The sequence below is a fragment of the Quercus lobata genome, chromosome 9 (assembly GCF_001633185.2).
Source record: "Quercus lobata isolate SW786 chromosome 9, ValleyOak3.0 Primary Assembly, whole genome shotgun sequence".
Taxonomy (NCBI): Eukaryota; Viridiplantae; Streptophyta; class Magnoliopsida; order Fagales; family Fagaceae; genus Quercus; species Quercus lobata.
In genome coordinates, this window is record NC_044912.1 from 17411195 (window position 1) to 17526588 (window position 115394).

Below are 115394 nucleotides of genomic sequence, written 5' to 3' on the forward strand. Positions count from 1 at the left end.
TAATAGTCAAACTCAGCCAATCTATTGAGGAACCAATTGTGCTAATTTAGAATGTTTTGTTTGGTAATTTCCACTGAACTTACCTCAGGATTTGGATGCATTAGGATTCTTATTTGGATGGAGCAGAAAGTGAGAGTGAGAGGCTACTGGAATCAACATCTTTATCAGATCAAAATCTGCCTTAACACCAGCTGCATCTGGATCCAGCAAGCATCAACTCCAGGTCTGTTGGGGTGCCTGCCAATTTTTCCACTCCAGAGCCAATGCTAGCCAGGTCTATGCCTCCAAGCAATTCCAATTCCAAGAGATCTGGTTCAAGGGGTGAGGTAGGTTAAATATCTATCACCATGACTGTAGTTTTGTTGGTTTTCTTGTGCTTTAATGAACTTTTGAATTTAGCAAAGTCAAGATATTTTTGGAGCTTTGGAGTACCTCAATGAATTGAAACTAATTTGTCACCTTCTTCATACCTAATCGGTTTGTTCTGGTTTTCCTTGACACAATCAGTGTAATCAATTGTCTTATTCTAACATTGTAACTGCATCTATTTGGATGCATGTTTTCATGTTCTTAATGATAACATGCCATTATTTTGTTATGGCAATAATGATGATGGTGCTGTAAACTTTTTAGTTGTGGTGTGTGTGGGAACTTTTTTAGTTGTTGAATTTATTCTTAGACTTGTGAGAGGTTAATTGTTTATTCTTTTGAATTTCCAAATTAGCGATAAAGTGATGATAACACCTCTTTACCTGTGTGTAAACAGGGAGCAAATTCAGCAACTTCTGCACTGTCAAGGTTGACAACCCGACTGAACTTTCTAAAGGAACGGCTTAGCCAGATAACAAATGAACTCCAACATATGGAGAAAAGCCAAGGGTCTGGTAGAGGATTGGAATCTCGTCATTCTCATCAACCAAATCTGGACAAGGCCAAAGCCTCTGAAGTTCAATATGTTCAAAGCCTAGATATAGGTAGAGAATTGGACTATTGTACATTACCCTTGAACCTCTACAAAGGAGTGGGAGCTGAAGGACAATCACCTGAAAACCCAGAAAGGCATAGAAAATCAGATAGCCAATCACCCCGAAAGGCTGATAGAGGAAATAGACTAGAAGGCCAACATCCCCATAAGCGAGATAGGGGAAGACCAGAAGGCCAAGGCTTAGAGCGCCATTCTTTTCTTCATCCAAGGACAAATTCTAGATGATACCAAGTCTTATGTGATCTTAGATGATACCAGGTCTTATATGATCACATGATGTGATTGTTTTGTGCATATGATGTTGCTTATATCGTCCACAACATGGTTCATAAAGCTTCAAAAGATGATGAAACTTGTTGGATAGAATTGGCACGTGGTTGCGTTTGATTTGCCTGTATCAAGCTCAAGCCCATACTCATCCATGGCCTCATGATGTACAGATTTTCCATCTCCTTGATGTAAGCTTAAGTGTTTGTAATCTTGATTGCTGATTTTTGCTGGTTCATAGACAAAGCGGAGTTTTATATCAATCACATCCTTTGTCAAATACATCATCTATTGGAGTTGCTTGGCCTAAGGTGCTTTTAAGCCTAATGAGGAAAATCCTAGTATCAAGCCTCCATTTTGAAGGGGTTTTTTTTTGGTGAGGGAGGTGTTCTGAATCTCAATTAAGCTAACAAGGAATTATGAAGATTGAATGTATGACTTGATTTATCGCTCTTTCTTTACCACAAAGAAATTATAATAGAATCAAATGGTTTTAATTGTGAAACCAGTTATGTATACAACTAAGACATGTTGTTAAGACATATGTGATTCACTTGTTAGGAACATATGTCACTATTTTGTGTAATTGGCTTATCCTTTGACAAAACGCACTTTACTTGTATTTGGGTAGATCTAGGATGTGTTTAATACTTCAAGAAACTGTATTTCAAGATCAAGTGTTGAAGACAAGCAAGTCTGTCCAAGATTTAAGTTGAAGAAGTGCTATTCATTAAAACTCAACAGCTAACTTGATAGCTAGCTATCCATCGAGCTTAAGAAGCTCTATCAGCCCCGAGGCTCGACAGCACCTCGACAAACAACTATCTGTTGAGCTTTATGAAAAATAGAATTCCAGTTCTGTTTTGACTCTAATCTGTGATTATGTGTTTGTGCCTTCTTTTCTTCTAACCCTAGACATATAAAATGATTATTTTAAGGGTCGTCAAAGTATATACAAGTTGCACAAGTGTTGAGCAAAGTTTGTTCAAGCAATTTGTAACCAGAGACAAAGTTTTTCCCTAATTCATCATTCTTGTGAAGAAGTTGTTGTGTATGTGCACCGTAGGGTTTTGTGATCAAGCATCTTCTTGATCTTCATTGTTGGGATGAACTAAATAACTTTGCAGCCAACAACCTTCTTTAGTTGGTAATTGAAGTCGCGTATTAGGATCCGCGTATTGATTAGTCACGTATTTGGGAGTTGTGCATCAAAAGAGAAATTGTCATTACAGAACAAGTCCAATTGGGTATTAGGGGTAAGGGTTCAACTATAAGTTGGTATAAGGTACTGAGATTCTTTTACTTGTAACTGCTTGTTTTGATAATAGTGGAATTTCGGGAGTGGTGACTTGAAAATCACTCGGTGGGGTTTTTGCCTTTAGGTTTTCCTCATTCGTAAACAAATCACTGTGTCATTTATTTTCTGCTGCATAATTAGTTTATTGGTGATTTGTTTGTGCTACCACGCGTTTTGCATGTTAATTTGATTAATTAATAAATTTGGCTAATTAATCAATTAATTTATCAAAAGGGGTCAATTTGTTTTTGGCCTATCACATGTGATTGTGAATCTGAAACTTGTTTTCTCTTTGCTTCTTGTATGAAAGCATATCTGAAGTTCTGCATGTGAAGTAAGGACGCTGAACTTTTTTGCACTATCACATGCCAAAAAGTAAATTAATAAATTAAATCACCTGAAAAGAAATAGTAACATATGGTCTACCACTCCAATATAAATTATTTTGGAACATTTTCAATTCAGTTTTGAAAATGTCAGACATTGACTTGGACTGGAGCCAAATGGGTTTAAGGCTGTGTTTGTTTCATGTAAGTGATTTTCCGGAAAATACTTATTTTTCGGAAATGCTATTTTCAGGAAAGGAAAATATTTTTAAGTGTTTGGTTGCATTTCAGAAAATGTTGTGAAAAATATTTTCTGGTGTTTGGTTGTATTGTTGAAAATACCATAGAAAACACATTTTCTCAGCTGCCAAACAAATATATAATTTCATTCTCAATCCAGAAACACAAATAAACCCAAAAAAAAAAAATTCATAATCCGGCCAAATTGAGAGAAGAAGGAAGAGAGAGAGGAAGATCGGTTTTGGGGTCAAGGACGATCAGTTTTGGGGTGCTAGGATCGCGATCGGGGACGACGAATTTGGGTCGAGGACGATCGGTTTTGGGATGCTACGAGAACGATCGGTTTTGGGTGGATCGGTACTGGGGTGCGACGATCTCGTCGATGGTGCGATCGGCGTGACGAACGAGCTCGGTCTTGGGTTTTCTGGGTTTGTCGGAGTCGGTTTCTGGGTTTGTCAGAGTTCGGTCTCTTCTTCTTCCTCTCTCTCTCTCTCTCTCTCTCTCTCTCTCTGCGCGCGGGCGTATCTCCCTCTCACTCAGCTCTCTCTCTGTTTTCTGGAAAATGGGTATTTGAAGGTAAAATAAAAACGGAAATCAATTTACACCCGTTGACAAGCCAACTGAAAAGCATTTCCGGAAAATGCATTTTCCGTGTGCAACCAAACACCTGTAAATACATCAAAGCATTTCCAAAAGTGATTTTCACCCAAAACAAACACAGCCTTAAGTTTTCCACATTTTCAACTCAATTTGAAATGTCCAAAAGAAGTCAGGTTAAAAAAACTACCAGATGGCTGATACTCTACAGTGTCTAATGTCTACTCCTACAAAAACAAGTCACTTATTATTATAAACCACATCAATAAAAACAGAGTCAACTTAATAAAATGAAATAAAAGAAAATAATGTAAATGATTTACTAGGTGAACCACCTCAGCCTTGCCCAGTAGTCCACCCACCAACTGAATGCCATTTGTCATAATTAGCTAACTCAGATCCTAATTAGATTTTAGCAACGTGTAACTATTTCAAAACTTGCGGAGCTAGATACTAGTAATTTTCTTTGCATGCTTATTTTGTTTGAATAAATAAATTGAATACAAGTATAGACTGTATAGTTGTTGGTTTTTTTTTTTTTTTTTTGGACTGAAAAAGTATAGAGTATTTAAAACCAATAAGTTATAGGAAAAAGTTAATGGATGTTTTAAGCGTATTTGCTTAGAAAATATTTTTAGAAACTTTTTATGAGAAACTAAAAAAATAATTAATATTTTTGAGGACTTTTTATATTTCCCGTGAAAATTGTGTCAAAATTTTCTTAAATTGATTTATTAACAATTTTCCTAAGGTGCACCAAAATATCCATCAGTTATCATTGTGAGCGACATTCCGAGGTGTGTAGGGCTTACCCTTGCTTAGATCTTGGATCCTTTCGTGGTTTTAGCCCCATCAAGAGCTACAAGTTGTCCCATAAAAAGTTTTAAATGAAAATTGTATGTTATTTTGAATGAAAATCTCTCCACCACATCTGTGGGTCTATCACCACTCCAAACATATATATTTGTGTTGTCTTTTCCTCTTGATAGCAACAAGTTTTGAATGAAAATTGTATGTTATTTTCTCTGTAAATTAGAGATTAGAAATAATATTTCCACAAATTTCATTAAACAAAATATGTTTAGAAATAATTGTGATAATTGTGAATTGGCACTAGCCACCACTATTGATAAGACTTATTGCCTTGGAAGCAATAAGACTTATTGCCTAAATGCTTCCTTTTCTCTAACAATTTGAAACACTTTTCTTGCAATGAGGAACCTTTTACATACAATGGCATACAAATATATGGGCTTTTTTTTTTCTTTTTTTTTTTTTGAAAAAAGGTATATCATTGCTCAGAAATTTCTAAAGGTTGAATAAAACTTATTTTTCTTTCCCAAGAGTTTACTTACTTTATGTTTCCTTTAGCAGTCAAGTCAAAAAGACCTTCCTTTATTTGACGTTCAACAACACCCTTCCCTGGAACCACTCTTAAAAGAAAAAAAAGAAAAGAAATTTAAAATTGGCTTATCAATAAAATATTAGGACGAAATACAAAGGTGCTAAAATGGGAACACAATGACAAATGCAACCATCAAACATATTAAGAAATTATAATGTTAAAAGTGTCTAGTTTGGGTGCTTGTCCTTACTCCTCAAAACTCAAAAGAGTCAAAGATCGTTGCTTCCACACACAAAAAAAGGGCATCAGCCATTCTTTTTATAATTTTTGGATAATTCATAATTTTTTTTTTTTTTTTGGGATTATGAAACAAACCAATACATAGTTACAAACAGAAACATTTGAAACACGTCGACTTCAGCTAGTCCACTGCAACAAGAGAATTTGCCCTGACATAAACTTCCTACTCAACATGAAAAGCAGTGTTTCATCATCCCAACCCAGTTTTACATAGAGAAACAAGTCTTCAGACTAAACTACAGTACCAGATTGGTGCTAATTATGTTAAAGTGAGCACTGAAAGTCAAAAGCAAAAGCAGAAATTGAAAATAGAAGAAGTAGAGGACTAACGGCTACTTTTATCTAACGTTCTCTTAGACAAAACGATGCCGTTTCACTTAAGTGTACTTTGCCTTGAAGGGAAACGGTATCGTCTAATTCAAGATTTACTCTGCCTCTCTGACTGTGCTCGATGTTCTCAGCTTTGATCTCCAGTGAACAGTTGAGTCTTAAGCCTTCTCAGTAACTGTCATCCCTGATTTCACGGAGCAATGATCGCAGGGTGGTTGTAATTCTGTTAGAGCAGTTTTCCTCTAGAAGATTCTTGATGTATTGTAATTATGCTCTATAAATAGAGCTGTGTATAATGTATTCTCTTTTGAGCTTGATTCATAGAATTTCTCTTCAGTTTCCAGAAATTTCTCTCTCACTCTCTCTCTTGTTTTTACTAACAAAAGAATTACAAACCCAACTACTAGAAAACTTTTAAGCAAGAGTCATTAATGATGGAATGAGGTACAAAACAGTTAGAACAGAGAACTCTGTTTAGGATAGTGTTGCAGCCACTTCCTTTAAACATCATCCAAAACTTTACATCTTTTCTCACACTCTTCACTATGCTTTCCTCTGTTTTGATCTCTCATCCATGAATTCTTGAGTTTCGCTGAGACCATTTGTGACAGACGGTAGCCCAAACCACTCTGTATAAGGAACTCCTAAGGCTCTTTCCTTTGATACTGGACAAACCACATAGGTGCCTATTGGGCCTTTGCCAACAATAGCATTGCTGAAATTACCAGCAGTATTAGCAGCATAACATTTACTGACACACCTTCTGTGCAAGTATCCTATGTACTTTCTTAGAGGCCTTCCTCGCTGAAATTTCATCAGCAAATGTCACAAAACCAAACCCCCTGTAACACGTTTTTCTTTCATCCTGAAGCAAAATGCATCATGATATTAGTTTTCTAACAAGCCAATAATATATGGCCAAAACTCAAAAACGATGTGATAAATGCTAATATATAACAATAAATATCTAAATTATCTTTCTATGATTGCTGACACATTAGTTTGTGAGGTTTACGTAGCAAAGTTGTAGTATCCCTATCATCATTCATACCATTAACTCATAGTAACCAGCAAATGATGGCGAGGTCACTATGAGTACTACATGGAAAGAATTGGTTCTAGCAAGTAGCATACAATAGATAACACCAAGAAGAACCAGTGAACTAAAACGGAATGTGTTTACACATAACTTGTGCACAGATAATTCCATGATAAGGGCTAACAGCAAAACGAGGAAAACGTGCAAACAAAGTGTTCATTTGCCATTGTCCATACCAATAAAGTTAACGCATATTCTTAAAAGCACACCATTAATGAAAATGACTTGGTTGCCTCCGATAAATGCTATGATTCTCCTTGCAAGTGTCCAATCTACCGTATCTTTGGTCCTCCTTGGACAAGCAGCAAATAAAAATAACACAACTTATTGTAAAAGGTGGCCCTATTTGGTTTAATATAGTGGATATTAATGCATATATCCATGGAATAAGAAGCACTGCTCAAACATCCGTGGCTCTGGAAATGAAATGACATGATGCTAGTCTTTCCCAAAACCCGCACTGTAGTGGGTACTGGATTTGAATCCTTTTGCTTCATTCAGCTTCCACATAGCCTGCAACAATATAAATAGATGAAACAGAGCATATCAATGCTCCTAAATTGTCTAAAAGACTACATGAGTCACAATTACAATTATTTTCATAGCAGAAAATGCTAGATATCTAAAAGGAATCCGCAAAAATTAGTGAACAGAAATGTGGCCTCCTCCAGGTCAGCCAAAAACACAATAAGTTGCTTGACAGAATCAGGAAAAAAAGTTTTGAATGAAAGAAACAGTTTACCTTCATGAAATCTTCATGCATGACACAATTCCGTTCTGCACATATTGCTGACATGCCAGCTTCTGTGCCAACATTTCGAAGATCAGCTCCATTAAAGCCTGTAAGCGACTAAATTTCTAGTTTGAAATAAATCAAACAAGTAAAATAGTTTCACAAATGCGAATTTATATTTATGATTGTGTGGTACAATTCTCTGAAATTACAAAAGAGTGGTCCTCTGATTCGATCTCCTTGCAAGACTTATTGATTGGATTTGTGGTAATGTGGTTTTGACTTGAACACAAAATATCCTTCAATTTGGTTGAGGGATGGATCGAAGATTATTGAAACGGAATTACAATGAATCTCTGGCTATGAGCTTGTTTAGAAATCCTTTGTTCTTCGCCTTCTTCATGTTCTTCGTGCGTTCTTCGTCTTCGAAGGTTTGTGGTGGAAGTTCTTCGGAGCTTTAGAGGCTTGAATCCGTTGAGCTTCACTGATTTGTGATTTGTTGATGTTTTCGGACACTTTTGGCTTGATTCCCGTGAAATTTAGGATCTAGGCAGATGATCTGGATGATTCTGCTTTGAATGTTCTCCGATTTTGGGGTTGAAGTTCTTGAAGGCTTTGAGGCTTGATCTTCGCAGAGCTTTTTCACTTCTGAATTCTGGTCCTCCTAAATGTCTCAGGAAGGCTTCTATTTATAGGAGTTTTGGGGTGGGTGAGCGACACGTGGCGGAACTTGATTAGTGACACATGTCATAGCCTGATTGGTTCACTTGTGTCATCGCTTACACGTGCTGGACTGCTTGAGTCATCGCTTACACGTGCGAGGCTGCTTGAGTCATCGCTTACACCTGCGCTGATGCGTGATTGGTTCTTGCATGACACTTGGCAAATTTCTATTGGCTTCTGAATAGTGATAGCAAAACCTAGCAGCAATACATGGTGCTCTGTAATTGGCTGTATTTTGTGGACTTGATAATGTGACGTGTCAGCTTGTGATAGGTCGGGAATTTTCCCTTTCTACAAATGCCCCCTCGAGACTCGTTCACGCACACAGTCTCGGAGTGTGGTGTGGGAATGAGTTTCGAAAAAATGGATTTTTGGTACTTGACTCTTTAAGTGAAGTAGTTGAAGGTAGTGGAGCTGTTGAAGGTGGTGGAGCTGTCGAAGGTGGTGGAGCTTTCAGAAGGATGAGATAATTTCCGAAGAGTAGATCCACCCATATGAAAGGCTTTGATGAGACCGGAAAAGGGTCTGCAAGTATTTGAACGTACTTGCGTGACGGAGCCTTCTTAGCAGAGATTAAGTTGAAGTACTTTCAAAAGAGTATTTTGGATCGTTGGCGACGATCACAAGATGTTGAAGATGGGGAAGATGAGAGAATGGTGGCTGGATATAGCATGCAGGGTTATAGAGCTAACCTCGTGTTCTTAAGAACTTCTGGTGAAGTTATTTCAGAAGATCACGCTTTGGATTACAACGAGGACAGGTGGGAAAGTGGTTGAATGCGCCTGCGTAATTGTATCACTCAAGTTAAGTTGAAGTAATTTCAGAAGCTTATGTATTCTGGGTATGCTGGTAGTGGCAACGAAGAAGATGGAGATGGAGCAAAGCAAATGAGCAAAGGATACACCACCATGGTGCTGGCCCTGTATGCTGGGACCCTTCTGGTGTAGATGTTTATGGGAAGTACAACTTTGGATATGGGACTGACTGTATGCTGAATGAGGTCCGGCAGCAAGTAATTGAATGTGCCTGTGTAATGGGATCATGCTGACGGACGTTAAGTTGAAGTAATTTCAGAAGAGTACTTTCTGAAATTCTTCAAGCTGATTTTAAGTTGGAGTAATTTCAAAAAATGAGTTTTGAGGTACCAGCAACGATGACCTTTGGGTCCCATAGTAGTGGGGACATGGAATAAAGTTTTGATAACCATTTACCGGCACCAAAGGCTAAATTTTGATGAGCTGGTGCCTTGGAGGTTGTTTTAAGTGTTGGATGGAAAACAATTTGTAGGATACCCCAACACTTTTTACCATCTTCATCTACTGCCACTTGTTGGAAAAGCACAGAAAAAATGAAAGATGGAGCTAACTTGTGAACCTGTTTTGGAAACCAGACAAGTTGCTGTTTGTTCCGAACCACTGCTTCTGCTGGAAGACCAAGCAATTGGAAAGAGACTACAGGAGCCCTGAGGTTAGGAACAGGTGTGTCCGCTGGACTTGGATTTCCTGGCCAACCAAGTCCACGGAAGCATGGGAGGATGATGCAGGCCTTGTTATGAGTAATCTTATGGACAAAGGTGGTCGTTAAGTGGAGAAACAAAGTTTGTTTGGATCTCAAAACTGCAATGATGTTGTAAATACGGTTTCGACCGAACCATGGGAGGGTTGATCTCAAATCGATTATGAAGCAAAATCGGTTGCTAGGTGTTGAGAATGATGAGGTCATAGTGAGAAATGGTTGTGAAAAGGAGGATTTGAAAATCTGAAAGAGGCAAATCTTCATTTCATGATTCAGTGTTTTTTTTTTTTTTTGGATGAGTTTTTTGATGAATCCGGCCTTCCTATTTATAGTAGAGAGATGAAGAATGGTAGGTAGGTGGTTAAGAATGGTAGTTGAGAATTTTTGGTGAGAATGGTAGGTGGGAATGGTAGGTGGGAACGGTAGGCACCGAACGGGAATGGTAAGTTGGAGACTGGTAGGCACTGAACGGGAATAGCAGATTGAACTAATGACCTAGTGTAATTTTAAGACACACTTGTGAGAGTTCATTTGTACTTTGAAAGGCAAGTCTTGATGAAATCTGGAGAATAACCCTGCGGGGATCCCAATTAAATGGATGAATCTCAAATTTTGTTCTTGAGGACCTAAGTTTTGAACACTTGGAATTGAGTCATTTTTGCAATTTTCAAGTCTCAAATGACGGAACGGACTCCAAAATCGGAATGTACTCGAAAAATTGAGCAAGATAGGTCCATCTCAAAAATTTTGACATTTGGTCAACATTTGCACAAAAGTCAATTTTTTTGGAAATTGGACGTTTGCACAATTTCTGAGCTTCGAATGAAGAAACGGGTCCCAAAATCGGAATGTACTCGAAAAATTGAGTGGGACAGGTCCGTTTTGAAAATTTTGACTTTCTGGTTAACATTTGCACAAAAGTCAACTTTTTTGGAAATTGGACGTTTGCACAATTTCTGAACTTCGAATGAAGAAACGGGTCCCAAAATCGGAATGTACTCGAAAAATCGAGTGGGACAAGTCCGTTTTGAAAATTTTGATTTTCTGGTCAAGGTCAAAAGTCTGCTTGGTCCAAGCATTTTCTCTCTCTTTTTCTTTTTCTTTTTCTTTTCTTTTTTTTTTTTTTTTAGGCGGTTCGGACCAGGTCAGATTTTCGGGTCGGTCCGGGTTGAACCTGGACAAACGAGTCAGCAGTGGATGACGTCATCCATGACATCACAGTGCTGGAACGTGTGGCACGTGTGGAGGATGACGTCATCCATGACGTCATAGGACTCGTGTGGCACGTGCGAACTCTGGCGGTCCTAATCGGCGCGTGGGACTGAAGGCTACGCCACCGAATCTTTTGGCGGCGCGTGCTTGGGCTTTTGGGCCTGAAATTTTTGGGTTTTGTTGATCTAAGGTCGTATAAGACCCCTCTATGGTCAGTTTTGTAAATTTTTTAGCAGGTTTGCACAAATTTGAAGGCTTAGGTCGCGGTTCATTGAGAGATTGTGGCGGCACATGGAGGCAGATGCGGCCGTTTCTGGGCTTGAAATTTTTGGGTTCTGTAGATCGTGGGCCGATGGATCTAGTGGTGGCACCCATTTTGTGAAAATTTTCTCGATTTGCAGATTTGAAGGAACTTCACGGAACGTTTAGGAGTTTGTGGCCGCTCGTGGCGGTGCGTGGCGGCTCCGTTGCTGAAGATTTTTCTGGGTTTTGTACACCAAAGTCTTTAGAAGATTTCTGTGGGTTGATTTCTTTGTGAAATCTTGTCAGAAACTTTAGAAATCCAGAATGGAGTCCACAGACATTGTTGGATTGTTGTCACCTTGGTCTACATTGGCGGTGGCCGTTCTGACAACGCTTGACAATCCAGGCAGGGAGTGGTTCCAGAGTAACCACTGAGTGTCTCTGCTGTTCTCAAGGAGTTGGTGACACAGTAAAAACAAGAAGCTTCCCTTCACCTTGGAATGGGAGACTGCAAGCATTGCTGGACTTGTTGCCACCTTGGTCTACATTGGCGGTGGCCGTTCTGACAACGCTTGACAATCCAGGCAGGGAGTGGTTGCAGAGTAACCACTGAGTGTCTCTGCTGTTCTCAAGGAGTTGGTGACACCGTAAAGCAAGAAGCTTCTGTGGATCCTATATAAAGCCACTCAGGCATGCACTAACTTGTGCAAACATAATCTCTAAAAACAGAATACATAATACTCTGTATGGAGAAACCATGCCAATTTCCTTTTTATTTATTTATTTATTTATTTATTCATTTTCTATTATTTGATAATAATAATAATAATAATAATAATAATAATAATAATTTTTTTTTTGTACACAGCTATCATGACGCTCTTTTTTAAAGATTCGAAGATTGGCGAAGAATCAGCTTTGTTTATTTATAAGAAAAAAGATGGCAAGGATGCGAAGGCTACGACTTTGATTGTTCGTCCACCCATAATTGGAAGATTTTCAGAAAAATGGGGTCGTAACTCTTATCCTCTCAATTTGCCGAAATGGTCACAGATCGTTCCTTCTGATGGCGGCTCTAACTTGGAAACAACTATCCTTCTTGCTTCACACCACAAAAATGTTGCTAGATCAAAGCCGTATAACACTTTAGGGCGAGAGATAATTGCAAAACGTGCGGATTGGGATTTTTCCTTTAGCGTGAATGGAGGGTTTTCCTACTTCTCCCTTTATTGGGATTGGCTAGAAGATGTGCTCAGTCGGTGTAAACACCTCCTTGATGTAACCCACCTCTACAGTGCTGTCTTTGCTTCTTTGTTCACATATGATTATGATGAGAATCTTATGAAAGCATTTTGTGAGTGTTGGAGTTCGTCAACCAATACCCTCCATACCTCAGTTGGGGAAATTTCCATCACCCCATGGGATCTCTTCGTTCTCGGTGGACTTCCTTGCACCGGTGCATTTTATGACGAAGTAGTACCCAATGCGCAAGAGCTGGATGGAATCAATGACCAGGGACGACCTTATCTGCCGTACAGCTGTCGCTACCTATTCCTAGCGTATCATCATCTTCAAAACCGGTTGAAGAGACAAGGGAAAGTAAGTGTTCGCGACTGGATTACTTTTTGGTATAGAGGAAATAGCAAGTACCCAGCTCCTAGAAAACCAGCGAGACGGACAACCATTCCCAAGTGTAGTCAGAATCCCTTAGGTGAGATAAAGGAGCATGGACCATGGCTTGATAAAGAACACGGGGTCTTTGCGGATCTTCAAGTTGAAGGTGATTTAAAGGAGGAGACCTACTTATCGGCGCTTCTTTCCTGTTGGCTGTGCATATTTGTCTTTCCTATCAAGGATCAGAACAGTATCCGTCCAGGCACTTTCAAGATTGCTAGTTCCATAGCTAATGGTCGTTCATTCGGCCTTGCTTCCCCAGTATTGGCTAGCATTTATCGTGGACTTAACACTATTTCTTCCTCTCCTACCCCGAGCAAGTCTGGAGCTAGTTTTGCCATCCACTACGTTTATGCCTGGGTAGGTCATTTCTTCCGAAGCAATCGCCTTACCCATGATAAACCATCTGATGCTTTGATGACTAAATATTCTGGTGTGGGCTATGCCTCTCCGTTCAATGAATTCTCTGCACGCAAGCACATACGAAACGCCACCAACTTTCTTTGGCACCGAACTGCTTTCAAGAAAAACTACGACCAGACTTTTATTGATAATGATCGTTTATCCATTCAGAAGTTTGACTACTTTATGAGCCTTCGCTCGGGGTACTTGTCACTTCGATGTGAAGATCAACACATTGTAGAGCCATATAGTCCTCACAGATTCAGTCGGCGTTTTGGATTTCATCAAGACATTCCAGGTGATTTGAAGGAAGAAATTCATACAGGTTCTTTAAAAGACCTATGCCAATTCTACCAATCCTTCACTCGATGCAACACAGATTCTAAGGTACTCATTTCAGCTTTTGCCACCGACTTTGGAAGTCGAGTCAGACATAGCTACAAACAATGGTGGGAAAGGGTTTGCGGAAATGATTTTACCAAAGGAACAGATCTTCTTGCTGACATTGCCTCCTTCCCTGTTAAGTTAGTAACATCTAACAAACCTCAGAGGGGAAAGAGGGAACTACAAGACCCATACATTCCACAGCCTTTGTCAAAGTTTGCACGACGTCGTTTTGAAGATGGTAATCATTCAAAGGACTCATCTCAACATAACGAAGTCACTTGCAGTCAAGGCACCAAAAGTCCATTTGTTGTACCAGTTAGAGATGCCATTAAAATTTCTGAAGAGGAGGTGTGTAATGACCTAGGCTCCAATTGGAGACATTCGAAGAGTCCAATGGAGGGTGTTGATCTAGAGAATTCTATTAATCATGCGCATCTTTTTGCAAACAGTGAGTCTTCTATTTCAAAACCATCTGTGAAGAGTTCAGATCTCAGGAGGTGTAAGTTTGCTGATGTTGGTACGTCGTCCAAATTTCCGATTGAGACAGAAAGGGCACCTCTCCCATCCCTGCAACCGACTAAACCTCCGGAAGTCTCTGTGTTTCAAGCCAAGGCGCATATTTCTTCCGTGCGTAGGAAAGGGGCTTCTATGCTAGGAGATGTTCTTCTAAATAGACTTTCGAATCTTTCTGTAGACACCATCCTCCCACAAGCTGAAGTACATGAAATTTATAGTGGGGTTGAAAGTTTTGGAGTGGACCCTCAACACTTGCGTGAGAATGTTGACAAATATTGTGAGGGTATCGCAGACTATTTGAAGATGAAGGAATCTCTGAACAAACGACCAAGTCCTACTATCTTATCTCAACGCCAGACTGAAGTTGAATTCCTCCTTTCTGAAGCATCGCAGAAGAAAGCATCTTTGAAGACCAAACTTGATGCTGTTAAATTGAGGATGGTCGACCTGAAAACCGAGCTCGTCCAACTAGAGCAATCGCTTTCTCAAATTGAGACTCATCAAGTTGAACAAGACAATATTGTGCAAGACTTAGAAGAACAACTTGAAGAAGTCAAGTCTGCCCCCGTTCTTGAAGACCAGGATATAGAGGCTTTAGAGAAGATACGAGTCCTTCTGGAAGATAATCGTTCTAGCTTGAAAGATTTGAAATGGATGTCATAATTTCTTTCGTTTTAATTCCCTTCATATATGTCAACATGCTTTCCTCTTGTACTATTTTCCTTTCATCAATCAATAAAGAAGACTTTATTTTCTGTTCCTTCATTCATTTTTTTTTAGTGCGTGACTGAACTCAGCAAAGGATACTAAGTTGCCTACGTACCCTTGAGAGGGATCAAGTCATCACGTAGTTCAAATGATTTTTTTTTTTTCTCTTTTTTTTTTTCGAGACTGAACTTAGCAAAAGATACTAAGTTGCCTACGTACCCTTGAGAGGGATCAAGTCATCACGTAGTTCAAATGATTTTTTTTTTTTGATTTTTGATTTTTGATTTTTTTTTTGTTTTTCTTATGTGTTTTTTGCAAAAAAGGGGGCGCAGTGTGTAATAGTGGGTATCACCACTGATCGAACCCGAGATGGCCTCAAGGGTGACACGGGCGTCCAACCGCTACGCCACACTCGCAATTGTTGTCATGAAGTGAGATTAATTTCTCTTTATTGGTACGCTTTGAAGGGTAATGGGAAGACATCATGTACTCTTGCAGCGCTACAGTGGGTAGTTTAAGCTCTTACCGAGGAGCAATTCTTGATTTTCAAGCATAGAAGCGTTTGAGGAACTTCCCATTGATGGGGCCGATCCTTACACCATCATTATCAATCAACTTGTAAGCTCCATTGGTGTAGACTTCTTGCACAACATAAGGTCCATCCCATTTTGAAGTGAACTTATTGCCTGTACGATGAGTTGTGATGATAGGTCTTCGAACGGCGAGGACTAAGTCACCAACTTGGAATGATCGTGGCTTGACTCTTTTATTGAATGCACTTGAAAGACGAGCTTGGTAGCATTCAAGGCGTTGTTGGGCCTCGAGCCTTTTTTCATCAAGCGCCTCTAATTCTTGCAACCTGAGCTTGGCATTTTCTTCTCCAGTCAATCCTTCTTGAATGGCAATCCGTAATGATGGGATTTGGCGTTCTAACGGAAGGACGGCTTCAACTCCGTAGACAAGAGAATAGGGCGTTGCTTGAGTAGGCGTTCGAAATGTTGTTCGATATGCCCATAATGCTTCTCCGATTCTTTCATGCCAGTCTCGCTTTGTCTTGGATACCACTTTTTTCAACAAACTGCCAAGTGTTTTGTTAAACGCTTCAGCTAGTCCATTTGCCGGGGCATTGTACATGGAGGAGTTGTATTGTTTAAATTCAAACTTCTCGCATAGCTCTGTCATCAGCCTATTGTAGAATGGTTTGCCATTATCAGTTATGATATACCGAGGGACACCATACCGATAGATCAAATGAGTTCGAATGAAATTGACCACCGTTTCTTTCTTCACTTCCCTAAGGGGTACAGCCTCCGCCCATTTTGAGAAGTAGTCAGTTGCGGCCAAGATGTACAAGTGGCCACCGGATGACTTTGGTAATGGCCCTATTGCATCAAGACCCCATGCATCAAAAGGCCAAGAAGCTACAGTTGGGTGTAGAGGTTCTGGCGGCTGATGGATGAAGTTCGCGTGATATTGACAAGCTTCGCACTTCTTAGCGCACTCCATAGAATCTTGTACCATTGTAGGCCAATAGTAACCCATTCGTTTGATCCTATAGTGTAACTTAGGACCTGACTGATGTGCGCCGCATATGCCAGAATGAGCCTCCTCTAAGGCTTGTTTAGCCTCCTCCTCTCCTAAGCAACGGAGAAACAATCCATCAAATGAACGGCGGAAGAGAGTGTCTTTATAGTAAATGAATCGAGCAGCCCTCCGCCGAATTTCAGTCCTGTGGCGTTTATCATCCGGGAGTCTTCCATGTTGAAGGTATTCAATGATCACTTGTCGCCAATCTTCTTTTTCGACAAGGCATACAGAAATGATGTTGGCTTGCTCTTCCTCTTCTTCTTCAACCACGAGAGGTACCACCCACCTTTGGGAAATAGCGACTTTGGTTGTCTCTTCTTGGGATAATGCTAAGGCAGTAGCCAAATTAGCTAAAGCATCGGCCTGTCTATTCTCCTTCCTTGGTATATGCTCCAATGTGGTGGCCTCAAAATTTGCTAGCAATTTCTTCGCATATTTGCAATAGGGGATGAGGTCTTCTTTCTTAACGTCATATTGCTCCAAGATTTGGTTGATAATTAATTTGGAATCCCCAAAGATCTCAAGCTGCGCTATGCCCATCTCAATGGCCATTTGTAGACCAATAATCAATGCTTGATATTCAGCTACATTGTTAGAGCAAAGTTCGCTTAATGAGAACGAGTACAGAAGTATTTGCCTTTGTGGAGAAACAAACACTACACCTGCCCCCGCTCCTTCTCGACGTGCAGCCCCATCGAAAAACATAATCCATGGTGGCATTTCTTCAATGTAAAACACATCTTCATCCGGGAAATCATCGGAGAACTCCCAATCAGATGGAACTGGGTGATCAGCTAAGAAATCTGCCAATGCTTGTCCTTTGACAGCTTTTTGTGGAATGTATGCAAGGTCATATTGTTGTAGCAAGACTGCCCATCGAGCTATACGACCCGAAACCACTGGCCTGGAGAGGACATATTTGATCGGATCCGCCTTTGCTATCAAACGGACTGTATATGCTTGCATGTAGTGCTCCAGTTTGTCTATGGCAAAGAAAAGAGCGAGGCACATCTTTTCGATAGGAGAATAATTTAATTCAGCCCCATTGAGAGTTCGACTTAGATAATAAAGGGCTCTTTCTTTCCCCTCTTTATTTTCCTGCGCCATAAGAGCACCTAGAGACTTTTCTTGGGCCGCAATATACAGCACCAAAGGCTTTCTTGGGATAGGAGCACCTAAAACTGGAGAATTAAGCAAGTACCTTTTGATGAGCGTAAAAGCATTGCTACAAGCCTCATCCCATTCAAAGTGCACATCCTTTTTCATCAATCTATTGAAAGGTTGACATCGACCGGCCAAATTCGAGATAAATCGTCGTATGTAGGCCAGTTTTCCCTGCAAGCCTCTAAGTTCTCGTAGATTCTTGGGCTCTGGCATTTTCTGGATAGCTTCAATTTTGGATTGGTCAATTTCAATACCGCGGTGCCTCACAATGAAACCAAGAAATTTTCCAGATGTTATGCCAAAAGCGCATTTACGGGGGTTCATTTTAAGCTGATACTTTCTCAGTCGGGTGAACACGGATCGTAGATTTGCCAGATGGTCTTCCCTCCTTTTTGTTTTAACCACCAAATCATCGACATAACACTCCACATATTTATGAAGTACATTATCAAAGATCTTCTGCATGGCCCGTTGATAAGTGGCACCAGCATTCTTTAGTCCAAAGGGTATCACTTTGTAACAGTAAATTCCCTTAGGGGTATGGAAAGCTGTAAGCTGCTCATCCTTAGGATTCATTCGAATTTGGTTATAACTCGAAGATCCATCCATGAAAGATAAAGCTTCATGACCAGTAGTGGCATCAACCATGACCTCAGTGATGGGTAATGGAAAATCATCCTTGGGACATGCATTGTTCAAATCACGAAAGTCAACGCACACTCGGATTTGTCCATTCTTCTTTTTGACAGGGACGATGTTAGCGATCCATTCCGGGTACTGTACTTCACGAATGAAGCCTGCTTCAATGAGCTTATTGACCTCGGTTTCTATTTGAGGAATAAGCTCTGGCCGAAAGCGTCTTTGAGCTTGTTTGACTGGGCACACGCCCTTCTTTACTGCCAAATGGTGTAGAGCAATACTCGGATTGAGCCTAGGCATTTCCTTGTAAGTCCAAGCGAACACATCTTTGTGCTCTACTAGGAGCTTAAGGTATCCTTCTTCTTCTTCAGGGGTAAGAAGCGCACTGATGAAAGTTGGCCGGGGTTCTTCAACAGTTCTTAAATTGATCTCTTTAAGTTCATCAACTGTAGCTTGTCCTCCATCTTCCAAGGCTGGAGGAGCTTCATTGACCTCTTCATTGGTTGCTTCAGCATCTGATAGTGTACCCTCTTCTATTGTAATATGAAACAAGGATGATACCTCTTCAATTTCCTCATCATGGACGTGTGACTGACTTGTATGTACAATCGTTTGTCTTTTGACTTTGAGCGATCCTTCAGTGTTGATCTCCAAGGTAAAGTTACGTTTCATGCGTGAAGGAATGCTACTGCGAATCTCATCATTGGCTTTCTTCTCCCCTTGAACGTCAAAGTTTATTGAACTTTGAGAATGACTATCAATAGGCCTTTTCGTTGCCCCCAGTCGATCAAAGACTGATTTACAAGCAAGAGTGTCCCGATTTGGTGTTAAACAAGTTGTATTTAACCTATCGAACACTGTGATTCGTGATGACGAGGCCTCGATGCGATCAAACACTAAGACATGGGGTGAAGAATGGTTTTTTCTTTGATTTGAACTTTCGCCGACCTCCACCATTATGTATTGGGAACTCGAAGGATCGCTTCTTTTCTTGATCCATATCTGAGCTGGTTGTTTGGGAGTATAACCTAATCCGGTCTTTGGGATATGAATTTCATGCCCTTTAAGCCGCATTTTCCTTTGTGTTTTGCTAAGGCCATGCATCTTTTCTCCGGTGGCTTCTGGAATTAGCTTCCCTAAGTCTTATTGTTTTGAGAAATCGTAGCCTGCTTTGGCTAACAGCCTATATGCCTTTGGGTCGAACCATTCTTTCGTCCGCTCACTTGGTAGAATACCATGCTCTATCGGACTTTGCGAAGACCTCACGAATCCATTTAACAGCTTCGAGGGCAAAGGGTTTGTGGATGAAGTTAAAGGCATGACATGATTTTCTTTCAATATGGCTACATCCTCCATCGTGAGCTTTGCAGGTCTCCCCATGTCTTTTGTAGGTTGAAGGCATTCCGCGAATGGTGATTGTCCATTCTTGCGATGTGATAATGGTATATATCGGAGGAAGGGTTCTGGGCCTTTCTTTGGGGAAGAAATGTCCATTTTGGCGATGAATTTAACATGCTCATTTTCATCCTGTTTACTTTTCATAGACGGGATCTCAACTGGAAGAACCTCGCTAGAAATGTCTTCTTTTGCATAAAATTTTGCATCAGCAAAATGAGCTTCGGTTTCTGTAAAAGGCTTTAAATCGGCATCGACCTTTTTTATTCCATTTTGAAAGAACTTGAAGCATTGATGCAAGGTTGATGGCACTATTCCATTTTCATGGATCCAAGGACGTCCTAACAACATGTTGTAGGTCGTCTTAGCGTCAATGACGTGGAACAAGATGTTACTTTTCAATTCTCCAATGGATAATTCTAGGTGGATCAGGCCAATTACACGTTGTCCTCCTTGATTAAAACCTTGGATGACCAAACGACTGTGTGATAATTCTTCCATAGTAAAACCCAGTCGTTTCATGTTCATTTTTTGAAGTATGTTAACGGCTGAACCTCCATCAACAAGGATACGCTCGATCCTTTGTTCACGAGCATAACCAGAGACATAGAGTGGGCGATTGTAGGGCTTAGAGCCTAACAATAGATCCTCATCAGTGAAAGTTAAGTCTGGAGAGCATACGTAACATCCCTATGTTTGTTGAAGCGTATTGGTATGAGGGGCGTATATCTCTGGCTCCTCAAGAGCTTGGGTGAGCATTTCTTTTGGTGATGCGGAGGATTGCAAGGGTTCAACTTCATCGACCTGAGATTGGAGTTCCTCCAAAGATGACAAGGTCTCTTTTGGATCACCATGGTCAACGTCCTCCTTTTCATCCTGGATTTCGCAACGAAAAACTGTGTGGACGGCCTCGGCTGAGTCATTTTGAAAGAATTTTCTAGGGAAGAATTCTTCCAATGTGATGAGCTTTCGAGATTTTCGGGTTTGTGTTGAATCTTCATACACTTTTGTTCCCAGTCTCCCTTGCTTCTTATCACTCATTCTTTTTGACCAAGGCTGAATCTGGTTTTGTACTCTTCTGGACTCTCGGGTGATCAAATGAAGAGGGAATGCTCGTTTCTTCTTCCATCTCTTGCGAGTAACTATCATCCAGCCTTCTTCCTCATCCATCGTTGACCTTTTATCATCATTTGAATTATAATCAGGTGCTTTTTGTGAGAGCTGAACTTGAACCGGTTCCAGAAAACCAAAATGGATGAGCGTGGTATTTGCCCCTTGCCTAGTAGTTGGAGACATGGAACTAGGTAACCCACAAGAAAATGTGACAAGGTTTGACTGAGCAACATCATTAAAATCCAAGTCGATTTTCCTTTCCTTGGCTAGCTTCATGATGAGTTCTTTAAGAACAAAGCATTTTTGGATTGGATGACTTATGATGCGATGATACTTACAATAGTTCGGGCCATCAACTTTTCTCATCTCTTCCGGTCATTTGCATTCTGACAATTCAATTAATTTCAACTTGAGCAGTTGTTCTAGCATTTCAAGCATATTGGCGTCTAGGAAAGGATAGACTTTTTGTTCCCATTCCTTAAGTGATGAGCGACGCGTCTCACGCTGTTGACCTCCTTCGGGCCTCTTTTCATTGGCCTTCACATTTCTTGTTGAAATTTTGACTGGGGCAGGATTGACATTCATTGAGTCTTTGATATTACTTTTTGCATTCCTATCATTTTTCCTTATTTCCCGTCTTTCTTTCCTTTCTTCAGGTACGGGAGGTTTCATATTTCCATGGCTGGAAATACTTAATTCCATGTCATGTGCACGAGTTGCCAACTCTTCAAATGTTCGGGGCTTTACTCCTTGAAGAATGTAAAGAAGTCCCCAATGCATGCCTTGGATGCACATTGCTATAGCAGATATTTCAGTAAGTCTATCCTTGCAATCTAGACTCAAAGAACGCCACCGATTGATATAATCGACGACGGGCTCATCCTTCCACTGTTTAGTATTGGTAAGCTCCATCATGCTTACTATGCGTCGTGTGCTGTAGAATCGATTGAGAAACTCCCTTTCAAGTTGTTCCCAGCTATCGATTGACTCGGGCTCTAAGTCTGTATACCAATCAAAGGCATTCCCCTTTAGTGAACGGACAAACTGCTTTACAAAGAGGCCTCCTTGAGTCCCTGCGTTCTCAGAAGTTTCTACAAAGTGAGCAATATGTTGCTTAGGGTTTCCTTTGCCATCAAATTGCAAGAACTTGGGAGGTTGATACCCATTTGGCATTCTCATGTTATCAATGCGCTTTGTATAGGGTTTGGAATATATGAGAGAACTTGTAAAAGAACCTCCATATTGTGCTCGAATGGTATTTGTAATCATGTCCTGCAGTTGTTGGACAGATATTGAGGCCATTGAGGTGGAATGTCCATGTTGAGAAGTGCCTTCACCTCCTTTTCCTTTATCACTCCTAGCGTTTTCTCCTTTGAAGGTAAAGCCAGGTGGGTGCTCAGGGCCAAGACTTGATTCACCCGAATCTTGTACCTCCAGCTTGTTCATTAAGGTTGCAATTTTGACGTCCTTTTCTTCAATTGCCTTTGTGAGAAGGATGACCCTTTGTTCCATTTCAGCCATCTTTTCTTCCATGGTAGAGGTGTTAGTCATCATTACTGGCATGACCTCTATAGATGACGGGGAAAATGATGAAACAGGATGAGTCAGTGGTACTTCACTCCTTAAGTTTCTCATCACGGGTGAAGAGTTGATAGAAAAGGTCTTTGTTGGGGATGATTCATTACTGGTCTCCAAATCTTTCGAGGCAGATGAATCTTTAGTGGTAGCTTTCCTATTTGCAAGAAAGTCCAGAGAGGTGACAGCAGGAGGTTGGCTTTCTTGGGTTGGTTGAGATTGGAGTCGATCAAGAGCTTTGGACCGACTGCGAGTGATTGGGCCGACATACTCATCAGCACTGGAATCATCAACCACTGATTTTCGTACATTCTTGCTAGAGGCCATTGAAGCTAGTAGCAAAATGATGTCAAATTTCTTTTCTTTTGAAGGAGAAAGAGATGAGAGGCAGAGAGGTCCCACTGGGCGTGCCAGAATTTGTAAGTGACTAAATTTCTAGTTTGAAATAAATCAAACAAGTAAAATAGTTTCACAAATGCGAATTTATATTTATGATTGTGTGGTACAATTCTCTGAAATTACAAAAGAGTGATCCTCTGATTCGATCTCCTTGCAAGACTTATTGATTGGATTTGTGGTAATGTGGTTTTGACTTGAACACAAAATATCCTTCAATTTGGTTGAGGGATGGATCGAAGATTACTGAAACGGAATTACAATGAATCTCTGGTTATGAGCTTGTTTAGAAATCCTTTGTTCTTCGCGTTCTTCGTGTTCTTCGTGCGTTCTTCGTCTTCGAAGGTTTGTGGTGGAAGTTCTTCGGAGCTTTAGAGGCTTGAATCCGTTGAGCTTCACTGATTTGTGATTTGTTGATGTTTTCGGACACTTTTGGCTTGATTCCCATGAACTTTAGGATCTAGGCAGATGATCTGGATGATTCTGCTTTGAATGTTCTCCGATTTTGGGGTTGAAGTTCTTGAAGTTCTTGAAGGCTTTGAGGCTTGATCTTCGCAGAGCTTTTTCACTTCTGAATTCTGGTCCTTCTAAATGTCTCAGGAAGGCTTCTATTATAGGAGTTTTGGGGTGGGTGAGCGACACGTGGCGGAACTTGATTGGTGACACATGTCACAACCTGATTGGTTCGTTTGTGTCATCGCTTACACGTGTTGGGCTGCTTGAGTCATCGCTTACACATGCAAGGTTGCTTGAGTCATCGCTTACACGTGCGAGGCTGCTTGAGTCATCGCTTACACGTGCGCTGATGCGTGATTGGTTCTTGCATGACACTTGGCAAATTTCTATTGGCTTCTGAATAATGATAGCAAAACCTAGCAGCAATACATGGTGCTCTGTAATTGGCTGTATTTTGTGGACTTGATAATGTGACGTGTCAGCTTGTGATAGGTCGGGAATTTTCCCTTTCTACAAAGCCCTAGGACAATTTACAACAAATAACTAGATTAGGAAGCTGTGATAATTAAATGAAAACTAGCACCACCCAAAATCAATCACCTCTGCAAGCTTTATAATAGCTTCATAGTCAATTTCACCATGTTTAGCCAGCAGCATGAATATTAAGGATTTCTATTCTTGATTCCTTCTCAAAGAATGCAGCATTGCAGAAGAGGGATCCGTAGCCACCATATCGTTTGCAATAAGAGCAGCATGCTCTAATACAATCTGCAAGAAATGGAATTCAAGATTACTAGTACACCAACAAACAAATGAGAACAAGTTGTTATCTAATTTTCTTCAATATGCGAGGTCCATACAACTCATTGCAGGTGGTTTGAAGAGGATGCCAAACGCACTACATTGCTGGTTCTTGTCATGGCAATGGTAACTATAGGTCTATAAGTCATTAAAGGCTATTAGAGGTACCAGATAGCTTGAAATAGTTAGCATGCAATTGCATGAACACCCACCATTTCTTAACTATTTAAGCAGAGAACAAGACAAGCTTGTCCTAAAGTTTGAGGATACAAATACTGTGCATTTTTTCCCTTCGCTTGCTATCGCAGCTGTTAGGTTCTAAAGTTTAGGATTTTATGTATTTAGAACTCTAATTTGTATTGTTGGCAAACCATGATCAAAACAATGTGTTTAGAAGTGTTTAAAGCTAGCTCAAAGTTGTGTGTCAATGTAAAGTTGGAATCGAGTTTAAAGTAGGAAGCACTGTGGCTTTCAGCCTGGCTCGATCGATCGAAGCTTAGGCTCGACCGATCGAAGCTCGAGCAGATTGCTTTTCTGCAGATTCGTCCAACTCAACCCTATTTGTTTTAAAATGTTTTTAGGGTTTCTTATTTGTCCTAAGTATAAAAGGCAAACCCTAGCCACATTTTAGTGTTACTCATATTTGCGGTTTGTGTAAATCTCTTGTGAGATCTAGATGAGCTTTCCTTTACACAAACTTAGGGTTTTCAAGGAGAAGATATTTTCTACACCTTGATGATCAATTCAGTTGCTGCTATTGAAGCTTAAAGAATACACAAGCGGGTGTGCTTGTAGCTGGTGGGAATCCAAGAAAGAAGGAGTCCGTGGATTCGGAGCTTACACGTGGTCGTGTCAGTAAGTTCTACTGGTTGGTAGCAATAAGAAGTCGAGCGTGGGGGCTTGTAAGTCTTATTGTATGAACTTCGATTCTTTCAAGATAGTGGATTCAAGTTTACCTTGAGGATAGTTAGGTTAAATCCTCCCCAAGTTTTTACCAGTTTGGTTTCCTAGGTGATCATATCTTGTGTTATTTATTTTCCGCTGCTTTGCATGATTTGATCTTTTATATTGTGATAACCTAGACTTGTTTAATTGGACTAAGTAACAACTTGGCTAATTACCTAGGTTTAATCAATTGTTTAAGGGGTCTAAAAACTGTCAAGTGGTATCAGAGTGGGTTGCTCTTTTGTTTTAGATCTTTTGATCTAAGAGCTGATCCTTGACCCCTGTTGTCATGGATAATTTGAAGTGTCTTTCTGATCATGTTTCTACTCATGCTTCTGTTGATTTTATTGATGCTTGTGAAACTCTTCGTAAGGAATTATTGAAATCCATGAAAATTGCTAAGAAATTCAAGGAAGAGTTAAAATTGGCTAATCTTGAAAAAGAGGAATTGATTGTTAGATTAGATGAATCTAATAAAAAGAATGATTTTTTGAGAAATCAAATTTCCTTTCAAGATGAGAAGATGAAAAGCTTGGAACAAGAGTTAGTTGAATCTAAAGCTAAAATTGAAAATTTGACTTGTACCAAATCTACTGTTGATAACAGAAGTGTTTCTGTTTCTCTTAAGCCTAAAACTAAGAAAGTTTATATCCCTCCTTTCAAGAGGAATAATAAAGAAAAGGCTTATTTTGCTAGGTTAGACAAAGGTAAAAGTTCTGATGTTGATGTTGAAGTTTCTAAACCTAAGTCTAAACCTATTGTTAGAGAGCATAATAAATTTGTTTTTGTGCCTACCTGTCACCTTTGTGGTGTTGTTGGTCATATTAGACCAAATTGTTCTTTGTTGAGGCAAAAACCAAAATCTGAGACTAGATTTGCTGTTAGGAATACTGATATTCCTAAATTTTTTCCTGTCTGCCACTTTTGTGGTGTCCATGGTTACATTTGTCCTAATTGTCATAAATTGAAATTTAAGCATTCAGTGTTTCAATCTAGAATATGTGATGATATTTCTCCTGCCATAAGTCCATATAAATTGTTTCATATTCTTTTGAAAAATTTGAGTTTGTTGGCTTGTGAAAGGAATTTGTAGGATTTCAGTCTTTCTCAGAAGATTGGTGTAATCCCTCAAATACACTCTGCTTCACACGGATTTTCACCTACAAAGCCAAAGACTCGTGCTATATGGGTGAGAAAAAATTCTCTAAGGTGAGTGTTGCTGACTTGTCCTTGATTTAATTCATTCAATTGTTTGTGGACATGTTTTGTTTTTGTTGCTTTGTGTTTTTTTTGGTTTTTCTTGTAAAAAAAAAAATCCAAAAACATTGAAATTTTTTTTCAAAAAGACAAAAGTATTTTATTTTGTGTCTAGTTTTATTTTTCTTGAGGATTACATGAGTTATGATATCTCTCTCTTGATTTAGAACATGCTTGACATTGTGGAGAAACTTGAATAGTATGTGTTAAAAAAGTGCTAAGTTATTTATGATTTTATGTGAGTATGTACTAGTTTGTACATGTACTCAAGGGTTAATTAAGAAATTGATATTTCTTGTTTGTGTACCCTCTATAGCTTAGTTAACCATTGTCATGCATTGCATTTGCATTGTTCATTTAGCATAATGTGTGCTTTTTGTTTTTAGTCATAAATTTTTTAAAACCAAAAAGATTTTCGTGTTTTGTATTTCACATCTTGGATTTATAATCAAGGATTGGCCATATTATCTTTACATAACAAGTTTATGTACCTTGTTTAGCTTTGATGAGCTTCCTTATTGCACTTTACTAGTTTGAGCTTTGTAGTACATGTTGTGTGGGAAAGATGTTTATGGTGTTTATCACTTTGTCTTAATCTTGAAGTCACATGTTATTTGACTGTTAGACTTGATCCTTTTGAGAAAGGCATAAATAACCATCTCACCACTGTTCACTAGCCAATCATGAACACCTTAGTGCATATCATAAGATTTTGTGCTCGAGAAAGTGTAGCACATGCACAAAAAGAACATAAGGTGAAGCCTCGGTTTAAATTGCTTAATACTTAAAATTGGTGTGTACTATTAGGCTTGATGCCAAACTCCCATGACTTAAAATTGGTATGTATATTATGAGGCAAAATTCAAGAAACTTACATGATTGCAAGCTTATGTTCTAGGAGATGTGAGAGTTATATGATGTAACTCTTTGGGTGATAGTCTCTTTCAAATTCTATGTGATGAATTTTGTAGACTTTGTGTTTGATTTCTATTCACATATCACCTCACATGTATCTCAAGCTTTTACTAGTTGCACACACTACACAAGTTACTCTTTGCTAAACTTGGTACATTATATTGTGTGTGATTTTGTTTTGGCTAACCAAGATTAAAAGTTCCTGGATTTTGATGCAAAATGTCTTTAATATTTGAGTTTTGGGGTCACATTGGTTGAAAAATTTGTTTTTGGAAAATCTGGGTTGCATTCAAATGTTTTTGAAAAACTTTTAATCTTATACTCATGCATTTCATTCATGAAATATTGTGCTTTGAGAAGTTTCTGCATTAAATTGTTCTGTTTTTCAAAAAGTTGATTTTTCCATGCATCATTTATGTTTAGGATTCACATGCATTGCATTGTTTTTGTATCCATCTTACAATTTTACAGTCATATCTTTCATTGTTTTCACACATAACATGCATACACTGCTAAATTGGGTACTCAACTTGATTTAAAAATTGATTGATTAATCTTTGAGTTATGTACTTTCTAGTATATGCTATTTTTATGTGTGAATTGTAGAAAATTATTTTCTTAAGAGTTATGATGGATAATTAATGTGCAAATATTTTCTCCTCTCATGCAATTGTTTATGGGTCACATAGTGCCATGTTTGCATTTTATTGAAAGAGAGAATATTTTTTTCTTCATATGTATCCTCAACTTAGTTTTTTTTAAAACTTGGTTTGTGTCTTTTTATTTATCCCCACCCCTTTATTTTTCCCCGAAACTGTTTTTCCTAAAACTTGTTTTGTTTTTCCTATTTTTATAGGGGGAGAAAATTTTTTTTAACCTTTGTGGTTCTTAGGGGGAGTTGTTGCTCTTCATAGGGGGAGTTGTCTCTATTTTCTCTTACTCTGTTGCGTATATTTTCTGTCTATCTTCTGATTAGGTAGTCTTTGTCAATACGTGACAAAAAGGGGGAGATATAGATGACCTGTTTGTTTTGTTTAGGGGGAGAATATAAAAACTTTTTGATATATTTGTTTAGGGGGAGAATATAAAAACTTTTTGATGTATCTAACTTAGGGGGAGAGTTATTTTACTTTTGTTTTTTTTATATTCTGTTTCATATTATTGTTTATATGTCTTTCTTTCCACACATGCAGTGATGTGTTTGTTGAGTTGTTTAAGAATGATAAGTGTAGAGAAGTATATGATATCTTGAACTGTAAGCGTAAGATCTGGTCTGAGCGAGCAGTTGTGTTAGATCAGCTTGATTCGGCCATTAGGGCCAATTTTGAGTCTAGAGGTGGTTGCCTCTCTTAGAGATAGATCATCCACCCCCGACCGCCCTGATTAGAGAGTTCTACTCGAACCTCTCTTGCCACGTCTATGATTCCAACACCCTAGTTAGGAGTTGGATACGAGGTGTAGAGTTCACCATTACCCCTTGGGTAGTGCCTGAGGCTCTTAAGGTGCCGGTTGTTCGGGATGCTGACTATCCCTATGATGAGTCACCCTCATTAGACATTGTCATGTCTTACATCACTGGGTCATCTATCTAGTGGGGTACTGATCCTCGGATCACGTCCGCTGAGCTTACCGAGACGGCCTATCTCCTCTTTAAGATAACGTGTCATTCTGTGTGGCCTATTTCTCACTTCCACACCATCCCTTTAGAGCGATGTGTGTTTTTGTACGCTTTTGCTTCTGAAGCGTCTATTAGTTTTCCTCACTTGTTCCTTCGTTCTTTGAACGAGATTCATAGGAGTTCTGCCGTAGGGCATGTGCTGATTCATCCTATTTTCATTCATAGGATTCTGCTCTACTTAGGTCTAGATGGTTTTCTGTCGGGTGAGCCTGTTCATGTGATTGCTCCCATAGGTGCCACCTTTCTTCGTCAGAGGGTTGCTCAGTTGAGAGTTGCTCCTCCTCGTACTAAAGGTGCGTCATCTAGTAGTGTTCCCCCTCCTCCCTCTTCTACAGGTACAGTTGCTGCTGAGACTTCAGGTGGTGTTGCTGATGCTGATGTTCCTCCACCGACTGCTTCGGATGATTCAGACATTCGTCACACGTTGGATCATGTCTTGACCATTCAAGCGGCTCAAGGACAGATTTTGGTGGACGTGCTTGATGAGATCCGTGCTTTGCGTGCGGAGTTGGCACAGTTTAGACCACCTCCCTTTTGATGATGGATATCTTGTTTGTCCTTTGGCATTCCGTCACAAAAAGGGGGGAGTACTTGTAGGATTTTTGTTTTCAGGGGGAGTTTATATATTTATGTTAGGGGGAGTTTTATATTTTGTTGGTACTTTTTTTGTTTCTTGTTTCAAACTGCTTATTGATTTATATTTATGAGATATTCATTGATATATGTCTTTATTTGTGTGTTGTTTGAAATCAAGAAGTTATTTTCTCTACTTGTATTGTTTCCACACATGCGGTTATGATTTTGTTTAGTGTTTCAGGAAATATACAGGTTGATTTAATTGAGCTGCTGTCTATACTTGCAACTGATGGATAGTAGTTAGGATTGAATTTGGTTTATAAGCATTATTTTGTATAGGGCTTTTCATTTTGTAAACTTTGAGCTTCTAAGTTGTGTTTTGTCACGGATTGCCAAAGGGGGAGTTTGTTAGGTTTTAAAGTTTAGGATTTTATGTATTTAGAACTCTAATTTGTATTGTTGGCAAACCATGATCAAAACAATGTGTTTAGAAGTGTTTAAAGTTAGCTCAAAGTTGTGTGTCAATGTAAAGTTGGAATCGAGTTTAAAGCAGGAAGCACTGTGGCTTTCAGCTTGGCTCAATCGATCGAAGCTTAGGCTCGACCGATCGAAGCTTGGGCAGATTGCTTTTCTGCAGATTCATCCAACTCAACCCTATTTGTTTTAAAATGTTTTTAGGGTTTCTTATTTGTCCTAAGTATAAAAGGCAAACCCTAGCCACGTTTTAGTGTTGCTCATATTTGCGGTTTGTGTAAATCTCTTGTGAGATCTAGAGGAACTTTCCTTTACACAAACTTAGGGTTTTCAAGGAGAAGATATTTTCTACACCTTGATGATCAATTCAGTTGCTGCCATTGAAGCTTAAAGAATACACAAGCGGGTGTGCTTGTAGCTGGTGGGAATCCAAGAAAGAAGGAGTTCGTGGATTCGGAGCTTGCACGTGGTCGTGTCAGTAAGTTCTACTGGTTGGTAGCAATAAGAAGTCGAGCGTGGGGGCTTGTAAGTCTTATTGTATGAACTTCGATTCTTTCAAGATAGTGGATTCAAGTTTACCTTGAGGATAGCTAGGTTAAATCCTCCCCAGGTTTTTACCGGTTTGGTTTCCTGGGTGATCATATCTTGTATTATTTATTTTCCGCTGCTTTGCATGATTTGATCTTTTATATTGTGATAACCTAGACTTGTTTAATTGGACTAAGTAACAACTTGGCTAATTACCTAGGTTTAATCAATTGTGTAAGGGGTCTAAAAACTGTCAGCAGCTTGTCTCAGAAATAATGAAGGAGAAGGCCACATCCATGGCAAAACAAAAAGGTATTACCCTTAGGGCTGGTAAACCACGCCATTCAACCCGGCTATATTCATCATTGATTGGGTCATCATCATATTTACTGATTCTCAATGCCTGTTAAAAATGCCCAAATAAATTTGGGCCTTGAGCAACTTTGAATGAAGAATACTACCACATCAAATATATAGAGGCTTAACATCCCACTCACATACCTGAGAGCAAAATCCTTTTGCAAGTCCTGAAAGCCTTGGGGTAAGCTCCATTCCTGGATTAACAAACAAAATACCCTAGGCCCTTTTTGAGAAAAGAAATGCCAATGAATTAAAAGAAAAAAGAAATATACAGCCACAAACAAGTTTCATAAGAGAAGAGAGAGAAAGATGGTGACTTAAAAAAAAGAAGAAGAAGAGAAAAACAGTGTATCAATTAGATTCGTCAAAGCTACCAATTCAATGGATTTCTCTTCCTTGCAATCAGAGGCACCTTGTCTTGTGTGCTTGAATTCCCAATCTAAATTCCGAAACATGGAATGAGGCTATCAATTAGATTAGGGAGTCGTATGATGGTGTGGTATGTCAACACGTGGCTAAATCATTTCAGAATTTCACTTCCAGGAATGTGGACACCATATATCCAGCATGGTTCACAGAGTCTCTGAATCATAAAAATCATGAGTTTTAGAATTTCACATGCAAGAGAGAGGGAAAACATATATATATATATATATATATATAATCTTTTTTGGGAGTAAGAGTGAGGGGGATACCTGGTCATTAATGACATAATGTCTCGACAATGTTTAGTTGTTAAAATGTTATCGTAGCCTTGATTCTCATTTACGCAATTGAAAAGACAAGGAGTCAGCTGAAAATCATCTTCAGGTCTCACCGATAAAGTTTCCAGTGAGGCACAGTCTGTTGCATCAATATGCTGTATATTTAATGGAAGCTCTTGCAATGATCAAATACTTGTGCAATATTTCAAAAAAGGTTCTCATGGATCAGATAGCTGAATAATACTTTTCGGGAGGTAAACAAAATTATTTCCTTCCAGATATAAGTATATTGAAGATGACAAGAAATATAAGAAAACCGAGGGGCTTATTCAATGATTTAGATGATAGCCCATCACATCTACAGAGAGATATTACTCTGAGATTTTTTAAAGGAACAACAGAGGAAGGTAGTGCTTTTATAGCTGTTCCACTCACTTCTAGCACTTCCAGATCTTCAAGATTCCCCAAGTTCTCAGGTAGTTCATCAAGTTTTGAGCAACTAGATAAGATGAGAGTTTTTAGAGATGTCATTGTGCAGGTAGCATCTATAAGACTTGAAAAATTCTTGCAATTTCTTAGACTCAAAAAAGTAAGGCCAATTAAATGATCAACCGATGATGGCAACTCTTTTATAGCAGTCTCGTTCAAATATAATTCTATCAAACATGACATATTTCCCACAATTTCTGGAAACTTCTTTAATTTTGAACAAGCAGATAGAGTGAGAGTTTTTTTAAAAATCCAACTACAACAAACACCAAGACTTGAAAGATTCTTGCAGTCTTTTGGACTAAAAAAAGTGAGGTTGGTTAAATTCTATGCTGATGCTGGTAATTCTTTTATAGCACTTTTGTCCAAATCAAGTTTCGATAGACATGACATATTTCCTACAATCACTGGAAACTTCTTCAAACTTGAACAACCAGAAAGATCAAAAACCTTAAGAGATTCCAAGCTAATCTTGGGTGGAAGGATTTCAAGGCATTTGCAACCATTTAACTCCAATTGAATAAGCCGTCTGAGATTTTTGATAGATGCATGAATCTTATACAATCTTGTACAACATTGAAGAATCAAATGCTTAAGACTTGGGGCTCCGCTGAAATCTGGGGTCTCCATCAACTTTTGAGAATCACTTAGATCAATGAGCTTTAAATTGTCTAAACTTTGATAATATATATATATATATATATATATATATATATATAGAAACTTAGATAATATCAAACGCTAATGAAAATGAAAAGAATACTACATTTGCATAAGTGAAAATCTTACCACAATTCCTTTCCATAGTTGAATGATGGCGCTGCAATGCATTTTCAATTCAACAAGTTTATTTGGTTGGAAATTGGCTGGCATAGAATTTAAAGGACATCCATGCCATTCTATAATGTGTAACTCATTAGAAAGATAATTGAGGTGGTTTGGGAGGAGCACATCTTGAATCTCAAGCAATCTCAATTTTTTCATCTTTGATAAGGATTCAACATTCAATCGTTCCTTTTTATGAACATGTGCTTTTTGAACTATGCCTTCAATAGACTCTGTTCCCTAGTAACCAAGAATAATGAAATTAGAATAGTTACAAAACTCTAAAAATAATTTGGAAGAATATATATATAGTTCAGGTTTAGACTAGTCAACTTACAGTATCATTCTCCAATACATGGAAGACATCCTCATAACGCCACAACCTACAACGTTTACCGGGTTCTTTAGGGGATTCACGACGAACAATTTCTTGACCCATAAATTGTAGCAAAACATTCATCCTAATAGTACCCCATGCATAAATATTTATGAGATGTGTGTCCATAAGAACATCAATATTATAGTTTGGATGGTAACTAGAACTTTCTTGTATATCTCTTATGCAATTAATGTTCTCTTCTTCAAAAGAACACACAATATCCAAAAACAATTCTTTCTGTGTCTCCATCAACCCATCAAAACTCTTTCAAAGTATATCAAAAATGCTTGAATCAAGGTAATTTTTTAGTTTATCTAGAGTTCTTTTCCATTCATCTATTCCTTTAGCAAACAAGAAAGAGCCTAAAACTGTAATAGCTAAAGGAATGCCAAATGCATAATTCACAAAATCCTTAGACAACTCCACATAACCTTCTTTAGGATAGCGTTTCTTGAAAACTCTCCAACTAAAAAGCTCCAAAGCTTCATCATCATTCAACCCCTTACAATTATATAGAGCATCCATTCCATGTCCTATTAACAAATGGCTATCTCTACTTGTTAAAATAATTCTAATTCCAAGACCAAACCAATCCTGTTTCCTTGCTAGTGCTTCTAGTTGTTCTTCTCTATACACATCATCAAGAACAATAAGAACTTTTTTATTGCACAGTCAATTCCTTATAACATTGATTCCCTCACAAATGTTTGATATCCTTATTTCGCTTTGCACGAGGATCTTAGAAAGAAGCCATTTCTGTAATGAAACTAAACCTTGATTTCTAGTTTCTTTTTTAACATTAGTAATAAAGCTGCTGGCTTCAAAGTTACCAAAAATTCTTCTATAAATTCTGTGAGAGTGCTTTTTCTCTAGCACTCAGACCCAAGGATTCTGGGCCAAATAGTTGTAGTTTGGTGGACTGGGCTTTGATTCACCACAACTAAAGGGCTATTTAAGAATCAAGTGGTGCACATGGCATACTTCCTACAATACACAAACTAACAAACGAGGATATTTGTATTGAACAACAATCAAAACAGCAAAAGTAATGCAAAAGCAAACAGTAAATGCACAAAGTAATGGTTAGGGTCCTCAAATCAATAAGAAATGCTTCATTGAATTTTCTTTATTATGATTACAATGTGCTCACTAAGACGTGATACAAGGTTCAAGTAAGCTCAAAAATTACAGTCTTAGATAGCTATTCAAGCCTCCAAGACTTACCAAGTTTGATTCTTTTTTAATCCGATTATCTGCTATAGTGGCTGTTTCTGGGATATTGGGAAGTAATTTACTAATTTCTCTAAGTTTTCTTCTTGACAGAACTTTCTCAATGATTCTGTTGTAAATTTTTCTCCCTCCCCTTTTTGCAATCCTTCCCCCTTTTTATAGTGTTATTCTGGAGTACCGGGGAACTATTGATTCCCCTGTTTTGCCCCTTGGGTACCAGAGCCTATGTTGTGCCCATCGCCTAGAAGGTTCAGTTTTCCCTGTTCTTTATTCTTTTCTTCCTTTTAGTGTTGTTTCTTCGAAATTCCATGGCTGACTACCTATTTCGGAGTGCGCTGAGGTCACGTTTTTCATGGTTCAGCTTTTGACTGTCTTTCTTCTTTATCTTTTTTCTCAAATGGGCCGAATCCCACTCTACTGGTTCGAAAGTCCTTTGCTGCTACTCCCTTTTTTATACCCCTTCATTATGGTTCCGCGAGGTACTGTCCACTTGTGCTATGAGAAGTCACTCCAGGTTTTCTTCTTTTCTTGCTAGATCTCTAGTACCTGAGAAGGACGTGCCCATCCCCTGTTTCTTCTGTTCTTTTGGCGTTTTCCTTTGAGCTGTCTTAATCTTTTCTTGACTGTGCTATACTCCTCGGGGATCCTGAGCCTTTTGGCAGTCTCTGAGGATCCCGACTCAGCTTTCTTTTTACGCTGGTATTTCTTCAATCTTCTGATTTGGGCTTCTTTTCTTTTTCTTTCTTCTTTTCTCATAAACTTCTCGGCTTGTCTTTTTTTCTTTATGTTTTTTGGGCTTCAAGCTTTTTGGGCTTACCATTTCTTTTCATTTTTCATGGCCCTTTGTGCTTATTTCTTTAGGCTTGGGTGCTGTGATTTTTTGGACCTCAACAAATTTCTTGTGCAAGGGTTATCTTGCCTATTCCACCCATACCACAAATCCCAACAAAGCGAACACCCAACCCTTCACACAAATAATAATCCAACATTTCCTCCACACGGGAGTCTATTCCAACAAGGTTTTTAGAAATAGTCTTTGAGAATCTGCGATTCAATTCACTAGATATCGTTCCAACGATTTCTTGGATAACTTTTGATTCACGCCTGCAAAGATAGCAGAACAATAATATTGACAGGGTAGAGCTAGCAAAATTAATTTAGAGACAACATTTAGCATAAGTACGACCTTAGCTTCGTTCAGTATCAGAAGGAAACTCAAAAGTGTATAATATATATGGCAGTGGCACAAACTATGCAAAGATTGTTCAACCAAAGTCCAATTATTTAGGATAAAAAAAAAGTAACATATATATATATATATATATATATCATCACTTGAAAAGAAAAGAAAAGAAATTCTTACCTATCCCGTAAATCCCATCCAGCAATACTAGCAACTTCTGTCAAAGCAGCTTTCCACATGTGCACATCTTCTTTGTTGCTATCTTTGAAAAGCTCTTCATGTTTCTTGAAGGCTTCTGCATAAATCTCCCCTTGATTCCGCACACCACTTGGATCCACATAGTGGAAAACCGGAAGTACTATTAACCTAGTCTTTTTCATGCAATCAACAATCTTTGCTAGTTCAATCAAGCACCACCTCAAAGAAGCATAGTCGCTTGAGAGAATTACAACAGCAAACCTTGATTCTTCTATTGCTTTGAATAGCCCTGGGCCAATAGGTGTTCCCCTCTCGAGTTTTTCATCATCCCTGAAAGTGGATATGCCCTTTCGTTTCAAACCATCATATAGATGGTCTGTAAATTTTGTGCGGGTGTTCTGAAACTGACGAAGACATCATATTTCCATTCATGGGTAGAAGAAGATGATGATTGAATTAAAGCCATTGAGTGAATTTAGGAAATTGAGGTGTGACTGAAAAAGCTCAAAAATCCTCTCTGGGCATGAAGTGAAGTCCAAGAATTCATTGTGTATTAGGACCAGCAATCATTGGTCAAAGTTTTCCGGCCAAAATCAATTACATTTTATCTATTTACTTTCCCATTTTAGCTGGGGAAGAGATTATTTGAAACCAGCCTGTAGCCACGCGGGTTGTAACCAAATGATGTGACATCTCCACAGGGTTTATAAAAGTAGTTTTTTTTGCTAAATTTTTTTGGGAAATGCTAACGAGTACCCTTAGGACATTGGTTAAAAATCCAGTTAAAGAAAGTTTTTATGAAAAAAGAAAAAAACAATTAATGTTTTGAAAATGAATTCTTAACCAGTGGCCTAAGGGCACTCATTAGCATGATCCAACTTTTTTTATTGAAAGTGTTCGGATATTTGAATATAAAAGATAAAAGCTTAAGCTGATACCGATGTCAAATTGACTTTAAGGGTACGGTTGATACACTGAAAGGGATTATGATATGGATGGATTGTTATTACTAGGAATAAAATATATTGTAATGTAATAACTAAATATATTCATAAATTTGGTTGTGAATTATAACCTTAGAATAAAACTTAAAGATTTATTTTAGGAAATATCTTACTCATACAATTATATTTCCTTAAAAAAATTTTAAAAAAAATTTAAAAGAGATATATATTATTTATTTATTTATTTATAATTGTTAGATGTATATGGAAAGTTTGTTTATTTGAAAATATATTAAATTTTGAAATTATTGCACTTATTAAGGAATAGCTAATACAATCATTTTAAAAAGGAATATTTATTCCTCATTTTGAAGAATATCTATTCATAAGGAATGATTACTCCTTATAATAAAAACATAACTAAACTAATGAATAGCTAAACCATAAGAATAACTATTACATTACAGTGTCTATTACAGTTTACCAAACATGCCCTAAGAGCACTAACATCAAGTAATGACGATTTTAGGAATTCTTTTAGGGTGGACATTAAGAAACTTAAATTAACCAAAATTTAATAAAAATAAAACTTGAATATATTGACATAAAAAAAATTTCAAATAGATAAAGTTTTAAAATTTCCTTTTATAAGTTTTTCATATTTGAAATTGTTGTATAATAGCTTCATTATTAATGCATTTAGTTACATCTTTTTTAATACACACAACCAAGTAATTTTAAAGTTTAAACTATTGAGCTCCAATTCAATTACCAAAATCTTGCCTAAATAAGTAACAATATAAACAAAATGCATTATCCTTTTTTATGACATGTTCCAACCAATATTTTGTATTCTTTAAACTAATCAGGATTAAATCAATGCAATGCTCCACTAATTTCCTTTTTAGGAAAATCATTGTTAAGAGGTTGACAATAATATTTTTGTAAATATGCTCTTTTTATTTTCTCCTTATCATTAGGATGAAAAGAAAAAACCTTTTCTCGTAGCCTAAAATCGGAAAGAAAATTATTCAAATAATTATGAATTTGCTTAGAAGATAAAATTTGCAATACAAGTGATTTCCTTATAAGAAATTTGTCAATAGTGCTAACAAAAGAATAAAGGGTAAACTATAAGTTCATTCAAAATATTCGACTTAGGCATTAAACCGTTACATTAATCATGTTCAATAAAGTATTGAAACATTATTTTAGTGCATATGCGTATGTACAAGATGTATCACATAAATCCAAAAAATTCAATTAAAAACAAAAGCAAGCACTAACCAACTAGCTATTGGAAAATATGCATTATATATATATATATAAAATAGCAATTTAAAAATATGTCTTTTGAAAAAACAATTTAAAATATCACAATTAAACATTTGATTTGGGCTTTTAGGCTAATTTATTTGTTTGGACAATATTTGAGAAATGCTTGTCCTCAAAATTTTTACAACAAATCCTAATTGACAATTGTTATTGGTTCTAATTTACATACCACTAATTTTTTTTTTTTTTTTTTGATTGTGAAAGTGTTAGGAAAATGTTGTGAATCTAGCATTTTTCTCAATTTTTTGGTTCAATCTTAAATAGACCAAAATTTTGGAGAGATCAAATTTTTATTTGGGATGTTCAAGTTTTTTTTAGGGCTGTCAAGTTTTTTTTTTCCTAAGGTACTTAACAATCCATAATAATTTAAAATTCTTTTTTTTTAAGGTATAAAAAAATAAAAAATAAAAATTTCAAACTCAGGGTGGTCCGGTGACCACCCTGAATCACACATTGCACACATAAAGTGTGTTAAACGCTGAGTTTTTAGCATTTAATACACCAAAAAAAAAAAAAAATAGCATAGGTCTACCGTGCCATTCTAAATATGAGATGGTACACGGATCAAAATGCTAAAAACTTTTAGGTGAAAAGCACATTTTAGTCCCTATATTTTTAGGCTATTCTCATTTTAGTCCCTATATTTTATTTTTACAGCTTTTAGTCCCTATCCTGAAAAACACTTTCCGTTTTGGTCCCTACCGTTACATCAAAAACGGAAAAAGCTGACGTGGCAAACGGCATAATAAATAATACTAAATTAATGTCCACGTGGCCTAAATTAATAATAAAAAATGCCACGTTGGCATTTAAATTAAAAAAATTAATTTATTAATTTTAACTAAATAAAAAAAATTAAAAACTAAAAATAATAGGAATTGAGATCTAAGTGTGTCTTGAACAAGAATAACAAGAACACAAACTCAGATCCAAGAACACAAACCCAAAAATTTAAAAAAAAAAAAAAAAAAAAAAAAAAAAAAAAAAGAAGAAGAAGAAGAAGAAAAAAAGCAAATTCCATTACTTGAATCTGAAAGTGCCAAATTATAGAAATACAACCTAAAAACAAGAAACGAAATCCAGATCTAGAGACAAGATCTACAACAACCACCACAACTAACTAAGTACACAAATCTAATCATTAGTGTAAATTTAACAGCACTGTCGAACCCAACCCCAGCACCACTTATTCAAACCCAACCCCTAGCACTGGTACTACAATCAACCATGACCATCGAACCTGAAACTAACCCACACCACATACCCAGCAACCACTGTGAACACAAACCCTGACCACAACCCATTGCCGACACCACCATCACTGAAGAGCATGATTGTGAGCAAAACCCACCACCAGAAAAAAAAAAAAAAAAAAAAAAAAAAAAAAAAAAAAAAAAAAAAAAAAAAAAAAAAAAAAAAAAACAGACCCACAACAAGCAAAACCCAAACCTACGGCAGCAAACCCACGGTGAGTAAATCCCAGACCCGCAGCGGCAAACCCAGACCCACGGTGAGCACACCCCGATTTCGTTCAACCACCCATACACAACCCCAATTCCAACCCCATCTCCACCCAAAACGCTGACCTAAACACCACCCAATGACCACTCCAAAGGCCAACCCAAACGCTATCTCCTCTTCATCTTCTTCTCTTTCCGCCCTGGTAATCTCCTCCTCCTCTGACAAGTCTCGCAATCTGTTCTTAAACCTCTTCCGGTTTGTGTTTGGCGGAATTGTCAAGCCCCTTCAGCTCTTTACCCAATTCCTTAACCCTTTGATCCCCTTACGATGTGATCCCCAAGATTTTTTGCTTTAGCTCCACCATTGCTAGGTGGGTTGATATGGAGGGAGATCTTGTGTTTTGCTTTGTGGCTTTTGGATTGGATTTGGGTTCTTGGCTTCTGTTGCTGTTGTTGGGATGACATTTTTGAGAGAAGAGAGAGAGAGAGGCGTTGTTGGTGTTGTTACATTTGAGATCTGGGTGTTTTTTTTTAGTGAGTTTGAGCGAAGGAAAGAAAGTGTGTGTATATGGGTGTTTTTTTTCTTTCTTTCTTTGTATTTGGAATTGTGTTCTTGGTTTTTTTTTTTTTTTTTAATTTCTGGGTTTGTGTTCTTATTGTTTTTGTTTAAGACACACTTAGATCTCAATTCCTATGATTTTTAGTTTTTAATTCTGTTTTTAATTTTTTTTATTTAGTTAAAATTAATAAATTAATTTTTTTTAATTTAAATGTTGACATGACAATTTTTTATTATTAATTTAGGCCACGTGGACATTAATTTAGCATTATTTATTCTGCCGTTTACCATGTCAGTTTTTTCCATTTCTGATGTAACGGCAAGGATCAAAACGGGAAGCGTTTTTCAAGATAGGGACTAAAAGCGGTAAAAATAAAATGTAGAGACTAAAATAAGAATAGCCTGAAAATGTAAGGACTAAAATGTGCTTTTCGCCAAACTTTTATTTGTTTTTTATTCTCTGTCCTCTCCATTGACACTCATCTTTGTCTTCTCTCTCAACTCTCTGTCTTCTCTTTCAGTTCTCTCTCTCGCTCAGCCCTCTCAATCTGTCTATCTTGTCCCTCTCTGGTGGTGGCTTTTCGGTGGCGGTCAATGTAATAAGGCAGGGTAAGTTGCTATTCTTCTTCACAAATTTTTTTAACTCAATATTCCAGTGTTTTGTGATTGAAGGAACCTGAAATATCCAAAATAAAGTAATGCAGATATAAATATTCCCCCCCCCCCTCCTTTTTGGTTTATGAAATTAAATATGCAAGCTGAAGTCTTCAGCAACACGATAGTCTTACAATAAAAGTTTTCCTGGGCTTTCGCGGTCCCCACCTACATATGCCCTGTTGGTTTTGCTCATCTTGTTATCTATACTTAGATATGTTTGGTTGGAGTGAAAATAGAGAGGATGAAAAATAGGAAGAGAAAAATAAGATAGAAAATGACATTTTCCATTGTTTGGTTGAGAGGGGGAGGTGGAGAGAAAAGTGGTGGGGTCCACAAGTTTTCTCTCCTCCCCTTCAAAATACAATCTCTCCAAATTGGAGAGAATTTAAGTGAAAAGTGGGAAAAACATATGGACAAAATTGCCCGCACCTCTTAACGTTTCTGGATTTTTTTTTTCTTTTGATTTTTCCTTTGTAAAGCTGACTTTTTGTTTTTGTATTTTTTCTTTTTTCTTTCTTTGGTTTTGTCAGGTGGTGGATTCTTCTTCTTTTACTTTTTTTTTTTCTTAATTTTTATTTTTATTTTTTTTAAGAAAACACTTTTGGATAATTTTTTATGCTATTTTTTGAAATGTCCACTTTCATCTATACACAATTTTTTAAAAAAGTATAATGTATTACTTTTTGTTTTATTTAAGAGGGACATGATGGTAAATTTATACAAACTTTATTTTCAACCAAACCAAAAAGTTTTCCATCCTTCCACTTTTTCACTCTCAACCAAACACAAATGAGAAAAACTGAAAACTTTTCTATCCTCCCACTTTTCCATCATCCCTCTATTTTTTGTCCTCTCACTTTTCCATCATTCCAACCAAACGAACCCTTAGAAATACAAGTTTTTCCTGATTGTATCTTATCTGAGATTAAATTTCAGCCATCTTATTTTATCTGAAATAATATTAGACAGAAGCTAGGTGTGCAAAAGCTGAGTTACCTATTACTTTCTTCAAGCTGGCCTATGTTGAACTTGGATCAAGCTTGAGTTTAATTTTGAGCTCTTGGCTCTTATTTTCCCACCTTTTGAGCTTAAATTACCATCTAAAGGTTCTGTTAATTTAAGTTTTGTCTAAGCTTGTTCACAAGCTTGATCTTTAGCCCAATCAAACACCTATTTCTTAAACTCTTAATTTACTAGTTCTAATAGCAATTATGACATCCTTCTTGTCTGTATTGTGTCTATGTAGTAGGTTTCTTAAGGACTTGTTTTATTAGTTTCCCCTACAAAGCATTGTGTTCACTTCAGCTGTTAGCAAATCCTGATCAACTTGGGCCTGGCATTACTTAGGCTTGCTTGTTAGAAAATTAACTCAAAGCTCAAACTTAGGCCTCATCGGTTGGTGTATAAGCCTTGAGGAACTTATACTTGTCAAATAAAGAAGCCTTGAGGAGCTTAATAGTCAAACTCAGCCAATCTATTAAGGGACCAATTGTGCTAATTTTGAATGTTTTATCTGGTAATTTCCACTGAACTTACCTCAGGATTTGGATGCATTAGGATTCTTATTTGGATGGAGCAGAAAATGAGAGTGAGAAGCTACTGGAATCAACATCTTTATCAGATCAAAATCTGCCTCAACACCAGCTGCATCTGGATCCAGCAAGCATCAACTCCAGGTCTGTTGGGGCGTCTGCCAATTTTTCCACTCCAGAGCCAACGCTAGCCAGGTCTATGCCTCCATGCAATTCCAATTCCAGGAGATCTGGTTCAAGGGGTGAGGTAGGTTAAATATATATCACCATGACTGTAGTCAAGTTTTGTTGGTTTTCTTGTGCTTTAATGGAATTTGAATTTAGCAAAGTCAAGATATTTTTGGAGCTTTGGAGTACCTCAATGAATTGAAACTACTGTCACCTTCTTCATACCTAATCGGTTTATTCTGGTTTTCCTTGACACAATCAGTGTAATCAATTGTCTTATTCTAACATTGTAACTGCATCTGTTTGGATGCATGTTTTCATGTTCTTAATGATAACATGCCATTATTTTGTTATGACAATAATAATGGTGGTGCTGTGAACTTTTTAGTTGTGGCGTATGTGTGGGAGCTTTACTATATGCATGATAGCAATTGAAATTATATGGAACATTAACTTGTTGAATTTATTCTTAGACTTGTGAGAGGTTAACTGTTTATTCTTTTGAATTGCCAAATTAGCGATAAAGTGATGATAACACCTCTTTACCTGTGTATAAACAGGGAGCAAATTCAACAACTGCGCTGTCAAAGTTGACAACCCCAATGAACTTTTCTAAAGGAATGGCGTAGCCAGATAACAAATGAACTCCAACATATGGATAAAAGCTAAGGGTCTGGTAGAGGATTGGAACCTCGTCATTCTCGTCAACCAAATCTGGACAAGGCCAAAGCCTCTGAAGTTCAATAAGTTCAAAGCCCAGATATAGGTGGAGAATTGGACTATTGTGCATTACCCCCGAACCTCTACAAAGGAGTGGGAGCTGAAGGACAATCACCTGAAAACCCAGAAAGGCATAGAAAATCAGATACCCAATCACCCCGAAAGGCTGATAGAGGAAATATATTAGAAGGCCAACATCCCCATAAGCCAGATAGGGGAAGACCAGAAGGCCAAGGCTTAGAGCGCCATTCTTTTCTTCATCCAAGGACAAATTCTAGATGATACTAGGTCTTATATGATCACTTGATATGATTGTTTTGTGCATATGATGTTGCTTATATCGTCCACAACATGGTTCATAAAGCTTCAAAAAATGATGAAACTTGTTGGATAGAATTGGCACAAGCTTGAGTTTGATATGCCTGTATCAAGCTCAAGCCCGTAGTCATCCATAGCCTTATGATGTACAGATCTTCCTTCTCCTTGATGTAAGCTTAAGTGTCTGTAATCTTGATTAATGATTTTTGCTGGTTCAAAGACAAAGCAGGGTTTTATATCAATCACATCCATTGTCAAATAGATCATCTATTGGAGTTGCTTGGCCGAAGGTGCTTTTAAGCCTAATGAAGAAAATCCTAGTATCAAGCCTCCATTTTGAAGGGTTTTTTTTTTTTTTGGTGGGGGGAGGTGTTCTGAATCTCAATTAAGCTAACAAGGAATTATGAAGATTGAATGTATGACTTGATTTGTCGCTCTTTCTTTATCACAAAGAAATTATAATAGAATCAAATGATTTTTAACTGTGAAACTAATTACGTATACAACTGAGACATGTGATTGTGAATCTGAAACTTGTTTTCTATTTGCTTCTTGTATGAAAGCATATCTGAAGTTCTGCATGTGAAGTAAGGAAGCTGAACTTTTTTGCACTATAACATGCCAAAAAGTAAATTACTAAATTAAATCACCTGAAAAGAAATAGTAACATATGGTCTACCACTCCAACATAAATTATTTTGGAACATTTTCAATTCAGTTTTGAAAATGTCAGACACTGACTTGGACTGGAGCCAAATGGGTTTAAGTTTTCCACATTTTCAACTCAATTTGAAATGTCCAAAACTGATTTGGACTCGGACTTACAGGTATAGGTTCAAGAACATGTATTGAGGTTAAGTTGAAAAAAACTACCAGGTGTCTAGTGTCTAATCCTACAAAAACAAGTCACTTATTATAAACCACGTCAATAAAAACAGAGTCAACTTAATAAAATGAAATAAAATAAAATAATGTAAATGATTTACTAGGTGAACCACCCCAGCCTTGCCCAGTCGTCCACCCACCTACTGAATGCCATTTGTCATAATTAGCTAACTCAGATCCTAATTAGATTTTAGCAACGTGTGACTATTTCAAAACTTGCGGAGCTAGTTACCAGTAATTTTCTTTACAAGCTTATTTTGTTTAAATAAATAAATTGAATACAAGTATAGACTGTATAGCTTATTTTTTCTTTTTTTAGAAATTTTATAGACAAAAAAAATTTTGACAAATTTTTTCATACTTGTTAATGTGGTAAATTGATAGTGGTAAGTAAAACAGTGGTGTTAGTGGTAGACTTAGATGATAACTAGTAAAAGTTTGCTAACTAAACTCTTATTATTATTCTTTTTTTTTTAAAGTACAACATTCACAATATTTTTTACAACAAATTCTAGATTTTAAACTGCTTTTTGTTTTATATTTGAAAATATTACTATAATTATTTTTTTGCCATCAACAATAGGCTGTAATAACCTGCTACTTAGCATTAGTTATAAAAATGTTGTGAAAAATATTATGGACGTTGCATTTTTCTCAATTTTTTTATTTGTTTTTCATTTGGTAAAAAAAAATTATTTTATTTATTGATTATAAATAACCCTATTAGTTAAAATTTGGGGGCATTTTTTTTATTTGGGGCCTTAGGCGACCGCATTTCTTACTCCACCATTCAGCCAGCCCTGTGTATAGTTGTTGGTTTTTTTTTTGGGGTTGAAAAAGTATAGTGTATTTAAAACCAATAATTTATAGGAAAAAGTTGAGTCTTTTGGCCGAATATTGTTAAATCTGGAGTTTATTTGCGTTATAGGCATTGTTCCAAGTTATTTAGGAAATTGAGGAAATAGAGTTAATGGATGCTTTAAAGGTATTTACTTAGAACTAGCGTTGGCTGCACGTGCAAGGCACGTGCTACCCCAATGATGAGAAAATTAATATAAATTTTGTGTGTGAAATCGTGAATTTTGGCTCTCCTAATTTGATTATATTAAAAAAGAAGTTTAAGAATACAACAAAATATCACAATATCTTCATTTTTAGGATCCGAATAGATATTTTTTTATTTTATTTGAGGGAAATGCTACATTCATAATATTTTTAGAACAAATTCTAAATGACAATTTATTATTGGTTTTAAACTAATAACATTGTTATTGTTATTCTCAAAACATTTATTTTCAGTTGTGGTTGATCACAGTCTCATATTTTATTATTTTATTTCAATTTGTAAGAAATTGATACTTCAATATTTGTAAAAATATTGTGATATTTGTTGTGTTGGTATAACAATATATATGCTAGCTTACATAAATATTTAAAAGTAAAAAATAAAAATAAAAATAAAAAAATAAAAATAAAAAAACAAAACGATTGTTGGAAAAAAAAAAAACTTTAGGCACGGTAGAAATTAATGTTAAAATGTTGTGGACTTGGCATTTTTTTATTTGATTTATAAGAAACTGAGATTTCAACAATTGTGAAAATATTGTGATAATAATAAGTGTTGTAACATTTTCTTAAAACGTTTATTTTCGATTGTGGTTAGTCATAGTCTCATATTTTATTATTTTATTTCGACTTGTAAGAAATTGACACGTCAATAATTGTGAAAATATTGTGAAATTTGTTATATCAGTATAACAATATATATGCCAGCTTACATAAATATTTCAAAGAAAAAAAAAACATAGACCAATTATTGGAAAAAAAAAACTTTAGGCACTGTAGCTACAGTGTCAGTTGAATAAACCAAAAGCACTGTATCTCCAATGCTATCCATCAATAATAGCTTACCTATGATTTGTTGTGAAATTAATGTTAAAATGTTGTGGATTTAGAATTTTTTTATTTGATACATAAGAAATTGAGATTTTAACAATTGTGAAAATATTGTGATAACAATAAGTATTGTGACATTTTTTTTCAAACATTTATTTTCAGTTGTGGTTGGCTACAGCCTTATATTTTATTATTTTATTTCGATTTGTAAGAAATTGACCCGTTAATAATTGTGAAAATATTGTGAAATTTGTTGTGTCAGTATAACAATATAAATGTCAGCTTACATCAATATTTAAAAGAAAAAAAACACAAACCGATTACTGGGAAAAAAAAAAAAAAAAGATTAACTAAACCAAAGCACTGTTGTAGCTACAGCGCTGCACAATGCAATAACACTGGATGTACAATGCCAAGACGCTGTGCGCGCATTCACACTTTTATTATAAACATTTATTTTTAGTTGTGGTTGATCACAGTCTCATATTTTATTATTTTATTTCGATTTGTAAGAAATTGACACGTCAATAATTGTGAAAATATTGTAAAATTTGTTGTGTCAGTATAACAATATATATACCAGCTTACATAAATATTTAAAAGAAAAAAAAAAAAAACACAAACAAATTACTTTTAAAAAAAATTAGACAGTGCCACTTAGTACTGTAGCTACAGTGCCACTCAATACTGTAGCTACAGTGCAAAAATACTATACTAATAAGTGTCACAATATTTTCACAAAATATTTATTTTCAGTTGTGGTTGGTCATAGTTTCATATTTTATTATTTTATTTTGACTTATAAGAAATTGACACCTCAATAATTGTGAAAATATTGTGAAATTTGTTGTGTCAGTATAACAATATATTAAAAAAAAATATACAAACGGAAGACTAAAAAAAATGCAACTACTATAGCTACAGTGCTAAGCGGCACTATAGCTGCTGTGCAAAACTTAAAAAAAAGGGTTGAAAAAAAAAAAAAAAAAAGAAGCAAAGTGCCTCACTAAAGCACTGTTGCCGCTACAATATTTGCACAGTGCAAACACTCTGAGTACACAGTATCGAAGCACTGTAGCGGCATTGGTGCTTACTTTTAAAAAAAATTAGGCATTGTAGCTACAGTGCCACTTGGTACTGTAGCTACAGTGCAAAAATACTGTACTAACAAGTGTCACAATATTTTCACAAAATATTTTTATTCAATTGTGGTTGGTCACAGTTTCATATTTTATTATTTTATTTGACTTATAAGAAATTGATACCTCAATAATTTTGAAAATATTGTGAAATTTGTTGTGTCAGAATAACAATATATTAAAAAAAAAATTACAAACGGAATACTAAAAAAAAATGCGACTACTGTAGCTACAGTGCCAAGCGGCACTGTAGCTACAAGTGCCAAGCGCCACTACAGTGCAAACACTCTAAGTGCACAGTGCCGAAGCACTGTAGCGGCATCAGCGCTTTTATAATATAAGAAATATTTTTAGAAATTTTTATGGGAAAATAAAAAAATAATTAATATGTTTGAGGATTTTTTATATTTCCCATGAAAATTGTGTCAAAATTTTCTTAAATTGATTTATTAACAATTTTCCTAAGGCATCCTTTAATAGAATCCTAAGTTATATCAAAGGTTTATTGTTTTAGTTAGGTGATTTAATACCGAGAATAAATTTGCTGTTAATGTGCCCCAAAATATCCGTCAGCTATCGTTGTGAGCGTCATTTCGAGGTGTTTTGGGCTTACCCTTGCTTAGATCTTGGATCCTTCTGCGGTTTTAGCCCCATCAAGAGCTACAAGTTGTCCCTTAAAAAGTTTTGAATGAAAATCTCTCCACCACATCTATGAGTCTATCACCACTCCGAACATATATATTTGTGTTGTCTTTTCCTCTTGATAGCAACAAGTTTTGAATGAAAATTGTATGTTATTTTCTCTGTAAATTAGAGATTAGAAATAATATTTTCACAGATTACGTTAAACAAAACATGTTTAGAAATAACTATGAAAATTGTGAATTGGCACTAGCCACCACTATTGCCTTGGAAGCAATAAGACTTGTTGAGGGTCATTTGTGATAATTCAAGTAGAAAGAAGAAAAGCCCAACAATAAGGGCAGCAAAGAATTGGCAAGCAGATGGCAAAACCATTAGGTTCAAGCGGTAGGAATAATGGATCATAGACCCATGAAATAAACAAATGGGTCTTGAAGAGGCAAATGGGCTTAAAGAAGCTCGGAAAGAGAGAAATAGCATACCCATGGGTAGTATATGATGTAGAAAGGTGAGAAAGGGCCGCCGTAGGCCTAAAGTAATGCAAACAAAGAAAGTAAGGGGTTTATGACAGGCCTATGAACTCCAAGGATGAGAATAAGGTAATTGGGTCAGGGAAGCCCAATGAAGTTAGTAAAAACCCATGGGATTGCAGAGTTAGTAAAAAGGGTCAAGGAAACCCAAAGAAAGCAAGTGGGCCAAGGATGCCCAAGAGAAAGACAAAAGGGACACAGGAGCCCATAAGTAGGAAAACCAATGGTCATACCAAGCCACTGGGGGAAAGATTAAACGGTTGGCCTAAAGAGGCCCAGCAGGATTGAGTCATTACAACATGAATAACAGAACAATATAGCAGGAAATGAGGGAAATCAAGAAGTGAGCCAAAGAAATATAAGGCTTATCATCAAATAAAACCTAGCTCCTAAGAGGAGTGGGAAATCGAAAAGCAGCCCACATAAAAGGTCAAAGAAAAACGGATGGCAGGCTATGTTGGCAAGTCTCCAGATCACGGCAGATGAATGGACAGCAGGCAGATTTTGGACACATATGGAAGGAAGGCACGCGCAAGACCCAAGCACCACCACCCTATACCCAGCTAATACAGAACATGGTAAGGTCAGGGGTTGGAGATTCAGAGGGCATGGTTTGATGGTAGGTAAAGGGGAAAAATCTATTTTTGAAGTTCTGGCTCAGGCTCTTTCAGGGAAGTGTCCTGCTGGGATGACTTACTACCCAAAAGAAGCAAGCTGAGTTGGAACCACTAGGTGCATACCATGAGCAATAGGAAGAGAGAAAGAACCCAGACCGTAGCAGGAAAGGGTGTCACGACAAACAAACAAACAAAATACCCTTCTTTGTCTAGTGATGAAGGGGTGGCACACAGACGAATTAGTGGTGATCAGCCAGTACACCCAGACCAGACAAAGCAGGTTAAGAGTTAAAACAGTAAAATCCGATCACTGCAGGCACTATAAAAAGATGATCTTGCTGTGAATAGAAAAACATAACAACAACGGGAATCTTAACTAAGAAATAGGAATTTGAAAAGAGAAACCAAGAAATAGAAAAGAAACGAGTGGGAGGGAAAGAAAGAAAACAACTAGAAAGAAAATAAAGTGAGAATTAGAACGGCAGGTATGCACCGGTAGATTGATTCCCTCTCTCCCTCACAAAATCCTACTCTCTGTGAAAACCACAAGGAGCCTCTATGCACAGAACCATTCAGGTCCGTTTCTCTCATGGCAGTTAATCTCCACGGCAGGGTTTTTTTCTGAGAGATTAATTGCGTTGAGAAGGAACATTCTTTCTTCTCTGGTTTTGCTCCTGCGGACCAGATTTTAGTTGATTTCTTCATCTTCTGATTAACCCATTACATATTAATATTTGTTCCATTTTGTTATATTCTTTTCCTTCTGTAAAAGTGATTATTATTACTGTAATTGTGTTTGAGGATTGTTTAGTCATTTTCTATTGAGTAATCAGATATTTTATTTATTTTATTATTATTATATCTATCTACCACAACTTGTCTGAAACAACTTTGCCTGCTGCAAGCACGTTCTTGGCAAACCTGGCTTAGTTTGCGCACAAGCCGGGCCAACTTGAGTTGCAGCTAGACCGGACCCAACTCCTTTATCCAGAAAACTTGGGCCTAGTGCAGCAAGAAATAGCCTAACACTACTAGCATAGCCCACCACTTTACAAGACTTACTGCCTAAATTTTCTCCAACAATTTGAAACACTTTTATTGCAATGAGGAACCTTTTACATACAGTGGCATACAAATATTTGGCTTCTTTTTTTTTCTTTTTTTCTTTTTTCTTGGAAAAAAGTATGTCATTGCTCAGAAATTTCTAAAGGTTGAATAGAGCTTATTTTTCTTTCCCAAGAGTTTACTTACTTTATGTTTTCTTTTGCAGTCAAGTCAAAAAGACCTTCCTTTATTTGATGTCCAACACCCTTCCCCTCTCGGAACCACCCCCAAAAGAAAAAAAGAAAAAATGTAAAATTGGCTTATCAATAAAATATTAGGATGAAATAAAAAGGTGCTAAAAGTGAAAGACAATGACAAATGCAACCATCAAACATATTAAGAAATTATAGTGTTAAAAAGTGTCTGGTTTGGGTGCTTGTCCTTACTCCTCAAAACTCGAAAGATTCAAAGATCGTTGCTTCCACACACAAAAAAAGGGCAACACGATTCTTTTTATTATTTTTGGATAATTCATAATTTTTTTTTTTTTTTTTTTTAATTATGAAACAAACCAATACAAACATTTGAAACACGTGGACTACAGCTAGTCCACTACAAGAAGAGAAAACTTCCTACACAAGATGAAAAGCAGCTTTTCATCATCCCAACCCAGTTTTACTTAAGAGACACAAGTCTTCAGACTAAACTACAGCACCAGATTGGTGCTAATTATACCCAATATCTTGTTTATACTAACAGAAGAATCACAAACCGTTAATCGAAAACTTTTAAGCGAAGTCATTAAGGATGGAATGAGGTACAAACTAGTTAGAACAGAGAACTTTGTTTAGGATAGTGTTGCAGCCACTTCCTTTAAACATCATCCAAAACTTGACATCTTTTCTCACACTCTTCACTATGCTTTCCTCTGTTTTGATCTCTCATCCATGAATTCTTGAGTTTCGCTGAGACCATATGCGACAGACAGTAGCCCAAACCACTCTGTATAAGGAACTCCTGAGGCTCTTTCCTTTGATACTGGACAACCCACATAGGTGCCTATTGGGCCGTTGCCAACAATAGCATTCCTGAAATCACCAGTAGTATTAGCAGCATAACATTAAATCATATTTCAAGATAACATTTACTGACACACCTTCTGCGTAAGTATCCTATGTACTTTCTTAGAGGCATTCCTCGCTGAAATTTCATCAGTAAATGTCACAAAACCAAACCCCCTGTAACACGTTTTTCTTTCATCCTGAAGCAAAATGCATTAGGATATTAGTTTTCTAACAAGGCAATAATATATGGCCAAAACGCAAAAAGGATATGATAAATGCTAATATATAACAATAAATATCTAAAATCTTTCTATGATTGGTGACACATTAGTTTGTGAGGTTTACATAGCAAAGTTGTAGTATCCCTATCATCATTCATACCATAAACTCATAGTAACCATCAAATGATGGCGAGGTCAATATGAGTACCACATGGAAAGAATTGGTTCTAACAAGTAGCAAACAATAGATAACACCAAGAAGAACCAGTGAACTAAAACGGAATGTGTTTATACATAACTTGTGCACAGATAATTCCATGATAAGGGCTAAAAGCAAAATGAAGAAAACGTGCAAACAAAGTGTTCATCTTCCATTGTCCATACCAATAAAATTAACGCATATTCTTAAAAGCTCACCATTAATGACAATGACTTGGTTGCCTCCGATAAATGCTATGATTCTCCTGGCAAGTGTCCAATCAACTGTATCTTTGGTCCTCCTTGGACAGGCAGCAAATAAAAATAACACAACTTATTGTAAAAAGTGGTCATATTTAGATTAATATAGTGCATATTAATGCATATATCCATGGAATAAGAAGCACTGCTCAAACATCCGTGGCTCTGGAAATGAAAATGACACAATGCTAGTGTTTCCCAAAATCAGCACTGTAGTGGGCACTGGATTTGAATCTTTTTGCTTCATTCAGCGTCCACACAGCCTGCAACAATATAAATAGATGAAACAGAGCATATCAATGCTCCCAAATTGTCTAAAAGACTACATGAGTCACAATTACAATTATTTTCATAGCAGAAAATGCTAGATATTTAAAAGGAATCCGCAAAAATTAGTGAACAGAAATGTGGCCTCCTCCAGGTCAGCCAAGAACACAATAAGTTATTTGACAGAATCAGAAAAAAAAAGTTTTGAACGAAAGAAACGGTTTACCTTCATGAAATCTTCATGCATGACACAATCCCGTTATGCACATATTGCTGACATGCCAGCTTCTGTGCCAACATTTCGAAGATCAGCCCCATTAAAGCCCTAGGAAAATTTGCAACAAATAACTAGATTAGGAAGCCGCAATAATTAAATGAAAACTAGCACCAGCCAAAATCAATTACCTCTGCAAGCTTTATAACAGCTTCATAGTCAATTTCACCGTGTTTGGCCAGCAGCATGAATATTAAGGATTTCTACTCTTGATTCCTTCTCACAGAATGCACCACTGTAGAAGAGGGATCTGCAGCTACAATATCATTTGCAATTGGAGCAGCATGCTCTAGTACAATCTGCAAGAAATGGAATTCAAGATTACTAGTACACCAACAAATAAACAAGAACAAGTTTTTTTGTAATTATCTTCAATATGCAAGGTCAATACAACTCATTGCAGGTGATTCTAAGAGGATTCCAAACGCACTACATTGCTGGTGCTTGTTATGGCAGTGGTAGCTGTAAGTCTATTACTCAATAAAGGCTATTAGAGGTACCAGATAACTTGAAATAGTTAGCATGCAATTGCATGTGCACCCACCATTTCTTAACTATTTAAGCAGAGAACAAGAGGAGCTTGTCCTGCAGTTTGAGGATACAAATACTACCTATTTTTTCCCTTCACTTGCTAAAGCAGCTTGTCTCAGAAATAAATGAAGGAGAAGGCCACATCCATGGAAAAACAAAAAAGGTATTACCCTTAGGGCTGGTAAACCATGCCGTTCAACCTGGCTATATTCATCACTGATTGGGTCATCATTATATTTACTGATTCTCAATGCCTATTAAAAATGCCAAATAAATTTGGGTGTGCTGAGCAAATTCGAATGAAGAATACTACCACACCAAATATATAGAGGCTTAACATACCTGAGAGCAAAATCATTTTGCAAGTCCTACAAGCCTTGGGGTAAGCACCATTCCTGGATTAACAAACAAAATACCTTAGGCCCTTTTTAAGAAAAGAAATGCCAATGAATTAAAAGAAAAACGAAATATACAGCCACAAATAAGTTTCATAAGAGGGGAGAGAAAGATGGTGACTTACAAAATAAAATAGAGAAAAATAGTGTATCAGCCTTGCAGATTCATCAAAGCTACCCACTGGGACTTCTCTTCCTTGCAATCAGAGTCACCTTGTCTTATGTGCTTGAATTCTCAATCCAAATTCTGAAACATGGAATGAGTCTATCAATTAGATTAGGGAGTCATATCCTCTTTGGTGCGGTATGTCTACACATTTTGGTGGCTAAACCATTTCAGAATTTCACTTTCAGGAATGTCGACACCATATACCCAGCATGGCTCACAGAGTCTCTGAATCATAAACATCATGAGGTTTAGAATTTCACATGCAAGAGAGGGGGGGGGGGGGGGATATATATATATATATAATCTTTTTTTGGAGTAAGAGAGAGGGAGATACCTGGTGACATAATGTCTTAGCAATGTTCAGTTGTTAACATGTTATCGTAGCCTTGATTCTCAATTACACGATCGAAAAGACAAGGAGTTGGCTGAAAATTATCTTCAGGTCTCACTGATAAAGTTTCCAGTGAGGTAGAGTCTGTTGATCAATGTGCCATATTTAATAGAAGCTCTTGCAATGATCAAAGACTTGGGCAATATTTCAAAAAAAGGTTCTCGTAGATCAGATAGCTGAATAATAATTTTCAGGAGGCAAACAAAAGTATTTCCTTCCAGATAGAAGTATATTAAAGATGACAAGCAATAAAAGAAAATTGAGAAATAAAAGAAAATTGAGACGCTTATTCAATGACTTAGATGATAGCCCTTGACGTCTACAGAGAAATATTACTTTGAGATTTTTTAAGGGATAAACGGAGGTAGGTAGCGTTTCTATAGCTGTTCCACTCACATCTAGCACTTCCAGACCTTCAAGATTCCCCAAGTTCTCAGGTAGTTCATCAAGTTTTGAGCAACCAAATAAGATGAGAGTTTTTAGAGATGTCATTGTACAAATAGCATCCATAAGACTTGAAAGATTCTTGCAATTTCTTAGACTCAAAAAAGTAAGGCCAGTTAAATGCTCTAATGATGATGGCAACTCTTCTATAGCAGTCTCATTCAAATATAATTCTGTCAAATGTGACATATTTTCCACAATTTCTGGAAACTTCTTCAATTTTGAACAACCAGATAGAGTGAGAGTTTTTAAAAAAATCCAACTGCAACAAACACTAAGACTTGAAAGATTCTTGCAGTCTTTTAGACTCAAAAAAGTGAGGTTGGAAATTCTGCACTGATACTGGTAATTCTTTTATAGCAGTTTTGTCCAAATCCAGTTTCGATAAACATAACATTTTTCCCACAATCTCTGGAAACTTCTTCAGTCTTGAACAACCAGAAAGATCAAAAACCTCAAGAGATTCCAAGCTGATCTTGGATGGAAGGATTTCAAGACATTTGCAACCATTTAAATCCAATTGAATAAGCCATCTGAGATTTCCGATAGATGCATCAATCTTATACAATCTTGTACAACGTCGAAGAATCAAATGCTTAAGATTTGGGGCTCCACTGAAATCTGGGGTCTCGATCAACTTTTGAGAATCACTCAGATCAATGAGCTTTAACTTGTCTAAAATCTGATATATATATATATATATATATAAATCAATAGAAAATTAGATAATATCAAATGCTAATGAAAAGGAAAAGAATACTACATTTGCATAAGTGAAAATCTTACCACAATTCCCTTCCATAGTTGAATGATGGCGCTGCAATGCATTTTCAATTCAACAAGTTTATTTGGTTGGAAATTGGTTGGCATAGAATTTAAAGGACATCCATGCCATTCTATAATGCATATCTCATTAGAAAGATAATTGAGGTGGTTTGGGAGGAGCACACCATGAATCTTAAGCATTCTCAATTTTTTCATCTTTGATAAGGATTCAACATTCAATTGTTTCGTTTTATGAACATGTTCTTTGAGAACTATGCCTTCAATTAACTCTGTCCCCTAGTAGCCAAGAATAATGAAATTAGAATAATTACAAAAATCTTAAAAGAATTTGGAAGAATATATATATATATATATTTGTTTAAGTTCAGGTTTAGGCTAGTCAACTTACAGTGTTATTCTTCAATACATTTAAGACATCCTCATAAATCCACAACCTACTACGTCTACCAGGATCTTCAGGACATTCATGACAAACGATTTCTGTTCCCAACTCTTGTAGCAAATCATGCATCCACAAAGTACCCCATGCATCAATGGTTATGAGAGATTTTTCCATAAGAACACCAATATTATAGTCTGGATAGTAACCAAAAGTTTTGAGTATATCTCTTATGCAATTGATGTTCTCCCCTTTGAAAAAACACGCAATATCCAAAAATAATTCTTGTTGTACATCCATCAACTCATCATAACTCATTTTAAGTACATCTAAAATTTTGAGACCAGATGTTTCTTTTAGTTTAGATAGAGCTTTTTTCCATTCATCTATTCCTTTAGCAAACAACAAAGCACCTACAACTGTAATAGCTAAAGGAAGACCTCCAGAATAATTCACAAAATCCTTAGATAGCTTCAAATAATCTTCTGTAGGATAGGATTTATTGAAAGCTCTCCAACTAAAAAGCAACAAAGCTTCATAATCACTCAACACCTTAATTACATATATATCATCCACTCCATGTCTTCTTAACAAATGGCTATCTCTACTTGTTATAATAATTCTACTTCCAAGACCAAACCAATCATGTTTCCCTGCTAGTGCTTCTAGTTGTTCGCCTCCATCCACATCATCAAGAACAATAAGAACCCTTTTATCGCGTAGTCTATTCCCTATAACATTGATTCCCTCACGAAGGTTTGATATCCTTATTTCGCTTGGCATGAGGATCTTAGAAAGAAGCTGTTTCTGTACTGAAACTAAACCTTGATTTCTAGTTTCTTCTCTCACATTAGCAATAAAGCTGCTGGCTTCAAAGTTACCAGAAATTCTTCTATAAATTTCTTGTGCAAGAGTTGTTTTACCCATCCCAGCCATCCCGCAAATCCCAACAAAGCGAACACCACCCAACCCTTCACACAAATATGAATCCAACATTTCCTCCACACGGGAGTCTATTCCAACAAGGTCTTTAGATATAGTCTTTGAGAATCTACGATTCAATTCACTAGATATCGTTCCAACGATTTCTTGGATAACTTTTGATTCATGCCTGCAAAGATAGCAGAACAATAATATTGACAAGGCAGAGCTAGCAACATTAATTTAGAGACAAAATATTCGGCATAAGTACGACCTTAGCTTCGTTCAGTATCAAAAGGAAACTCAAAAGCGTATAATATATATGGCACAAACTATGCAAAGGTTGTTCAACCAAAGTCCAATTTGTGCTTATAAACAATAAATAAATTTAGAATAAAAAATTAACATACATACCATAATTTGAAAAGAAAATAAATTCTCACCTATCCCGTAAATCCCATCCAGAAAGATTAGCAACTTCTGTCAAAGCAGCTTTCCACATGAGCACATCTTCTTCGTTGCTATCTTTGAAACGCTCTTCATGTTTCTTGAAGGCTTCTGCATAAATCTCCCCCTGATTCCGCACATCACTGGGATCCACATAGTGGAAAACTGGCAGGACTACTAACCCAGTCTTTTTCATGCAATCAACAATCTTTGCTAGTTCAATCAAGCACCACCTCGAAGAAGCATAGTCACTTGAGAGAATTACAACAGCAAACCTTGATTCTTCTATTGCTTTGAATAACCCTGGACCAATAGGTGTTCCCCGCTCGAGTTTTTCATCATCCCTAAAAGTGGATATGCGTTTTTGTTCCAAACCAGCGTATAGATGGTCTGTGAATTTTTTGCGGGTGTCCTCCCCTCTGAAACTGATGAAGACATCGTGTTTTGATCCACGACCACGGGTAGAAGAAGAAGAAGAAGAATAAGGAATTAAAGCCATGAAGGAATTGGATGTGATTGAACGGTGAGCGAGTGATTTAGGAAATTGAGGTGTGACTGAGAAAAGCTCAAAAAGCCTCTTGAAATAACGCTGGGTATACAGTGGAGTCTAAAGTGAGACCAGCTGTCATGGGTCAAAGAATTCATAAAGAAAGACCGGCAAAAGTTTGCCTGCCAAGCGCAATTACATAATTAACATTTTATCTATTTCTTATTTCTTTTGCCGGGAATAAATTATTTGAAATGCTAAACCGGTATTATTTATTTATTTATTTTTAGATAATTGGAATATATATTAAGAACTAAAAATCAATGTTATTTATAATGTTTCAGATTCTATTTTGATTTTTCTATTAAAATGAAATATTTCCGTTGCGTTAATATAAATATAAATATATATATATAATTATAATAATAAATGTTTTAATATAGTTTTTTTTAAATCATAATTCATAAATATAGTAAGATTATTATTATAATACATTTATTAATAGTTTTAAAAAAATCACATTTTGGGAGTAACGTTCCAAGAAGGTTCGTGCTACCTACTTTTTCCCATTTCCCAATGAAATAGTGTAAAGTGAAATGAAACTATGAAAGCAACTGTATTACTTTTTAATGATTCAAATTTGTTTTTTTCTTTCACTGAGTCATACCGCCCCATCAGTACATTTTGCTTCTTTTTTTTTTTCTTTTTTTAAAAATATTTTTTTCACTTTCTCTTGTGCTAACCGGACGAGAAATTATTAAAACCTACTGGTGGACAGCCGACATGGTCATTCCAAAGCCTTCCAACCAATAGACAAGTGACACCTATTTATAACAAATGAGTCAGCAGCTTTCCACCCAACCACTTCCAAACAAATTTAGGGGTGTTTGATAGCATTATTTAAGTAATAACAGTTTTTAGTATTTAAACACCATACCATATATTTTTATCGCATTTTTTAATTTAAACATATTTTCGAGATACTTAGGGCTGTTTGGTAACAAAGTTATAGTAATATTATTTATATTTTTTAAAAATACGTGTGGATGAAAAAAGTGTGTGAAAATACGTATAATCTATATCTATATATATCTAAAAATTGAAGTGTTGCATTTATTATTGCTATACTCCTGTTGAGTCATATCAACAGCTACATCATCTAGTTATTTCTAACATTTTTTCTCTCTCCTTTTTAATTATTTTTCTCCTTATTAATTTATCACATTATAATTACTCTTTCTCCAACATTCCCCCACTTTTAATTTTTTATCTCTCCACTACTTTATATCTTAACCTTCCAATTCTTCCATCCCTTCGCATTCCTTTTATTTTAACTCTTCTTCTTCCCATTTGTTTTTTACTATAAATAGTTGTTTTTCTCTCTTCCATTCTATTTATATTTTGTCCACACAAATAGGTGAATATTCTTTGTCTCTCTTCTTTCTTTTGGTGAATTTTTAATTTTTTGTTGCACATCTAATTTAGGTTGAAGAATTTTTTTGTTGAACTTTACTTTGGGTTGATGCATTTGGTTACATTTTAATTTGTTATCTTTTTTTTATTGTTAAATGTTATCCAATGATTTTATATAACTAGTTAGGGCATCACGTGCAAGGCACGTGCTTACTGTAGAAAAAAAGTACTGTAGTAATTAAGGTCAATTCTAGATTTTATTTGTATTATAAAACAAAGATATGAATCATTTGATTTTTAAAGTATATAGAGATTTATATTAATCAAAAGAGACATTAATTTTAAGAATTTTGATAATTATGTTTAAAAAGGTTAATCTCATTCGTTTAAAAATGTTGATCAACCACAAAGTTAGGGTAGTTATTTAACATAAAAATATTTATTTAACTATAATAGTTTTTTAGTACCTACTTGCTAAAGACAATATATTTATTCTCTAAAAACTTCTAAGAAAGATAACGAATATCATCATCTTCCAACAATAAATAACTGAGTTTTGCTAAGAAATTTAAAAAAAAAAAAAACAAATTAAAGGCTTGTGTCATTGAATATCATCATTCTATCTTTTTAAGAATTTTTATCATTTAAAACTCAAAATATGTAAAGAAAATTTTTAGGATGTTAAAATTTAGCAAAAGTAATTTAGACATTACACAATAAAATATTTTAAGAATCATAAGCTTTCATTAGGGTTTAACTGAGAGAATAACAATATGACATATTTGCTCTTTTCAAAAATATTAAGGGAAAAATTGCAAATTTTAAAGTTTAAGGAAGAATTGTAAACTACCCCAAACATAAAGGATGAAAAATGTTTTTTTCCTAAGTTTTGTTTTTGTTTTTGTGTGCAAAACTATGTGTTTTTACTTAAAATAGTGTGTAAAGAAAAAAATATACAAAAAGTCAACTCAAAAAAATTGTATGTGAAATAGTGAATTTTGGCTCAACAAAATTGATTAAACCAACAAAAAATTTCTAAAAACACAATAGAATGATGCAACATTTTCATAATACTTTTATAATTTTGTTATATTTTATTTTAACTTGTAAAGAATTGACTGTTCAGCAGTTTTGAAAATATTGCGACAACATCAAGATGTCTTAACATTTTTCACACAAAAAAATGTTATGTCCATGACATTTTCATAACAAATCATAAGTAGTAGGTTACTACAAGTTATTATTGGTGGACAAAAAAGTAGTTTCATTGATAAGTTTAAATTAAAACCAATAACAATTTACCATATTTGATTTGTTATGAAAGTGTTGTGAAAATTATTGTGGACAAACCAAAAATAATATAGCAAATATACTACAACTTTATGCATTCACCAAAAAAAAAAAAAAAAGGCCAGAAAGTTAAACAAATCATAACTACTGTAGCGAAATTACTGTAACTTTTCACATTCACTCTTTTTATATATAATGTAGAAAAAAGAGCACAAAGCGATGACGGGGAAAAAATAAAAAAGCGATGAACAGTACATATTGAATAAACCAAAAGTACTATAGCTTTTACACATTCACCCAACAAGTGTCACAATATTTTCACAAAACATTTATTTTCAGTTGTACGTAGTTAGTCATAGTTTCATATTTTATTATTTTATTTTGACTTATAAAAACTTAACACCTCAATAATTGTGAAAATATTGTGAAATTTGTTGTGTCAGTATAACAATATATATGCAGGTTCTTATAAATATTTAAAAGAAAAAAAGTACAAACGGAAGATTGAAAAAAAAAAAAAAAAACGCTGTAATTACTGTAGCTACAGTGCCACATGAACAAACCAAAAGTAATTTAACTTTTACACATTCACCTAACAAGTGTCACAACATTTTCATAAAATATTTATTTTCAATTGTGGTTGGTCACAATTTCATTTTTTTTTTTTTTTTTTTGACTTATAAGAAATTGACATCTTAATAATTGTGAAAATATTATGAAATTTGTTGTGTTAGTATAACAATATATATAAAAGAAAAAAAGTACAAACGAAAGATCCAAAAAAAAAAAAAAAAAAACCTGTAACTATTGTAGCTACAGTGCCTCCTGGTACTGTAGCTATTGTTCGAAGCTTTTAAATAAAAAATAATAATAATAAAAAATAAAAAAGGCAAAGTGCCTCACCAAATTTCTACTGTAGATGACCAGTGGGATACATTAAATGAACAGTGCGTAAACACTGTAGTGGCATAGCCGCTTTTTATATAGTTAATAGATGTTATTCTTCTACGTTGCATAGCTTAGATAATTTGTTATTTACAATTGTATATTTTCTTTTGAATATTCTTCTACTCACCTTATTTTATATAATTTTGCTATTTCTCTCACATTCTCTCCTAGAATATGTGATTACTCTCTCTCTCTCTCTCTCTCTCTCTCTCTCTCTCTCTCTCTCTCTCTCTCTCTCTATATATATATATATATATATATATTCTTTCTTGCAACTCTACTTTCCATACTTTGGGTCGATGCATTTTGGTGGTATGTTTTGTGAGTTTCTTATCACATATAGTTTTGATTTGAGTTAATTCTTAGATATATTGGAAGTGAGCATTTGAAAATTTTATTTAGTTGAATTTAAGTAAAATATTATATGTTTAATTCTTAAAAATAAAAAATGAGAGAAAATATAAATAATTTAATAATATGGAGAATGTGACTGAATTTAAATAGTGAATAAGATAAGATGAGAAGAAAAAAAAGATATAATAATAAAAACCAAATTATCCAAATCATGTTATGTAATAGAATAATACTATATTTTTATATACTATTTTTAATTCTTTATAATAGAATATGATAACTGTAAGGACACGATTTGGTAACGAACCGTAACAGTGTTGGGTTCGCACGTAAAAGGCCCAAACAATATCATTTGTAGAGCATGGGTTCGAAAGGCCAGGCCTTGGTCACCAGGCGGTGGGTTTTTCGTGATATCCATACATGGTTAAGTCGTCTTCACCCCTGGAGTCTTTCTCCTGGAGGCGGGCTGGGAGGCTCTAATTTTTGGCCATTTTTCCCAGCTCCTTTTTTTGGCACACTCACTTTTACATTATATAGTCCTTCTTGGTTGATCCTATCCCTCCATTTGTTGGTCAGGCAGGTGCTTACTTCTGTACCTGTCCCATCAGCTGTCTCCTCTTACTTTTTTGTTTAGACGCGAGGATCGAAGTTACACCGTCCAAGCGTCTTTTCTCATTAACATGATCAGGACGTGGGCCGGTGCATTTAATGTGGAGGGGACGTATCTTCCTTGAACCTATTTCGCACCGTACCTCCATGTGGGCCCTATTCCACTCACATCCCCTTCAGGGGACTATTTGGGGATATCCCTTACTAAGACGTTGCTCTTCTCATCAAAGCCTTGGAGTGCCGAGGACAGGGTCATCCTCAACCGTTCCCCTTAACCCCTCGACCTTTGATCACTCGTCCTCGGCACACTACCTCCTCAGCATGGGCCCTGAGCCCGGATAGAGCGTGGGCCGGATCATAAGCCTCCCGGCCCTACAATAACATTTAACAATAAAAGAGAACAAAAAAATATATTATATACTATTTTTAATTCTTTATAATGCAATAGGATAACATTTAACAATCAAAGAGAACAATTTTAATATTTGAATGTGCCTATCAATTATTTGAATAATATCAATTTTAAATTTGTGATGAGATTTGATTAACTTGACAATCTCCTTAAAAATATTTAGTTGTAGAAATAAAAAAGGAAAACATAACACACTATAACAAAAGTTTGAAAAATATAGATCACTTGAAAAAAAGAATAATAGCTCTTCTCAATAATAATAATAAGAGAATAATATCAATTAAACACACCCAATTTTTTCCCCAAAAAAAAGAAAGAAAAAAGAATGATATATTCACACGCATAGCGTGGGTTTGCGACTAGTGTTGTTTAAAAAACTGAAAACATGTGTTTAAACACATGTACCAAACGACAAACAATGATACTAAAAATCTCTTACCAAACAAGTCTCTATTTCCTCTCTCTTTCCTTTTAGGTTGAAATTCAGAAAGTCTAGGTAGTGGAACTTTGCCTTTTCACCTATTACCATAACCACAAGATGAGACTTTCCTACTGGGATGCTTATCTGATATTGTATTTTAAGTTATTTTGAATTTGTAATTTTGGGAGGTTGTTATCCTGACTATGAGTCCTTGTTTTTACCTCTAGATTGTGATTGTGGGTCTTTTATTTTAGCATTTTAACTGGCTTTGAAGAATTGGTTCTGATGTGAAATGCTCGTATGGTTTTGGAATATTTTTTTTAATTTGAAGTTGTAAATGTACTTCGGAAGCTCGGATGCACTTGCATTAGCTTGCTTGTTAGGACTTAGGTTGTGTTAGCTTCTAGTTACCAAATGGTATTTGTGTTTGCAGATGGGATTGATCTTTGTTTTTAGTGTTTGGATTTTTCATTGTAAATTTTGTTCATTATGTTAATAAAAATTTTCATTTAGTAGACTGTAGACTTGGTAATGTTGGGTAACTTTTTTTTATTTATAAACTTCAATATTATTAATCAAAATAAAACAAGGGAACAACAGTTGGGCAACTTGATGTTCCTAAGTATATGAATTGTATTTGAGAAGTGACTCTCTCATTGAATTATATGTTCTTCACTCAAATAGAACAAGAGGAATATTGTGGAGGGATAGTGCATTAGAATCTCCAGACCCTTAGAAGCTTTTCTATTATACTCTAGCATGCTTGGAACAATTTTAGGTATTAACCAAATTGTCCAAACAAATGCAAGATGTGAGCTAAGACACATTACAAAAACAAAAAACAAAAAACAAAAAACGAAAAACTAAGATACGAATTTTCTAAGATTTAATCCTCGTTTCTTTTCCAAGTAAATACAAACTTAAACGACTGTCACAAGTGATGAAATGTCTATACCATACTCTCTTCAATAACTTGTCTTACCGGTCATGTTTTAAAAAAGCAATACTTAGGTACAGTACTTAGGTGCTGTTCCTTAGGTTCTCATTTTAAGATTCTGCCATGTGAGTTTTTTTTCATGGGATGAAAGTGTATTTTTAAGTTAAGTAACCACATTGCTGATTCTTAAGAGGGGAACCTAAGGAACAACACCTAAGGTATTGTACCTAAGTTTTGTCATACTCTAAAAATACTCATGAAAAATACTAGTTTTCCCATAACCAATTATTCCCATCATAAGCTCACAATAAGTCTAAAAAAATAGCTTATAAGCAACATTTGAAGTGAAATACTTTTCACTAGTATTGGCTATATTCAATTGGATGAATAACAATGTTGAAGGATACAATTTTTGTCTAAAGGATGAGAAGGCATAACAAAAGAAAATATACAATAATGAATTTAATCTAGCATTTTCTATAAATAGGCCTATTTTCATTGCTTTCAAAATTCAAAAAAAATTCTGGCTGCTTTCACTCCTCTGATCATCAATCCAAACTTGATTAATTTTCTAAGTTGAATACTTATAAAAAATCTACCAAGTTGAATAACTTTTGTTTAAGATTTAGTTGTCTAAAATCATTTGGGAAAGAATTCTACACAATTAGAAATTGACATTATCAATTATTGTTGACAAAATGATAAGTGATAACCATTGATACAAATAAATAAACATAACTTAAAAAAAAAGAGAAAAAAAAAAAAAAAAAAAAAAAAAAAAAAAAAACAAAACCTTTACATGGAATCCATTAATTAAGGCATAGAAGATGAGTAAGTGATACATCTATCTTCTGCACAAAGCAATTCTTTTCCTATGTGAATTTCAGAAACATATATTTCTATAGTTTTTGTTGTATCTTGTATGGTCCATTTATGCCATGTACAATAGGCTTGACACTTTCATTGGAGGTGGAGTGTGGCCAACCTAATCTAATCTATCGAAGATCCATAGTCGACCCCAAATTTTAGGACGAAGGCTTTGTTGTTGTTGTTGTTGTTGTTGTGGTGTGTTTGACATGCCACTAAAGGCAAGTTAAATACAGGGTCATTGCAAGGTATCCCTAAAATAGTGCTTTACGCCCTTCCATATGAATAGTGAGCCCCACAAGGACTCACATTAGATTGACTTTTATGTAAGGGGGAGAGTTTTGCTCATGGAGTACCTAATAATTAAACTAGAGAGGGGCTAGGGGGAAGGGGAGAGGAAAGAGTGATACGGGAGAAATATGAAGATTGAAGAAATAGGGAAGAGGACAACAACCATGTTATCTAAGATTATCATCATATGTTGACAGTGTCTTGATATTAAAGCCACAATGATGTCTTGGTATAATATTCTATTTTAGTGTATTAACAATTGTCCTAAGTACATCCGTTAACAGGATCTTAAGTTATATCGAAAGGTTTGTTGTTTTAGGTAGGGTGAGTTTTACAGAGAATAGATTTTTTGTTAATGTGCACTCAAATATCAATCAGCTATCATTATGAGCATCATTTGAAGGCATGTAGGGTTTACCCTTACTTAGATCTTGGGTCCTTCAGTGGTTTAGCCTCATCAAGAGGTACCAGTTGTCACATTTTTAAATGAAAATTGTATGTTATTTTCAATGAAAATCTCTCCAACCCATTTGTCGGTCTATCCCCACTCCAAATATGGATTTGTGTTGTCTTTTTCTCTTAATAGCAACAAGTTTTGAATGAAAATTGTATGTACTTTTCTCTATAAATTAGAGATTAAAAATAATATCTCCACTGATTTCATTAAACAAAACATGTTTAGAAATAATTGTGATAATTGTGAATTGGCATGCTGGCCACCACTATTGCTGAGGAAGCAATAAGACTTATTGCTTAAATGCTTCCTTTTCTCCAACAATTTGAAACACTTTCTTTTTCTCGCAACGAGGAACCTTCTACATACAATGGCATACAAATATAAGGCTTCCCCCCCCCCCCTTCTTTTTTCTAATTTCTGGGCTATGACATACTTTTTCCAAATATATGGCTTTTTTTTCCTTCTTCTTTCTTGGAAAAAAGTATGTCATTGCTCGGAAATTTCTAAAGGTTGAATAACGCTTATTATTCTTTCTGAAGAGTTTACTTACTTTATGTTTCCTTTAGCAGTCAAGTCAAAAAGACCTTCCTTTATTTGACTTCCAACACCCTTCCCCTCCCGGAACCACCCTCAAAAGAAAAAAAGAATAAAATATTAGGATGAAATACAAAGGTGCTAAAGTGGGAAGACAATGGCAAATGCAACCATCAAACATATTAAGAAATAGTGTAAAAGTTTCTGGTTTGGGTGCTTGTCCTTCGTCAAAACTCAATGATTCAAAGATTAAAAAAGGGCATCAGCCATTCTTTTTATAATTTTTGGATAATTCATAGTTTTTGATTGGTTTTTTTTTGGGATTATGAAACAAACCAATATAAAGTTACAAACAGAAACATTTGAAACACGTCGACTTCAGCTAGTCCACTACAACAAGAGAATTTGCCCTGACATAAACTTCCTACTCAACATGAAAAGCAGTGTTTCATCATCCAAACCCAGTTTTACATAGAGACACAAGTCTTCAAATTAGGGGTGTGCATGGGTCGAATTGGGTCAGGTTGAAGGGATTTTTTGACCCAACCCACCATGGTGGGTCAAAAAAATTCAACCCAACCCACATGGGTCAGGTCAAGTTGAACCCATGGGTTTGAAAAATTTATTATTATTATTATTAAATTGAGTAGAAAAAAATATAAATATTAATATATTAAAAAAACCTAAAGATTAGTATCAATGTAATTTCTTAAAGGCAAACAACACTAATGACTAAACAACAATAGTAATTTATTAGGATTTGTGTGAACTAATTGGTTTTTATATAGGATAGGAAGAACTGGTTATTTAAAAAAATTTATTAATTATATAATATTATATATATATATATATATATATATTAAATTAGTATTAGTAAGAGGAACCGAGAAAATGCTGCTCTACAGCTAGTTTTTTTTTTTTTAAATTATTAAATATAATATATATATATATATATATATATAAGTGTCCTACAGCAACTGATTTAAAAAAATATATTAAATATATAATATATTTTAAATATATTAAATATGAGTGGGTTGGGTTGGGTTTGGCGGGTTTGTAATTTTATGACTCAAATCCAACCCGACCCTCTATAAAAATTTTTTTTGCAACCCAACCCAACCCAACCTACCAAGCCTTAAAAACCGACCCAACCCAGCGGGTCGGGTTGGGTGGGTCGGTGGGTTTTCTGCACACCCCTACTTCAAACTAAACTACAGCACCAAATTGGTGCTAATTATACCCAACATCTTGTTTTTACTAACAAAAGAATCACAAAGCCAACTACTAGAAAGATTTTAAGCAGGAGTCATTAATTGGATGGAATGCGGTACAAACCAATTAGAACAGAGAACTATGTTTAGGATAGTGTTGCAGCCACTTCCTTTAAACATCATCCAAAACTTGACATCTTTTCTCACACTCTTCACCATGCAATCCTCTGTTTTGATCTCTCATCCATGAATTCTTGAGTTTCACTGAGACCATATTTGACAGACAGGGGCCCAAACCACTCTGTATAAGGAACTCCTGAGGCTCTTTAATTTGATACTAGACAACCCACATGCCTATTGGGCTGTTGCCAACAATAGCATTGCTGAAATTACCAGCAGTTTTAGCAGCATAACATTAAATCATATTTCAAGATAACATTTACTGACACACCTTCTGCGCAAGTATCCTATGTACTTTCTTGGAGGCACTTCTCGCTGAAATTTCATCAGCAAATGTCACAAAACTGAACCCCCTATAACATGTTTTTCTTTCATCCTGAAGCAAAATGCATCACGGTATTTAATTTTCTAACAAGCCAATAATATATGGCCAAAACCCAAAAAGGATGTGATAAATGCTAATATATAACAATAATTATCTAAATTATCTTTCTATGATTAGCGGCACATTAATTTGTGAGGTTTACGTAGCAAAGTTGTAGTATCCCTATCATCATTCATACCACAAACTCATAGTAACCAGCAAATGATGGCATGGTCAATATGAGTACCGCATGGAAATTGGAAAGAATTGGTTCTAGCAAGTAGCATACAATAGATAACACCAAGAAGAAGCAGTGAACTAAAACGGAATGTGTTTACACATAACTTGTGCACAGATAATTCCATGATAAGGGCTAACAGCAAAACGAAGAAAACGTGCAAACAAAGTTCATTTGCCATTGTCCGTACTAATAAAATTATCGCATATTCTTAAAAGCTCACCATTAATGACAATGACTTGGTTTCCTCCGATAAATGCTGTGATTCTCCTTGCAAGTGTCCAATCTACTGTATCTTCGGTCCTCCTTGGACAAGCAGCAAATAAAAATAACACCACTTATTGCAAAAAGTGGCCCTATTTAGATTAATATAGTGGATATTAATGCATATATCCATGGAATAAGAAGCACTGCTCAAACATCCGTGGCTCTGGAAATGAAAATGACACAATGCTAGTGCTTCCCAAAATCAGCACTGTAGTGGGCACTGGATTTGAATCTTTTCGCTTCATTCAGCTTCCACACAGCCTGCAACAATATAAATAGATGAAACAAAGCATATCAATGCTCCCAAATTGTCTAAAAGACTACATGAGTCACAATTACAATTAGTATCATAGCAGAAAATGCTAGAGATTCAAAAGGAATCAGCAAAAATTAGTGAACAGAAATGTGGCTTCCTCCAGGTCAGCCAACAACACAAAAAGTTGTTTGAAAGAATTAGAAAAAAAGTTTTGAATGAGAGAAAGGGTTTACCTTTATGAAATCTTCATGCAAGACAATCCCGTTCTGCACAAATTGCTGACATTCCAGCTTCCGTGCCAACATTTTGATGATCAGCCCTACTAAAGCCCTAGGACAATTTGCAACAAATAACTAGATAAGGAAGCCACGATAATCAAATGAAAACTAGCACCAGCCAAAATCAATAACCTCTGCAAGCTTTACAACAGCTTCATAGTCAATTTCACCGTGTTTGGCCAGCAGCATGAATATTAAGGATTTCCATTCTTGATTAATTCCTTCTCAAAGAATGCACCACTGTAGAAGAGGGATCTGCAGCCACCATATCATTCGCAATAGGAGCAGCATGCTCTAATACAATCTGCAAGAAATGGAATTCAAGATTACTAGTACACCAACAAATAAATGAGAACAAGTTGTTTTCTAATTGTCTTCAATATGCAAGGTCCCTACAACCCATTGCAGGTGGTTTGAAGAGGATGCCGAACGCACTGAAATAGTTATTGCCGGTGCTTGCCAAACGCACTACATTGCCGGTGCTTGTCATGGCGATGGTAGCTATAAGTCTATAAGACATTAAAGGCTATTGGAGGTACCAGATAGCTTGAAATAGTAAGCATGCAATTGCATGTGCACCCACCATTTCTTAACTATATAAGCAGAGAAAAAGACAAGCTGTCCTACAGTTTGAGGATACACATACTGTCAATTTTTTCCCTTCACTTGCCATAACAGCTTGTCTCAGAAATAATGAAGGAGAAGGCCACATCCATGGCAAAACAAAAAGGCATTAACCTTAGGGCTGGCAAACCATGCCGTTCAACCAGGCTATATTCATCACTGATTGGGCCATCATCATATTTACTGATTCTCAATGCCTGTTAAAAATGCCCGAATAAATTTGGGCCCTGAGCAACTTCGAACGAAGAATACTACCACACAAAATATGTAGAGGCTCAACATCCCAACTCACATACCCGAGAGCAAAATCCTTTTGCATGTCCTACAAGCCTTGGGGTAAGCACCATTCCTGGATTAACAAACAAAATACCTTAGGCCATTTTTAAGAAAAGAAATGCCAATGAATTAAAAGAAAAAAGAAATATACAGCCACAAACAAGTTTCATAATAGGAGAGAGAAAGATGGTGACTTAAAAAATAAAATAGAGAAAAATAGTGTATCAGCCTCGCAGTTTTATCAAAGCTATCAATTTCACTGGCATTTCTCTTCCTTGCAATCAGAGTCACCTTGTCTTGTGTGCTTGAATTCTCAATCCAAATTCCCAAACATGAAATGAGTCTATCAATTAGATTAGGGAGTCATATCCTCTTTGGTGTGGTATGTCTACACATCTTGATGGCTAAACTATAGGAATGTTGACACCATATACCCAGCATGGCTCACAGAGTCTCTGAATCATAAACATCATGAGGTTTAGAATTTCCCATGCAAGAGAGAGGGGGGGGGGGGGGGAGATATATATAAAATATTTTTTGGGAGTAAGAGAGAGGGAGATACCTGGTCATTAATGTCTTAGCAATGTTCAGTTGTTAACATGTTATCGTAGCCTTGATTCTCAATTACGCAATTGAAAAGACAAGGAGTCAGCTGAAAATCATCTTCAGGTCTCACTGATAAAGTTTCCAGTGAGGTACAGTCTGTTGCATCAATATGCTGTATATTTAATGGAAGCTCTTGCAATGATCGAAGACTTGTGCAATATTTCAAAAAAAGCTCTCATTGATCAGATAGCTGAATATACTTTTTGGGAGGCAAACAAAAGTATTTCCTTCCAGATAGAAGTATATTAAAGACGGCAAGCAATAAAAGAAAACCGAGGAATAAAAGAAAACTGAGATGCTTTCATTGATTTAGATGATAGCCCTTCACATCTACAGAGAGATATTACTCTGAGATTTTTTAAAGGAACAATGGAGGTAGGTAGCGCTTTTATAGCTGTTCCACTCACATCTAACACTTCCAGACCTTCAAGATTAACCCCCAAGTTCTCAGGTAGTTCGTCAAGTTTTGAGCAACCAGATAAGATGAGAGTTTTTAGAGATGTCATTGTACAAATAGCATCCGTAAGGCTTGAAAGATTCTTGCAATTTCTTAGACTCATAAAAGTAAGGCCAGTTAAATGCTCCAATGATGATATCAACTCTTCTATAGCAATCTCGTTCAAATATAATTCTGTCAAATGTGACATATTTTCTACAATTTCTGAAAACTTCTTCAATTTTGAATAACCGAATAGAGTGAGAGTTTTAAAAAAAAATCCAACTACAACAAATACTAAGACTTGAAAGATTCTTGCAGTCTTTTAGACTCAAAAAAGTGAGGTTGGTTAAATTTTGCACTGATACTGGTAATTCCTTTAAAGCAGTTTTGTCCAAATCAAGTTTCCATAAACATGACATATTTCCCACAATCTCTGGAAACTTTTTCAGTCTTGAACAACCAGAAAGATCAAAAACGGAAAACCTCAAGAGATTCCAAGCTGATCTTGGGTGGAAGGATTTCAAGACATTTGCAACCATTTAAATCCAATTGAATAAACCATTTGAGATTTCCAAGAGATGCATGAATCTTATACAATCTTGTTCAATGTTGAAGAATCAAATGCTTAAGATTTGGGGCTCTACTAAAATCTGGGGTCTCAATCAACTTTTTTGAGAATCACTCAAATCAATGCACCTTAACTTGTCCAAATTCTGATATATATCAATGGATAATTAGATAATATCAAACATTAATGAAAAGGGAAAAGGATACTACATTTGCATAAGTGAAAATCTTACCACAATTCCTTTCCATAGTTGAATGATGGCGCTGCAATGCATTTTCAATTTAACAAGTTTCTTTGGTTGGAAATTGGCTGGCATAGAATTTAAAGGATATCCATGCCATTTTATAATGCATAACTCATTAGAAAGATTATTGAGGTGGTTTGGGATGAGCACATTTTGAATCTTAAGCAATCTCAAGTTTTTCATCTTTGATAAGGATTCCACACTCAATTGTACCTTTTTATGAACAGGTCCTTTTAGAACTATGCCTCCAATAAACTCTGTTCCCTAGTAATCAAGAAAAATGAAATTAGAATAATTACAAAACTCTTAAAAGATTTTGGAAGAATATATATGGAAAAATGGGTATTTATCCCTAATTTGAAAAATATGTAGCAAAATGCTCATGTTTTGAAACTATTTAGCAAAATACCCCTGTTTTGGAATTCGATTTTAAAAAAAATCAGGTTCTATGTATATTTTTAAGTATAACTTGACATTAGCACCGTTGAGTTCCACTTAAATTTTCAAAAAAAATTAAGTGGCAAAATATGCATAGAATTTGACATTAGTAATGTCAAGTTCCACCTTTGACTTGATTTTGTTAAAATCGAGTTTAAAAAACAGGAGCATTTTGCTACATAGTTTTCAAATTAAGGGTAAAAACCCATTTTGGCATTATATATATATAAGTTCAAGTCTAGACTAGTCAACTTATAGTACTATTCTTCAATACATGATAGACATCCTTGTAACGCCACAACCTACTACGTCTGCCGGGTTCTTTAGGAGATTCAAGACGCCACAACCTACTACTTCTACCGGGTTCTTTAGGGGATTCAAGACAAACAATTTCTTGACCCATAAGTTGTAGCAAACCATGCATCCTAATTCTACCTCGTGCATCAATGGCTACAAGATAATTGTCTATAACAACATCATTGTTTGGATAGTAACCAAAACTTTCTAGTATAGCTCTTGCACAATTGTTCTTTCCTTCGAAAAGACACACATTATCCAAAATTTCTTTCTCTATATTCATCAACCGACCCAAGCCCTTTTGAAGCATATCTAAAATGCAAAAATCAGGATAATATTTTACTATAGCTAGAATAATTTTCCATTTATCTATTCCTTCACCAAACAACATAGAGCCAAAAATTGTAATAGTTAAAGGAGAGCCTTTAGCATAATTCACAAAATCCTCAGACAACTCCACACAATCTTCTATAGGATAGGGTTTCTCAAAAGCTCTCCAACTAAAAAGCTCCAAAGCTTCATCATCATTCAACCCCTTACAATTATATAGAGCATCCATTCCATGTCCTATTAACAAATGGCTATCTCTACTTGTTAAAATAATTCTACTTCCAAGACCAAACCAATCATGTTTCCCTGCTAGTGCTTCTAGTTGTTCATCTCCATCCACATCATCAAGAACAATAAGAACCCTTTTATTGCATAGTCTATTCCCTATAACACTGATTCCCTCAGAAACGTTTGATATCCTTATTTCGCCTTGCATGAGGATCTTAGAAAGAAGATGTTTCCGTAATGAAACTAAACCTTGACTTTTAGTTTTTTCTTTAACATTAGCAATAAAGCTGCTGGCTTCAAAGTTACCAGAAATTCTTCTATAAATTTCTTGCGCAAGAGTTGTTTCACCCATCCCTGCCATCCCGCAAATCCCAATAAAGCGAACACCCCTTAACTCTTCACACAAATAATAATCCAACATTTTCTCCACACGGGAGTCTATTCCAACAATGTTTTTAGAAATAGTCTTTGAGAATTTACGATTCAATTCACTAGATATCGTTCCAACGATTTCTTGGATAACTTTTGATTCATGCCTGCAAAGATAGCAGAACAATAATATTGATAAGGCAGAGCTAGCAACATTGATTTAGAGACAAAACATTCAGCATAAGTACGACCTTAGCTTCGTTCAGTATTAAAAGAAAACTCAAAGTGTATAATATATATGGCAGTATGCAAAGGTTGTTCAACCAAAGTTCAATTTGTGCTTATAACAATAAATAAAATTAGGACAAAAAAAGTAACATATATACCATCATTTGAAAAGAAAAAAAATTCTCACCTATCCCGTAAATCCCATCCAGCAATACTAGCAACTTGTGTCAAAGCAGCTTTCCACTTGCGCACATCTTCTTTGTTGCTATCTTTGAAACGCTTTTCATGTTTCTTAAAGGCTTTTGCATAAATCAGACCCCCCTGATTTCTCACATCACTTGGATCCACATAGTGGAAAACTGGCAATACTCTTAACCCAGTCTTTTTCATGCAATCAACAATCTTTGCTAGTTCAATCAAGCACCACCTCGAAGAAGAATAGTCGCTTGAGAGAATTACAACAACAAACCTTGATTCTTCTATTGCTTTGAGCAGCTCTGGACCAATAAGTTTTCCTCGATTGAGTTGTTCATCGTCCTTGAAAGTGGATATGCCCTTTCGTTCCAAACCAGCATATAGATGGTCTGTAAATTTTTTGCGGGTGTCCTCCCCTCTGAAACTGACGAAGACATCGTATTTCCATTCATGGGTAGAAGAAGAAGAAGAAGAAGAAGATGACACATTGTATTGAAGAAGAAGAAGATGATGATTGAATTAAAGCCATGAAGGAATTGGATGTGGTTGAACAGTGAGCGAGTGCTTTAGGAAATTGAGGTGTGACTGAGAAAAGCTCAAAAAGCCTATTGAAATAATGCCGGGTATGCAGTGGAGTGATAAAAACTATGTTTATGTGATAAAAACTAAGTTTATGTGATAAAAGCTATGTTTTCCCACCCTCGGTGAAACTTCTCTTTTCTTTCCTCAAACCCCTGCCCCTCTCAAAATTTAGTACACAATTGTAAATAGCTATGTCTTTACAATGTTTAGCATAAATGCATTTTGATCACGATGGCACATACTTTCAGTATTAGGTCTATGTATTTTTCTGAAGACTTTAGTGATTACCATAAGATTTTGGCCATTTGCCTTTGGCATTGATGGTGGAGCATTTACAACAAATAAATTTTAAACAATCAAGAGAGAAGTTTGATTGTGTATAAATTGTACTTTAATAGAGATGGTGGCTCTTAATTTACTCCCAGTTGTTCTATCCATGTAATTTCTTTTTTTCTTTTGATGCTTATGTAGGGTTGAAATCCAGAGGCTTCAGGCCACCAAAACTGAATTGAAAAACAGAATTGCAGAGGAGGTGGAGGAACCTGAAATATCCAGTGTTTTGTGATTGGAGGAACCTGAAATATCTGGAATATAGTAATGCAGATATAATTATTTTCCCCCTTTTTTGGTTCATGACATTAAATATGCAAGCTGAAGTCTTCAGCAACACGATAGTCTTGCAATAAAATTTTCCTGGACTTTTGCGATCCTCACCTACATATGTTCTTTTTGTTCTGCTCATCTGTTTATCTATTCTTAGAAATATAAGTTTTACCTGATTGTATCTTATCTGAGATTAAATTTCAGCCATCTTATTTTATTTGAAATAATATTAGACAGAAACTAGGGGTGCAAAAGCCGAGTTGCCTATTACTTTCTTCAAGCTGGCCTATGTTGAACTTGGATCAAGCTTGAGTTTAATTTTGAGCTCTTGGCTTTTATTTTCCCACCTTTTGAGCTTAAATTACCATCTAAAGGTTCTGTGAATTTAAGTTTTGTCTAAGCTTGTTCACAAGCTTGATCTTTAGCCCGATCAAACACCTATTTCTTAAACTCTTATTACTAGTTATAATAGCAATTATGACATCCTTCCTGTCTGTATTGTGTCTATGTAGTAGGTTTCTTAAGGACTTGTTTTATTAGATTCCCCTACAAAGCATTGTGTTCACTTCAGCTGTTAGCAAATCCTGATCAACTTGGGCCTGGCATTACTCAGGCTTGCTTGTTAGAAAATTAACTCAAAGCTCAAACTTAGGCTTCATTGGTTGGTGTATAAGCCTTGAGGAACTTGTACTTGTCAAATAAAGAAGCCTTGAGGAGCTTAATAGTCAAACTCAGCCAATCTATAGAGGTACCAATTGTGCTAATTTAGAATGTTTTATCTGGTAATTTCCACTGAACTTACCTCAGGATTTGGATGCATTAGGATTCTTATTTGGATGGAGCAGAAAGTGAGAGTGAGAGGCTACTGGAATCGACATCTTTATCAGATCAAAATCTGCCTCAACACCAGCTGCATCTGGATCTAGCAAGCATCAATCTGTTGGGGTGTCTGCCAATTTTTCCACTCCAGAGCCAATGCTAGCCAGGTCTGTGCCTCCAAGCAATTCCAATTCCAAGAGATCTGGTTCAAGGGGTGAGGTAGGTTAAATATCTATCACCATGACTGTAGTTTTGTTGGTTTTCTTGTGCTTTGATGAAATTTGAATTTAGCAAAGTCAAGATATTTTTGGAGCTTTGGAGTACCTCAATGAATTGAAACTAATTTGTCACCTTCTTCATACCTAATCGGTTTATTCTGGTTTTCCTTGACACAATCAGTGTAATCAATTGTCTTATTCTAACATTGTAACTGCATCTATTTGGATGCATTTTTTTCATGTTCTTAATGATAACATGCCATTATTTTGTTATGACAATAATGATGATGGTGCTGTGAACTTTTTAGTTGTGGTGTGTGTGGAACTTTTTAGTTGTTGAATTTATTCTTACTTGTGAGAGGTTAATTTTTTATTCTTTTGAATTTCCAAATTAGCGATAAAGTGATGATAACACCTCTTTACCTGTGTGTAAACAGGGAGCAAATTCAGCAACTTCTGCACTGTCAAAGTTGACAACCCGACCGAACTTTCTAAAGGAACGGCGTAGCCAGATAACAAATGAACTCCAACATATGGATAAAAGCCAAGGTCTGGCAGAGGATTGGAACCTCGTCATTCTCGTCAACCAAATCTGGACAAGGCCAAAGCCTCTGAAGTTCAGTATGTTCAAAGCCCAGATATAGGTGGAGAATTGGACTATTGTGCATTACCCCTGAACTTATACAAAGGAGAGGGAGCTGAAGGACAATCACCTCCAAACCCAGAAAGGCATAGAAAATCAGATAGCCAATCACCCCGAAAGGCTGATAGAGGAAATAGATTAGAAGGTCAACATCCCCATAAGCCGGATAGGGGAAGACCAGAAGGCCAAGGCTTAAAGCGCCATTCTTTTCTTCATCCAAGGACAAATTCTAGCTGATACCAAGTCTTATGTGATCTTAGATGATACCAGGTCTTATATGATCACTTGATGTGATTGTTTTGTGCATATGATGTTGCTTATATCGTCCACAACATGGTTTATAAAGCTTCAAAAGATGATGAAACTTGTTGGATAGAATTGGCACGTGGTTGAGTTTGATATGCCTGTATCAAGCTCATGCCCATTCTCATCCATAGCCTCATGATGTACAGATCTTCCATCTCCTTGATGTAAGCTTAAGTGTTTGTAATCTTGATTACTGATTTTTGCTGGTTCAAAGACAAAGCAGGGTTCTATATAAATCGCATCCATTGTCAAATACATCATCTATTGGAGTTGCTTGGCCTAAGGAGCTTTTAAGCCTAATGAAGAAAATCCTAGTATCAAGCCTCCATTTTGAAGGGGTTTTTTAAGGCGGGGGGAGGTGTTCTGAATCTCAATTAAGCTAACAAGGAATTATGAAGATTGAATGTATGACTTGATCTATCGCTCTTTGTTTCCCACAAAGAAATTATACTAGAATCAAATGGTTTTTAACTGTAAAACTAATTACGTATACAACTGAGGCATGTGATTGTGAATCTAAAACTTGTTTTCTATTTGCTTCTTGTATGAAAGCCAAGAACAAGTGAACACAACGTCCATGTGCATCGTGTACATTGGCATTTTGGTTAACTCAAATTGAGTTTTTTTTTCTCCTAGTTTTTTCTCCATTTTAGGGAGAAAACTTTTTGGTAAGCTCAGGTAGAAAACACCTGAACCCTACTACTTATTTTCCCTCCCTCTCCCCACCAAACAACCACTTAAAATGTTATTTCTCCACCTTTCTCTTATAAATTTTCTATCCTCCCTAAAATCTCTCCAAACAAACACACCCTAAAACTACATAAAAAGGCACCAGAGACTCCCTAAAATCTCTCCAAATAAAATGTTTCTAAAAATATTGAAAGAATGATAAAACAATAAATGTTATTGGCAACTTTTTATATTTTTCATGAATGTTGTGTCAATGCTTTTCTATTATGGTTTATCAACAAAAAACTAAGAACATCTATTAATATGACCCTTATTTTATGGGATATGTTAACCATAAAATAATGTAAATGATTTTACTAAGTGAACCACCTCAACGGTAGTCACGCACCTAGTAAATGTATGACAACTAGGTATCAACAATGAGTAACTATTTCAAAACTTGTGGAGCTAGTTACCAGTAATTTTCTTTGCAAGTTTACTTTGTTTAAAAAAAATAAATTCAAGTTTTGAATGAAAATTATGTTTTTTTTTTTTTTGCCTTCTGTAAATTAGAGAATATATATTTCATTAGAAATAATATTTCCACTAATTTAATTAAACAATGTGTGTTTAAAATAAAAAATAATTTAATTTGAATAGATACCTAATGAATTTAAACTAAAAAAAAAAGACAATTATTCTTTAGAAATAATTGTGGCTAGTGTGAATGGGCACTAGTGGCGGAGCTAAAAAATTTTCTCAAAAAAGGCTAAACTAATATTGACTCTTTATATTTTAATATCCTTAATTCTGCTTTAAATGCTCCTAAAATTAATGATTTATATATTAATATGACAAAAAAGTTAATATTAAAAGAAAAATAGAAAAGACAATCGAGGCAGATTAATAGGACAAATGCATCAGATAATTTTTCCTAGTTAACAATTGAGGCGGTCCAGATTCAAAAGAATAGAATTGCAAAAAGTAACAAAAATTTTATTAATTAAAAAACAAAGCATTACTCAAATAACAAATATTAAAACGACAATCCAATTTGATAAACCTTAAAATCCTCTACTACAAAAATTGACATAAAAAATCATATGATTTATTCAAAGTCGTTGTAGTAGTAGACCTCTAATTCCCTGCATTCTTCGTCAACATCATTTTTTTTTTTAAATCAAAACCATAAAGTTTTCAAAACTCCTTAAGCAACTTCCTAACTTGCTCAAGTGTCACAAACAGAACCACAGTAAAAGGCCCTTGCCTAGAAATTGTGGGTATAAACCCTTTATAAAGGGCCATGGGTCCCTCAGCTCTCACAGTTTTCAGAGCACAATCTAGGGCCCCATTATACGGTGGGATCGACCCGGGCTCCACCTTCATGTTCATGACACGCGTCTTGATCACGTCTACCGGATTCGACGCAACGGAAGCCACGAAACCCGCCGCGAAACTAGCCGTCACGTGCGTACCGAGACCGTCGTTCATGACGTGGTTCTCGATGATCATTTCCTTAAACTGGTCGTACGAGGCTAGCTGCGAAGCCGTCACGATCATGGCTCGGTTAACCGTTAGAGCCGAGCCGCGCCACAAGCTGGCCACGCCTTCTTGCTTAGCCATTTGGGAGATAGCGTCGGTCACGCCCTTGTAGTTTCGGCGCTGAGCCATTGGGAGCCGACCGTCGGCTTGCATTCGAACCATCGCCACGTCGGCTGGATTCCCAACAGCCGCGCCGATTGCGCCGGCTATCAAGCCGGCTCCGATTTTGTGGGGCAGCGAGAGGTGGCCCGTCTCCTTGTGGGCCCACTTGGTTTTGAGCACGTCGTAGAGGCCCATTCTGGTGGTGGAGTAGAGTGTTTGGCGGAGCACGGTGGCGGAGACGCCGGAGTACAAGGCGGCGAGGCCTTCGGTTTGGACGATTTTCATGCCCACGGAAATGGGTCCCGCGGAAGCGCGTGGAGGTGGGGGCGGTGGCAGTGGTAGGGATGGCGCGTGTGGGACGTGGAGGTTGTGGAAAGCGAAAGCCGGACGGAGATTGTGGATTGGCTGTGGGTTTGGCGCGTGAACTTTCTCACCCTGGAGTTGCATGCGGACTTTGATTAGATCTAGCGGGTGAGTGGAACATCCTGCGACAATGGATGCAATGCCACCCTCAACAAATCCCTTGACACCCATAATTAAGCGTAAAATTGGGAATAAGATCAGACGTCGTAAAAATGAGAACTTTTTGTGTATTAAAAACGTCTGATAGAATGAAATGAGGGTTTTGTATACTGAGTACGACGATATGGGAATCAAAAAGTGTAGTTAGGACCAGTTGGAACTGGGGTTCATCTCACTGGAGACCAGGAGATGGGAATGGATGCCGAAGGCGATGGTGGAGGAGTGAGGAACACTAGGTCTTTGAGACATATGATGTAAGAGAAAAATGGGTTTCTGTTGTGTTTTGAGGCCAAGAGAGTTGGAGTGTATATATATGGTTTTGTGGGAAAGAGAGAGAGAGAGAAGAAGGAATTGGATACGCGGCCACGGCGCAAGCTGGGTCTTAGCAGGAACTATTACGCGTTTGGTGGGGACCCAAGTGATGCCCTAGACTTTTTATTACAACGAAACCAAATGTAGTTGGTGTTGTTATAATTGTAAATGCTAGGTTAGCTTCACAGTGGCCTCGTGATTCATTAGTCATAAGTGTGTGTTTATTGACCGAACCCACCTGGACCCGAAATTATAGGAGCCAGTCTAAACGTTTAAAAAGTAAACTATAAAATAATGGGAAATTTTTATTTTTTTGGTCTTAATAAATAGACGGACGAAAAAGTCCGGCATGTGCATAATTAAACGGTCAATTGGGCTTTGTGAGTCCACAACCAATTTAGGTAAAGCCTATTAATCATTTTAAGAACCAAAAGAGAAATGTGTTACTTGCACGCCATAATTTTCAAACTAAAATTAGTGAGAATGTCAATTTGGCCCGAATTAGAAATTTCAGAATATGTTCTTCCATAAAGTGTTAAGAATTTGTTCAAAGTCTTATTTTCAATCAAATTTGTATTAGAATTGTTGTATAGACCCCACTCCGGTTCTTTCAAAAACATATAGACTTTTTTTAGAAGCATATAGACTATATGCTTAATAACAATTATTAAAGTTAATATAATTATATATTTAAATTTGATTGGAAAGCATAATTTAAATCATGCTTAAGTTTGACCATTTTATTAATGACATCATGGAATTTAAAGTGCACTTCTAGTCAATTGTTTTAAAATATTTTATTTACTCCAATAGGATTTAGTAATATATAGAGAAATAGACTTTGTTTCTTTCGGACTAGCCATTTGGTTAATTGTTAAAATTTAACGACCCAACCCAAAAATGGGGTTAGCATTGGCTAACTTGTAACTAGTCAAAACTAGTAAGTTAAAAGTATAAATCCAAATTTAACTAACACTTCAGGTTTAAAAATTAAAAATTAAAAAAAAAAAAAAAAAACTTCGTTTAATCCAAATTGTTGTTGTTGTTGTCGTTGTTTTCTTTTTTTCTTTTTTTTTTTTTTTTTTTTTTTTTTTTTTCATAACAATACAAATATTGGGGGTTAGATGGACATGTGAGAAAGAGGCTTAGTTGGGAATGCTTCATGACTAAAAAAAATCTTTAAAGAGGCTGGTGTAGGATTCGTGTTTTTGGTACATAGAGACAAAATTTGAACAACATCACACTTCTCCATTCGTGGAAGTTTTCAAGCCACATTTCCTAGCGTTAATGGGAAACCATTATTAATGTTAGGAGAGGAAAAATAAGTGGAGCATCTCCCATTCCAACCTCAAGTTTATAGGATACGGTCCAAAAGCACTAATTGTCATTTTTGTGGCCCATATTGGTAGACGAGAGCAAGCCCACCATTGGGTGGAATGGAAAATCAATTACCCAATTTTTTTGACCTTTCTTTTTCTTTTAAAGTTTCTAGAGCTTCTCCTGTGTATGTTCAGTATCGTTCCCACTTGAGGAAAAGGAATAAAATGGCATACAAAAGACTTTAATATTTAGAAGATGACTAACAAATAATTATCTCATGAAATATGGGAATAAAGTTTTGGTACCATTCAACAGCATATTTCTTTTCTCTTTTTTCTTTTCTTTTTTATAGTTTTTATAAAGTTTCAATTTATGGTGTTTGCTTCCGATGATTGTATTCTCTTTTATTTTTTAGAATTTTGACTTATGGTATTTGCTTATGATGATTGTGCTTTTTATCATCAAACTAAAACACCATCAAACACTTTATCAGTTGAACTAACTGATACCCACCCAATAGCACATTTCTAGAAAAAGATCAATACAAAGAACCCAAAATAAGCTGTGTACCTCTAAAATTAAAATACACTCAACGCACAAAATTATCTAATATTTTTGTTCTCCGCGTGAAATATAATCTTTAGGGATGTGTAATTTTGGGTCAAGCACAATGCAGATGCCAGTTCATGTCCACCGAGAGAGACTAGGAATCTTGATTTTTGTGATCGAACTCATATTTGATAATAGTTACTTTTGATGTAGATCTACAGGCTTTGGTCGGATACTTGGGCCTATCTGGTGAAGAAAGTTGTGGGGGCAAGTGGGAAGTGAGGGAGGAATGGTCTCTTAAGTCTAAAAGGGCAAGTAAAAAGTAATACTTTTTTCAATGAGATTAATTCATAATAGGAGTATGAAAGTAAATCTATATTAACTTCTAGAGACAGGTGCACCGTTGAAAACAAACAATCGTGCTAATGCTTTTGTTAGGTATGGGTGTAGCTTTTTTTTTTTTTTTTGAGAATGAGGTATGGGTGTAGCTTGATCGAGGATTTTGTAAACTTTTTAAAGATGACTGGACAGTGTGAATGTAGAAGTGAAGTTTGAATCACAGATATAAAATACTACAAAAACTACTATTATCATTGAACTATGGCTTTCAAGATTTCAGAAACTTATAAACCACTTTAATAAGACATTTAAATCTTTAAGAGGACCAATTGACCATCGAGAGAGCATCCTTCATTCATTTTTCTTGTGCAGTTGTGCGTGTTAATGTGAAATGGAGTCCATCATCCATTTCAACAAATTCGATCATTTGTAAGTCAAAGATTGATCAATTTCAACGCAAATTAAATATAATTAAAGTTTGGGGTGGTGAGGTGGGAAGGAAACTGATAGGAATCTGCAACAATATTATAGAGGTATGAGAACATTGAACTACTAGATTTGATCCCTAACTTGATATATATTCATATTATATGTGATATTTAATAGTAGTTAAAACATTAAAATGAAAATTTTAAATTGAAACTGAAATTCTAGACATAATTCATGTTGATATATGTGTGTGTGTATATATATATATTAAACAAAACATTTGGATTTGACTAGGAAGAAACATTTCCTCAAATTTCTCATTGGCCAATTCCAATGCAAATTAAAGTTTGGGGTAGGAAACTGACGAGGAAATGCATATGCAACATTATTGAGGTAGCTGAAAACATTGAACTAGATCCATCACATGATATGTTCATATCAAAATGAAATTTTAATTTAAATATGACGAACAATATATGCACAATATCACTTTCAAGATTTCATAAACTCATAAACCACTTTAATAAGACATTTAAATCTTTAACAAGATCAATTGACCATCGAGAGAGCACCCTTCATTCATTTTTCTTGTGCAGTTGTGCGTGTTAATGTGAAATGGAGTCCATCATCCATTTCATCAAATTCGATCATTAGTAAGTCAAAGTTGTGATCAATTTCAACACAAATTAAATATAATTAAAGTTTGGGGTGGTGAGGTGAGAAGGAAACTGATAGGAACCTGCAACAATATTATAGAGGTATGAGAACATTGAACTACCGGATTTGATCCCTAACTTGATATATATTCATATTATATGTGATATTTAATAGCAGTTAAAACATCAAAAAGAAAATTTTAAATTGAAACTGAAATTCTAGACATAATTCATGCTGATATATGTGTGTGTATATATATATATATATATATATATTAAACAAAACATTTGGATTTGACTAGGAAGAAACATTTCCTCAAATTTCTCATTGGCCAATTCCAATGCAAAACTAAAGTTTGGGGTAGGAAACTGATGAGGAAATGCATATGCAACATTATTGAGGTAGCTAAAAACATTGAACTAGATCCATCACATGATATGTTCATATCAAAATGAAATTTTAATTTAAATCTGACGAACAATATATGCACAATATCACTTTCAAGGTTTCATAAACTTATAAACTACTTTAATAAGACATTTAAATCTTTAACAGGATCAATTGACCATCGAGAGAGCACCCTTCATTCATTTTTCTTGTGCAGTTGTTCGTGTTAATGTGAAATGGAGTCCATCATCCATTTCAACAAATTCGATCATTAGTAAGTCAAAGTTGTGATCAATTTCAACGCAAATTAAATATAATTAAAGTTTGGGGTGGTGAGGTGGGAAGGAAACTGATAGGAACCTGCAACAATATTATAGAGGTTTGAGAACATTGAACTACTGGATTTTATCCCTAACTTGATATATATTCATATTATATGTGATATTTAATAGTAGTTAAAACATCAAAATGAAAATTTTAAATTGAAACTGAAATTCTAGACATAATTCATGCTGATATATGTGTGTGTGTGTGTATATATATATATATATTAAACAAAACGTTCGGATTTGATTAGGAAGAAACATTTCCTCAAATTTCTCATTGGCCAATTCCAATGCAAATTAAAGTTTGGGGTAGGAAACTAATGGGGAAATGCATATGCAACATTATTGAAGTTGCTGAAAATATTGAACTAGATCCATCACATGATATGTACATATCAAAATGAAATTTTAATTTAAATCTGACCGACAATATAGGCATAATAATTCATAGTGATATACTATAAAACAAGTTTGGAATTTGCGGTGCTGTAGTTGACTAGTTTCTATGAAAAATAAACACCTCCCCCTCAAAAAAAGAAAAGAAAAATAAACACCTAACTGTTTTTGTGCAAAATACTCGTCGCCTGAGAGATTCGAACTCTCGCGGGGAAACCCCATGTACTTAGCAGGCACACGCCTTAACCACTCGGCCAAAGCGACAACACAATTGTCATTTAGTGAAATATTAATTACTTAACCATATACGGTGGCCTATTTTCCCAGCTTCTCAAAAGCCCAAGGGAGCTGTTAACCCAGTATAATAAATGGGTGTGTCTATTGGGCTAAGGCAATCAACTGCCACACAGCATTTCATAGTTCAACTTGTCTGGGCCTATGAAAGAGAAACCATAAAGCCCAACCTTGACTACTCAGTCTCTTTCTCTAACACCCAAAGCCCAAAAAAATGAAATGAAACGGACAGACAAATCTAAAAAATTGTACTCATTCGGAATGAGTCATTCCCTCCCCCCATTGTGTGTGTCTTTGTTTTTCAAAAAAGTAAAAAAAATTGAACCAATTGAAATGGCCAAAATATAGTATGAGGGTTTTTCCTTACTTGGAAGAGAAGATAGAGCAAAGAGAGATTTTACACGCCCCATTCTATCATGCCTAGGCAAGAAGATAAAGAAAAGAGAGATTTTACACGTCTCATCCTACCATGCCTAGGCTATAAGTGTGCATATATAATTTAATTTTGTATACATATCATATTTAAAATTTATTTATTTTTATAAATACTCTTTTATTATCTTCAAAACATTTGTCTTATTCTATCTTAGCACTCTCACGACATCCATCTATTTTCCCTCTCATCTTTATCATTTAATTTCATATCTTGTGTAAGTTTTTTCCACCTTGAAGAGGGGATAAGAGTCGAGAATACACATAAGCTGACTTTACTCTACCGGCTTTACTCTACACTTATTAGTTTCCATCCCTAGTACCATTAAACCATTAAACATCATGTCAATCGTTTTTATGTTGTCTGTCTACAAAGTCTATAGACTATAGTAGAGTCATGAATACTTAGTGGAAATTAAAAATGATACACTGTTTCCCTATCCTTTTAGAGCCACATTTGGTTGATGATTCATTTTCCCAATTTAAATCAGACTTGCAAAGGACTATTGGCCTCCAACTTTTTTCTGGGACCATTCCCCACACGTGAGAATATTAAAATGTTTTTTTTTTTTGAGGGGGAGAATATTAAAATGTTCTTTTGTTTTAGACAAAAAAATGAATTAATTAATTTGGCGTTCAAAGTACTCTATATTGCATAAGATTAGATTGGATTATCAACAACAATAAAGCACAGCAATGAGGGGTGTTGTCTTTTTTTTGGAGAAGTGGAAAGGAGTGGCTCATGGTTGTTAATGAAAAGACTCGTATTCAAAGGATTATAACTAATTTATGACCACTAACTTTTATATATACATATGTATATATTGTAAAATCTGTATAACTACCCAACCTCTTACCATGGAACAAACTGTGGAAGCTAAAAGTTCATGATGGAGTTAAAATGTTCCTATGGAAGCTAAGATCAGACATGATGCCTACAAAGGAGAAGCTGGGATAGAGAATTGGGGCTACTAACAAATCTTGCAGCTTATGTAATGCTTGTGTAGGGGACTATTCTCATTTGTTCTTATATTGTCATGTGGCAAAAGAGCTATATGGATTGGAGGCCCCTTGGGAATTAGAAGTGACAATCTAGATATAAACAACCATGTAGATATCATTAAATTGGTGATGGATCTTCTAGCTTAGTTTTACCAATCCAAGGAGGAGGCCAATCAATGCTCCTTACTTATGGCCATTCCTCTTGAGGCCATTTGGAATCTTAAAAACGCTTGCTTTTCAAAGGGAAAAAGGTTGTAGATGGCTCTGTCCGTCAAATGTAGTCAGGCTCAATGCTGATGCTATTGTCACAAATACCTTCACTACTTTGGCTATAGTAGCTCGAAATGTTTTTGGTGAGGTACTTGGACAAAATAGAATGTCTTGTGTAACCCTCTATAGGCCAAAGCTGCAGCTTTTCTTTGGGCATTACAGATTGCACACTCTGAGGAACTTAAGAATATTATTGTGGAAAAAGATTCTAGGCAATGTGTTGATGCTTTAAATTCAGGTTATCCTCATAGTGTTTGAGCTCAGCAAAGGTTTTGTCACGTGTGTTTTTAGTTGGGTTAGGAAAGATGCTAATTGTGTTGCACGTTCCCTTACTAAATTTGCTGCTACTCATAGGTTTTTTGGATATTGTAACAAATACTCTCTTCCTCTTGTTGTTGTTAAGCAATTGGGAAAAGATGCTGCTTCTCTTGTTGTTTAATGAAGATTGGGTATTATCAAAAAACAATTATAAGCATTACAAACTCTAGTTGAGTTTTTTTTTTTTTTTTTTTTTTTTTTAAATACTTTATAAATTTATATGCATGAGTTTACTATAGACATTTGAAAATATTTAAAACGTAATGAGAAGGATACTTGACACAAAATTAGAGTGTAATTAAACGATAATACTTAGACACAAAAAATATTATATATATATTCACAATATGTTGAGGTAACATATTGTGATTAGTATTACTATTGTTATTACTTTTATTGAATACCAATCACAACCTATCAGTTTAATAATTATGAAAAATGTTTGTATGAAATTTTTTTTATGTGATTAGACTTATTAGAAATTAAAATCTAATTAAATTCTTCATTGAGTTTTTGTTTTAATATATTATATAGACGTGCGTGGCTTTCCTTGGACCTTGTAAGAGAATCAACACCTACCTTTATCGATTTGACCTAACTTATGGGCATTTTTGGTCTTGAATCAAAGTCTGAATGCCACTACTAATTAATACACAATTTTTTTAAAATACATTTTCTTAAGCATAATTAACTGCTAAAATACAATAGATTATTACCATAAAAAGGAAGATCATATTTTTATTTTTATTTTTATTTTTTTTTGATGGAGGAAGATCATGATTTTATAGACTGACAAGTGTGGTTTTATGATGAATACTTCCCAAAATACATAACCAACTTTGTGTTGGAAAGATTGGGCATTACAAACATTGTAACTCACTAAGTAAATGACATGAAACTAGCTATATCCAAAGCGTTGCTCATATTAAGCCACCATTGTAAGGCACTCCAGTTTGAGGCAACCAATGATCCCCAAGCAAGAAGTTGGAAACAGTAAAATTAGCAGCATCTGTAGCATTAATCACATGGTAGCCAGGCCATGTAACTCTTTTTGTAGTGTTGGAACCAGGGCCTCTGTTATTATACTCAGCATAATATAATGTGTTTAGCCCAATATCTCCATTCCAATCATGCCAACCAGCAGGTTCTACCAAACTATCCATGAAAGATTGCACATAAACTGTCCTAGAATACTGCTTCCATGGCCTCCCTAGATATGTCTTCACTAGGAAATTGCTTGAAGCCAAATCATATGCAGCTCTAATTGTACAATTATGGATTGAAATACCCGTGTTTTGATTCGGGTCTGTTCGGCCTTGAGCAGTGATGGGATTGAATTGTCCTTTCATTGGCAACCGGGCATAGAAGTTGTTGTTTTGGAAAACAGCAGCAGCGTTTCCAAATATGAAATCTACTGTCCCATAGATATCACAATCTCTATAGAATTGCCTTAGTGAATGTGCAAATAAGGTGTCTTGGTACGCTTCAATGCTGCAGCTAAAAAATGTGGACAAATCAGCCATGTTTAGTACAGCAACGGCTTGCTGCTTGATTGCTCCTGCTGTATTACGGAAAGTAATGTTCATTGCCATAAACCCCTGTCCTCTCACAGCTGCAATGCATCATTGATGTAAAGCTTATTAACATCTGATGACAAATGTTGATAATATCATAAAATTTAGAGTAAATTATAATTTTTATTACTGAAATTTGGTGTATATATGTTTGATTTTGGTACCTCAAAATTTAAAAAGTTAAGCTAAAGTGTATAGAATATGGTGTATAAGTAATTCAAGTTTTTGATACTTGGTACTTACTGAAAGTTGCAGAGCTCATAGTTGTCCACCCATCTACCACGCTTCGGTTGCCTGTGATTATTGTTTGACTAATACCATCTCCAATCATCAACAAATAAGGCTTGTTTGTTGCAATTGACAAGTACTCCTGGTAAACACCAGCAGTGACATAAATCAAGAAGTATCCATCACTAGCAGCAGAGTTATTTGGTGCCGCATTAATGGCATCATTGATGGTGGTGAAATTCCCACCTCCATTTTTGTTCACAACCACCATTTCTCTTACCAAAACCCCTTTATCCTTACCTATCTGAATGAGTTTTCTCCGACTCATTGACTCATAAATCACTGACTTATTGATATGTTTCTTCCTTGGGTGCCATGTTTTCCCATTCTTCTTTCTTGGAACCCAACCTTGGGTAAAAAGAGCTAGAGAGACACTGTACAATTTAGTGTCATTAGAGAGTGGGACTGAGAGACCTTTTTTCACACTCCAAGCTGAAGCTGTGGCTTTAAGGCCATCTAAGCAAGTATCTTGGTTGGTTAAAATGGCACTAAGCAAGGTTTGGATGTCCTCAGCTTTGGAGCTGGATAGAGTGTCATTAGTGTTACTCACAGTATCAAAGGAGCTTGATAAGAAGTTTATGTTCAGCTCAGCAAGTGAATGACAATCCTTAAGAGCAAGGATTGCAGTTCTTGACAAAGTGGAACTGTGTCCAAGGTACTTGTCCACTAATTTAAGAAACTTGTAGGATTGGGATAGTGATTTATGGATTGAAAACCTGCCATAGTCATAGACATTGGCTGTGTGGTTATTAGGCAGCACAGATTTGCAAAAAGAAGGGTCTGGGGTAGACTTGCAAATGGTTCCTGAAGAGACAGGAGTGTTCAGAGGGTCATCAGCAAAAGATGGAGAGCTAAGAAAAGAAAGAACGAGAATGAGAGAGAACAAGAGCTTATTAGAAGAAGTCATTGTTGTGGACTAGGGGAATCTGAGTTTGAGGAGTGTGAATGATTGGTTTAGTTAGCTCATTAGGCTAATAGATATAGTGGAAGAGGGGAAAGTCAAGTCAGTTTTCACAATTCGTTTACTGTTTTCAACATGCCTATTATCAGAACCAACCATCCTTTCTAAGTCCACTTTAAATGCAAAATAAATAAATATTATTGTAATAAATAGATACAATTTTAGTTTGTAATATTTAATTTAGACCATGAAATAGATTCATTTCAAGTTAAAAAGATTTTTCATAAAATTTTGGAGAAAGTAAACAAAATCTTTTTATGATTTCTTGTTTATGAAATCCCATTTAAGTTTTAAGTGTAATACTTATTCCCTTTGTGGTATTATTTTATGTGTAACTCATTAATTGTGTCACACGTAACCCTTATGGAGTTTTTTGAATGCAACACAAAACTCCTCTTATAATGAGAGATTTCTAGTATTGTTGTTTAAGTGTTGTAGAAATATGTATGAGTAAAAAAGTTTATGTATATGTCAATATTATAGGCTTCATTAATATGCAAGCCATGTCTAGCCCATCTGCCCATGTTTGTTTTTCATTTATTTTTTCAGGTTTGCTTGATTGGCTTAATTTTATTAAATTTTCCTTCTTGATTTCGGATCTTCAATTTTGTCAATTAATTAAATTATTCTTATTTTGTTAATTGTTAGAGTATTTATAGTTTCTTACACATTCACATATTTTTATGGGATAATTACAGATTACCCACTTGTGATTTGGCCCGAATTTAACTTACTCACCTGTGATTTCATTTTTGACATTTTACCCACCTGAGGTTACTTCCGTTTAGTCTCTGTTACCCACCTTTGTTAAAAAAGATGGGTAAATAAGTCTTTTTACACCCATTTTATGTCTCTCTCCTCCCAAAAAAAAAAAAAAAAGATTAAAATATGGTATTGGTTTCTCATAATTCACAAGCATGAAGAACATATACCCAGAAAACTAATACAAATCAAATCAAGCAAAACCATGAGAGAGAGAGAGAGAGAGAGAGAGAGAGTAGTGGCATAGTTAAAGATTTTAGTTTGAAAACCTGGTTAACTGCCAACCATACTTGCCAGTTAAAAATCTCTCTCTGCCAACAGAACTCAAATATCAGCCACTCAAATATTTTCTCTCAAAGGCTTCTGTTCTTCGTTTTCTTCCTTATACTTATTTTTTGTGCTTGAACTAAGAAATTTATTAAAATCAAAGCATAACACAGTTTACAACATGACAACAAGGAGGATCAACAATTTCCAGCACTTAATTTCTAAAGTTTTGATTTTCAACATCCAAGATCTCACTCACACAAAGCCACTGGATATACATTGGCAGCACCCAAGGGGAGGATTGGCAAAGATTGACCAAGGGAATAGAGATATGAGAGAGGAAGGTTTCAAAGCCAAACAACAAACCCTCCAGAAAAAATCACAACATCATGAACAGTAGAATAAAAATTACTTGATTTGCTGGGTATAATAGAAGCAAAGTGAAAAATTCAAAACTAAACAACAACCCAGAACCCACAGAATCACCAGATCCGCCACCAAATCGGTCAACGATTTCCTAAATCGAACCCATGACCTTCAAAGCTGAGCTTCCTTTTGTGAGAATTTGAAGGAGGTGGCCTCGGGGGCAATGGACTCTTCAATTTGGCCGCCATAGCCAACGATGGCTTGGATTTGGAGGGGATGGAGGTCAAATCGAATGGCAGCGCATTCTCCTTGGCCGATTTAGACTTCCGAGAGGGACGTGGCTTGGTGGAGCTAGGGCTCGGCGATGACGCTGAATTGGTGGAATTCGCCTCCATCAAGATCGCGTTTCTAAACCAAATCCATACCCATGGTGGAACATTTGTTTTGTGTTTATTGTGATCTGTGAGCTCTCTCTCTCCAAGCTTATAATGCTGAAAATTTGTACGCGTGGATGGGAGTGTGTTTTGGGAGAGAGAGGAGTGTTTGATCTATTTTGGGTTTTGTCTTTGATAAAAAATGTGTTAGAGTAACATCTGAAAGGGAGGTGGGTTACGGAGTAGTAACGGAGGAAATGATAGGTGGGTAAAGTGTCAAAAATGAAACTACGAGTGGATAAGTTAAATTCAGGCTAAACCACAGGTGGGTAATCTGTAATTATCCCTATTTTTATTCTTACAAACACATAATTCTACTCCACTTTCACTTTCTGTGGATAGGTTTTCAACTCAGCTACTTCTTTCTATGTTGTAATAATTCATCTTAATATTCTTTATCACTTTCTGATTTTGATAATATGTTTAACAATTTATTTTTTAATTCTTCATTTATATTCAGTTCATTTATTTTGTTTTTGACTCTGCGATTATTCTTATAATGACCTACTTTTCCACATTTGTAACATGCAGGTTTTTTTTATCAGTTTTCTTCTTATAAAGTTATATTGTTTTTTATCTTCTTTTTTGTATTTTTTATATGTTTTATATGCATTATTTCTATTATATTTTCTTTCATAGTCTTTATAATTCTTTTCTCTTCTTCTTGATGGAGCTTTAAGAGGGGATACCCAAATTGTTCACAAATGATCCTAATTCTTGTCCTGCATACTTTCTATCTTTTTCTAATTGATACTTGAATATATTTACACAGTTAATTAACTCTAACAACTTATAGAAACACAATCAAGCAAGTCCAATATCCCCAACACAATCAAATCATGTGCAAAAAAAAAAAAAAGAGCTTTCTAGTACAATAATATATATTGATATTCATTATTAGGAGAACTAGAGTTCGAATCCCCTTTTTCTACTATTGTAAGTTTGTAACCATTGAATTTTTATAAAAAAAGGTCCCTACTCACTAGTGACACATAAAACCAAAGCTTAGATCACAATGAGTAAAATTTACTAGAACTATGGATTCTTAATACCTAAAAACAAAAATTGGACATAGACTGTTAACGTGACTCGAACCATAAGAAAAAAACCCGACTCTACATGAGATTTTAGACTCGAAGCAAAAATGGGTTAACTTGTACTTAACCCGTTAAACTTCCAAGTCGGGTCAACACATACCTTGCCAATTTTTTTTTTTTTTTTTAGTTTTTATTTTTATTTTAAAGAAACTGGCTGTAGGGATTTAAATGTAATTTTAATTCATGTGTAGAATAGTCATGGCTATAAGATTTTTGTAGGTGGGTGAAATTTTAGGGAAGAGACATAACTATAATAATGACTTTGACGATAACTAAACAGTGATGATTTCCTGGAAAACTTGATAGGCACCCCACTAAGAAAGAAAAAACTCACTTTACAGCTTGGAGGCTGGCCAAGGAGGCTCCAATGGCTAAGTGTGTGAGAGAAGTTTTATATGAGTGATAGACAAAAAGTGATTAATTTTTTATTGAACCAATTGAAATGGCCAAAATATCTTGACCCGTCGGCTACACTATCGCATGAGGGTTTTTCCTTACTTCGAAGAGAAGATAGAGCAAAGAGAGATTTTACATGTCCCATTCCACCATGCTTAGGCAAGAAGATAAAGAAAAGAGAGATTTTATGTGTCCCATCCCACCATGCCTAGGTTGTAGAGTGTGTATATATAATTTAATTTTGTATACATATCATATTTAAAATTTATTTATTTTTATAAATACTCTTTTATTATCTTCAAAACACTTGTCTTATTCTATCTTAGCACTCTCACGGCACCCCTCTATTTTCTCTCTCATCTTTATCATTTAATTTCATATCTCATGTAAGTTTTTTCCACTTTGAAGAGGAGATAAGAGTCGAGAATACACGAGCTGACTTTACTCTACCGACTTTACAATACGATTATCAGTTGCCATCCCCAGTACCATTAAACATCATGTCAATCATTTTTATGTTATCTGTCTACAAAGTCTATAGACTATAGTAGAGTCATGACTACTTAGTGGAAATTAAGAATGATACACTGTTTCCCTATCCTTTTAGAGCCACATTTGATTCTCAAAAAAAAAAAAAAAAATAGAGCCACATTTGTTTGATGATTCATTTTCCCAATTTAAATCAGACTTGCAAAGGACTATTGGCCTCCCAACTTTTTTCTGGGACCATTCCCCCACACGAATGCAGGAAATTTTATTCTTATAAGATTGCAAACGTGAGAATATTAAAATGGTCTTCTTTTGTTTTATACAAAACATGAATTAATTAATTTGGCGTTCAAAGTACTCTATATTGCATAAGAGTAGATTGGATTATCAACAACAATAAAGCACAGCAATGAGGGGTGTTGTCTTTTTTTTGGATAAGTGGAAAGGAGTGGCTCATGGTTGTTAATGAGAAGACTCGTATTCCAAGGATTATAACTAATTTATGACCACTAACTTTTATATATACGCTAGCATTGGCGGCACGTGCTGCCTCCGGTAGTGAGAAAATTAATATAGAATTTGTGTATGAAATCGTGAATTTTGGCTTACTTAATTTGATTATATTAAAAAATAAGTCTAAGAATACAACAAAATATCATAATATTTTCACAATATCTTTATTTTTAGGATCCGAATAGGTATTTTTTTTATTTTATTTGAGAGAAATGTTACATTCATAACATTTTTAGAACAAATTATAAATGATAAGTTATTTTTTGTTTTAAACTGATAACATTGTTATTGTTATTCTCAAAACATTTATTTTCAGTTGTGATTGGTTACAGTCTCATATTTTATTATTTTATTTCGATTTGTAAGAAATTGACACTTCAATATTTATAAAAATATTGTGAAATTTGTTATATCGGTATAACAATATATATGCCAGCTTACATAAATATTTAAAAGAAAAAAAAAACACAAACCGATTACTAGGGGAAAAAAAAAAAAAAACTTTAGGCACGGTAGAAATTAATGTTAAAATATTGTGGACTTAGCATTTTTTTTATTTGATCTATAAGAAACTGAGATCTCAACAATTGTGAAAATATTGTGATAATAATAAGTGTTGTAACACTTTCTCAAAACATTTATTTTCAGTCGTGGTTAGTCACAGTCTCATATTTTATTATTTTATTTCGACTTGTAAGAAATTGGCACGTCAATAATTGTGAAATTTGTTGTGTTAGTATAACAATATATATGCCAGCTTACATAAACATTTCAAAGAAAAAAAAAAAAAAAAACTTTAGTGCTATCCATCAATAATAGCTTACCTATGATTTGTTGTGAAATTAATGTTAAAATGTTGTGGATTTAGCATATTTTTTATTTGATATATAAGAAAAGGAGATTTCAACAATTGTGAAAATATTGTGATAACAATAAGTGTTGTAACATTTTTTTTAAATATTTATTTTCAGTTGTGGTTAACTACAGTCTCATATTTTATTATTTTATTTCGACTTGTAAGAAATTGACACGTCAATAATTGTGAAAATATTGCGAAATTTGTTATGTCAGTATAATAATATAAATTTCAGCTTATATCAATATTTAAAAAAAAAAAAAAAAAAAAAACTTTAGGCACTGTAGCTACAGTGCCGGTTGAATAAACAAAACGGTTGAAAAAAAAAAAAAAAAAAAAAAAAGGGACTCACGAAACTAAAGCACTGTTGTAGCTACAGTGCTGCACAATGCCAACACTCTGGATGCACAGTACTAAAGCATTGTAGTGGCACAGTCACTTTTATTATAAAACATTTATTTTCAGTTGTAGTTGGCTACTGAAGCATTGTATACAAACTTTTATTTTATTATTTTATTTCGACTTGTAAGAGGTTGACACGTCAATAATTGTGAAAATATTGTAAAATTTGTTGTGTCAGTATAATAATATAAATGTCAGCTTACATCAATATTTAAAAGAAAAAAAATACACACAAACCAATTACTGAATTAAAAAAAAAAAAATTTAGGCATTGTAGCTGAATAAACAAAAGGGTTGAATAAACGAAAAAAAAAAAAAAAAATATTCACGAAACCAAAGCACTATTGCAACTACAGTGCGCTCATAGTGCAAAAACACTGGATGTATAGTGATATATATAAAAGGGGAAAAAAGTACAAACAAAAAAAGAAAAAAGAAAAAAAAAGTGGCTAACCAAAATAGAACCGTAGATGAACAGTGAAAAATACTGATAAACAGTGCAAAAATACTGTAGAAAAAAGAGCACAAATCAATGACTGGGAAAAAATAAAAATAAAAGAAGCGATGAACAATACATATTGAATAAACCAAAAGTACTGTAGTTTTTACATATTCACCCAACAAGTGTCACAACATTTTCACAAAACATTTATTTTCAGTTGTAGTTAGTCACAGTTTCATATTTTATTATTTTATTTTTACTTATAAGAAATTAATACCTCAATAATTGTGAAAATATTGTGAAATTTATTGTGTCAGTATAACAATATATATTCGGGTTCTTATAAATATTTTAAAAAAAAAGTACAAACGGAAGACTAAAAAAAAAAACTTTGTAACTACTGTAGCTACAGTGCCACTTGAACAAACCAAAAGTACGGTAGCTTTTACACATTCACCTAACAAGTGTCACAATATTTTCACAAAACATTTATTTTCAGTTGTGGTTGGTCACAGTTTCATATTTTATTATTTTATTTTGATTTATAAGAAATTGACACCTCAATAATTGTAAAAATATTGTGAACTTTGTTGTCTAGTAAAATATATATATATATATATATATATAAAAGGGAAAAAAAAAAGGTACAAATGGAAGACACAAAAAAAAAAAAAAAAAAAAAAAAAAAAAAAAGCGCAAAGTGCCTCACCAAAGTACTGTTACCGCTACAGTACTTACACAGTACAAACACACTGAATGTACAGTGCCGAAGCACTGTAGCAGGCATTTACGCTTTATATATAAGAAAAAAAGTACAAACAGAAGACTTAAAAAAAAAAACTCTGTAGCTACAGTATGCTACAGTGCTTACACAGTATAAACACACTGACTGTAAAGTGCCGAAGTACTGTAGCGGGCATTGACACATTTTATATATAAGAAAAAAAGTACAAACGGAAGGCTAAAAAAAATAAATAAATAAACTTTGTAGCTACTGTAGTTACAGTGTCACTTGAACAAATTAAAAGTACGGTAGTTTTTACATATTCACCTAATAAGTGTCACAATATTTTCACAAAATATTTATTTTTTATTGTGGTTGATCACAGTTTCATATTTTATTATTTTATTTTGACTTATAAGAAATTGACACCTTAATAATTGTAAAAATATTGTGAAATTTGTTGTATAGTAAAAATATATATATAAAAGAAAAAAAAAAGTATAAACGGAAGACCAAAAAAAAACTGTAACTACTGTAGCTACAGTTCAACTGTAGCTACTGTTCAAAACTGAAGAAAAAAAAAAAAAAAAAAAGCAAAGTGCCTCACCAAAGCACTGTTACCGCGAACTGTAGCTACTGTTCAAAACTGAAGAAAAAAAAAAAAAAAAAGCAAAGTGCCTCACCAAAGCACTGTTACCGCTACAGTACTTATACAGTACAAACACATTGAGTATATAGTGCCGAAGCACTGTAGCGGGCATTGGTACTTTTTATATATATGTATATATTGTGAAATCTGTATACAAGGCAAGTCAAGAGTTCAATGTAACTACCCAAACTCTACCATAAACAAACTATGGAAGCTAAAAGTTCATGATAGAGTTAAAATGTTCCTATGGAGCCATGGAGGCTGGGATTAAACATGTTGCCTACAAAGGAGAAGCTGGGACAGAGAATTGGGGCTACTAACAAATCTTGTTGCTTCTGTAATGCTTGTGTGGAGGACAATTCTCATTTGTTCTTATATTATCATGTGGCACAATCTATGCCAATATACACCATGTCCTCATTCAATATTCCAAACAAAGTGTGCAACAACTTGGATGCCCTAACTAGAAGGTTCTGGTGGAAGCCTAAACAAAAGGAGGGAAGATTTCTGGCTTGGAAAGCTTGGGACAGCTTATGTTGTCCAAGAAAGAGTGGTGGTTTGGGGTTCAAAAAAGCCAAAAACATAAACTCTGCATTACTGGCAAAGTTGGCATGGATGATAGCATCCAAGAGAGATAGCCTCTGTATGAGGATTCTCAGAGCAAAATATAAGGTAAAAGATGATTAGCTTAGGGCGGAAGCGTCTAAGTATGCATCCCCCACTTGGAAAGCAATTGAGAAAGCAAGGGAAGTAGTCAGAAGGGGAGCTTGCTTCCTCATTGGAGATGGTGAATCAATTGATGTTTGGGTAGACCCTTGGGTTCCATGGATTGAAGGCTTCATCCCAGCCCCAAAAGTTGAGTCAAACTGTCTGTTGCCCATGAAAGTAGCTGAGCTTATTGATTTTGAGCTTCACACTTGGAAGACTACCATGGTTCAGGATATCTTTAACCCCATTTCAGCTCAAGCAATCCTATCCATTCCCATCCCTATCAGGCTGAGGCCAGATAAGCTATTGTGGATTCCAGACTCCAAAGGTCTTTTCTCAGTCAAATCTGCTTATAAGGAGCTGTTGGCTAATCCCCCTTCCCAAGCTACCACCGTAGTTAAATGGTCAAAGCTTTGGAAATTGAGAGGTCCGGAAAGAATCAAAATGTTCCTCTGGAGAATTGCAGTAAATGCTCTCCCCACGAGAGAAAACTTAATGAGCCGCATGGATATTTCTGAGCCATGGTGTGTACTCTGTAACCAGGAGGTGGAATCTGCTGCTCATCTTTTCCTTAAATGCCCTGCAGCCAAGGCGATTTGGTTCTCTGCATGCTGGGGTTTCAAATCAGATGAAGCTCACTTAGCTCTTCCTAGTGACATCATTAAGGTAATTTTGGAACCTCCTCCGGCCCTCTGTCAAATGCAAGATATGTGGCTAGTATCCCTAAATATGGCTCTTACTATGGAGGAAATTTGGTGCATCCGCAATGCTGTTATACACCAAAACGGTACTGTTGACCTCCAGGCTTCCATAAGCAGGATTGGGAAAAAACTGAATGAATGTGCTAAGGTTTTCTTCATCCCTCAAGCGCCTTTAGCTGAACAACCAGTGGTGCACTGGTCTCCCCCTCCTTTGGGATATACCAAACTCAATGTGGATGCGGCCATTTCTCAGAACAACTCAGCCTTAGCGGTCATTGCTAGAGATGCTCATGGTCGTGTGTTGAAGGCCTGGTCTAAGATTCTGCCAAAGAGATCCCCGCTCTCTGCTGAAACCGAAGCCATTTTGTGGGCTCTGCAGCTTGCTAAAAGTGAGGCTTGGAGTGAGATCATTCTGGAAAGTGACTCAAAGAATAGCATTGATGCAATCATGGACTGCACGTCTTGTCCCCTTTGGTCTATCTCCTCCCTGGTTTCGGACATTTGTTTCCTGGCTAAGTCTTTTGATTCTTGTCAGTTTTTTTGGATTAGTAGAATCTGTAATTCTGCTGCCCATGAGGTAGCAAGGTTTGCTTTAGTGTCTTTAGTGTCTTTCAGTTTGGTCTCGGAAAATCTTCCAGCTAGTGTGGCTAGTGCTTGTAAGGAAGATGCTTGTTTTTGTTAATTTCGTTTCTTTCAATGATATTGCAGCTTATCAAAAAAATATTATCATGTGGCAAAAGAGCTATATGGATTGGAGGCCCCTTGGGAATTAGAAGTGACAATCTGGATATAAACAACCATGTAGATATCATTAAATTGGTGGTGGATCTTCCAGCTTAGTTTTACCAATCCAAGGAGGAAGCCAATCAATGCTCCTTACTTATGGCCATTACTTTTGAGGCCCTTTGGAATCTTAGAAACGTTGTCGCTTTTCAAAGGGAGAAGGTCAATCTACCAGTCATCATCCAAAACATTTGCAGCAAGGCTATTGAGTATTCTTTGATTACAGAAATTGTACACCACAAAGAACAAGACCTAGATAAAGTTTGTAGATCGTTCCCTCGTTCATCAAATGTAGTCAGGCTCAATGTTAATGCTATTGTCACAAATACCTTCACTACTTTGGCTTTAGTAGCTGAAAATGCTTTTGGTGACGTACTTATGACTTGGACAAAATAGAATGTCTTTTTTTTTTTTTCTTTTTTTGATGAACGACAAAATAGAACGCCTTGTGAAACCCTCTATAGGCCAAAGCTGCAGCTTTTCTTTGGGCATTACAGATTGCACAATCTGAGGGACTTAAGAATATTATTGTGGAAGAAGATTCTAGGCAATGTGTTGATGCTTTAAATTCAGGTTAACCTCTACAGAGTGGTCTATTTACATCATTTTGTTAGTGTTTGAACCCAGCAAAGGTTTTGTCCAGATTGTTTTTAGTTGGGTTAGGAAAGATGCTAATTGTGTTGCACGTTCCCTTATTAAATTTGCTGCTGCTCATAGGTTTTTTGGATATTGTAACAAATACTCTCTTCCTCTAGTTGTTGTTAAGCAATTGAGAAACGATGGTGCTTCTCTTGTTGTTTAATGAAGGTTGGGTATTATCAAAAAACAAATATAAGCATTATAAACTCTAGTTGAGTTTTTTTTTTTTTTAAATACTTTATAAATTTATATGCATGAATTTACTATAAACACTTGAAAATATTTAAAATGTAATGAGAAGGATACTTGACACAAAATTAGAGTGCATGTAAAATTTAAAGGTACTTGACATCAAAATAGAGTGGAATTAAAATGACACTTGGTACAAAATTATAGTATAATTAAACGATAATGCTTAGACACAATAAAATTTTTTTTTTCACAATATGTTGAAGTAATATATTGTGATTAGTACTACCATTGTTATTACTTTTATTGTATACCAATCACAACCTATCAACTTAATACTTGTGAAAAATAATTTTATGAAATTTGTTATGTGATTAGAATTACTAAAAATTAAAATCTAATTAAATTCTTCATCGAGCTTTCGTTTTAATATATTATATAGACGTGCACGGCTAAGAGAATCAACACCAACCTTTATCGATTGACCAAACTTGTTGGTCTTGAATCAAAGTCTGAATGGCACTGCCACTACTAATTAATATGCAATTTTTTTTAAATACATTTTCTTAAGCATAATAACTGCTAAAATACTGACACGTGTGGTTTTGCTATGAATACTTCCCAAAATACATAACCAACTTTGTGTGGAAAGATTGGGCATTACAGACATTGTAACTCACCAAGTAAATGACATGAAACTAGCTATATCCAAAGCATTACTCATATTAAGCCACCATTGTAAGGCACCCCAGTTTGAGGCAACCAATGATCCCCTAGCAAGAAGTTGGAAACAGTAAAATTAGCAGCATCTGTAGCATTAATCACATGGTAGCCAGGCCATGTAACTCTTGTTGTAGTGTTGGAACCAGGGCCTCTGTTATTATACTCGGCATAATATAACGTGTCTAGACCAAAATCTCCATTCCAATCATGCCAACCAGCAGGTTCTACCAAACTATCCATGAAAGATTGCACATAAACTGTCCTAGAATACTGCTTCCATGGCCTCCCTAGAAATGTCTTCACTGGGAAATTGCTTGAAGCCAAATCATATGCAGCTCTAATTGTACAATTATGGATTGAAATACCCGTGTTTTGATTCGGGTCTGTTCGGCCTTGAGCAGTGATGGGATTGAATTGTCCTTTCATTGGCAACCGTGCATAGAAGTTGTTGTTTTGGAAAACAGCAGCAGCGTTTCCAAATATGAAATCTACTGTCCCATAGATATCACAATCTCTATAGAATTGCCTTAGTGAATGTGCAAATAAGGTGTCTTGGTACGCTTCAATGCTGCAGCTAAAAAATGTGGACAAATCAGCCATGTTTAGTACAGCAACGGCTTGCTGCTTGATTGCTCCTGCTGTATTACGGAAAGTAATGTTCATTGCCATAAACCCCTGTCCTCTCACAGCTGCAATGCAACATTTATGTAAAGCTTATTAACATCTAAAACAGTGATGACAAATGTTGATCATATCATAAAATTTAGAGTAAATTATACTTTTTATTACTGAAATTTGGTGTATATATGTTTGATTTTGGTACCTCAAAATTTTAAAAGTTAAGCTGAAGTGTATAGAATATGGTGTGTAAGTAATTCAAGTTTTTGATACTTGGTACTTACTGAAAGTTGCAGAGCTCATAGTTGTCCACCCATCTACCACGCTTCGGTTGCCTGTGATTATTGTTTGACTAATACCATCTCCAATCATCAACAAATAAGGCTTGTTTGTTGCAATTGACAAGTACTCTTGGTAAACACCAGCAGTGACATAAATCAAGAAGTATCCATCACTAGCGGCAGAGTTATTTGGTGCCGCATTAATGGCATCATTGATGGTGGTGAAATTCCCACCTCCATTTTTGTTCACAACCACCGTTTCTCTTACCAAAACCTCTTCATCCTTACCTATCTGAATGAGCTTTCTCCGACTCATTGATTCATAAATCACTGACTTATTGATATGCTTCTTCTTTGGGTGCCATGTTTTCCCATTCTTCTTTTTTGGAACCCAACCTTGGGTAAAAAGAGCTAGAGAGACACTGTACAATTTAGTGTCATTAGAGAGTGGGACTGAGAGACCTTTTTTCACACTCCAAGCTGAAGCTGTGGCTTTAAGGCCATCCAAGCAAGTATCTTGGTTGGTTAAAATGGCACTAAGCAAGGTTTGGATGTCCTCAGCTTTGGAGCTGGATAGAGTGTCATTAGTGTTACTCACAGTATCAAAAGAGCTTGATAAGAAGTTTATGTTCAGCTCAGCAAGTGAATGACAATCCTTAAGAGCAAGGATTGCAGTTCTTGACAAAGTGGAACTGTGTCTAAGGTACTTGTCCACTAATTTAAGAAACTTGTAGGATTGGGATAGTGATTTACGGACTGAAAACCTGCCATAGTCGTAGACATTGGCTGTGTGGTTATTAGGCAGCACAGATTTGCAAAAAGAAGGGTCCGGGGTAGACTTGCAAATGGTTCCTGAAGAGACAGGAGTGTTCAGAGGGTCATCAGCAAAAGATGGAGAGCCAAGAAAAGAAAGGACGAGAATGAGAGAGAACAAGAGCTTATTAGAAGAAGTCATTGTTGTGGACTAGGGGAATCTGAGTTTGAGGAGTGTGAATGATTGGTTTAGTTAGCTCATTAGGCTGATATATATAGTGGAAGAGGGGAAAGCAAGTCAGTTTTCACCATTCGTTTACTGTTTTCAACATGCCTATTATCACAGTTAGCCATACTTTCTAAGTCCACTTTAAATGCAAAATAAAAAAAAATATTATTGTAATAAATAGCTACAATTTTAGTTTGTAATATTTAATTTATTTCATGAAATAGATTTATTTCAAGTTAAAAAGATTTTTCATAAAATTTTGGAGAAAGTAAACAAAATATTTTTATGATTTCTTGTTTATGAAATCCCATTTAAGTTTTAAGTGTAATACTTATTTCCTTTATGGTATTATTTTATGTGTAACTAATTAATTGTGTCACACATAACCCTTATAGAGGTTTTTTGAATGCAACACAAAACTCTTCTTACAGTAAAAGATTTTTAATATTTTAAGTATTGTAAAAATATTTATGAGTAAAAAAATGTTATAAAAATACGTATTGTAATATTTAAATACTAAAAATCATTATTTAAAGGTCAACCTGTCTATTCACATGAAAATGTTGTATCCATTCCACTTTACTGTTGGCAGAATCTAAGATAACAATTTGTGAGTGATAGAGAATCACTATCACTTAAATCTATGAGTGCTAACATTAATAGTTCTATTTTCAAACCGCTTACACACACTGCCATTTTAGCAAATGGTAGAAGTTGTGTCGTGTGCATTAATTGTATGACTTTCTAGAATGTTGTAGAGGGTATGTGGTGCCTGTGATTGGTGAAGTCAGCCACACACTAACCCACGGGAGCTACAAAAAGCTGTACTGCAAATCTTATTTTAATGAATCCACTATAAATATTCCTCGACAATTTAGTGTTGTTTGCACACTAAGTTTTGTGGCATTTGCCATATTGTGCGGTCGGTGACCGGCCCTGACATTTCTATCTTTTTACACTGTTATCTCAATTACCAAACTAATTTCATAAAGGAAAATCCCATTTTGGTGCGTTTGCACGCTCAGTTTTGTGTCATTTGCCATAGTGTGCGGTCGGTGACCGGCCCTGACATTTCTATCCTTTGACACTCTAATCTCAATTACCAAACTAATTTCATAAAGGAAAATCCCATTTTGGTGCTACGTGCACTTGCAAAATCTACGTCATATCGCAGTGCGTCACATCGCAGTGCTCTTCCTTTCAATTAATGAAAAGAAATAAATATTGAAGGTTTGTTAAGTGATTTTTAAGATCTTATAATATTTATGAAATTTTTATTCAAAATCTTAAAGGTTGATTAAGTAATTTTGAAGTTCTTATAATATTTATGAAATGTTGGTTTGAAATCTCTTATTAGTGTCTTGGAAATATTCTTAAGAGATTCCTCTTTGTAATAATTTAATATGTGTAAAATAGAAAGACCGTATACATTTAAAGAAATAATTAAATAATCAAAAAAAAGTTTAAATACCATGTTTGTAAAATAAAATAAAAGCAATATGCAAATAGCTTAGCCTAAAAACAAATGGTTGTTCTAGTGATGCTGGGCCACTCAAATGTAAAATGGGAGTCCTAGTCACCAGTCAGTCCTTTTTAGATTTAAAATTAATCTTGTCTCCTTGTGTTTAATTGTTTAAAAATTATAATAGATTCTTTGGGCTCTTAACTATATTTCGACTTGTGATTCCATAAGTACAGTTGTTAATAAAAAATAACATACACTAACAACAAACAAGTACATGGGAACTACTTGTTTAAAGTTATTACCGTTGGCTCTAAATTCTAATCATATTTTGATTTGTGATAAATCCATAGTTTCCTATAAAAATAAAAGGCACTAACAAGTATATGGGAAGGGTATGCTTAAATTTATGCATGTGAGAACCTAATTTCACATGTATTTCGGATAAAGCGATCTTGAAAGGCAATGTTAACATGGTGGTTGTTTTTTTTAAATTTATTTATTTATTCATTATGAGAATTGGTTAAATTTTTTAGATCCATAGATGATAGAACTCATCCGTGAATTCAGTCATGCTTTTTCTCAATATGGTCCCGCGCCACAATTCTAGATTTGACTTGTATGGGTCAGAACTATCACATTAATAGCTCTAGCTACAAAAAAACAAAAACAATGCATGATTGTGATTATGATATGCCTAACCTGTTTGTCACATTGAGTCACAAGTCTTATTCTTTTTTACTTGAATAAAAGCTAGAATTATTTAATGTACCTATGTATATGCAGTAATGTTTAGATATATATATATATATATATATATATATGAATGTATATGTAGATGTTAAGGGCATTACAACCACAGAAGATATGATGCAATAAAAATGGGTTACTCATTGTAGAATTTGAATTGTTCCTCTTGGTTCCCTCTGTGTGTTGCTAGCTGGTCTACACAAAAGTTTACTTCTCAAAAAATATGTATGACAACTCTGACCTCGAACTATTGGCCCTTAACAAATATTTTTTTACAATCAAATGCAAAGATATGAGGAGGTATATCTTGTTACGGGTATACGAATCTTTTTTCTTATGGTTAATGTCTCTTCCATGGTAGAGACATTAGCTCATTATGTAAATAATGGTGACCTAAAAGAGAATCCATCTTAGGAATAACATTCTTATAGTCTTTATCCTATGTGAAGGTCTCGATCTTTGGTGCTGCCCAAATCTTACCCGTGATATTGTGTAGATATGTGGTATATTTTGATGGAGATCTCACCTAACTATTTGCCCATATGCTTTCTAATTAGGCTGTGTTAGTGACTGCCGACTCAGGTTTGCCTTTGGAGGAGTTCAATTTCACTTTGCCTTTGGGTTAGGGTATTTGCCATGCTATGACAGGTGAGTCAATGTGGTGTGACATTTGATTTTATGTGGATACGCCGTTTGGAAGTATTCAGTTACATATTGAAAGCTTCTATGGATGACATGTAGTGGTGTGATCATTTGTTTTTTGAAAATAAGTTGGTTTCAATCGAGCCAAATGCCCTAGCTCATGAGAATGAAATGAGTAGTGCCCAAGTTAGTTGACTTGAGTCTTGCAAGTTTGGCTGATTGAGGTTTAGGTGGTACCAATCAAATCCTAGTAGTTTCATACTTCCATATCTAAAAATGTAAGAGTGACATCTTATCTTAACTGCTAATGAGTTACAAAGCTCTTTGTAATTTCTTAATTAGTTGACTTAATGTGTTACAATTATACAAAACCTAAAAAAAGTAATTTATATCTATATCTATATCTATATCTATATATTTCTTAAAACTGAAGCGTAACATTTATTATTGTTATGCTCCAATTGAGCCATATCAGCATCCATGTCATTTTTTTTTATACCAATTTTTCTATAATTGTTTTTAAATTTTTTTTTTTAATATTTACACTTCTCCAACCTTTTTTCCTCCCTTACCTTTTCATTTCCCCACTACTTCTCCAACTTTTCTCCCTTCCTTACTTTTTCATTTCCCTACTACCATCTAAATTAATATCATTTTTCCTTTTTCCCTTCATTTTCCTTTATTTTTGTCTTTTCTTATTCACTTTCTCTTACTATAAATTTGTCACTATCAATCTATCTCTTTCATTCTATACATAGTTTTTCCTCACAATAAAAAGGTTCTCTCTCTCTCTCTCTCGCTCTCTCAAATTTTTGGTGGATTTTTTTTCTTGCATATCTACTTTAGGTTGATAATTTTTTAAATCTTTTAAAACTCTACTTTGGATTAATGTGATTTAGTTTTGTTTTTTAAATTGTTTTTGTTCTCTTTAATTGTTAAATGTTCTCCTATTGTGTTATAAAGAATTAAATATAGAGACTCCACCTCCTGCCCGTGAGGCTGTGTATTTGGACTCATTATCTCTAAATGAATGAAAGTCTTTTGGTCCGGTTTCAAAAAAATAAATAAAGCATATAAAAATATAATATTATTCTATTTATTGTAAATTGATATTTCTCCTATTACATAGCATGATTTTTTATAGTGTTCAACTTAGATGTTAAACTATGAGACTTACTAATTTTTGTTTATTCTTTAATCCTTGATGGTGGACAAAGTACTCTTAATAGTTGTATTAGAAGTACACTATAATTTCATTTATCTATATATTTCTAAAAACTGAAGCATAGCATTTATTATTGTTACGCTCCAATTGAGCTACATCAGTGTCCACATCATTATCTTTTTTTTTCTTTTTTACCAATTTTTCTATAATTGTTTTTAACATTTTTTTTTAATATTTACACTTCTTCAACCTTTCTCCCTCCCTTTCCTTTTCATCTCCCCACTACTTCTTTAACCTTTCTCCCTTCCTTACCTTTTCATCTCCCCACTACCATCTAAATTAATATCATTCTTCCTCTTTCCCTTCATCTTCTTTTATTTTTGTTTTTTGTTATTTGCATCCTCTTACTATAAATTTGTCGCTATCTCTTCCATTCTATGCATAATTTTTCCTCACAACAAAAGGTTCTCTCTCTCTCTCTCTCTCTCAAATTTTTGGTGGATTTTTTTTTTATTGTTAAATGCTATCCTATTGCGTTATAAAGAATTAAATATAGCATATAAAAATATAATATTATTCTATTTATTGTAAATTAATATTTCTTCTATTACATAGCATATTTTTTATAGTGCTCAATTTAAATGTTAAACTATGAGACTTTACTAATTTTTGTTTATTCTTTAATCATTTGTGGTGGACAAAGTACTCTTAATAGTTGTATTAGAAGTACACTATAATGCCATTTATTTAAAGAAAACCAAAAGTTAACCAAACGAAAATAATCGGATGAGTGACAAATTTTAGCTTTTGTAATTTTCTTTTAATTATTATTATATTGGGAGAGACGAATCTTTCCCCAATCAGGTATTGTCCGCTTTGGGAATGGGCCAAGGGCCGATGCCACCCTCACGGATTTGTTCAGTCCCACATCAGGGAGAGACGCCTCCTACCCTTGCCTTATAAGCATTAAGCCTAAGGAAGGGTGTACCAATCATGTGTAGTACTACACATGATTGATACACACTTGAACCCAAAGCAGGTACAATTCCTTCTTGGGGAGAGGTTCGTCCCTCCCACAATTATTATTTTAAAACAATGCATATATAGAAATTTTATTTTTAGATTTTGCTAATAATTGTTTATTTGATAATATGTTTTGGGTGGATGAAATTACAACAAATTTTTTTCCTAATTGGTCCAATTAATTATTGTTAAGTTTTATTAATTTTCTTAGTTACATTTTTTGGTGTTTTGGATTGTAGGAAAAAAAAAATAAAGTTTGAAAAAGTTTGTTTAAAACTAAAAGAATAATTTCCAAATTTTATATTTATTAAAAAACGAATATTTTCATTAACTTGCCTTTTGAATTTCTGAGAAAAATTGTATTGTTTTCATTTTGGTACAACAAAATTTATATTTATGATTGTTCTTATATTACATTTATAATTATTCCTATAATAAATAAAAATATGACTACAAAATACATTACTCTTTATTAAATTAGTTTAAATTGTAAATAAATAAATAAATACAACTACCATAAAATAATTATCACGCGCAACGCACGGGTTCACGGCTAGTATTACTAAAAGCTGAAGTGTAGCATTTAATGTTACTATGCTCTAGTTAAGCCACCTCATCCTCCACCTCATACTAAAAAAAATATATAATAATAATAAAAAAATCCTTTTTTCCTTTATGATTTCTCTCTATTTTTTATTTTTAAAAAATGAAATATAGATCATGAGGAAACATGTTGATGCACTCTATTAAGATGACTATTCATCTCCTTCTCAAAAAAAAAAAAAAAAAAAAAATGACTATTCATTTGCTACTAATCTACTACATATACTAAATCATCTCAATTGTTATTCATACAACATGAGTTATTATCTTCAGTTATGACTATTCATATCCTTCCATCCAAAATTGGAATTTGGAAGCAAAACGGTTTCTTTGTAACAGTTTAACCCTTCCACTTTCAATAGCTAATCCAAATCTTATATATTTTACTTGTAAGTTCTCTCTCTCCATCTCCACTTTAGTTTTTTTCCCCCAAATTTTTGAACTTAGCCAATGCCTAGTGAATATGCAAAACAAAGGTGTGCAAACTATCAAGAATTCAATTCCACTATTGATTATTGCTTACAATCCCAGAGGAATTTATCGATTCTTTATTGAAATTTTGGGAAATCAATTTCTTTTACATATCCCTCTTGATTTTTGTTTAGGTGTGTTCACAATGTTGAATTATCACCATATTTGTATCTCAACTTCTAATGACTTTATGAATGGTTAGTATTTTTTGTTTAATGTTAAGACTAAATGCTAATTTGCTCACAATGTGCATGATGTTATATTTCTAGAAGGTAGCCAACCAATCAACGTAACTCATTTTTTTAAATAATAATAATTCTATGTTTTTTCATTTAGTCACAATACAAATTGTTTTTTTACCAACCATTGGCACTGGCTCCCCTATCTATGTGTTTAGCAATATTCATGAACTCTTCTCTTGGATATGTTTTTGTACTTATTTTCTTTACATATACAAATTTTGGTCTGTAAAAAATGCATGCCTTTATTATTTTCGAGGTATCTCTATGTCTCTCTCTCATTACATTATTCTTATGTGTATCATTTTTGTATTTATCTATCTAACTTATATATATATATATAATCTTTTGATTTTTTTTTTTTTTTTTTTTTTTGCCCTTAAGGTTGGCCCTTACAACAAATAGATTTCATACTAAACAAAAAACTCAATTATGTTGTCATCATTTTTTTTTTTTTAATTTTTAAGGGATATTGAAGGAGAATAAAAGTGACTTTTAGTGTAGCATGGAATTCCAATCTTTCTAGGTAGACATATAATGTTTGAACTATTTTATACAAAAATTATTGTGTATATAAGTCAATTTTTCTCAACATAAAACTTATTTGTTTGGCATATTTTGTCTATGAAAGCCAAATAGAATCACTTGGCATTTCTTCAATGGCGGAATTGTCTCCCTCTAAAGACTCATATCGTAATGAATTTTACAGCTCTACTTAGTAAGCTTCTGTTCTCTCTCTTTCTTACTCTATTCTCACAATTCAATATTTTATTACAATCACCAGATAAAAAATATCTAGATTGTTATTTTGATTTTTTGGTATCTTTGTGTTAATGGATTCTCATAATGTTGATAATATTTTATTCATAAGGTAATCGATTAGGTTTTGGAATTATTTTATGTAATGGGATTGTAATTATGGGTTACTTGAATAAAAATAATTCATTTTGGAATTTTTTCTTGCAATGTGTCTCCAAGCAACTTGATACACTGTTCTCTTGCCCAATAAGGATTAACGTGTTTTTATAGTTGTTTAGAATGAAAAAATATCAATATATTTTGCGGGAGATATTTTTGTAACATTAAATTGACTTGATTCTTTTAACATTCATTTGGTGATAATCAAACTATAAATTGTTAGATTTTTTTTAGAACTCAAAAGTTTTGTACATAACTTCTTCTTCTTTTTTTGAGAAACATTTTATACGTAACTTATTGCATAGAAAATGATATTTGGATTTTTTTTTTTTTCCTTTAAGTAGTGAAATTGAAGTAAACGTGTTCAATAGACTTTGTTTGTTGTTTGGGGACTTAGAATGTGGTGGAGTTGGGACATATTCCAACTCTATAAATGTGTAATAATCATTGCTTTGATTTATACAAATTTCTATAATTTTGATAATATATATTTTTCACCTCTGCGTTTTTTTTTTTTTGGTAACATTCGTTTGTGTGATTATGGTTGGTAATATTTTCTATGCAATATATAGTCTTATTAATTGAATTTCCACTTTAACATTGTCCTATGTTAGTCATTATCCTTTGTAAGTGAGCTATGTTTAGATGATAAGGTGCTAAGGTGCTATGTGTCATATTTGGATTGACATATGGCAAATTTCAACAATTAATTTCTCAATAATTGTTGAAATTTGAAAATTTTCTTTACAATTCAGAATAATTGTAAGTAAATAAGAACCAAATGATTATTTTTGGAAACTGCTCATGTTAATATCTCTTCAAAAATATACTTAACTTTTCATCTAATTATTTGAAATTTGTTAAAAGAATCTTAAATTTCTAGAAATTACATTTGACAATGCAAAAATTCACCGAGATAAAATCTTTAACTAATGAAGGATTAAAATATATTTAAGTTTCAAGACTTGCATTTCTTAATTTTAGATTGAATGTTTAAGGATTGTGTTCTTTGAAAAGATATGGATAAAAGGTGGGCTTATTAAACTAAATATCTAATAATAAATATTCAAATTACAAATGTTACTATATATTAGATACAAATGTTTGACTATTCATCCACCCAAATTGATTTCAACTTTTCATTTTCTTCTTTCTAATTTCAAGTAATTATTAAAATTGAATAGTTCATTATCTTTTTAGTGGATACAATTAAAATTTCAAAGCATAATCTACAGCCCAAAGATGAGTTTTGTGTCTCTTCGTTTATTTACAGTTACAATGTTTCCTCTTCCAAATTTTCAGTTTTTCACAATCGTATTTCTCTCTCACTCACACATCAATCATTTTTTATTTAAGCTTTACAATATATCTACCAATGAACATTCTAGATACGATCACCCCATCATTTACAACAACAAAAAATTAGTTCAATACTATTTGTTCTCCACATTTTTCAATCAAGTTTTAGTTTTCACCATTTTGAGAAGACATCAATTGTTTTTGTCAGAGATTTTCAAAGTTAAAGTTAGCAATAGAATGACCATTGAGGTGAACAAAACACACAAATAGAAATGAACTTTTTTTTCCCTTTCTTTTTGGTTTTCTTACTTTTAGTCTATGTGAAGTGATTTTTCTGTTTTCCTTCCCAAATTTTTTAATGATATTGACTTTGTTACTCTTAATTGACTTAGAGTTGGCAACACAATTTTAGTTAATTTGAGTTTTTTTGGTAAGTTTTTACTTTACTTAATTGATCATCTTTAAGGAAAATATCAAAAAAAGAATAAGACAAAATATAATTTACTCTAGAGCATCATTATGCTATTAATGTTTTTATGTATAGATACTTGAGGAACTTGTGATTAATTCTTTTTTGAAATTCCAATTATTCTTTTGTCTAGCCTTCTAGATTAATTTTTAGGGGGGCAAATGATAGCCTAGAGGTAAATACATTCTTTGTGGTGTCCCATATTTGTGGTTTAAACCCCATATTTGTGTTAGTTTGACTAACATTTTATGTCCCATTATTTTCTTAAATCTTTCATATATGCAATGCTTAATTCATATAACATTTTTGAATTAATCCTTTTTTTTTATCCCCCCCTTTAGTCTCTTTGTGATTTTGAAATTGCACAAATTCTATTACATAAAACCAAATTAAGCTTATGTTGTGTTAACAACAGAAAAAATGCCTAAGGTGCCCCAACTTTTGACAAATTAAGCATTACACCACATAAACTTCTCAATAGGGTTGATTTCTATGATGAAGTCAATGGTATTTGTAATGCAAGCCTTAATGGAGAGTGAACTTTTAAATTCCATAAGTACGTACAACATATGGAACAGGAAAATGAATTTAGTTGTACAAAGTTTTGAATAATAGTTTTTGAATAGTTTTGTATAACTACTCTATAATTGTCGTAGTTTAAATTTGTCAACGTCACCTTCATTTGGAAGAGAAACCATGAAAAACAAAGAGCAAACTAACATAGTTGATAGTGATTAAATTTTTTTTTGATTAATTCCTCTTGGTTGAATGTGTACACTCCTTATAAAAAATATCTTAATATCACTAAGCTGAAGGTAGTATACTATTTAATCATTTTGCCAAATTTTTGTATTAAAGTTATAGATTCTATCTTCTAATTGACATTTGTGTTGGATGATTTATATATCTATAATCGGTTATTCAAACTAAGAATTCCCAGTCATATGTTACTCTCTAAAAATCTTATTAGCTTTATAAATGTTACTTTTGGATTAATGAGACAAGATCAACAAGACATGACTTTTATATAATTATATCTAGATGATACTACAATGTTATGATGGATAGGTTGGTCTTATTTTACTATATAATCTAAGTGATCATATGGTTTATGAATTTGAAGATTTATATATTGCGGGATTTATTCAAATGTTCATATGATGAAAAAAAATTGTTTTTTGAATTTTATTTTATTTTATATTTTCACTTTATGATATATGATTTATTGATTATGAGAAAGAACTAAATGTTGATCTATGTTTAGGAGAAAAATATACCTATAAAAGTTTATTTGCATGTATCTGTATAGTAATTAATAAACTATATATGGTTACAACTTGGTCTAATAGTTCTCACACTATAAAATAAGAGATAACTTTTTTTATTGTATTGTGTTTCATATTTTTCTACGCATCACACAGGTCTGCGGCTAGTTATAATAAAAAGCATAATTACCATAGCCAACTATTGTAATTAGTTGTGTGAGTCCGGGAAGTCTACAATCCAACCCAAACTCTATCTGGACCCGGGGCCCGTGCCGAGGAGGTCTTTTACCGAGGAAGAATAATCGATGGTCGGGGAGTCAAGGGGAATGGCTGAAAAACTACCCTGTCCTCGGCACTACAGAACCTCAATGAGAAGACCAACGTCTTGGTGAAGGCTATCCCCAAACAGCCCCCTGAAGGGGATGTGAGTGGAATGGGGCCCACAGGGAAGCAGGGTGTAAAATTGGATCAAGGAAAATGCGTCCCATCCGCATTAAATACACCTGCCAACGTCCATATCCGATTAATGAGAAAAGACATTTGGACGGTGTAAACTTCGATCTTCGCAACTAGTAGAAAGTAAGAGGGGACGGTTGATGGGATGGATACAGAAATAAACACCTGCCTGACCAACAATTGGAGGGCTAGGATCAACCAAGACGGACTATATAATAAAAAGGTAGGTGCACCAAACAAGGGGCTGGGAAAAATGGCCAAAAACCAGAGCCTCCCAGCCCACCTCCAGGAGAAAAACTCCAGGGGTGAATATAACTTAACCATGCACGAACACCACGAAAAACCCACCGCCTGGTGACCAAGGCCTAGCCTTTCAAGCTCACGCTCTACAAATGATATTGTTTGGGCCGTTTTACGTGCAAACCCAACACTGTTGCGGTTCGTTACAAAATCGTGTCCCCACAATTGGCGCCGTCTGTGGGGAAAGGCTTGTGTGTTGGCATAGACGGTAGGTCGAAAAAGTTCCTTAGTCATCTCTAACAACTGGTTATAGAGTTTTAGTGTAAAGTTCCGCTAAGGTCTATGCTTCTTGACTAGGGGCTACGCTTGGTAGCGTCAATCGCGCGGATAATTCTAGGGGCTTGGCCGAGGAGCTAACTCCCCTAAAGCCAAGGTCCCATGCAAAGAGAAAACTGAGTTTTGGACAGAACCAAGGCATTGCATGGTCCTCGGACTCAAGCCTATGGGGAAACCAACTACTTGGATGAGAAAACTGAGTTTTGAACAGAACCAAGGCATTGCATGGTCCTCGGACTCAAGCCTATGGGGAAATCAACTACTTGGATGAGAAAACTGAGTTTTGGACAGAATCAAGGCATTGCATGGTCCTCGGACTCAAGCCTATGGGGAAACCAACTACTTGGATGAGAAAACTGAGTTTTGGACAGAACCAAGGCATTGCATGGTCCTCGGACTCAAGCCTATGGGGAAACCAACTACTTGGATGAGAAAACTGAGTTTTGGACAGAACCAAGGTATTGTATGGTCCTCGGACTCAAACCTATGGGGAAACCAACTACTTGGATGAGAAAACTAGGTTTTGGACAGAACCCAGGTATTGTATGGTCCTCGGACTCAAACCTATGGGGAAACCAACTACTTGGATGAGAAAAACTGAGTTTTGGACAGAACCAAGGTATTGTATGGTCCTCGGACTCAAACCTATGGGGAAACCAACTACTTGGATGAGAAAAACTGAGTTTTGGACAGAACCAAGGTATTGTATGGTCCTCGGACTCAAACCTATGGGGAAACCAACTACTTGGATGAGAAAACTAGGTCTTGGACAGAACCAAGGTATTGTATGGTCCTCGGACTCAAACCTATGGGGAAACCAACTACTTGGATGAGAAAAACTAGGTTTTGGACAGAACCAAGGTATTGTATGGTCCTCGGACTCAAACCTATGGGAAAACCAACTACTTGGATGAGAAAACTAGGTTTTGGATAGAACCAAGGTATTGTATGGTCCTCGGACTCAAACCTATGGGGAAATCAACCACTTTCATGAAACCTAGGCACTAAGCAGGACGTGGCAGTTACACGTGATATCTAAAATGACGTCTATATCTTAGTTGAATGGGGGTTAAAAATGAGTCTAAAGGCTCTGCGGGTGCAAGTAAGCTAGGGTTTTGGAACATGATGTTAAATGTATTGCATGCATAAATATTCGTACATGTTAAGATGAATCAGAGTAGAATTCATAAACGATATTACGTATCAACAAGGACAGCTAGCAAGTAACCAGAAGGAGAAAGGAAAAACAAGATTTCATATATACATGTTCAAACACTTGCAAACTATCAACAGATTAGAAAGTTTTCGAAATAAAAAGAAACAAGTTAATCGTTAAATTAGAAACGGATACAAAAGCCTCGCCAGGATTTCTACTTTTCTACTTTTGCGTCGGACACATCCTGAGAGGAAGGAACGGGGCCAGCTTCAACGCCCTGGAGGATAGTCCCTTCTGGGGAAGGCTGAGCAGGGTCAGCATTGGTACTCTGGGAGACCACGGCAAGGGGAACTGCCTGTGACGGCTGGGCAAGTGTGGCTGGCTCCTCAGCACTAGACAC

At 35.2% G+C, this 115394-nt stretch overlaps 7 protein-coding genes, 1 non-coding gene and 2 pseudogenes across 12 annotated transcripts; 1 reads left to right on the forward strand and 9 right to left on the reverse strand.

Annotated features, from left to right (window-relative positions):
* Nucleotides 1–7224: 7224 nt before the first annotated feature.
* LOC115961316 lies at nt 7225–30950 on the reverse strand (annotated as a pseudogene).
* Nucleotides 23971–57585, reverse strand: LOC115960310 (TMV resistance protein N-like). 5 transcript variants are annotated; one of them, XM_031079134.1, is made up of 11 exons: nt 56957–57585; nt 55602–56703; nt 55214–55489; nt 53927–54067; nt 53549–53817; nt 53371–53423; nt 52629–52796; nt 52450–52548; nt 51915–52219; nt 51369–51473; nt 50994–51300 (listed from the first exon to the last, which is right to left on the reverse strand). In XM_031079134.1, exons 1-4 carry the CDS (start codon nt 57457–57459, stop codon nt 54038–54040), a joined length of 1911 nt encoding a protein of 636 aa, XP_030934994.1. In that variant the 5' UTR covers nt 57460–57585; the 3' UTR covers nt 50994–51300; nt 51369–51473; nt 51915–52219; nt 52450–52548; nt 52629–52796; nt 53371–53423; nt 53549–53817; nt 53927–54037. The 5 variants fall into 5 exon arrangements, with proteins under 5 accessions (XP_030934993.1, XP_030934994.1, XP_030934991.1 ...); XM_031079131.1 differs by having other exon boundaries at nt 53549–53670; nt 53927–55109; XM_031079129.1 differs by having other exon boundaries at nt 53927–55109.
* Nucleotides 32279–43211, reverse strand: LOC115961317 (TMV resistance protein N-like). The gene is made up of 7 exons (XM_031080315.1): nt 42968–43211; nt 35749–36142; nt 35320–35489; nt 33525–33811; nt 33114–33419; nt 32741–33016; nt 32279–32584 (listed from the first exon to the last, which is right to left on the reverse strand). The coding sequence occupies exons 1-7, from the start codon at nt 43209–43211 to the stop codon at nt 32279–32281; spliced, it is 1983 nt and encodes a 660-aa protein (XP_030936175.1).
* Nucleotides 57586–68189: 10604 nt separating the features above from the next.
* LOC115960311 lies at nt 68190–69160 on the reverse strand (annotated as a pseudogene).
* A 1958-nt stretch (nt 69161–71118) lies between these two features.
* Nucleotides 71119–74506, reverse strand: LOC115961318 (TMV resistance protein N-like). The gene is made up of 5 exons (XM_031080316.1): nt 74490–74506; nt 73612–74043; nt 72247–73363; nt 71748–71798; nt 71119–71172 (listed from the first exon to the last, which is right to left on the reverse strand). The coding sequence occupies exons 1-5, from the start codon at nt 74504–74506 to the stop codon at nt 71119–71121; spliced, it is 1671 nt and encodes a 556-aa protein (XP_030936176.1).
* A 3928-nt stretch (nt 74507–78434) lies between these two features.
* On the reverse strand, nt 78435–79925 carry LOC115960905 (mitochondrial uncoupling protein 4-like). Its single transcript, XM_031079908.1, has one exon. It carries the CDS (start codon nt 79635–79637, stop codon nt 78657–78659), a length of 981 nt encoding a protein of 326 aa, XP_030935768.1. The 5' UTR covers nt 79638–79925; the 3' UTR covers nt 78435–78656.
* Nucleotides 79926–84522: 4597 nt separating this feature from the next.
* Nucleotides 84523–84604, reverse strand: TRNAS-GCU. Its single transcript has one exon. It is a non-coding gene; the product is annotated as a tRNA-Ser (tRNA).
* A 2756-nt stretch (nt 84605–87360) lies between these two features.
* LOC115959469 (probable pectinesterase/pectinesterase inhibitor 41) lies at nt 87361–89478 on the reverse strand. The gene is made up of 2 exons (XM_031077887.1): nt 88474–89478; nt 87361–88268 (listed from the first exon to the last, which is right to left on the reverse strand). The coding sequence occupies exons 1-2, from the start codon at nt 89423–89425 to the stop codon at nt 87577–87579; spliced, it is 1644 nt and encodes a 547-aa protein (XP_030933747.1). The 5' UTR covers nt 89426–89478; the 3' UTR covers nt 87361–87576.
* Nucleotides 89479–97755: 8277 nt separating this feature from the next.
* On the forward strand, nt 97756–98967 carry LOC115961319. Its single transcript, XM_031080317.1, has one exon. The coding sequence runs from the start codon at nt 97756–97758 to the stop codon at nt 98965–98967; it is 1212 nt and encodes a 403-aa protein (XP_030936177.1).
* Nucleotides 98968–100369: 1402 nt separating this feature from the next.
* On the reverse strand, nt 100370–102516 carry LOC115959276 (probable pectinesterase/pectinesterase inhibitor 41). Its single transcript, XM_031077627.1, has 2 exons — nt 101522–102516; nt 100370–101308 (listed from the first exon to the last, which is right to left on the reverse strand). The coding sequence occupies exons 1-2, from the start codon at nt 102471–102473 to the stop codon at nt 100617–100619; spliced, it is 1644 nt and encodes a 547-aa protein (XP_030933487.1). The 5' UTR covers nt 102474–102516; the 3' UTR covers nt 100370–100616.
* Between the last annotated feature and the right edge of the window lie 12878 nt (nt 102517–115394).

Bases quoted from the DNA above. Each gene is read 5' to 3' on its own strand.
- LOC115961317 (XM_031080315.1), bottom strand. From the start codon at position 43,211: ATGCACAATAGTCCAATTCTCCACCTATATCTGGGCTTTGAACTTATT. The intron at 33,812-35,319 runs GTATGGGTGGAA...GCAATAAAAAAG, and splicing joins TCGCTTTGTTGGGATTTGTG to TTCTTATTGTTCTTGATGAT. The intron at 33,017-33,113 runs GTAAGTTGACTA...CTTGGTTACTAG, and splicing joins ATGTATTGGAGAATGATACT to GGAACAGAGTCTATTGAAGG.
- LOC115960310 (XM_031079133.1), bottom strand. From the start codon at position 57,459: ATGGCTTTAATTCCTTATTCTTCTTCTTCTTCTTCTACCCGTGGTCGT. The intron at 56,704-56,956 runs GTGAGAATTTAT...CTATCTTTGCAG, and splicing joins GGATGGGATTTACGGGATAG to GCATGAATCAAAAGTTATCC. The intron at 55,490-55,601 runs GTAAGTTGACTA...CTTGGCTACTAG, and splicing joins ATGTATTGAAGAATAACACT to GGGACAGAGTTAATTGAAGG.
- LOC115961318 (XM_031080316.1), bottom strand. The intron at 73,364-73,611 runs GTGAGAATTTTT...CTATCTTTGCAG, and splicing joins GGATGGGATTTACGGGATAG to GCATGAATCAAAAGTTATCC. The intron at 71,799-72,246 runs GTATTGAAGAAT...CTTGATTACTAG, and splicing joins GTTACAAGGATGTCTATCAT to GGAACAGAGTTTATTGGAGG.
- LOC115960905 (XM_031079908.1), bottom strand. From the start codon at position 79,637: ATGGGTGTCAAGGGATTTGTTGAGGGTGGCATTGCATCCATTGTCGCA.
- LOC115959469 (XM_031077887.1), bottom strand. From the start codon at position 89,425: ATGACTTCTTCTAATAAGCTCTTGTTCTCTCTCATTCTCGTTCTTTCT. The intron at 88,269-88,473 runs GTAAGTACCAAG...GATGCATTGCAG, and splicing joins TATGAGCTCTGCAACTTTCA to CTGTGAGAGGACAGGGGTTT.
- LOC115961319 (XM_031080317.1), top strand. From the start codon at position 97,756: ATGAAAGTAGCTGAGCTTATTGATTTTGAGCTTCACACTTGGAAGACT.
- LOC115959276 (XM_031077627.1), bottom strand. From the start codon at position 102,473: ATGACTTCTTCTAATAAGCTCTTGTTCTCTCTCATTCTCGTCCTTTCT. The intron at 101,309-101,521 runs GTAAGTACCAAG...GTTGCATTGCAG, and splicing joins TATGAGCTCTGCAACTTTCA to CTGTGAGAGGACAGGGGTTT.